Below are 144179 nucleotides of genomic sequence, written 5' to 3' on the forward strand. Positions count from 1 at the left end.
GTCCCAGAAAACAAAAATAAATAAACTACTATTCAAAACATTTTATATCTATTTTTTTTTTTTTTTTTAACACCCAAGTTGTAAAACTGAACAGGTAGCTTTTTTTCCTGTTGTACAATATTCTGTACATACTTAACCACTTCAATACCAGGCATTTTCAGCCCCTTCCTGCCCAGGCCAATTTTCAGCGCTGTCGCAATTTGAATGACAATTGCGCGGTCATGCAACACTGTACCCAAATTACATTTTTCATCATTTTTTCCCCCACAAAATAGAGCTTTCTTTTGATGGTATTTGATCACCTCTGCGGTTTTTATTTTTTGCGCTATAAACAAAAAAGCAACAAGTTTGAAAAAAAAAACCCCACACAATTTTTCCTCAGTTTAGGCCGATATGCATTCTTCTACATTTTAATTTTTTTCTTTACAAAAAAAAAAATAAAAATAAATCGTAATTAGCATATATTGATTGGTTTGTGCAAAAGTCTACAAAATAGGGGATGGTTTTATGGCATTTTTACCATTATATATATATTTTTTTACTAGTAATGGCGGCGATCTGCGATTTTTATCATGACTGCGACATTGCGGTGGACATATTGGACACTTGACACTATTTTGGGACCATTCACATTTATACAGCGATCAGTGCTATACAAATGGATTGATTACTGTATAAATCAAGGGGTTAATTGTGTTACCTAGGCAGCGATTCTAACTGTAGGGGTCGGGGACTCACAACGGAAGGAGACAGATTGGTGTTCCTCTGTACTGGGAAAACATGATCGGTCTCCTCTCACCTGACAGGACGTGGATCTGTGTTTACACACACAGAACCTGCTCTGTTAACGGGCAATCGCGGGTGCCTGGCAGACATCGGGCACACGCATTGGCTCCTGAGTGACGCGGCAGGGACGCACGCGCGCCCCCCAGATGGCTGGGAAGCCCAGGACGACATATGACGCCCGCCCAGGATGGGAGATCCCTCCTGCGGACGTCATATGACTATTTCTGGGATGGGAAGTGGTTAAAGTAGTACTACAGGCAAAACTTTTTTTTTTCACTTTGGACAGTGTAATGGTGTTCTAACCCCTGTAAGGTTATATAGGGGTCTAGTGCATTTCGGATGCATTCCACCACGTTCCAGTACAGTCCATTGCAGGAAAAATGCAGCAGGGGAACTATGCCATAGAAAACCATATAACCTACTTTCCATGCAGAAAAAATAAAAAATAAAATGCTGCATGTGGTGTGAACTGGTACATGTGGAATGACAATGGTATAGACGACAAATAAAAGAAAGAAGTTTTGCCTTTAGTGATTTTTTAAGCCCAGTGCAGACTTAATTTTTTTTATATTTCAGTTAGGTAAAAGCCCCCACCACCCATCAACATGGTAACATTTTTACATTAAATAATTCCATTTTCATTATACACCTCAATTTAAAGCCAGTAATATCCTGTTTGTGCTTCTCTATGCAATGCAGGCAGATGATAGCTGGTGGGAGGTGCTGGCAGAGTGCAGTGTGTAGCTTCCTGATGACATCACAGCACCCCACCGCCTTAGTATTCCCAAACAGCAACCCCATTGCTTGTATCAACGGCCAAGGTCTTTTGAGAGGAGTTAAAGTTTTTGGGGTTTTTTTGGGTTAACAAAAGATCCTGGTCCCTTAAAGCAGATTACACACCACAGTGCTTGTACTGTGTAATCTGCCCCCTCTAAACTGTAAAAACAAAAACAAAAAAAAAAAAAAACCCTGAACCTGCCACTTCCTGTATGTCCTCTCTAAACAGACTACGAAAATCAGGCCCGCTCCACCCTGATCACTGTGGTCAAAGTGCGCCCCTCCGTCATACGTATCTGTCCCCTCTGCTCTCCTCTAATAGGAGGGGCAAGCATAGGTTTTATAGATGGGTTAACAAACCCTTAGGCCCCTTTCACACTGGGGCGGTTTGCAGGCGTTTTTGCGCTAAAAATAGCGCCCGCAAACCTAAAACTGCCGCTACTGTTTGTTCAGTGTGAAAGCCCGAGGGAGCTGCCGCAGCGGCCATTAGATCTTAGTCTCATCCTACAGCAAAAGCCATGGTCCTCAGAGAGCTTCCAAACCATCAGAGGGATCTCATTGTTCAAAAGGTATCAGTCAGGAGAAGGGTACAAAAAGAATTTCCAAGGCATTAGATATACCATGGAACACAGTGAAAAGTCATCATCAAAGTGGAAAAGATATGGCACAACAGGGACATTACCAAGAACTGGACGTCTCCTCAAAACTGATGAAAAGATAAGAAAACTGGTCAGGGAGGCTGCCAAGAGGCCTACAGCAAAAGGAGCTGCAGGAATATCTGGCAAGTACTGTGTGTGGTATATTTGCAATTGGTACAATTTCCTGTATTCTTCATATGTCTGGGCTACGGGGTAGAGTGGCAAAACAGAAGTTTTTTTTTTTGTTTTTTGGGGTTTTTTTTAAAGAAAAAACGTCCAAGCCCAGCTAGACTTTACAAAAACACATCTGAAGTCTCCCAAAAGCATGTGGGAAAATGTGTTATGGTCTGATGAAACCAAGGTTGAACTTTTTGGCCATCATTCCAAAAGATATATGTTTGGTGCAAAAACAACACTGCACATCCCCAAAAAAACACCATAACCACCGTGAAGCATGGTGGTGGCAGCATCATGCTTTGGGGCTGTTTTTCTTCACCTAGAACAAGGGCCTTAATCAAGGTAGAGGGAATTATGAACAGTCCTAAATACCAGTCAATATTGGCACAAACCCTTCAGGCTTCTGCTAGAAAGCTGAACATGAAGAACTTCATCTTTCAGCACAACGACCCAAAGCATACATCCAAATCAACAAAGGAATGGCTTCACCAGAAGAAGATTAAAGTTTTTGAATGGCCCAGCCAGAGCCCAGACTTGAATCCCATTGAAAATATGTGGGGTGATCTGAAGAGGGCTGTACACAGGAGATGCCCTCGCAATCTGACAAATTTGGAGTGATTTTGCAAAGAAGATCGGGGAAATATTGCCAAGTCAAGATGTGCCATGCTGATAGACTCATACCCAAAAACACAGAGTGCTGTAATAAAATCAAAAGATGCTTCAACAAAGTATTAGTTTAACGGTGTGCACACTTATGCAACCATATTAATTTTATTTTTACTTCCCTCCACCTAAAAGATTCAGTTTGTTGTTCAACCAAGTTGTACAGTTTATAGGTCACATTAAGGCCTCATGCACACTGGACAGACGTTTTTACAGCTGCTGTTTTCGGCTTCAGACGTTTTTTTTTTTTCTACAGTCAATAAACTCCCCAGCACGTTATACTATGTGTCCATACACACATAGGCCATCAGCAGTTTTTTGCTGGGGCGTTTTTTTTAAACCAAAAAACTAGTGGGTTCTGAGAGGAGTTCAGCTGTAAAAACACACAAACATCAAAAAACGCTGATAAATGCCAATAAACGCTCAAAAACCATGGCTCACCAGCGTTTGACGTTTGTGATCCATTGATTAAAAAAAAAAAAAAAAAAAAAAAAACACGCTATTGCAAAAACGTTGGAAAGCCCACTGTAAAAGTTACTAGCGTTTTAGAACGTTATTTTAATGTCCAGTGTGCTTGAGGCCTAAAAGGTGGTAAACATTCTGAATTCATCTGTCTTTTTTACATCACAGAAAGCTGACATTTTAACGGGGGGTGTGTAGACTTTATATCCACTGTATATAGTAGTCTTGCGACTTCTATCAGTGTCCAGCCAAGCACTGGTTAAATCTTGTAGTAGTTTTCTGACTGTCCATTGAGAGTGCACAGCCCCTGACCCTTTGGACAGTGCTGATTGGCCCTGTGCTGAGCACATGCACCCTCCTCCCAAGATAAAAAAAAAAGTTCCCATCTTCTGATCCTCCCCTTCCACTGCCCTCTGATTATTTCCTGATAAGTCTATGGAGTCAGGCTGCACATGCTCAGTTTGGTGTGTAAAGAGGGTTTGTTTTTTTTTGTTTTTTTAAACACAATGCAGAGGATTAACCCCTTAGGTTCAACAGTGAGTATAACAAGTATATGTTTTACTGCATATACAGACTGATTTTACTGTTATGGGTTTAGTAACACTTTAAACATATCAAACCCCCCTTCATAACTGGATATCTGTGGAAGTGGAAATTTCTAGGCAGACTGCATTTGCATGCATTGAGGGAAACAAAACAACAAAACAAAAAAAAAAAAAAAAAACACACCTAAAGCCCGGATTCAATTTGTTCAGACTCGTGGACCATAACAACCCAATGCATTTCAGAGTTTTAAACTGAATGGATTACCTGGTGTGCAAGATTTGCTCAAAAAAAAAAAAAAAAAAAAAAAAAAAAATTTGCACAGCTACATACAGACACAAAGGAAGCCATTTAAACAGATTTATTGGTGTCTACGACACAAAGTAGGCAACAAAAAGCCCAACTCCAGATAACACGTTTTGAGCATTTAAAGCAACAACTATATTTTCCTTCAGCAAAAAATAAAATTTTGGTCTGCATGTTACATGCTAAAATTACATGGTATAGCAAATAGAGTTTTTGCTATAGTGGTCCTTTAAGCTGGTGGTACACGTTTCAATCAGAATGTACAATCACCTTTCAGTCTTAATGATTAACAATAAATCAAAGTGAAGGTCTCTAAACAAGCCAAAACAAATTCTATCCAATCAGGCAGACTCCTGCACTACATAGCAGACGGTAGATTTAAAGGACATAGTACAATCTGATTGTAATGCGTACGATACGATTAACTTTTGGCCGTTTCCTTACAAGGAGCAAGTCACGGTGATCCTTACCCAATACTATTGTCAAATATCAACTGTAATTGCCAAATACTACACACATCCAACAGCAAACTGTACATGTTGGCAGGTGGAAGATTGCCAGGGGGAAAAAAAAAAAAAAAACACAGTAAGGCTCCTTTCACACGGGACGGATCCGTGTTGATCCGCCCCGTGTTTATCCGCTGCTCAGCGGGGATCGTTCCGTTTTCCCCAGCTGAGCAGGCAGATGACAGGGCGGGACCCGCACACTGTGCAGGGACCGCCCTGTCAGATCTCCGCTCTCCCCTATGGGGGATCGGAGGAACACAGACCGTCTGTCCGTGTTCCTCCGATCTGCTCTGCAGACGGATAGAAAAATAGGATTTTCTTCCGTCCGCTGAATCGGACGAGAGCGGAGCCGGACAACATCGGGTGTTAGCGGATGTACATCCGCTGACACCCGCTATCCCATAGGGATGCATGTATGTCCGTATTTCATCCGAAAACAGATGGATGAAATACGGACATACTGTCCGCATGTGTGAAAGGGGCCTAAGGAGGAGAATTGTTCAAATCTGAAGCAGTTATACACGACAATAAGAGAGGAGAGAGAGAGAGAGAGAGAGAGAGAGAGAGAGAAGAGAGAGAGAGAGAGAGAGAGAGAGAGAGAGAGAGAGAGAGAGAGAGAGAGAGAGAGAGAGAGAGAGAGAGAGAGAGAGAGAGAGAGAGAGAGAGAGAGAGAGAGAGAGAGAGAGAGAGAGAGAGAGAGAGAGAGAGAGAGAGAGGAGAGAGAGAGAGGGAGAGAGAGAGAGAGGAGAGGGAGAGGAGAGGGAGAGGGGGAGAGGGAGAGAGAGAGAGAGAGAGAGAGAGAGACTTTTAAATTAATATCAATTTATAAAAAGAATATGAATTTATTGTTGCCCATTATTGGCACATTTAGGCACAAGAAAATCAACAAAAATGCATTCTATGTAGGTCTTCATGCTAAAAATCCAACATGCTGGTTGTACCAAAGTAAGTGCATTGCATACTAGCACATTATGAAATACTTACCTTAGAACCAAGTCCTCCAGCAGTGCGCTGTCACTGCTAAGTGGGCTGACATTTTCCCAGGGTCTTTCTTCCGGGTTGGCGGGCTCCAACGCTGTGAGTGGACGGAGCCACAATGACATCATGACATCACTACCACGCGAGAACCCCCTTGGTTCCAGCACGGTATGGCCAGACCTTCAGAGCGTATGCGCCGGTGAGGTCACTGGCTGCATCCAGGGTGAATATCTCCTAAACAGTACACATTAAGAGAATCATTTTTACCTACAGGTAAGCCTCATTATAGGCATACCAGTAGGGGGGGGGGGGAATAAATAAATCTTTCTTAAAGGAATATCCACTACCAACATTTACCTATAAAACAATGTCAAACTTTGGTTTGGCAGCAAGTTTGTGACCTCTAATGAAGAAGCTAAACAAAAAAAAAAAAAAACCCCCACACACGTTTCTAGCATTTTAGCATTTCCACAGAGGTACTTTGTTTTGGAGGACCCAAGAGCTCCCCAGCGGACCGCTCTCAATGAGTTCCACTGTTCTCAGAAATTCTTGCAGTGGCAGTTTAGAATTTTGAATGGACCTCTGTGCATTAGTAACCACAATCTATTCATTGAAAACAGATAAAAAAAAAAAAAAAAGGACTATACAATCCAGCTACACAGGAAAATACAAAACTGAAGAGTAAAGATCTGAAACACAATAGTGTATGCAACTTCCACACAGCTCTATGGATCCACATACAATCTGCATTTAGTAAAAATCTGAAGACAATCCATTGCAGAGTGAAATGTTGTAAAGGACGGTGCCGATATCTGGTAATCCGGGGTACAGAAATACTGACAGGCAAGTGTTCCCCAAATGACTAACAGACAAGTTCTGTATCAATGCAAATACATGGTGGAGCATTAGCACCAATTCTTTATACACATTTTGGGCAGATACAGAACAGAAAATAAATCGCATTCCTGTCCGAACATTTGAAAGATGATGTTCTTTACAATCACAACTGGAGGGGAGCGCAGTCCACAACATCTACAAAACACTGGTGCGCCAAACTGCCTGTATGACATACATCTTAGCATTGATCAACTCAATATACATTCAGAATTAATTGTGACTAATGAGGATCTCCTTTAGCAGACAATCTACAGCCCTACATGCAGTTATCTGCTCAGATTTACTTTATTTAATAGAAAAAAAATTGATACTAAACACACTGTTTAATTTACAGTGTCCCTTCTATTTCTGTATATGGATGGCACTGTAATAAAAAAAAAAAAAAAAAAAAAAACAGTGAGGGAAAAAAATATTTGACCCCCTGCTGATTTTGTACATAGGTAGGATTATTTTAACAGTGAGAGACAGAACAAAAATATCTAGAAAAACACAAAAAAAAAAAAAAAAAAAGTTATAAAATTGATTTTCATTTTATTGAGTGAAAGTAGTATTTGGTCTCCTATCGGTCAGCAACATTTGACTCCCAGGTATCTTCTATACAGGTAATGAGCTGAGATTAGGAGCACTCTCTTAAAGGAAGTGCTCCTAATCTCAGCTTGTTACCAGTATAAAAGACACTCTCAGCTTGTTACTGTGTTTAGCTGGTTAGTGGGCTTTGAGGAGGAGGGGAGAGAGTGGGATATCAATTACCACTGTGTATACACCCATGTGTGTGTCTATAGTCACATGGGCTGCTCAGATGTGATGGGAAGGAAATGCTCAGCATAGAAACTCACTGAAAACTGAGCATGTGCAGAGCTGCCACCTTTAGAAAACGAATCTCATAGTGACAGAGTACGAACAGCATTGAATACACTATATCAGGGATATGCAATTAGCAGGCCTCCAGCTGTTGCAGAACTACAAGTCCCATGAGGCATAGCAAGACTCTGACAACCACAAGCATGACACCCAGAGGCAGAGCATGATGGGACTTGTAGTTTTGCAACAGCTGGATGTCCGCTAATTGCATATCCTTGCACTATATTGATAGCTTATGATGTGGGTTTAGTAACAAAATGTGAAGGCTTTAGTATTAAAGGGTCATAAAACACACATCATTAAAGTAGAACTATAAGCAAGACTCCTCCTCTTTCCCCCCTTTTAACTTACTGGCCAGTGCGGAGTTCCCCTTCATTGTGACTTTGTGCATTACTAAAATCCCTACTGACAGGTGATCACAATTCTTTATTGAATTGACTAATGTATCTTTTTTGTGGCGTTTACCTCACATTAACAAAATGTGCAGTATTTACCTAGCATTCAATATTTTACTTTGAGATATTGACTATTATCTTGTGCCATAGTTCCAAAAATGGACCACGTGATCTTCATATCGCACGCAAAATCCTTTAGTGAATTGACCCCTCAGTCACTATACAATTTTGTTTGATCGTTCCCACCATGCTTGTGATACCGTTATGATGCTAAAATAAAGATACTGAAGAGTGCAGCAAATTCCGGACTTTCCGCACAATTTGTCTTCTGTATTCTGCAAAAACAAAACCTGGTTGATCCTGCTGATCTGTCTTCCCCTTCTGTTTATGTCCCCACTGCAGTGAGGGATTTTGCAGTGCAGGGATGGCGACTCTGCACATGCTCAGTTTTCAGTATTTTCTACCCTGAGCATTTCTTACCCATCACAGCCCATGTGACTATAGAGACATATGTGGGTGTACAGTGGTAAATGACAGCCTACTTCTTCCAATAGGAGTAGGATATTACATGCAGATTGATGGAGGCTTCACCTCCCTCTTTTTCTAAGACACAGGCTTGAGGGGCATGACAGCCTGTGACACGCAGAAATCCAACCCACATGTTCTCGCCAAAAAATTTAATAAAAGGATTCAAATCTATATTTGCATGGCAATTTAAAACAGTTTATAGATATTATTATGTTTAGTCTGTATCCCAAAGGATTTTTCTTGAACATGTGACCAGCAGAGGACTAGAAATTCCTCCTGCCACTGTTCCCCTACAGACAGCCTGGGAAATAGCTGGGTCATGTGACCGCTGTATATCAATTAGGGAAAAGGTAAAATTACAATGCCATCATCCACATATAGAAAGAGAAGGAACAATGTAAATTAAACAGTGTGTGTTCAGTATCACTTTAAGTCACTGGGGCTGATTTTCTAAAGGCAAACAGGTTGTTCACTTTGCAGGGAAATTTTCCTTTTTGTGCTTCCTGAATGTGGCAAAATTTCACTTTCCACAGTATACTCAAATATGTGCCAAAAACACACATTTTCACTTAAACACGATTGGATGATGGAAGTCAGCAGAGCTTCAACTCATTCACATAAACATAAAATGGTGACAGCAGCAAAAAGACCAAGTGGTCCATTGAGTCAGCCCCATTCACCTTGCTTGTGTGAATGGGGAAATCAATACCCCCCCCCCCCCCCCTCGCAAAAACAGGATCTGTCTATGGCCAGTGCCAACAATCCCTCCTGGTGAGACATGGTCATTCTCTCACATGTGGGGGGGGGGGTCACACGTTCCCCCAGGAGAAGACCGTGCTTATTTCTAGCAGCTACTCGCAATATTTGCAAGTAAATCCGGAAGGCTGGTTGTACCAAAATTTGATTGGTCACTTTGGTACCTGCAGCCTGCCCATACACTGTCTATGGCAGGCCTTGGAAAAAGTACAGGTTGACTGAAGAAAAAATAAAACATAAAAGCTCATTAAGCATAGCCAACAGGAAAACAAATCTGCTGGTATAAAAAATGATCAACTTTTGCGAAGGAGCTGGGTGGAAAATTGTCAGCCAAACAGTGAGTGAATCCAATCAGATAGAGGGACAGTTTGGGTATTCTGCGGACCGCCAGCAGTAAGCATACAATAGCTGTCAGGAAAGATTCATCCATCCGTATTGATCAGCATGGATGGAGAAAATTTGATTTCTCCCATTCCTTCAGCAGGCTGAATGAAAAATGTAACTGTCGCATTAATCACTCTTTAAAGTGATTAAGTCTCTTTTAAAAAAAAAAAAAAAAAAAAAAAAAAAAGAAAAAACAAACATGTTATATTTACCTGCTCTGTTGCAGTTGGTTTTGCACAGAGCAGCTCGGATCCTCCTCTTTTCGGGTCCCTCTTCACTGCTCCTGGCCCCTCCCTCCTGTTGAGTGCCCCCACAGCCAGCAGCTTGCTATGGGGGCACCTGAGCAGAGTCACAGCTCTGTGTATCCATTCAGAAACAGAGCCCTGACCCGACCCCTCTCTCCTGATTGGCTAACTGACTGACAGCCGCGAGGACCCAATAGCGCCGCTGCTGTGTCTCAGCCAATCAGGAGGAGAGTCCCAGATGGCTTAGACACTTGTGGGCTTCGCTGGAGAGAGAGATGGGATTCAGGTAAGTGTCAGGGGGTGCAGGGGAGGCTGCTGCTCACAGAAAGTTTTTTATCTTAATGCATAGACTGCTTGAAAGTGGTTGTAAAGCCACTTATATAAAAAGCTCCCATCCCCTCCGTATTAAAACAGTAAGTTCCCCTGTGTGTGTTATATAATAAATATGCTTATCTGTACTGATAACACACTCACTGTGTTCCTGCACTCCGGTGCCTCCTCTTCCCGGCTCATTGTTCCAGTGGGCGGGGCCGAGCACTTCCAATTACGTCAGCCGGGGAGGAGGGGAGAGAGCCGAGGAGCCACACGAAGATGCTGTGTTATCAGTACAGATAAGCATATTTATTATATAACAGACACAGGGGAACTTGTTAGAATAAAGGGGGGATGGGAGCTTTTATTAATAGGAAAGCAGCAGAGGTGGGCGCTGACACGAGCAGAGAAGGGGGGGGGGGGGGGACACATGAGACAGATAGCTGGCTGCGGTTGACAGAGGTATGTACGCCGACAATGGTGTCAGGGCTCAGCAGCCCTGACATATCGGAATCAGCTTATGGGGGGGGGGGTAAAGCCAGGCAGAATCAGACAGGTATTACAGGTGTTATAGTGGGCCAAATGGCAGCACAAGCACTATGCTGTATAACATGCTTTAAGGGAATAGGATCTGTTCTTTTTTTGTTTTTTGTGTTAAACGCTTTAATGCAAGATTGAGTCTGCTCACACTAAATTAAATTAGAAGAACCTCAAAGAGCCATCAGACAAAAGGATGCCAATCCCAAATACGAGACGGAAACCCAAAACCAGTCATGGAAGTATAAAGAATATGGTAGAGCGGCCAAAAAACTAAAAGAACACATCAAACAATAAAAAAAAAAAGTTATTCTATTATTTATAGGATAACTAAAGCATTTTTTTCCTGTTTGTGTCCCCATTAGGGGGATTCACTCTCTCCATGTCCTGAGCACCAATGTCACCAAAATGAAAGAGAAGGCAAATCCAAAATTTTGAGGTGACAGAACAGGAATAGAGGGGAAATCTTCCAATAGGGACACTTGATCCTGGGACAGCCGTCTAAAGGGGAAATCCCTCACGTTGCAGATAAATGCTCTCGCTACCTGTCTAGTCAGACAAAACTCTCGGAAGACTTATATGCTAGGGGGAAAAGAAAAAAAAAAAAACACAACCTTTGACTTAGGATTATAACTTCTCCCTACTCTTTCCAAAATAAAAAAAAAAAAAAAAAAAAAAAAAAAAGTTTTGAAGTTAATTTTTATAGGGATATAAAAATTGAATTGAAAAGAGCAAAAAAGGAATCAAAGCAAAATTTTATAACTAAACTACATTTTGATCCAAACTGGTAATTTGTGGCTCTTCCCCCAAGTTCTCTTTTAAAGCATATTTGACATGAAAAGGCATCATCTGTTTACCTTGCAGCTCCCACCCCGCCAATATAACGAAAAAAAAAACGGACGCTTATCTTATTATACCAGTGTGTCTGGCTGCTTTCTGAAGGTTCACTGGGGCTCAGTGATAGATGGTGGGAAAGCCCAGGTTCCCACATCTTAGAAGATACCCCAGCCCTGTACAGAGTACATTCTCATGGGATTTGGGATCCTCAGCTTTCCCAGGATCCTGCAGTGAGGAAGGCAATTTTAGATAACACTTTCAGTTAGGATGGGATCACACCATAGTGCTGCATTCTGCATAGCACCGCAAACATACCCTGCACTGGACCGCACACACCAAGAAATACAACTCCGCACTGTAGAGAATGGTGTGAAGCGTATTCTTGTGTTTCCCCTGACAGCGCAATGATGTGATTGGGCCCTTAGTGGCTTTCATTCAGGGGGTTGTGGGGGGGGGGGGCTGCAAGCTCCACTTTAAAGAAGTTGTAAGCCCAGATGCTTTCTCCGGTTCTTTGGGATGGATATGCCAACTGCAATTAATTTCTAACTAGATAATGACCCAACAAGAGGGGGGTAACTGCCTAGGAGCAGCATAAACCGTGGTGTGTATATAAAGTGGTTGTAAACTTCAGACATATCCCTCTATAGTGTGTACTTGTCTCAATCCACAATTCCAATTTCTGTCTGTTGCTTCATTCCGCTGCTATCAGCAGGAATCACTTCTGACACCAAGAGGAAAAAAGTGACAGGGGAGGGACCACAGCACACAGCCTGTGATTGACAGCCTCAGCTCTGTTCCTGTGTGAAACGAGGGGGGGTCCCTTCCCTCCAATCAGCTCTCAGAACTCTCCTCACTGAGTGCTGCAGAGTAACTTCAGCTATCTGCCCCCTTTATTCTGACTGCTTAGGACAAGCTTTACCAATTCTGGATTTTGAACAGATGTAGAGAAGAATGCAGATAAACAGGTACAACTTATGTAGGAGGAATTTTTTTTTTTTTTTTTTTTTTTTATATCTCTGTATCAGTCACTTCACTGGGTATATGGACGGGTTTACAACCACTTGACAAGAGGCCAATATGGGCAGAGCCAATCAAGACCCAGGCACAAAATGTTAACATGCTCAGCAGTGTACAGAACAAGATTTTGCGGGCAGCAACATCCTATGTAAAAATCATTTGCATGGAGTCTTACTGCTATACCACTGCAGGCTACAAATTACCATTACTGGAAACAGTACACTTTGCACATCTTGGAAGCATTCATTGTTCTATACATCAAAATAAGAACACCACAACAAAGCAAGTGACACAGCCTTATAAACAAAGCAGAGTGTGCGCCATATTCCCAACAACCCTTTACTCTGGTAACTGGTTTACTGCACCGAGTACATCACTGTACAACCATCAATATTTAACTATTCACAAATCACATCCAAGAGGTTTACTACTTTTTACAGCACCATAAAGCAGTTCTCACTTCTGTCGTATCTTCTGTCGTTTAGTTCGCCAAGGCAACAGCTTGGAATTTTGATTGGCTCTTTTATGTAAAACCAACTGACTTGTTTGTACCGTCATTTATTAACTTGTCAGCATCTAGCCTACCAGACTTGGCAGGTAAAATAAAAGATTACAACCCATATTATGTGTGCGCAGGCATGGCTCGGAGGACCGGAGTTAAAGATGATTACAACATGGCTTGCTTAACCACTTGTCTGCTGGGCACTTTTACCCCCTTTCTGCCCAGGCCAATTTTCATCTTTCAGCGCTGTCACACTTTGAATGACAATTACTCAGTCATGCAACACTGTACCCAAACGACATTTTTATCATTTCTTTGAGACAGATAGTGGCGGTATTTAATCAACACTTTTTTTTGAGCAAAAAATAAAAGTTAGTTAATAGTTTGATATAAAATGTCCTTCACTGACGTGCGCTGATGAGGCAGCACTGACAGGCAGGCACAGTTGGGGCTGCACTGATAATCAGGACACTGATCATCCGTATACAATGAGAGAATAAAGGATTTGATCCCCTGCTGATTTTGTACATTTGCCCACTGACAAAGAGATGATTAGTCAATAATTTTAATTGGTAGGTTTATTTCATCAGTGAGAGAACAAAGAAATCCAGAAAAAACGCATTTCCAACACATTATAAATTGATTTGCATTTTAACTACTTAAGGACCGGTCCTATCTTTCAGATTCGGTGATAAGTGAAAAATATTTTTTTTTGCTAGAAAATTACTTAGAACCCCCAAACATTATATATTTTTTTCAGACACCCTAGAGAATAAAATGGCGGTCATTGCAATACTTTATGTCAAACCGTATCTGCGTAGCGATCTCACAAGCAAATTTTGTTTGGAAAAAAAAAAAAAAACACTTTTTTGAATTAAAAAAAAAAAATAAAACAGTAAAGTTAGTCCAATTTTTTTAATATTGTAAAAGATAAATGTTACGCCGAGTAAATTGATATCCAACATGTCACACTTCAAAACTGCACCCGCTCGTGGAATGGCGACAAACATTTACCCTTAAAAATCTCCATAGGCGACGTTTAAAAAAAAATCTACAGGTTGCATGTTTTGAGCTACAGAGGAGGTCTAGGCCTAGAATGATTGCTCTCACTCCAACGTTTGCGGTGATACCTCACATGTGTGGTTTGATCACCGTTTTCATATGCGGGTGCTACTCACGTATGTGTTCGCTTCTGCACACGAGCTCGGTGGGACAGGGCTCTTTAAATTCATTTATTTTTTTTCTTATTTATTTTACTTTTTATTTTTACACGGTTGTTTAACCACTTTAATACCGGGCACTTAGACACCTTCCTGCCCAGACCAATTTTCAGCTTTCAGCGCTGTCGCAGTTTGAATGACAATTGCGGTCATATAACACTGTACTCAAACTAAATTTTTATCATTTTGCTCCCACAAATAGAGCTTTCTTTTGGTGGTATTTCATCACCTCTGCGGTTTTTTTTTGCTAAACAAATAAAAAAAGACCGAAAATTTTGAAAAAAAATTAAAGTTTTGCTTTTGTTTCTGTTAAAAAAAAATTTGTAAATAAGTACGTTTTCTCATTCACTGATGTGCACTGATGAGGTGGCACCAATGAGCGGGCACTGATATGCGGCACTGATGGACAATTATGGGTGGCACTGGTTGGCACTGATAGGCGACACTGCTGGGCACTGATAGGGTGGCACTGTAACGCGGCACTGATGGGCATCCCTGGTGGCACTGACAGTGGTAGGCATTGGAGTGGGCACTGATTGGCAGCTGCCTGGGCACATAGTGGCATTTCCCTGGGGGTCTAGGGGCATACCTGGTGGTCCAGTGTGGATGGCTTCCCTGGTGGTCCTGGGCGACTTCCCTGGTGGTCCTGGGCGGGATCCGAGGGGGGGCTGTGCTGATAAACAATCAGCACAGACCCCCCCTGTCAGGAGAGCAGCCGATCGGCTCTCCTCTACTCGCGTCTGTTAGACGCGAGTGAGGAAAAGCCGATCACCGGCTCTTCCTATTGACATCGTGATGAGCCGTGATTGGACACGGCTGATCACGTGGTAAAGAGTCTCCCTCAGAGACTCTTTCCCTAGATCGGTGTTGCAGGGTGTCAGACTGACATCCCGCAACAACGATCGCCGCGATGCGCGCCCCCGGGGGCGCGCATCGGCTCGATATTCCTGATCATGTCATATGACGTCCGGTCAGGAATATCAAACCACTTTGCCGCCGTCATTTGGTAATAGGGCGGGCGGCAAGTGGTTAAAGAAAATTTTTTGGGTCACAAGGAATGTAAACATCCCTTGTAATAGAAAAAAAAAAAAGCATGACAGGACCTCCTAAATACGAGATCTGGGGTCAAAAAGACTTCAGATCTCATATTTACACTAAAATGCAATTAAAAAAATCCCCTTCAAGACCATTGGGTAGAAGGGACATTTGATGTTGCTTCCGCCATCCAATGGTGTGGAGCCGAGTGGGGGCCATCTTTCCATCACTCAGCATCCAGCCTGTGAGGGAAGAGGACCCGATAGTCTCCGCTGCTGCCAAGGGCTCCGGTAAGCGGCAGAGACGACCGAAGCGCGGTGGGAGCCCTCTCCCACCACCGATAAAATCTCGTGATGAATCTGCTGCCATAACAACGGTATTCCTCTTCAAACAGCCGACATGCAACTGCAGCAGGCGGTCTGTAAGTAGTTAATGAGTGAAATAAGTAGGGGTGCACCTAATGGAAATTTTGGTGCCGAAACTGAAAATGCAGGATGCACTTTGCCGAAAATGACAGTTTTTAAAAAATATTTATATTTTTAAATATAATTGTATTATATGCAACTTTAATATCATCAATTTAAATTAATATGAATTTATTGTTGGCAATTATTGGCACCTTTAAGAGCAAAAAAGGTCAAGAAAAATGCAATCTCTAACCATCTCTTGTATCATGTCCTCAGTCACCTAAACTTCAACACACTGCTAATAGTATTAGCAAAATTTCCCATTCGGTGCACCTCTAGCAGACATGATACAAGAGATCAATGCAGCCTCACAAGTGCCCGTCACATGCAGCCTGTGCCCGGATCAGAGCGGCGATCTCCGTGTGTCACGGATCGGATTTGAATTGCTCGGGCTGCAGTAACAATGTCCCGCCTCCTGTGATCACGTCTCGCCACTGGGTCAGTGTGCCGTCTATCACAGGAGGCGGGACATGGTTACTGCAGCCCGGGCAATTCCGCTCCGCGACACACGGAGATCGAGGAGAGAAGGAGGGAGTGAAGGACTGGGTGTGCCAGGATGACACTCCCACAATGGGCGGCACCTGGACAGACCACGCCCCTTTTCGGCACCTGCTCCCCCCCCCCCTTTCGGCCAATACCAAAAACACAATTTGATCATTTTCGGCAGCTGAAATTTTGGTGCATCTCTAGAAATACGTTTTTTGATTCCCCATCAGCAAGATTTCTGGCTTCCAGGTATCTTCTATAGAGGCAATAAGCTGAGGTTAGGAGCACTCTCTAAGACCCCTTTCACACTACAGCACCGCTAAAGCGCATGTCTATGTTCACACTGCTGTGGGTTAGAAATCAGAATTACAGCTGTACTCCAAACCCGCATGTCAGTCCGACTTTGGGATTGATGTCAGACATTCTTGGGGGTCCTTGCACAGATGTCTATTCAAATCGCCCCTGAAGTCGCAAAAAGTAGTATAGGAACTACTTTTGGTAATCGGTGCGGTGCCAACTTTGCAATTCAGACAGTACCATTGCCGGCAATAGTCGCCAAATCAGCCCAATGTGAACGTGGGCTTAAAGGGAGTGCTCTTAATCTCAGCTTGTTACCAGTAAAAAAAGACACCTGTCCACAGAAGCAATCAGATTTAAATCTCTCCACCATAGCCAAGACCAAAGAGCTCTCCAAGGATGTCAGGGACAAGATTGTGATCAGGGACACAGCCGATCAGATCTCTGCCCATGCGTGCAGGAAGCGTGATCACAGGACAACGTCCATAGGCGCCCTCCTCCCGGCAATGTGAACCCATGTTGTAGTGACCTTTTGACTATAGGATGGGAGGGGTTAAAGGGGTTGTAAACCCTCATGTTTTTTTCACCTCATGCATCCTATGCATTAAGGTGAAAAAACTTCTGATAGTGACTGGCCCCCCTGGCACCCCCCCCCCCCCCGTTTTACATACCTGACCCCCCTCGATGGGGACGCGTTGGACCTCTCTGCCCGGGGGTTCCTGGCTCGATTGTATTGATAGCAGCGCAGCCATTGGCTCCCGCTGCTGTCAATCAAATTCAATGACACGGGGGTCCGATTCCTACATTCTGTGTCTATAGACGCAAATTCTGGACTCGCAAGGTAACCCCCCCAGGAGAGTGCTTCTCCTAGGGCAGTGATGGCGAGCCTTGGCACCCCATATGTTTTGTAATTACATGTCCCATGATGCTCAACTACACTGAAGAGTGCATGAGCACCATGGGAAATGTAGTTCCAAAACATCTGAGGTGCCAAGGTTCACCATTACTGTCCTAGGGGGTAATACGTTGCGGAGGAGGAGCCAATAGCGCCGCTGGGGGACCCCAGAAGACGAGGCTCTGGGCCACTCTGTGCAAAAAGAACTGCACAGTGTAAGTATGACATGTTTGTTATTTTAAAAAAATCACGAAGCTTTACAATCAATCACTTTAAGGAGACCTTGGTCATGAAAAAAAAGAAATAAAAAGGAAAAATAAAATAAAATAGACAAAGCTCTGGTGAATGAAGAGGACACAGTAAAGATCCTTTGAACGGCTTTCCGGTGAAGAATACCAGAACAGGACCAGGTAAAGCCAACTATAGTGTATGAAAATCTTTGTCAGTTACTAATAAACCAGCAAAAACGACCTCTCACCCAACATCCTATGAATGATAAACTAAAGGAGCAGAGCAGAAAATTGTCGGCTGAAGAGCTGCTGCATACAGTCATCAGATGCAATAAACCAGCATTGTGTAGCCTAGGTCCACACTAACACAGTGCGGAAAACCCCACAGTTCCTGTGCGTTTCCCGTACCGCACTTAAATCGCACTGCCCTTGTGATTTGCAGCAGGTGTCAGTGCAATCTTAACACCACCCTAAACGCAGGTCAAACGCAGTGCGTTTACCCACACCGGATGGTACAAACCGACCATGCAATCCTGTTGCAAAATTGGTGCGATGCGGTGCAATTTGAGCCCATTCAATATAGGCTCAAAATGCAATTATTTTAGTAAACAAACTACTCAATATCTTTTCTCATGAGCATTATATAGCAGTCTTGTGACTTCTATCAGTGTCTGGTTAAAACTTGTAGGAGTTTTCATTCTCCTCTAACTGTCCTATGAGGCTGAAGGACCTCTGACCCTCTGTCTAGAACAGTGCTGATTGGTCCTGTGCTGATCACATGCACCCTCCCATAAAAATAAAAAAACTCCAGAACTACACACCAAACTGAGCATGTGCAGTTTGCCCCCAAGACTCTGTACTATTAGGAGATGGATTGGGGACTATAGAAGAAAGGGAAGATCAGAGAAGACAGGATCAAACAGCCTTTTTTACACAAGGCAGAGAATGGCCCCCTTACATTCCACAGCGAGTATAACAAGCATGCTTTACTGCATATACAGACCAATTTTACTGTTGAGGGTTTAGTAACATTTTAATATTTATAATTGCCTTTTTGCATTGTGTGGATTCTTTGCCCTCTTGAAGCGCTCAGGACAATGCTGCTATTTTAACTTTCTGGTGTTAGAGATAGCATGTTCCCCGCCCGGCCTAGTGTGTCCCCCATAACCCCCCCCCACTGGCTGCTACATCACTGCCGTGTTCAGGAGTGACTGGCAGCCTGTAAAGTTGGTGGTGGGGGCATCTGAACCAAAGGTAAAGGAAAACTAAAGAGCCATAAAAGGTGCCATCTAAATCTGTTTGATCTGCAGAGCACATGTGATCAGTTTTGAAACCAGCCTGACAGAGGAAGAAAAATCAACACATGGGACACCTCATACTAACTGAAAAATAATGTTCCTTGTGCTCGTTTCCATTTTTATTTTTAGCTAAACTTAGCCTTTAACGAAGGCCGAGGTAAGGGATGTAAGATTTACTTATTAGCTGCGCAATGAATTGACAGAAATGTTTTGTGAAATAGTTATTGGGGCTTTAAAAGCAACCCTTTTCCTTGCACATGGAAACAGTGGTACAGAAACCAAGACCATGCATAAACCCATCAGCTTATAAGCAACTTACTGGTGAATTTTCCCTGTAAAATAAAAAAAATAAAAAAAAACACACACATGGTCTTCAGACTCTTATTCCTGCTGGCCATTTGCCATCCTGCCTCCTGCACAGCATAGATAAGGAGAAGCCTGGCTGCAGCCTACAAGTAACATTTCAGCCCTCCCTGTCAGTCATATGTCCCTGCTGTCTGCATGTGTCAGGGGGAGGGGTTACAGGTGGAGATTATGGCTTAGCTGTTGACTTTCAACAACAACAAAAAAAAAAATCTGCATATTGTTCAGGGAACCATTATTTGTTTAGGACAGTGGTCTACAAACTGCAGCCATTTGCATACCCTTACCTGGCCCTTAGGGCACTATTCCTCCCACCAACACCGGGGCACCATTCCTCCCACCGACACAAACAATGGGGCACCATTCAGGGGCGGACTGACCATTCGGGCACTGCCCGAGGGCCCCATGCCACTAAGGGGCCCCCATCAGGGTTGCCAGCCTCAATAAAACCAGGGACAGTATGTAAAAATCTGTGCTTTTTTAAAAATCCCAAGATTATAGCTGCCCCCCCTCTCCAGTATCTTTTCAGTGTGTGTATACTGTGTGGCCCCATAATCTACTGCCTGGGGGCCCCAAAATCTCCTATTGCCCGGGGGCCCCATGAGTTGTCAGTCCGCCCCTGGCACCATTCCTCCCACTGACACCAACAATGGGGGCAATAATATTTCCATGAATACCAAAGATGGGACATTGTTTGCTCCCACTGATGCCAGGGCATTTTCTACTTCCATTGGCCACAGTTCTGTCCCTCTAAAGTCTGAAGCACAGTAAACTGGCCCTTTGTTTGGAAAACTCCTGGTTTAGCACCTACATTTTGAGAAACGAGAAATGTATTAGAAACGGTTGTTGTAGCACTAAGGGTCCTTCAGTACGCTCGCCCGTGTACAGACTCCGCTTTGCAGGGATTGATCCGCTGAGCAGGCGAATGACATTCTCCACTCACTGTGCGGAGATGGACCTGTCAAAGCCCCGCTGTCCTCCATGGAGATCGGATGAAAATGGACCGCGTGGCCATTTTCATTCGATCCTCTCCAGACGGATGGAAAATATATTCGGCCGGTAGTGGACGCTTTTAACCCCCACAAGCGGCCGAGGAAAGGGTTAAGTTCGCCTGTGTAGCGCCGCCCTTCATTTCAATGGGCAGGGGCACTTTAGGAGTGGTGTATACACCTCCCCACCGCCACAAAGATGCTGCTTGCAGGACTTTTTTTTTTAACCTCCTGCCAGCGCAGCGCCCCAGTGTGAAAGGACTCAGGCTTTCATGTTGGGGTGGCAGGGGAGACATTTTCCGGGCGCTTTACAGGTGCTATTTTTAGCCCTTTAGCACCTGAAAAACACCTCAGTGTGAAAGGGGTCTAAAAGGAAATCTTTCCTAAAAAGGACCAAGTAAAAAGTTCTTTCAAATGGTACTTTGTGGCGCCTGCTTCTAGGCAGTGCCAGTAAACTTTTAGGACTCATGCACACAAACTCATGCAAAAAATAAATAAAACACTGCTTTTACAGGAGTTTGCCTTTTTTTCAGCCAGTAAAAGCACCTTTATGAAAGCCTATGTGTCCATGCACATTCAGGCATAGTATTAGAAGAGGAGAGTTTAGAAACTGGGGAAAAAAAAAAAAAAAAAATCACCACCAGGAGAGGAGCAGAAAAATTGCTAGACATGCCCAAACACAAGCGTTTGGGCTTTAATGTATGCCAATGGCCAGAAAAAAAATTAAGTCTGGCCAATGGAATCCATTAATACTCAAAAGCTTGAGTGCAAAATATAAAGACTGATGTTTTTATTTTATTTTTTTAAGCAGCTTCTCCCCTGTCAGGAGAAAAGGCATGCAGAGGGGCTAAACCATCGCCTTGTATACATTAGGCCTCATTGAAGGTTCACCTTGTACAGTAAATGCATTTAAATATTTCAGTTCAGACCCCACAAAGCCCAATTTGCCAGGCCAAGTGAGAAAAGTGAAACCCCCTTCTTTACCCACTGAACACAAGCCACTGCCCACTCAAAAAAAAAAAAAAGTTGGGCACAAACCCTCCCCCAAGTTAAGGCCCGGGTGTAAGTCTTCAACCACATACCCCCAAGTGAATGCACGGGTGCAAACCTACACCCCCTTTCAAGTGAAGGCATAAGAGCGAACCAACTCACCCTTCAAGTGAAGGTAAAAGTGCAAACCTTCTACCCCTTCCATGTGAGGCAAAGGATAAAGCCCACACTGCCCCTCCCCCCAGAGGAAACCTTAGGCCCCTTTCACACGGGCGCCTCCGCTTACTCAGGAGGGGATGAAATCGCAGTGGTGATCCCCGCTGAGCAGGCAGAGGACAAGTCTGTCTCTGATCACTGTGCAGAGTGGAGACAAACCCAGTCCAGCTCTCCTCTATGGGGAAATCGGGTGAAAAGTGACCGCCTGTCCGTTTTCACCCGATCTTGTCCGATCCGCCACTGGATTTGGCGGATAGGATCGGATAGCGGCAGACGTCAGCGGACATGTCACGTCCGATCAGGTCTGCCTGAAAAACGGACAGGTGGACCTGATCGGACAGCCCATGTGAAAAGGGCCTTAAAGTATAACAAAGGCAATTTTTATTAGCACTGTATAGAGTGGAGAGGAATTAGAACCCCTGACTGTTTTTATTGCTGTCTGGGCCCCCATTACGGAGATTCACCCTCTCCTTGTCCTGTTTACTATTACCATAGAAAGTGAAAGTAAAAAAAAAATCTCACATTTTGGGTTGTCCCAGAAAAGTAACAGAGGGAAAATCTTTCAATTGGAACACTAGTTCTGGAGACCTGGGGGACCCCAACGAATCCCATTTGCAGGGATCTCATCTCACTTCCTGCTAGGCTATAAGACAGGAAGTGAAGGAAAATCTCTGCAATGGGACACAGATGGCAAACAAAAAAAAAATCTCACAGGGGTTATAACCCTCCCTTGCTATATCCAAAATGAAAAAAAGTTTTGACTATAGTTCTACTTTACCTGGTTTGGGTGCAACACCCCAAGTGTGGATGTTGACGCAAATCCTCCCCCTGAAATAAAGGTGCAACACGTTCCCCCACCCCTTCAACTCCACAACTGATGGCAACGCTACCAACAAGAAAATGCACGGGCACATCCCTCCTTCCTACACCAAAAGGCACAAAACTTCACCCCTTCCAAGTGAAGGCATGGGTTCAAACCTTCGCTCCCACCACATGTGAAAGCACAAGCCTTCATCTCCCCCCACGTGAAGGCACAGGCGCAAACTTTTGCCCCCACCCCCTCCAAGTGAAAGGCACAAGTGCTACGCTCTCCCCCAAGCAAATACATTAGCGCAATGTTCCCCCTCATAAGGGAAAGCCTTTACCCCCAAAATTAAGGCACTGGTGCAAAGTGAAGGCATGGGTGCAAACCTTCTCCCCCTTACAGGTAAAGTCACGGACCGAAACCGCTTCCCCCTCAAACTGGTGACATGGGCACATTTCCCCCTCCGTAACTGCTGGCAACGCTACCTAAAACGTCCAGGCAGGAGCACAAACCTCCATGTCTGACCGCGCCCCCCCCCCCCCCCCACACACACACACACACACGAAAGCACGGGCCCAGACCTTGGCTCCTGCCCCCTTCTACGTGAAAGCATGGGCACAAACCTCGCACCGGGCCCCTTTATGGAAACACGGGCGCAAACCTCGGTCCCCCCACACCCCATGAAAGCACCACACGGGCACAAACCTCCACTCTTCTACACCCCCAGGTGACATCGCGGGCACCCCTATCTCCATGGAAATGCAAACCTCACTCCAAGTCCCTTCTCCATGGAAACACAGGCGCAAACCTCGCTTCGGGCCCCTTCTCCATTGAAACACGGGTGCAAACCTCGCTCTCACCCCCCCCATGAAAGCACGGGCACAAACCTCGCACTGGGCCCCTTCATGGAAAAACGGGCGCAACCCTCGGTGGTTCCCCCCCCCCTGAAAGCACGGGCACAAACCTCCATTCTCCCCCCCACGTGACATATCACGGGGCAACCCCTTCTCCATGGAAACATGGGCGCAAACCACGCTCCAGGCCCCTTTGTCCATGGAAGCATGGGCGCAAACCTCGCTCTCGCCCCCCCCCCCCCCCTCCTACATGAAAGCACGGGCGGAAACCTCGCTCCAGGCCCCTTCTATGTGAAAGCACAGGCGGAAACCTCCACTCTTGCCCCCCCCCACGTGACATCATGGGCGCAGACCTTCGCTCTTGCGCCATCCCCTTCTACATAGAAACACGGCACAAACCTCGCACCGGGTCCCTTCTCCATGGAAACACGGGCGCAAACCCCCCTCCGGGCCCCTTCTACGTCAAAGCACGGGCACAAACCCCCTCCGGGCCCCTTCTACGTGGAAGCAAAGGCACTAACCTCACTCCGGGCCCCTTCTACATGGAAACAAGGGCACAAATCTCACTCTGGGGCCCTTCTACATGAAAACAAGGGCGCAAACCTCACTCCGGGCTCCTTCTAGGTGGAAACACGGGCGCAAACCTCACTCCAGGCTCCTTCTACACGGAAACACGGGCGCAAACCTCCCTCCGGGCCCCTTCTACGTCGAAGCACGGGCGCAAACCTCCCTCCGGGCCCCTTCTACGTGGAAACAAGGGCGCTAACCTCCCTCCGGGCCCCTTCTACATGGAAACAAGGGCGCTAACCTCCCTCCGGGCCCCTTCTACATGGAAACAAGGGCGCTAACCTCCCTCCGGGCCCCTTCTACATGGAAACACGGGCACAAACCTCACTCCGGGGCCCTTCTACGTGAAAGCACGGGCGCTAACCTTCACTCTGCCCCCCCGCCACGTGGCAACACGGGCTCAAACCTTTGCTCCCCGCCCCCCCACGTGGCAACACGGGCTCAAACCTTCGCTCCCGGCCCCCCCACTCCGGGCCCCTTTTACATGGAAACACGGGCACAAACCTCACTCCAGGCCCCTTCTACGAGAGCACGGGCGCAAACCTCACTCCGGGCACCTTCTACATGGAAACAAGGGCACAAATCTCACTCTGGGGCCCTTCTACATGAAAACAAGGGCGCAAACCTCACTCCAGGCTCCTTCTAGGTGGAAACACGGGCGCAAACCTCACTCCAGGCTCCTTCTACACGGAAACACGGGCGCAAACCTCCCTCCGGGCCCCTTCTACGTCGAAGCACGGGCGCAAACCTCCCTCCGGGCCCCTTCTACGTGGAAACAAGGGCGCTAACCTCCCTCCGGGCCCCTTCTACATGGAAACAAGGGCGCTAACCTCCCTCCGGGCCCCTTCTACATGGAAACAAGGGCGCTAACCTCCCTCCGGGCCCCTTCTACATGGAAACAAGGGCGCTAACCTCCCTCCGGGCACCTTCTACATGGAAACAAGGGCGCTAACCTCCCTCCGGGCCCCTTCTACATGGAAACAAGGGCGCTAACCTCCCTCCGGGCCCCTTCTACATGGAAACAAGGGCGCTAACCTCCCTCCGGGCCCCTTCTACATGGAAACAAGGGCGCTAACCTCCCTCCGGGCCCCTTCTACATGGAAACAAGGGCGCTAACCTCCCTCCGGGCCCCTTCTACATGGAAACAAGAGCGCAAACTCCCTCCGGGCCCCTTCTACATGGAAACAAGGGCGCTAACCTCCCTCCGGGCCCCTTCTACATGGAAACAAGGGCGCTAACCTCCCTCCGGGCCCCTTCTACATGGAAACAAGGGCGCTAACCTCCCTCCGGGCCCCTTCTACATGGAAACAAGAGCGCAAACTCCCTCCGGGCCCCTTCTACATGGAAACAAGGGCGCAAACTCCCTCCGGGCCCCTTCTACATGGAAACAAGGGCGCAAACCTCACTCCGGGCCCCTTCTACATGGAAACAAGGGCGCTAACCTCCCTCCGGGCCCCTTCTACATGGAAACAAGGGCGCTAACCTCCCTCCGGGCCCCTTCTACATGGAAACACGGGCGCAAACCTCACTCCGGGCCCCTTCTACATGGAAACACGGGCGCAAACCTCACTCCGGGCCCCTTCTACATGGAAACAAGGGCGCAAACTCCCTCCAGGCCCCTTCTACATGGAAACAAGGGCACTAACCACCCTCCGGGCCCCTTCTACATGGCAACAAGGGCGCTAACCTCCCTCCGGGCCCCTTCTACATGGAAACAAGAGCGCAAACTCCCTCCGGGCCCCTTCTACATGGAAACAAGGGCGCAAACTCCCTCCGGGCCCCTTCTACATGGAAACAAGGGCGCAAACTCCCTCCGGGCCCCTTCTACATGGAAACAAGGGCGCAAACCTCACTCCGGGCCCCTTCTACGTGGAAACACGGGCGCTCTCCTTCACTCTGCCCCCCACCACGTGACAGCAAGGGCGCAAACCTCCCTCCAAGCCCCTCCTACACGAAAGCACGGGCACTAACCTTCGCTCTCACGCCACCCCCTTCCACATGGAAACGCGGGCGCAGACCTTCACCCCACACCTGATAGGGTGGGCACAGAACGCCCCCTAGTGACAGCACTGGTCAGACATAGAGGGCTGTATTGATGACAGCTTGTCACTCATCTCAAATACTGCCCCCTAATGGTGAGAATAGAAATATCCGCTGAACAGGTCCCAGGTCCCCCCAGTAATGGTATAGGACCCCCCAGACCTGTCACTGGTACAATACCCCCCCCCAATAATGGCCGCCATACTCACATCTCCGGAACCATTTCAGCCAGTAGTGGACGATGATGGAGTGCTGCTTCTTGTTCTCGATGCACCAGGTGGACAGGTTCTGGATGGACTCCATAGTATTGGTGACACCCTGCAGCTTGCGGTCCAGAGCGGCCTCCAGGGCCCCGACAGAGGCCTTGCTGCTGCTGCCGGCCGCCATGTTGGTTCCCCACAATGCCCTGCGGCGGGTAGGAGTGGGGGGTGTAGCAGGTATATGGCGCTACAGGCCTCTCGCCATGACAGGACTGGCGACGAGGGAAGGACGGGACACGGCTGCCACACCACACACAACGTTTAATAGGCGATTATAATTGTATGACGGCGGAGCGCGCACACGAGAGCGACCAACGCGTGCGTCACCAGCGAACTGACACGACCCGAGAGCGCGCCTCGATGCCCGCGCTATATAATGGAGAGCGCGGGCACGGCAGCGAGAGCGCGAACCGAACACGCCCCCTCCCTTTCGCTGCTTGTTCGTACACTCCGCTTTACTGCTCTATGGACACGCCCCCTTACTACTGTGCGGACACTCCCCCTCACCACTGTGCGGACACTCCCACTGCTGTGTGTCTCCTCAGAGAGAGGCGGGAAAGGCAGAGCCTGACCTGTCCTGAGTAGAAATACTGACTGAGGAACAGTGACTGGCAGTGCCCATCCATAAGGAAATATTAAAATAACGCGGAGCTTTGTTATTACACTCTTTTCAATGTAAAAAATAAATACATATCTGATGGGTTGCTCATAGGAAAAAGAAAAGGGTTTAGGTCGCGTTCACACCTGAGTTTTTGGTTCTTCCAATCCCAAAAGCGTGACAACGCTCAAGTGGAAGAACCCCATCATTCTCAATGGGCCTGTTCACACCTGAGCTCCAGGTCACTAACATTTTCTCACAGCCAAGGTCCGAATCACAAGTCTGTGCTATGACTCAGAAAGATTGTACGCGTCTCCGTTCCTTTTTTTTGGTGCAAACCGCGCTCTCCACCGATCTTGTTACTGTTTCCTCCCCACACTGTGGTAATACTCTGTAAATGTCCCCAATAGTGTCCCCCCCTTACATCAGGTGCCCCTACCAGAGTCATTTATTACATTGGGTGCCTCCATCAGACTACCTCCATAAATTAGTTGCCACCACCAGAGTACCCCTTATATCAGGTATATCCATCACATCAAATGTGCCCATCAAAGTGCCACCTTACATCAGGTGTCCCCATGACATCAAATGTGCCCATCAAATTGCCACCTTACATCCGGAGTGCCACCTTACATTAGGTGTCCCCATCACATCAAATGTGCTCATCAAAGTGCCACCTTACATCAGGTGTCCCCATCGCATCAGGTGTGCCCATCAGAGTGCTCCTTTACATTAGGTGAGCCCATCAGAGTACCCCTTTACATCAGTTGTCCCCATCAGAGTGCCCCTTTACATCAGGTGTCCCCATCACATCCAATGTGCCCATCAAATTGCCACCTTACATCCAGTGTGCCCATCAGAGAACCCCCTTACATCAGATGTCCCCATCACATCAAATGTGCCCATCAAATTGCCACCTTAGATCCAGTGTGCCCATCAGAGTGCCACCTTACATCAGGTGACCCCATCACATCAAATGTGCCCATCAAATTGCCATCTTACATCCGGAGTGCCACCTTACATTAGGTGTCCTCATCACATCAAATGTGCCCATCAAAGTGCCACCTTACATCAGGTGTGCCTATTAGAGTGCCACCTTACATCAGATGACCCCATCACATCAGGTGTGCCCATTAGAGTGCTCCTTTACATTAGGTGTGCCCATCAGAGTGCCCCTATACATCAGTTGTCCCCATCAGAGTGCCCCTTTACATCAGGTGTCCCCATCAGCGTGCCACCTTACATTGGGTGTCCCCATCACATCAGGTGTGCCTATCACAGTGCCACCTTACATCATGTGTGCCCATCAGAGTGCTCCTATACATTAGGTGTGCCCATCAGAGTGCCCCTTTACATCAGATGTCCCCTTCAGAGTTCCCCTTAACATAAAATGTGCCCATCAGAGTGCTCCTTTACATCAGGTGCCCTCATCACATCAGGTGTGCCCTTCAGAGCGTTCCTTTACATTAGGTGTGCCCATCACAGTCCCACCTTATATCAGGTGTCCCCATCAGAATGCCCCTTTACATCAGGTGTCCCCATCACAGTGCCATCTTACATCAGGTGTCCCCATCACATCAGGTGTGCCCATCACAGTGCCACTTTACATCAAGTGTCCCCATCACATCAGGTGTGCCCATCAGAGTGCCCCTTTACATCAGGTGTCCCCATAACATCAGGTGTGCCCATTAGAGTGCTCCTTTACATTAGGTGTGCCCATCAGCGTGCCCATAAACATCAGTTGTCCTCATCAGAGTGCCCCTTTACATCAGGTGTGCCCATCACAGTGCCACCTTACATCAGGCGTGCCCATCTGAGTGCTCCTTTACATTAGGTGTGCCTATCAGAGTGCCCCTTTACATCAGATGTCCCCTTCAGAGTTCCACTTAACATAAAATGTGCCCATCAGAGTACCCCTTTACATCAGATGAGATGTCCTCATCACATTAGGTGTGCCCATCACAGTCCCACCTCCACCCACTTCACTGCCCCCTGTCCATCCCGCTACCCCCAGTCCACTCTGCTGCCCCTCCGCCCACTCCACTGCCCCCCCTGTCCATCCCGCTACCCCCAGTCCACTCTGCTGCCCCTCTGCCCACTCCACTGCCCCCCCCCAGTCCAGCCCTTTACCCCCAAGTCTACTCCACTGCCCCTCTGTCCATCTTGCTGCCCTCCAGTCCACTCCACTGCCCCCCTGTCCGCTCTGCTGCTCCCCAATCCATCCCGCAGCACTTTAAAAAAAAATAACTGTTACCAGGTTAGAGTTACAAAGGAGGTCTAGTGCTAGAATTATTTCTCTCACTCTGACGATCGCAGTGATATCTCACATGTGTCATTTGAACACTGTTTACATATGCTGGAGCGACTTACGTGTGCGTTCTCTTTGCTGCGCGAGCTCATGGGGACAGGGGCGCTTTAAAAATGTTACTTTTTTTTCTTTTTTTTTTTACAAAACAATGTGATCACTTTTATTGCTGTCACAAGGAATGTAAACATCCCTTGTGACAGTAATAGATAGTGACAGGAACTCTTTATGGCGGGATCGGGGGTCTAAAAGACCCCAAATCCCTCCATTGCACCTCAAAGTATTCAGATTGACAAAAACGGCGATTCGGAATACTGTAATTTTTTTTTAAAATGGCGCCATTGGCAGCCGAGTAAACCGGAAATGATGTCGCTTCCGTGTTTACACGAAGTAGACTGGAACGAGGCCGTTTCTGGCTTCCTCTAACCGGCGGAAGTGCCGGATCATGGCTCGGGTCTCCCGGTGGGGTGGGAGGCCCGGGAAGAGCGGCGGAAGGGGGGAACGTCCCCTCCCGCTCTACTCCGGGATAACAGCCGAGCGGATTTTAGCCACATCGGTTGTTATCCCTAAAGAGCCGACTGCCCACCCGCTCTAAATAACGGTACCGGGGTGATGCCTGCAGCTGCGGTATAACCCCCTTAAAGCCGAGGCCACATACCTGCTTACTGTGGCACCAGTGACACCACCAATAACATATCTGCAGACATACAATCAGATCTGCAGTGACACCGCCAGTAACATATCTGCAGACATACAATCAGATCTGCAGTGACACCGCCAGTAACATATCTGCAGACATACAATCAGATCTGCAGTGACACCGCCAGTAACATATCTGCAGACATACAATCAGATCTGCAGTGACACCGCCAGTAACATATCTGCAGACATACAATCAGATCTGCAGTGACACCGCCAGTATCACATCTGCAGACATACAATCAGATCTGCAGTGACACCGCCAGTAACACATCTGCAGACATACAATCAGATCTGCAGTGACACCGCCAGTAACATATCTGCAGACATACAATCTGATCTGCAGTGACACCGCCAGTAACATATCTGCAGACATACAATCAGATCTGCAGTGACACCGCCAGTAACATATATGCAGACATACAATCAGATCTGCAGTGACACCGCCAGTAACATATCTGCAGACATACAATCAGATCTGCAGTGACACCGCCAGTAACATATCTGCAGACATACAATCAGATCTGCAGTGACACCGCCAGTAACATATCTGCAGAAATATAATCAGATCTGCAGTGACACCGCCAGTAACACATCTGCAGACATACAATCAGATCTGCAGTGACACCGCCAGTAACATATATGCAGACATACAATCTGATCTGCAGTGACACCGCCAGTAACATATCTGCAGACATACAATCAGATCTGCAGTGACACCGCCAGTAACATATATGCAGACATACAATCAGATCTGCAGTGACACCGCCAGTAACATATCTGCAGACATACAATCAGATCTGCAGTGACACCGCCAGTAACATATCTGCAGACATACAATCAGATCTGCAGTGACACCGCCAGTAACATATCTGCAGAAATATAATCAGATCTGCAGTGACACCGCCAGTAACACATCTGCAGACATACAATCAGATCTGCAGTGACACCGCCAGTAACATATATGCAGACATACAATCTGATCTGCAGTGACACCGCCAGTAACATATCTGCAGACATACAATCAGATCTGCAGTGACACCGCCAGTAACATATATGCAGACATACAATCTGATCTGCAGTGACACCGCCAGTAACATATCTGCAGACATACAATCAGATCTGCAGTGACACCGCCAGTAACATATCTGCAGACATACAATCAGATCTGCAGTGACACCGCCAGTAACATTGCTGCAGACATACAATCAGATCTGCAGTGACACCGCCAGTAACATATATGCAGACATACAATCAGATCTGCAGTGACACCGCCAGTAACATATCTGCAGACATACAATCAGATCTGCAGTGACACCGCCAGTAACATATATGCAGACATACAATCAGATCTGCAGTGACACTGCCAGTAACATATCTGCAGACATACAAGTTCCACAGTGATACCAATCAGAAATCCAATCGGTGCCACATTGGCATCTCCAGAAGCACATTTATGGTGACACCAGCTGTTCCGCAGTGACCCTGCCAGTAGCATGTTCACAGAAATACAATCACCTGTGAGGAGTCACCTCCTCATTAAAAATAGTAGTACATAAAGATCATGTAAATGACTTGAGTCAGGGTCCATCAGACTTTTTTTACGGTGCCCATACAGCAGACCAGGCAATGCAGCAGGCAGGTACCCTGCTCGTTCTAGCACACCCTGGGGGATACTCATTAGGCAAAGAGGAAATACACATGAAATTTAGGCTCACACGTATAATTGTCCCCTTCTGCCCTTCTGTGTTTTTCAAAGCTCAGTGCCCACCCAGAAAGCATGTTCTGCCCCAGCCCCACCACTCCAACAGCACTAATGTAACTGCATGCAGGGAGTGGAAGTGGAAGTAACCAGGGAAGATAGGGGAGCCTGTGGGAAGGATGGGGAGGGGGATATTGGGGGACCACCCTGAAATGGTAAGTGACTCCTGAGTTTCCTGGATGACTTGACTGGACCGCTAGATGTCAGTGTGAATAAAATAAGCACCAATTGGTGTCAGTGGTTGTAAAATAAGTGCCAATCATTGAATGAATTCCAGTAATGTTAAACAATTGACAATCTTTGCTGTCAGTTGTAGTTTAACAAGACAGTGGGATTACCCCAATGAGTGGAAAAAAATAAGCCCTATCACTGATGTCAGTGGGAAAAAATAAGCCCCATCATTGGCGTTAGTGGGAAAAAATAAGCCTCATCATTGGTGTCATTCGGATCAATAAAGTTCCATTAGTTGGTGTCAGTGGAATAAAATGAGCCCAAGTCATTGCTGTCAGTGGGATAAAAATAAGCTCTATCGTTGCTGTCGGTGGGAAAAAAAAAATCATTGGTGCTATTGGGATAAATAAAGTCCCATTCATTCGTGTCAGTGGGATAAAATAAGCCCTATTATTGATATAAGTGGGTAAAAAAATAAGCCCCATCATTGGTGTCAGTGGGATAAAAGAAAAGTCCCATTCATTGGTGTCAGTGGGATAAAATGAGCCCAAGTCATTGGTGTCAGTAGGATAAAATGAGCCCAAGTCATTGGTGTCAGTAAGATAAAATGAGCCCAAGTCATTGGTGTCAGTAAGATAAAATGAGCCCAAGTCATTGGTGTCAGTAAGATAAAATGAGCCCAAGTCATTGGTGTCAGTAAGATAAAATGAGCCCAAGTCATTGGTGTCAGTGGGATAAAATGAGCCAAAGTCATTCGTGTCGGTTGGATAAAATTAGCCCAAGTCATTGGTGTCAGTAGGATAAAATGAGCCCCCAAAGAAATTAAGGATTTATAATTTTTATCATAGGTGTATTTTCAATGATAGAGACAGAATTATCAACCAAAAATCCAGAAAAAACACACGATACAAATGTTATAAATTGAGTTGCAGTTTAGTGAGTAAAATAAGTATTTGATCCCCAAGCAAAACATTACTTAGTACTTGGTGGAGAAACCCTTATTGGCAAGCACAGAGGTAAGACGTTTCTTGTAGTTGGTGACCAAGTTTGTACACATCTCAGGAGGGATTTTGGTCCACTCTTCTTTACAGATCTTCTCAAAATCCTTATGGTTTCTTGGCTGTCGCTTGGCAACTCGAAGTTTCAGCTCTCTCCATGCATTTTCTGTTGTATTAGGCCACCCCATGACCTTTATGTGCTTCTTCTTGAGCCACTCCATTGGCCCCATAATGTGGCAAAGTCGGCCTGTACCTTTAGCAGAGAAACAGCCCCATAATTTTTCCACCTCCGTGCTTGAATGTAGGGATGATGTTCCTAAGGTCATAGTCAGCATTTTTCTTGCTCCAAACACGGTGAGTCCTCCTCCTCAAGAAGGCACATGTACAGTCATGCAAATGAACATCTAAAAAATTCAGAGAAGGATTGGGAGAAAGTTCTGTGGTCAGATGAGACCAAAATTGAGCTCTTTGGCATGAACTCGACTCGCCCAGTTTGGAGGAAGAAAAATACTGACTATGACCCTAAGAACACCATCCCTACAGTCAAGCACAGAGATGGAAACATTATGCTTTGGAGCTGTTTCTCTGCTAAAGGTACAGGCCAACTTTACTGCATTGAGGGGCCAATGGACGGAGCCATGCACTGTAAAATCATGGAAGAGAACCTTCTTCCCTCAGCCAGAACACTGAAGATGGGTCATGGATGGGTCTTCTGGCATGACAATGACCCAAAACATACCACCAAGGCAACAAGGGAGTGGCACAAGAAGCACATTAAGATCATGGGGTGGCCTAGTAAGTCTCTAGACCTTAATCCTATAGAAAATTTATGAAGGGAGCTGAAACTTCGAGTTGCCAAGTGACAGCCAAGAAACCCTAAGGATTTAGAGAAGATCTGTAAAGAAGAGTGGACCAAAATTCCTCCTGAGATGTGTGCAAACCTGGTCACCAACTACAAGAAACTCTTACCTCTGTGCTTGCCAACAAGGGTTTCTCCACCAAGTACTAAGTCATGTTTTGTTATGGGGGTGGTAGTGACACAGCCCCGAATGATCCACAATGGCTCAAAAGTGATATGGTCCAGAATTATTTAGACAGAATAAAGGTGGATAAAGCACCTGGACCTGATGGCATCCACCCACGGATCCTAAAAGAATTGAGCTCTGTAGTTTCAAAGCAATTGTATCAAATTTTTAGGGACTCATTAATGACGGGAACAGTGCCACTGGATTGGCGCAGGGCGAACGTGGTGCCTATATAAAAAAAAGAGATCAAAGTCGTAACTATAGACCTGTTAGTTTAACTTCTATAGTCGGGAGGATACTGGAGCGTTTAACCACTTGCCGACCGCCTAACGCACATATACGGCGGCAGAATAGCACGGGCAGGCAGAATCACGTACCTGTACGTGATCTGCCTCCCGCGGGCGGGGGGTCCGATCGGACCCCCCCCCGGTGCCAGCGGCGGTCGGCATTTGACTGGGAGCGTCGGGAGGCGAGGGGGAGACCATCCGATCGTGGCCCCCCCCCTCGCGATCGCTCCCAGCCAATCGGAATCCTCCCCTGCCTGTGTGTACTTTCACACAGGCAGAGGATGTGATGTCATCCCTCCTCGGCTTGGCAGTTTCCGTCCCAGCGCCGAGGAGAGAAGACATGTGAGTGCACAACACACACACACACACACACAGTAGAACATGCCAGGCATACTTTACACCCCCGATCCCCCCCCGATCACCCCCCGATCCCCCCCAATCACCCCCCCCTGTCACAAACTGACAGCAAGCAGTATTTTTTTTTTTTTTTTTTTTCTGATTACTGCATGGTGTCAGTTTGTGACAGTTACAGTGTTAGGGCAGTGAGTATTACCCCCCTTTAGGTCTAGGATACCCCCCTAACCCCCCCTAATAAAGTTTTAACCCCTGGATCACCCCCTGTCACCAGTGTCACTAAGCGATCATTTTTCTGATCGCTGTATTAGTGTCGCTGGTGACGCTAGTTAGGGAGGTAAATATTTAGGTTCGCCGTCAGCGTTTTATAGTGACAGGGACCCCCATATACTACCTAATAAATGTTTTAACCCCTTGATTGCCCCCTAGTTAACCCTTTCACCACTGATCACCGTATAACCGTTACGGGTGACGCTGGTTAGTTCATTTATTTTTTATAGTGTCAGGGCACCCGCCGTTTATTACCTAATAAAGGTTTAGCCCCCTGATCGCCCGGCGGTGATATGCGTCGCCCCAGGCAGCGTCAGATTAGCGCCAGTACCGCTAACACCCACGCACGCAGCATACGCCTCCCTTAGTGGTATAGTATCTGTACGGATCAATATCTGATCCGATCAGATCTATACTAGTGTCCCCAGCAGTTTAGGGTTCCCAAAAACGCAGTGTTAGCGGGATCAGCCCAGATACCCGCTAGCACCTGCGTTTTTCCCCTCTGCCCGGCCCAGCCCACCCAAGTGCAGTATCGATCGATCACTGTCACTTACAAAACACTAAACGCATAACTGCAGCGTTCACAGAGTCAGGCCTGATCCCTGCGATCGCTAACAGTTTTCTTGGTAGCGTTTTGGTGAACTGGCAAGCACCAGCCTCAGGCAGTGTCAGGTTAGCGCCAGTACCGCTAACACCCACGCACGCACCGTACACCTCCCTTAGTGGTATAGTATCTGATCGGATCAATATCTGATCTGATCAGATCTATACTAGCGTCCCCAGCAGTTTAGGGTTCCCACAAACGCAGTGTTAGCGGGATCAGCCCAGATACCTGCTAGCACCTGCGTTTTGCCCCTCCGCCCGGCCCAGCCCAGCCCACCCAAGTGCAGTATCGATCGATCACTGACACTTACAAAACACTAAACGCATAACTGCAGCGTTCGCAGAGTCAGGCCTGATCCCTGCGATCGCTAACAGTTTTTTTGGTAGCGTTTTGGTGAACTGGCAAGCACCAGCGGCCTAGTACACCCCGGTCGTAGTCAAACCAGCACTGCAGTAACACTTGGTGACGTGGCGAGTCCCATAAATGCAGTTCAAGCTGGTGAGGTGGCAAGCACAAGTAGTGTCCCGCTGCCACCAAGAAGAAGACAAACACAGGCCCGTCGTGTCCATAGTGCCCTTCCTGCTGCATTCGCCAATCCTAATTGGGAACCCACCGCTTCTGCAGCGCCCGTAATTCCCCCATTCACATCCCCAACCAAATGCAGTCGGCTGCATGAGAGGCATTTTCTTTATGTCCTCCCGAGTACCCCTACCCAGCGAACCCCCCCAAAAAAGATGTTGTGTCTGCAGCAAGCGCGGATATTGGCGTGACACCCACTATTATTGTCCCTCCTGTCCTGACAATCCTGGTCTTTGCATTGGTGAATGTTTTGAACGCTACCATTCACTAGTTGAGTATTAGCGTAGGGTACAGCATTGCACAGACTAGGCACACTTTCACAGGGTCTCCCAAGATGCCATCGCATTTTGAGAGACCCGAACCTGGAACCGGTTACAGTTATAAAAGTTAGTTACAAAAAAAAGTGTAAAAAAAAAAAAAAAAACACAAACAAAAATATAAAATAAAAAAAAAATAGTTGTCGTTTTATTGTTCTCTCTCTCTCTATTCTCTCTCTATTGTTCTGCTCTTTTTTACTGTATTCTATTCTGCAATGTTTTATTGTTGTTATGTTTTATCATGCTTGCTTTTCAGATATGCAATTTTTTATACCTTACCGTTTACTGTGCTTTATTGTTAACCATTTTTTTGTCTTCAGGTACGCCATTCACGACTTTGAGTGGTTATACCAGAATGATGCCTGCAGGTTTAGGTATCATCTTGGTATCATTCTTTTCAGCCAGCGATCGGCTTTCATGTAAAAGCAATCCTAGCAGCTAATTAGCCTCTAGACTGCTTTTACAAGCAGTGGGAGGGAATGCCCCCCCCCCAACGTCTTACGTGTTTTTCTCTGGCTCTCCTGTCTCAACAGGGAACCTGAGAATGCAGCCGGTGATTCAGCCAGCTGACCATAGAGCTGATCAGAGACCAGAGTGGCTCCAAACATCTCTATGGCCTAAGAAACCGGAAGCTACAAGCATTTTATGACTTAGATTTCGCAGGATGTAAACAGCGCCATTGGGAAATTGGGAAAGCATTTTATCACACCGATCTTGGTGTGGTCAGATGCTTTGAGGGCAGAGGAGAAATCTAGCGTCTAATAGACCCCAATTTTTGCAAAAAAGAGTACCTGTCACTACCTATTGCTATGATAGGGGATATTTACATTCCCTGAGATAACAATAAAAATGATTTAAAAAAAAAAATGAAAGGAACAGTTTAAAAATAAATTAAAAAAATAATAATAATAAAGAAAAAAAAAAAAAAAAAAAAAAAGCACCCCTGTCCCCCCTGCTCTCGCACTAAGGCGAACGCAAGCGTCGGTCTGGCGTCAAATGTAAACAGCAATTGCACCATGCATGTGAGGTATCACCGCGAACGTCAGATCGAGGGCAGTAATTTTAGCAGTAGACCTCCTCTGTAAATCTAAAGTGGTAACCTGTAAAGGCTTTTAAAGGCTTTTAAAAATGTATTTAGTTTGTCGCCACTGCACGTTTGTGCGCAATTTTAAAGCATGTCATGTTTGGTATCCATGTACTCGGCCTAAGATCATCTTTTTTATTTCATCAAACATTTGGGCAATATAGTGTGTTTTAGTGCATTAAAATTTAAAAAAGTGTGTTTTTTCCCCAAAAAATGCGTTTGAAAAATCGCTGCGCAAATACTGTGTGAAAAAAAAAAAATGAAACACCCACCATTTTAATCTGTAGGGCATTTGCTTTAAAAAAATATATAATGTTTGGGGGTTCAAAGTAATTTTCTTGCAAAAAAAAATTATTTTTTTATGTAATCAAAAAGTGTCAGAAAGGGCTTTGTCTTCAAGTGGTTAGAAGAGTGGGTGATGTGTGACATAAGCTTCTAGATGTTGTGCATAAAATGCCAGGACAGTTCAAAACCCCCCCAAATGACCCCATTTTGGAAAGTAGACATCCCAAGCTATTTGCTGAGAGGTATAGTGAGTATTTTGCAGACCTCACTTTTTGTCACAAAGTTTTGAAAATTGAAAAAAGAAAAAAAAAAATTTTTTTCTCGTCTTTCTTTATTTTCAAAAACAAATGAGAGCTGCAAAATACTCACCATGCCTCTCAGCAAATAGCTTGGGGTGTCTACTTTCCAAAATGGGGTCATTTGGGGGGGGTTTGTGCCACCTGGGCATTCCATGGCCTCCGAAACTGTGATAGGTAGTGAAGAGTAAAATCAAAAATGTACGCCCTTAGAAATCCTGAAGGCAGTGATTGGTTTTCGGGGCCCCGTACGCGGCTAGGCTCCCAAAAAGTCCCACACATGTGGTATCCCCGTACTCAGGAGAAGCAGCTAAATGTATTTTGGGGTGCAATTCCACATATGCCCATGGCCTGTGTGAGCAATATATCATTTAGTGACAACTTTGTGCAAAAAAAAAAAATTTGTCACTTTCCCGCAACTTGTGTCAAAATATAAAACATTCCATGGACTCAACATGCCTCAAAGCAAATAGCTTGGGGTGTCTACTTTCCAAAATGGGGTCATTTGGGGGGGTTTTATGCCATCTGGGCATTTTATGGCCTTCAAAACTGTGATAGGTAGTGAGGAGTAAAATCAAAAATGTACGCCCTTAGAAATCCTGAAGGCAGTGATTGGTTTTCGGGGCCCCGTACGCGGCTAGGCTCCCAAAAAGTCCCATACATGTGGTATCCCCATACTCAGGAGAAGCAGCTAAATGTATTTTGGGGTGCAATTCCACATATGCTCATGGCCTGTGTGAGCAATATATCATTTAGTGACAACTTTTTGTAATTTTTTTTTTTGTCATTATTCAATCACTTGGGACAAAAAAAATGAATATTCAATGGGCTCAACATGCCTCTCAGCAAATTCCTTGGGGTGTCTACTTTCCAAAATGGGGTCATTTGTGGGGGTTTTGTACTGCCCTGCCATTTTAGCACCTCAAGAAACGACATAGGCAGTCATAAATTAAAGGCTGTGTAAATTCCAGAAAATGTACCCTAGTTTGTAGGCGCTATAACTTTTGCGCAAACCATTAAATATACACTTATTGACATTTTTTCTACCAAAGACATGTGGCCGAATACATTTTGGCCTAAATGTATGACTAAAATTGAGTTTATTGGATTTTTTTTAGAACAAAAAGTAGAAAATATCATTTTTTTTTCAAAATTTTCGGTCTTTTTCCGTGTATAGCGCAAAAAATAAAAACGGCAGAGGTGATCAAATACCATCAAAAGAAAGCTCTATTTGTGGGAAGAAAAGGACGCAAATTTCGTTTGGGTACAGCATTGCATGACCGCGCAATTAGCAGTTAAAGCGAGTTGTAAAAAGTGCTCTGGTCAGGAAGGGGGTAAAACCTTCCGGGGCTGAAGTGGTTAATAAAAGACCACATAGACGAGTTCTTACTGGAAAAAAACATTTTAAGCAACAGACAGCATGAGTTCATGAAAGACAGAAGTTGTCAGACAAACCTGATTTCTTTTTATGAAGAGGTAAGTAAAACCTTGGACAGAGGGGTGGCTGTGGATGTGGTATACTTGGATTTTGCAAAAGCTTTCGACACAGTTCATGTGTAAGGTAAAGTCTACAGGCTTGGAAATATCAGTTTGTAAATGGATAGAAAACTGGCTAAAAGACAGAATTCAGAGAGTAGTGGTTAATGATTCTTACTCTGAATGGTCTAAGGTTATCAGTGGTGTACCCCAAGGTTCAGTGCTGGGACCCTTACTTTTTAATATCTTTATAAATGTTATAGGGACTGGGATCAAAAGTAACATTTCTGTCTTTGCAGATGACACCAAGCTGTGCAGTGGAATAACGTCCTTACAGGATGTCTCCAATTTACAAGCCGAACTCAATGCACTGTCTGATTGGGTGACTATGTGGCAGATGAGGTTTAATGTTGATAAATGTAAAGTTATGCACTTGGGGGCTAAGAATATGCATGCATCATACATACTAGGGGGAGTACAACTGGGGGAATCCGTGGTGGAGAAGGATCTGGGGGTTTTGGTAGATCATAAGCTCAATAATAGCATGCAATGCCAAGCTGCGGTTTCCAAAGCGAGCAAAGTCCTTTCTTGTATTAAGAGAGGTATGGACCCTAGAGAGAGAGAGATATAATTTTGCCCCTCTACAAATCATTAGTAAGACCTCATCTGGAATATGCAGTTCAGTTTTGGGCACCAGTTCTCAAAAAGGATATCAGGGAACTGGAGAAAGTGCAGAGAAGGACAACCAAACTGATAAGAGGCATGGAGGAGCTCAGCTATGAGGAAAGATTAGAGGAACTGAATTTATTCACTCTTGAGAAGAGGAGAATAAGGGGGGATATGATCAACATGTTCAAATATATAAGGGGTCCATATAGTGATCTTGGTGTTGAGTTATCCTCTTTACGGTCAACCCAGAGGACACGGGGGCACTCTTTACGTCTAGAGGAAAAGAGATTTCATCTCCAAATACGCAAAGGTTTCTTCACAGTAAGAGCTGTGAAAATGTGGAATAGACTCCCTCCAGAGGTGGTTCTGGCCAGCTCAGTAGATTGCTTTAAGAAAGGCCTGGATACTTTCCTAAATGTACATAATATAACTGGGTACTGACATTTATAGGTAAAGTTGATCCAGGGAAAATCTGATTGCCTCTTGGGGGATCAGGATGGAATTTTTTCCCCTGCTGTAGCAAATTGGAGCATGCTCTGCTGGGGTTTTTTGCCTTCCTCTGGATCAACTGTGGGTATACAATTGGGTATATTGGATTGTACGATATTTTTTATTTTTTTTTTATTTTTAAGGTTGAACTGGATGGACTTGTGTCTTTTTTCAACCTGACTAACTATGTATGTAACTATGTTTTGCTTGGGGATCAAATACTTACAGTATTTTACTCACTGAATTGCAACTCAATTTATAGCATTTGTTTTATGTGTTTTTTCTGGAGTTTTGGTTGATATTCTGTTTCTATCATTTAAAATACACCTATGATAAAAATGATAGACCCTTTACTTCTTTGTAAGTGGGCAAACTTACCAAATTTGCAGGGGATCAAATAAATATTTTCCCCACTGTATGTAGCAGAATACATATTGACCTAAATTGATGAAGAAATTTGATTTTTTTTTCAATTTTTTATTGGATATGTTTTATAGCAGAAAGTAAAAAATATTGTTTTCTTTCTCAAAATTGACGGTCTTTTTTTGTTTATAGCTGAAAAAGAAAAAAAACGCAGAGGTGATCAAATACCATCACAAGAAAGCTCTATTTGTGGGAAAAAGGACATCAGTTTTATTTGTATACAGTGTTGCAGGACCACGTAATTGTCAGTTAACCACTTCACCCCCGGAAGATTTAGCTGCTGAATGACCGGGCCATTTTTTGGCACTGCGTCGCTTTAACCACTTCAGCCCCGGAAGGATTTACCCCCTTCCTGACCAGAGCACTTTCTGCGTTTCGGCACTGCGTCGCTTTAACTGACAATTGCGTGGTCATGCGACGTGGCTTCGAAACAAAATTGACGTCCTTTTTTTCCCACAAATAGAGCTTTCTTTTGGTGGTATTTGATCACCTCTGCGATTTTTATTTTTTATTTTTTTAAACAAAATAAGAGCGGCAATTTTGAAAAAAAAGCATTATTTTTTACTTTTTGCTATAATAAATATCCCCAAAAAATATATAAAAATATATTTTTTTTCCTCAGTTTAGGCCAATACGTATTCTTCTACATATTTTTGGTAAAAAAAATTGCAATAAGCGTGTATTGATTGGTTTGCGCAAAAGTTATAGCGTTTACAAAATAGGGGATAGTTTTATGGCATTTTTTTTAATAATTTTTTTTTTTACAAGTAATGGCGGCGATCAGCGATTTTTATCTTTTATCCTATTTTTTATGGCGGACACATCGGACATTTTTGACACATTTTTGGGACCATTGTCATTTATACAGCGATCGGTGCTATAAAAATGCACTGATTCCTGTGTAAATGACACTGGCAGTGAAGGGGTTAACCACTAGGGGGCGGGGAGTGATTCTAACTGTCAGGGGGATGGGCTGTGTGTGTCAGTACACTGATCTCTGGCACTGTCACTAGGCAGAACGGGGAGACGCTGTTGACAACGGCATCTCCCCGTTCATCCTCTCCGTGAGGCGATCGCGGGTATGCCCGCGGCGATCGAGTCTGTGGGACCCGCGACCCGACTCACAGAGATCGCGGCAGGCGCGCGTGCGTGCCGCCGACACGCGTGCACGCACACGGCGGCAAATTCAAAGTAACGTACGGGTACGTTACTTTGCGCAGCCGTGCCATTCTGCCGACGTATATCTACAGGAGCCGATCAGGAACCGGTTAACTGAAAATTGCGCGGTCGTGCAACGCTGCACCCAAACAAAATTGACGTCCTTTTTTTCCCCACAAATAGAGCTTTCTTTTGATCACCTCTGCAGTTTTTATTTTTTGCGCTATAAACAAGAAAAGAGCGACAATTTTGAAAAAAAAAGCAATATTTTTTACTTTTTGCTATAATAAATATCCCCGAAAAATATATAAAAAAACCAAATTTCTTTCTGTGTATTCTTCTACATATTTTTGGTAAAAAAAATCGCAATAAGCGTACATTGATTGGTTTGCGCAAAAGTTATAGCGTCTACAAAATAGGGGACAGATTTATGGCATTTTTATTATTATTTTTTTTATTATGACGGCGATCTGCGATTTTTATCATGACTGCGACATTGCGGCGGACACATCGGACACTTTTGACACTATTTTGGGACCAGTGACATTTATACAGCGATCAGTGCTATAAAAATGCACTGATTACTGTGTAAATGACACCTCCAGGGAAGGGGTTAAACACTAGGGGGCGATCAAGGGGTTAAGTGTGTCCTAGGGAGTGATTCTAACTGTGGGGGGATGGGCTCACGACAACATGACAGAGATCGCTGCTCCCGAAGTCAGGGAGCAGTAGATCCCTGTCATGTCACTAGGCAGAACAGGGAAATTCCTTGTTTACATAGGCATCTCCACGTTCTGTTGCTCCGTATCACAATTGCGGGCCCCCGACGGACGGAACCCGCAGGCACGTTTGCGGAGTACGCGGCGTGCGTGTGCCCACTAAGCCGCGTCTTAAAGGGAACGTACCTGTACGCCCATTTGTGCAGCCGTGCCATTGTGCCGGCATACATCGTCGTGCGCTGGTCGGCAAGCAGTTCAAATAAAAAGCCTTCTGTGTGCAGCAGCCCCCCTCAGCCCCCCTAATACTTACCTGTGCCCCATCTATATCCAGCGATGTTGCAGGATTGTCTCGGCTGCCCGGGACTCCCCTCTATATTGGCTAAGACAGCAGCACAGCGCCATTGGCTCCTGATGCTGTCAATCAAAGTCAGTTAGCCAATGAGGAGAGAAAGGGGGCAAGCCCGGGCCACGGCTCCGTGTCTGAATGGACACAGGGAGCTGCTGCTCGGCTGCCCCCCTAGCAAGCTGCTTGCTGTGGGGGGCAATCACCAGGAGGGAGGGGCCAGGAGAGCCGAAGAGGGACCCGAGAAGAGGAGGATCGGGGCTGTTCTGTGAAAAACCAACTGTACAGAGGAGGTAAGTATAGACATGTTTGTTATTTTTAACTAAAAACAAACAAGACCTTAGTATCACTTTAACGAGCAAACCGGCCACTGTGTTCTTAACGGATGATTCATCAGCTGACAGCTAAATGTAAAAAAACATTGCCGGCAATAATAAATCATGAAAAAAACAGCGTTTTTCGGGTCCTTTCGGGTCTAATACGAATTTTAAGGGGAACCCTACCGAAAATTTTGAAAAAAAAAATGATATTTTCTACTTTTGTTATAAAAAAAATCCAATAAACTCAATTTTAGTCATACATTTAGGCCAAAATGTATTAGGCCACATGTCTTTGTTAAAAAAAATGTCAATAAGCATACATTTATTGGTTTGCGCAAAAGTTATAGCGTCTACAAACTAGGGTACATTTTCTGGAATTTACACAGCTTTTAGTTTATGACTGTGTACTTCATTTCTTGAGGTGCTAAAAATGGCAGGGCAGTACAACCCCCCCCCCCAATAACTCCATTTTGGAAATTAGACACCCCAAGGAAATTGCTGAGAGGCATGTTGAGCCCATTGAATATTTTATTTTTTGTCACAAGTGATTGAAAAATGACAAAAAAAAAAAAATTACACAAGGTTGTCACTAAATGATATATTGCTCACACATGGCATGGTTATGTTATATGGTTTTACGCAAGGATTGTAAAGTGTGGGTTTTCAGGCTTATCCTAAAGCCTTAGGAGAGAATGTGTGGTCCTTAGGTTTCTTCCTCCCTGCTTTTTGGGAACCTCTTTAGGAGAGCCCCTCACCTAGTTACTCACTGGTTGGCTTCAGCTGACCATGGGAAAAGGGGTCCACCGGGCCTTTTAGCTAGGTGGACCCAAGTGTGCCTCACCCTCTTGGCACGCCCGAGGGTCAGGGGAGGGTCCTTCCTCATTGGGAGGGGACCATGACACACCCTCATGCACTTTGTGTGCATTTTTCACATGCACTTTTTTGGTATACTTTAGCGTTTTGTTTTCATGGCCTAGGGGGCTCAAAAAAAAAAAAAAAGCACAAAGACTGTACAGAGTCGTCACCAAGCACAGGTCAAAACTATAATATTAAAGCAGAGCTCCACTCACCCCTCCACTGCCAAGTTTGAAACTTTTTTTTTTTTTGGGGGGGGGGGGAGCAGGTACCCGATTTTGTCAGGTACCCACTCCGACTTCCGGCTCAGAACGCCGCGGTGAACAGAGACGGAATTCTGCCCCCCCACCTTTCGGCCGCAGTCTACTGGGACACATCACAGGTCCCAGAAGACTACAAAACCATTCCCAAGGTGCAGCGTAACCCTTCCTAAAGCTGAACAATATTGAAAATTAAGCCCCAGAGAAACCTTCTGGATTTATAATCTTGATACCCTTTCTCCAGGAGGCCTGAATGACAGAATTGAAATTGCTACCATTCTTTAGCTCTTCACTCTTAATTTGCTGTAGCATCTAGAATGTTTTATATTTCTCAGATTATTTTGCCATTTGATCAATAATATTCTTGTCTCTCTTCAGGTATCACCTTACCAGTATTTCTTAGTTGAGAACCCACATCTTCCCTAGTTGTACAAATATTTATGTACATTCTGCCTGTGTACGGCCACCCAGATCTTGGGGTTGGCCTATTACATGTACTCACAGGGGCCAACATAATCAGTACAACATACACCATGTACACAGAATTTATGTATGAAGCTCTGGTTGATACACCCCCATCTGAACATGGGACCAACATTCTCATTTTTATTTTCCACTTATTAACTTTATCCCCCCCCCCCCCACCACCACACTTTTTCATTTATTATTTTACCTCTATCTTTATTTGTATTTATTTTATTTTATTTTTTTTCATTTTTCTTTATTACTACTTTTTTTCAGTCTTGTTCCTCCACATATAACCCTTTATACTGATACCTCTCCCCCTTTCTTTGAAAGAAACAAAGCTCCATTCTCTCCCTTTAGATTACATCAGTTATAGAATATACATTGTTTTCATACAATGTTTACTATTAATATCATTTTGTAGTTAAATACCACTTTGGCAAATAATGTATATGTCATTCTGTACCTATTCTCCCCTCTCCTGTTTCATCTACCCAGTGTATTTTAGTGGTTTATATATTCTTTTTAACGTTGCAATGTGTGTGTATATATCTATATCGATATAGATATGGATATATACACACACACATACACATACATATATACATACACACACACCTTCCATTGCTGCAGGATTGTCACTCATGTAGACCTCGCCCAAAATACTTTCATTTTCATGGCTTTTATATACTTATTATTGAGAATTTGCTTTTCCCCCTTTTTATCAATTCTTTGTGTAAGTTTATCTGGGCCCCTCCCATTGATGTGCAATATATTATTGGCCCCATATCCCGATAGTATTGCTTGATAAAGGAGCGTGGCTGCCGACAATCTCAGCACACAGATGAGACCAAAATTGAGCTCTTTGGCATGAACTCGACTCGCTGAGTTTGGAAGAAGAAAAATGCTGACTATGACCCTAAGAACATCATCCCTACAGTCAAGCACAGAGGTGGAAACATTATGACAAGGGAGATACAGAACAGGTGCACCCTAGGTGGTCTCCATTTTTTCCCTGGTGACCAACTGCAAGTGACTGTAGTATAGTATAGTATGCTGGGAGGTACTACAGCCGGATAGGTGCTTCAGCTTAATATTGCAACAAAGGTAAGACATATGACAGATGGTGGAGCTTTTAAGGAGGGGGGGAAGATGAGGGCAGTGGAGGGAGGGGGTTGCATGAATAGGGAAGAGCTACTATTTGATGCTATTTGGCAGGTATGTGTGTGTGGTGGGCATGGTTGAGTTCCTGCACCTTTTCTCTGAGAAAAAAAGCCCTGCAAATACTTATATCATATTTATTCACTGAATTGCCACTCAATTTATCGCATTTCTTTTGTGTTTTTTCTGGATTTTTGGTTGATATTCTGTTTCTATCATTTAAAATACACCTATGATAAAAATTATAGACCCTTCACTTCTTTGTAAGTGGGCAAACTTACCAAATCTGCAGGAAATCAAATAATTATTTTCCCCACTGTATGTAGCAGCATACATAATGGCCTAAATTGATGAAGAAATTAATTTTTTTCATTTTTTTATTGGATATGTTTTATAGCAGAAAGTAAAAAATATTGTTTTTTTTTTTTTTTCTCAAAATTGAGGGTCTTTTTTTGTTTACAGCTGAAAAAGTAAAAAAAAACGCAGATGTGATCAAATACCATCAAAAGAAAGCTCTATTTGTGGGAAAAAGGACATCTTTGTCAGTTAACCACTTCAGCCCCGGAAGATTTGGCTGCTGAATGACCGGGCCATTTTTTGCGATTCGGCACTGCATCGCTTTAACTGACAATTGCGCGGTCGTGCAACGCTGCAACCAAACAAAATTGATGTCCTTTTTTCCCCACAAATAGAGCTTTCTTTTGGTGGTATTTGATCACCTCTGTGGTTTTTATTTTTTGCGCTATAAACAAAAAAAGAGCGACAATTTTGAAAAAAAAAAAAGCAATACTTTTTACATTTTGCGATAATAAATATCCCTGAAAAATATATAAAAAAATGAATTTCTTTCTCAGTTTAGGCCGATATGTATTCTTATACATATTTTTGGTAAAAAAAAAAAATCGCAATAAGCGTACATTGATTGGTTTGAGCAAAAGTTATAGCGTCTACAAAATAGGGGATAGATTTATGGCATTTTTATTATTTTTTTTTTATTAGTAATGGTGGCGATCTGCGATTTTTATCAGGACTGCGACATTGCAGCGGACACATCGGACACTTTTGACACTATTTTGGGACCAGTGACATTTATATAGCGATCAGTGCTATAAAAATGCACTGATTACTGTGTAAATGACACTGGCAGGGAAGGGGTTAAACACTAGGGGGCGATCAAGGGGTTAAGTGTGTCCTAGGGAGTGATTCTAACTGTGGGGGTGGGGGGGGTGGGCTCACTACAACATGACAGAGATCACTGCTCTTGATGACAGGGAGCAGCAAATTCCTGTCATGTCACTAGGCAGAACAGGGAAATGCCTTGTTTTTCATCTCCCCATTCTGTCGCTCTGTGTCACGAATGCGGGCCCCGATGGACATCGAGTCCGCGGTATCCACGTGCACGCTCACGGAGTACGCGGCGTGCGCACGCCCACTAAGCCGCATCTTAAATGGGACGTACCTGTACACCCATTTGCGCAGCCGTGCCATTGTGCCGGCGTACATCTTCGTGCGCTGGTTGGCAAGCAGTTAAAGTAAAAAGCCTTCCGTGTGCAGCAGCCCCCCTTAGCCCCCCTAATACTTACCTGTGCCTCATCTAGATCCAGCGATGTTGCAGGATTGTCTCGGCTGCCCAGGACTCCCCTCCTTATTGGCTAAGACAGCAGCGTGGCGCCATTGGCTCCTGCTGCTGTCAAAGTCAGTTAGGCAATGAGGAGAGAAAGGGGGCGGGCCCGGGCCATGGCTCCGTGTCTGAATGGACACAGGGAGCTGCTGCTCGGCTGCCCCCCTAGCAAGCTGCTTGCTGTGGAGGCAATCACCAGGAGGGAGGGGCCAGGAGAGCCGAAGAGGGACCTGAGAAGAGGAGGATCGGGGCTGCTCTGTGCAAAAACCAACTGTACAGAGGAGGTAAGTATAGACAGGTTTGTTATTTTTAACTAAAAACAAACAAGACTTTAGTATCACTTTAAGGAGCAAGCCGGGAAGCCAGCCGCTGCGTTCTTAATGGATGAATCATCAGCTGACAGCTAAATGTAAAAAAACATTGCCGGCAATAATAAATCATGAAAAAAAACAGCGTGGGGGTCCTCCCCCAATCCATACCAGGTCCTTTTGGGCCCGATATGAATTTTAAGGGGAACCCTTTGCCAAAATGTAAAATACAAACGGCTTGGGGTCCACCTCCAAATCCATACCAGACCCTCAGGTCTGGTACGGATTTTGTGGGGAAGCCCCACACCAAAATTTTTTTTAAAATGGCGTGAGGTCTCCCCCAAAATCGATTGCAGACCCCAGGAAAGGAGGGTGATGAATAAGCGCCCCCTCCTGAACCAAAGCAGGCCACATGCCCTCAACATTGGGGCCCCAAAGCACCATTTTTCCATGTTGATGAGGACTAGGGCCCCCCACAACCCTGCCCGGGTCTGCAGACAGGGAGCTTATCTGAATCTGGAAGCCCCTTTTAACAAGGGTGCCCTCAGATCCTGCCCCCCCTCTCGTATGTGAATGAGTATAGGGTACATTGCACCCCTACTCATTCACCAAAAAAGTGTCAAAAAGAAATAAAAACACAAACACAGTTTTTGATCATTCCTTTATTAAAAATAACAAAACAATGTCTCCTGGTGTAGATCCATCATCAATCATGACAAAAGCTAAAAGCTCTGCACGTGCTGTGTGACATTTCTTAAATAGCTAAGGGGTGGGGGCCACCGGGTGACATCACCTGGTGGCACCACCCTCCTGTGAGGTCACCGGCCGGTGATGTCACCGAGTGGCTCTGCCCCTTAGCTACAGCTCCAGCCCACAGCGCTGCTAAAAACGATCTCTCCCCCTCTTCATCGCACTGTACAGATCGGTACAGAGAGGGGAGGGAGGAACCGGCGTCATGACATGACACCGGTTTACAAGTGATCGCTCCGTCATTTGACGGAGCGATCACGTGGTAAATGGCCGCTTTATCGCGATCCGTGATGCGCCGGGTCTTCTGGACCCGGCGGTCACGGATGTTTGTGGGAGCGGGCCCCAGGGGGCACAAGAGCAACATTCTGGGAGGACGTCCCACGGACGCCCACCCAGAATAAGCCGACCGCGCTGTAGCCGTCTTTCGGCTATTGCCCGGTCAGCAAGTGGTTAAACTAATGACAGGCTGACAGTGGTCACCACTATTCACATTTAGCCGCACACCGCGTGTTTACCTGCGGAGGTCCGAGCTTTGATGCAGTCAGCTGTGTCCAACTCCAACATCCACAGATAAACGATCGGTGTGCGGCTACATGCGGAAAGCGGCATGGTAGTTCACAGACTTGCTCTGTGATTGGAGGAGAGCTGGTCATGTGTTTTTTTACAAGTGAAATAACAAGGACTCCCAGTTTTTTCTCACAACCCCATTCTAACGAACAGTCAAAATTATTTTTAATTAGAATAATAAATATACATTATCTGTAGAACAAGATACATCAATTTGGTGGTTTCTATCAATCTAACTTCTCTGTAGAACAGAAATAGAAATATGTCTTTGTTCAAATCCAAATATCTTTACACATACTGTATACATAACCCATCATGTGCATCAATCCTCTGCACACTGCGAGACATTTCTAAACTTTGCATGCAAACAGGGATTTTTGGTTCACATGAATTGCAATACATGTTTAACCACTTCAGCCCCGGAAGGATTTACCCCCTTCCTGACCAGAGCACTTTTTACAATTTGGCACTGCGTCGCTTTAACTGCTAATTGCGCGGTCATGCAATGCTGTACCCAAACGAAATTTGCATCCTTTTTTTCCCACAAATAGAGCTTTCTTTTGATCGTATTTAATCACCTCTGTGGTTTTAATTTTTTGCGCTATAAATGAAAAAAGACCGAAAATTTTGAAGAAAAATAATATTTTCTACTTTTTGTTAAAAAAAAAAATCCAATTAACTCAATTTTAGTCATACATTTAGGCCAAAATGTATTCAGCCACATGTCTTCGGTAAAAAAAAATGTCAATAAGCGTATATTTATTGGTTTGCGCAAAAGTTATAGCGTCTACAAACTAGAGTACATTTTCTGGAATTTATACAGCTTTTAGTTTATGACTGCCTATGTCATTTCTTGAGGTGCCTCCCCCCCCCCCAAATGACTCCATTTTGGAAAGTAGACACCCCAAGGAAATTGCTGAGAGGCATGTTGAGCCCATTGAATATTTTATTTTTTTGTCACAAGTGGTTGAAAAATGACAAAAAAAAAAAAAAAAAAAATTACACAAGGTTGTCACTAAATGATATATTGCTCACACATGGCATGGTTATGTTATAGAGTTATACACAATGATTGTAAAGTGTGGGTTTTCAGGCTTATCCTAAAGCCTTAGGAGAGAATGTGTGGTCCTTACCCTGTTTCCCCGAAAATAAGACCTAGTGTGATTGTCTGTGATGGCTGCAATATAAGCCCTATACCCCCAAATAAGCCCTACCATGTTTCCCCAAAAATAAGCCCTACCCTGAAAATAAGACCTACAAGGACTTTAACTAGGGCTTATTTGGGGGGTAGGGCTTATATTGCAGCCATCACCGACAATCACGCTAGGTCTTATTTTGGGGGAAACGGAAGGTTTCTTCCTCCCTGCTTTTTGGGAACCTCTTTAGGAGAGCCCCTCACCTAGTTACTCACTCACTGGTTGGCTTCAGCTGACCATAGGAAGAGGAGTCCACCGGGCCTTTTAGCTAGGTGGACCCGAGTGTGCCTCACCCTCATCGGGAGTCTTGGCATGCCCGAGGGTCAGGGGAGGGTCCTTCCTCATTGGGAGGGGACCATGACACACCCTCATGCACCTTTTTAGTATACTTTAGCGTTTTGTTTTTATGGCCTAGGGGGCTCAAAAAAAAAAAAGCACAAAGAATCTACAGAGTCGTCACCAAGCACAGGTCACAACTATAATATTAAAGCAGAGCTCCACTCACCCCTCCACTGCCAAGTTTGAAACTTTTTTTTGAAGGGGGGGAGCAGGTGCCTGATTTTGTCAGGTGCCCACTCCGACTTCCGGCTCAGAACGCCGCAGTGAACAGAGACGGAATTTCGCCCCCCCCCCCCCCCCCCACCTTTCGCCCGCAGTCTACTGGGACACAGAACCATTCCCAAGGCGCAGCGTAACCCTTCCTAAAGCTGAACTATATTGAAAATTAAGCGCCAGAGAAACCTTCTGGATTTATAATCTTGATACCCTTTCTCCAGGAGGCCTGAATGAGAGAATTGAAATCGCTACCATTCTTTAGCTCTTCACTCTTAATTTGCTGTAGCATCTAGAATGTTTTATATTTCTCAGATTATTTTGCCATTTGATCAATAATATTCTTGTCTCTCTTCAGGTATCACCTTACCAGTGAGTATTCCTTAGTTGAGAAACCACATCTTCCCTAGTTGTACAAATATTTATGTACATTCTGCCTGTGTATGGCCACCCAGATCTTGGGGTTGGCCTATTACATGTACTCACAGGGGCCAACATAATCAGTACAACATACACCATGTACACAGAATTTATGTATGAAGCTCTGGTTGATACACCCCCATCTGAACATGGGACCAACATTCTCATTCTCATTTTTATTTTCCACTTATTAACTTTATCCCCCCCACTTTTTCATTTATTATTTTACCTCTATCTTTATTTGTATTCATTTTTTATTATATATATTTTTTTCATTTTTCTTTATTACTACTTTTGTGGTCTTGTTCCTCCTCATATAACCCTTTATACTGATACTTCTCCCCCTTTCTTTGAAAGAAACAAAGCTCTATTCTCTCCCTTTAGATTACATCAGTTATAGAATATACTTTGTTTTCATACAATGTTTACTATTAATATCATTTTGTAATCTAGTTAAATACCACTTTGGCAAATAATGTAGATGTCATTCTGTACCTATTCTCCCCTCTCCTGTTTTATCTATGCAGTGTATTTTAGTGGTTTATATATTCTTTTCAACGTTGCAATGTGTATATATGTGTATATATATATATATATATATATATATATATATATATATATATATATATATATATATATATATACACACACATATATATATATATATACATACACACACATATACATATACACACACACACATACACCTTCCATTGCTGCAAGATTGTCACTCATGTAGACCTCTCTTAAAATATTTTCATTTTCATGGCTTTTATATACTTATTGAGAATTTGCTTTTCCCCTATTTAATCAATTCTTTTTGTAAGCTTATCTGGGCCCCTCCCATTGATGTGCAATATATTATTGGCCCCATATCCTGATAGTATTGCTTGATAAAGGAGCGCGGCTGCCAACAATCTCAGCACACATGCTCGGAAACGTATCGCACTCTGGGGACGTCATTGCTCCACACTGCCCAGCCGTCTGCGCACCAAGGCTCGTTTTGGGACAATTCACCGTACGGCTGTTCTTTCCATCAGCGGTGACCAGCGAGGATTCCCATGATATGCAGCGCTATGAGTGGAGGAACCCGATGGCTTACTGATGACATCCCTCGGGATATCCCATTACACAGATTTGCCTTTTTACTAACACGAGTTGCCATTTGTATGGTTTTAAATAAATTGCTTTTACTCCTACATATATGCCCTGTACACACGATAGGATTTTCCGACAACAAAATCCATGGATTTTTTTCCGACGGATGTTGGCTCAAACTTGCCTTGCATACACACGGTCACAAAAAGTTGGTCGTAAATTCCGAACGTCAAGAACGCGGTGACGTACAACACGTACGACGAGCCGAGAAAAATTAAGTTCAATAGCCAGTGCGGCTCTTCTGCTTGATTCCGAGCATGTGTGGAACTTTTTGCGTCGGAATTGTGTACACACGATCGGAATTTCCAACAACGGATTTTGTTGTTGGAAAATTTAAGAACCAGCTCTCAAATTTTGTGTGCCGGAAATTTCGATGGAAAATGTCCAATGGAGCCTACACACGGTCGGAATTTCCAACAACAAGCTCCTATCAAACATTTTCTGTCAGAAAATCTTATTGTGTATACGGGGCATTAGAGGCGCTTTGTTTTACTTGCAGCATAACTCACGCATGCGCAGTAGGAAACCGGCTGTGAAGCCACAAGGCTTCACTTCCTGTTTCCCTTACTTCAGATGCTAGTGCTTGCACCCAAAGCCGACTGAAGAATCGGCTCGGGTGAGGACATTGCTGGATACCTGGACAGGTAAGTGTTCTTATACTAAAAGTCAGCAGCTACAGTATTTTTTTTTTGGGGGGGGCCTGGAGCTCCTCTTTAAGGTCTGCATTAGATAGTTTAACTAAGCCCAGGAGGTTGGGGAGCAATTGAAGAGGGTGTATTGTTAGAAAATTCACTCCCCCCCCCAAAAGTAATCATCCTTAAAGTGGTAGTAAACGCAGTTCTACAACTTGTACCTACAGCTAAGTCTATATTAAGGCTTTCCTATAAGTAATGTGAATATCTCCTAAACTTACACAGTTTAGGAGATATTAAGAGGGCATGCAGCTGGTGATGTTATTGGCACATGTGCACTAAAAGTCCGGCTAACAGTGTATTACACTGTATACTAGCACATTATGCGATGCATACTAGCAAATTATGACGTTGCCCTGCAGGGAAATATATTTTCTTCAACAACTGCGGTTTTCTACTGCTTTAATTTAAAAATAATAAGTAGTGAAACAATTTCATATTTCACTAAACAGCTACATATCAGAGTTAAGAAATGTTACAAAGACCAGCCACACATATGCTGATTTTTTTTTTTGTTTAATTAGGTTTCTATGAAACAATACAGGTAACTTCAAGTATGGCAAATAAGGCTTGTGTTGTCCAAATAAAAAAATAAAAATAAAAGAAAAATGAAAATAAAACAAGCCTCATTTCAAAACTGATATTTCTTCCAGAAAAAAAAAAAAATCCTAGGTTTGGTTTAGTCTGCTGAATAAAAGTCCAAATCAACCTTCTTAATTAGGCTGCATATGCAGTAATAAATAGACACTTTAATAATCTGCTGTGGCAAGAGTTAAAATATTATGTGCTGACAGCACTAGGAGAGTCAGACCGTGGCTCCCGACTCTCCAGCAGTCCCCCTCTTTAAACAATGCTCTAATCAGCGATCTCAATCCCCGAGTAGCGTTGTTGATTGGAGACTTGCCGGACCACCGGAGGAGTTGGGCCGCTGCTTTGTGTGCGTGATAGCCACAGTCTGACTCTTCTAGCGCTGCCACCACAAGGTTATTTTAGAACTCTTGCAAAAAGCAGGTTTAAAAAAGTGGTTATTACTGCATGCACAGTCTGATTGCTATACAGCAATAATTTAAGTGGGGTCAACTGAGCTTTAATGAAGGCTCTTTAAGCTCAACTCTGCTCACAACAAAAAGTGTTCCTATTTTAAATGAAGCCAAAACAGTTCTTTCACAAGTTTGAATAGCTTTTTCCAGAGTCTCCCAATTTCGGTCCTTCACCCTCAGAAGGTCACATATTTAAGAAATTCCCTCCAGGTCATTTAGAGGACAAATCAATTTTTGCACTCCTGCAGTACGATTCATTCATAATCAACTGTATCAATATTAAGAAGAAAAAAAAAAAAAAAAAAGTTACTTCTCATGAAAATTATACTCCTCCTTAATACTAAGAATAAAGATAAAAAGATGGCAATGGGGTAGAAGAGTACTTGTAGGGTACAATGGATCACATGAATCACTCTGATACTTGTTAAAGCGGAGTTCCACACAAAAACTGAACTTCCGCTTTTCTGAACCCCCCCTCCGGTGTCACATCTGGCACCTTTCAGGGGGGGGGGTGCAGATACCTGTCCAAGACAGGTAATTGCTCCCACTTCCGGGCAGACTCCCACGGAAGTCTACGCCTCTTCCCGCCCCCCCGCGCTGTCTGCTGGGACACACACGGGTCCCAGAGACAGCAGGGACCATACGGACTGCGCAGCGCGACTCGTGCATGTGCAGTAGGGAATGGGGAAGTGAAGCCGCAAGGCTTCATTTCCTGATTCCCTTACCGAAGATGGCGGCGGCAGCATCCGAGGACCGGGGGACATTTTTACCTTGGGTGCTGACATCGCGGGCGCCCTGGACAGGTAAGTGCCCTTATTTTAAAAGTCAGCAGCTGCAGTATTTGTAGCTGATTACTTTTTTTTTTTTTTTTTGCGGGACTTCCGCTTTAATTGGTTGTTCAGGCACCAATACCCTTACATGGTATAGGGAGAGAGTTCTCAGCCCTGTGTAAGCTCTAACTAGGACCTTTTTAGAGCTTTTACAGATATCTACTCAATACTGGCAGAAGGAGGAGGGGCTGAAGTGAAAGTATAAGGGCTCGATCAGATAGGCGATCAGACCCGTCCTCCGATCTGAGCCACCGTCTGCTGCATATGAATTCACCTCAGAGCTGCGTGCAGGCAATCCATAGAAGTGGATGCAGACACGGCGGTTGCACAGACACAGAGGTATGTCAAAATATGACTTAAGGGCAAGAGCGGGTGCATGGTTCCAAGCGTACAGTGACCTGCGTCCAGGTCTGTGCACCTGTTCCTGCCCACGTGATTGTGTCTGTGCAGCCGCTGCATCTGTATCCACTTCTACAGGTTGACAGTAAGCAGCTCCGAGGTGGGGAGGACGGGTCTGATCGCTTACCTGAATCAGCCCTAAGATGCTACAATATAAGTAAAAGGTTAATAAATTGTCCCTCTCCTGTGCAGAGGTAAGGCAAGTATCTTTTTTTCAGTTGTTTTTACAGCATCAATTTGGAGATTTTAGATAAGAAGAGTGTAATAAGCAGATCTTGCCTTCTAGTGCAAGGTCCACTTTAAAAGGGTGGCTTGGAGCTCATAAACAGAACCGGCAATCCAAATTCAGTTGAATAGGTTGCTGGCTCACTTGCTTGTTGCTGAATATGCCAGAAATGGTCCTATCTGTAGCCTAACCACAGAGAGAGAAGTTAAAAAGGACTTGCAATTTCTTTTTAAAAGCCAAAAGCTACAAATATTGTAGCTGCTGACTTAAAGGACACTTACCTGTCCAGAGATCCAGCGATGTCCTCACCCAAGCCGATTCTTCAATTGGCTTTAGGTGCAGGCGCCGGCATCTTGGGTAAGGGAAACCAGCAATGAAGCCTTGCGGATTCAGACCGGGTTTCCCATTACGCATTTGTGAATGGTCCCGCCGAGGGGAGTCTGGGAGGACCGGGGGCCAAACCTCCACCCCGCTAGCTGCGGCGATCTGACCGGAAGTGGGAGTGGGTACCTGTCAAAAATCAGGTAGCTGCTCCTTCCCAGAAAGTGTCAAATGAGGCAGCGGAGGGAACTGCAAACAAGCAGAACTTCCCCTTTTGGGTGAAGTTCTGCTTTAAGTAAACATGGTTTCAGCAAACCGCTTTAGGGAAATGGTTTACCTGCTTAGTGTTCAAATAAGAACATGCCATTAAGTAGGAGGTAAGAAGGACAAACAAAAAACCAAGCATAGCGTGCTCCAGGGCTATTACTGTCTTTGTACTGCATGAAAGAGCTGAAAAAAGTATTTGCTGATAAACTAAAAAAAAAAAAAAAAAAAATTATATATATATATATATATATATATATATATATATATATATATATATATATATATATATATATATATATATATATATATCTATATATCTATCTATATCTATCTATATCTATATCTATCTATATCTATATATCTATATCTATCAGCGACTGCAGATTATGAATGGATCACACCACAGGAGGAAAAGACAGAAAGAAAGAAAGAAAGACAGAACGAAAGACAGAACGAAAGAAAGACAGAACGAAAGAAAGACAGAACGAAAGAAAGACAGAACGAAAGAAAGACAGAACGAAAGAAAGACAGAACGAAAGAAAGACAGAACGAAAGAAAGAAAGACAGAAAGAAAGACAGAAAGAAAGACAGAAAGAAAGAAAGACAGAAAGAAAGAAAGAAAGAAAGACAGAAAGAAAGAAAGACAGAAAGAAAGAAAGACAGAAAGAAAAAAAGAAAGACAGAAAAAGACAGACAGAAAGAAAGGCCAGCGACTGCCGATTATGAATTGATCACACCACAGGAGGAAAAAAGAAAGAGAAAGAAAAAAAAAAAAATAAAAAAAAAAAAAAAAAAAAAAAAGGTACATTTTGCAATAGTTGACCTTTTAATTTTAACTCGACTCGAGTAACCCATTTGCTCTTACATAGGAAGACTGTGTATACCAAACAGGCCTGATGTATAAGAATTAAAGGAAAGAGAACCTGTTTTACCCACACCAGCCTGAAGCTGGCATTCAATTTCAAGCCAACAAGGAAAATCTGATTGGCTGCTGTGGGTAACAGAGGCTCATTTCCTATAGTTATCTAAGGAACAATTACAGCAGAGTTTTTTTTTTCCTTTTTTTAATATCCAGGTGAAAACACGTTTTCCAGGTAGGTTGCTTTGCTTGGAGATCCATTAACCACGTTTGTCACTAGAAAAGCCTCAGAATGTAGAGTATTTCGGACAAATCAAGCAGTTGTGGGGTTAACGTCCATTCCGCAGTGGGTTTTTATAAAGAGGCGATCCTGCGGTTATTCGGAAGATGTGGGCAATGGTTGGAGTCCGGTGTTGTAAACACACACAGCTCAGGAGTTCAGGGGATCTGTAGGTGTCCAAAGTTCGAGGTTACATTTCAGTAGCGGGAAGTGCAGCGTGGGTCAATCAATCCCTGACACAGAGCCAGGAGAGATCAGTCTGTGGTCTCCAGTACTGACTGACTCAGTGCCAGGTCCCAGTAATGTTCAGCTCCGTGCTTCTTAAAATGTTCCCGGGCCATGTTCTCTGTAGGGCACTGTTTGAATTTGATATCTCCAAAGCTGCGGTCTTTGGCTGTTCCCTGGAAATCAGGAAGTAGTATTTTATCATGGGCAAGAGAATTTAAAGCAATACACCAGACAAAAAATGTGATGGATATGAACAGCCAATATAGAACATGATAAAAATGAAGGAAAAAAAAAAAAATAATAAAAAAATAATTGTATATATTATCTTATCTATCTATCTATCTATCTATCTATATATATATATATACAGCTTTTGATATTCAACATAAATCCAAAGATTTCCCCAACAGCACTTTTTTCTGCCTCTAGATGATCTTTGATGGCCAGCTTAATTTAACCCACTTCCTCCGAGCCCAGATCATCTTACACCTGACCACAGCCGGTGATTGGACAGTGTCACTCTGCTCTCTCCTTCCAACTGCATGTTTGTCAGCAAATGAACGGATTGGCTCTTTATGCTGTTTCTTACTCTCACACTCCAGCCCTGTTGTACAAGGATGGCAAGAGGCGGATATGAGTTGGAATTTGGGTACTTAGGAATACATTTAAAGTGGATGTCTATGTTACCTGTCACTTTAAAAAGTTTGTTTGGACCAAGCTGGTGCAAAACTAATGATTTGCTTCACTAAGTGCTGCAGTGTCTCTAAGCACTGTATGTAAAGCTGGTAACTTTAGCTCCATACAGTACACAGTGCTGGGTTCGTTTTGTGAAACAGAGACTTCCTGTCTCACCCCAGGAAAAAATAGAGTATGGCTGAGCAGCGCTCAGCCATTCATAGGCAGCTTTGTAATCTTTGAATGACACAAAGTTTCCTCCGATTGGCTGAGAGAAAGGGGTGGGCTGATGACATTGCACTTTCAGACTCTGAATCAGAGGAAGCTTTGTTTTCATTCACAGGATTACAAAGCTGCCTATGAATGGCTGTGCGCCGCTCAGTCACTCTGTTTTGTTACGGGTGCGAGACGGGAAGTCTGTGTATTGTAGGTAGCTGAAGTTACATACAGTGCTTTGCGCTAATGCAGGAGTTAGTAATGCAAATAGTTTGTTTGGACCAGCTTGGACAATTAAGATCACCAAGTGTTTCTGTCTGCTGCTTCCTTCCTCTGCTATCTGCATGAGTCACTTCTGAAAAGTTTTTACGACACCAAGAGAAAAAAGGTGACACAGGAGGGATCTGCAGATGATTGACAGCCTGAGCTTACACCCTTTTCCAACTGCAACACAACAACACTACCTGCATGTAATCTGTACACACCTTCGGAAAGGAGGCCATTGGAGCTTTTCCTCATTTCTCATTTAATTAACTGACACCACTGACAATGTTCATTGCCTGTAAGGGGAATTTCTTCCCCTTACATGCTTCTCACTCTCCCCCAATGTAAAGGGGGAAAATAACAACCACCATTGTTATGGGCATTTTTATCACTGACCATCAGTGCACTCTAGTTCTTTTCTCACTGACTGCTAATCTGGTGCGACCAACATAATCTGAGCTGAAGTTCTAATCATTTTTAGCAGAGGTTCCCTGAGCCCTGATTATTATTTCAAGAGTTCCTCCACTAGAATAGACAGGGACTGATGTAATATAGTTCAATGTTCTGTGTGCAGTGTTGAAAAATACAAGCGCCATACAAAATAGAGACTACAGCTTAAAAAACTTGAGACCCTGACACCAGATCACATTATTTTAACATTAAACTCTCATAAGGATTACTTGGTGCAGAGAGGCCTTCTACGGACAGGTACTAAGAGTGTTTACTCACCTCCCAAACTAAAGAGCACTTGTTGGATTTCTTTACCGTTTCTTCATCTGAATCATCATTATCTGTCAAGAAGAAAAAGTTTAATTTTAGAGGGCACCAATAACCTACCCTTTTATATGTCAAGCAGATTTAGGCTCGATTCACACCTATGCATGTTGCTTTTGGGCGTTTTTGGAGGTTTTTTTTTCATGCTTGCCACGTTTTTGAGCAGCGTTTTTGCGGCGTTTTTGCCGCGATTTGCGTTTTTTTTTTTTTTTTTTACAGTTTTTTTTTTACAGTCTAAAAAAAAAAAAAAAAATTAAAAAAAAAAAAAAAAACAAACAAAAAAAAAAAAAACGGCAAAAACGCATCAGAAACGCTGCAAAAACTCTGCACTTGCGTTTTTGATGCTTGTCCATTGAATTCTATTACATGCAAAACGCTGCATTTTGCATGAAAAAAAGTCCCTGACCCTTTCCAAAAATGCAGAGAAACAAAAAGGCATTGATGTGAACATGTTCCATAGGAACCCATGTTAAAAAATTCCCGTGCATTTCTGCAAAATGCAAAATGCATCAAAAAACGCGCTAGTGTGAATGGAGCCTAAAGCGGAGCTCCACCCAAAAAGGAAAGCAATGCTAGTTCGCACCCTCCCCCCCCTTCCACATTTGCCACTTTTTGGTGGGTACCTGGTTTTGACATGCACCTGCTCCCACTTCCAGGTAAGATCGCTGCGGCGATCTCAGAGTATGTGCGGCCCCTCCTCCTTCCTCCCCGCTGCCTTCTGGGACACACACAGGTCCCAGAAGATGGTGGGTCCAATTAAATCGCAATGTGACTCACGCATTTGTGCAGTAGAAACCGGCTGTGAAGCCTGAAGGCTTCACTGCTGGTTACCCTTAGTCAAGACGGCGTCGCCTGCACCCGAAACCAATTGAAGAATCATCTTGGGGTGCTGAAATCGCTGGATCCCTAGACAAGTGCCTTTATTTTAAAAGTCAGCAGCTACAGTATTTATAGCGGCTGACTTATTTATTGTTTTTGCCGAGACTGGAGCCCCTCTAAGTTAGTAGGGATATTTCCAGCAAATCTTAAATGAAAAGTTAACCTTTTATAAAAATAAAATAAATGCACAACTAAAAGTAAAAAAAAAAAGTGGAGCCTGTAAAACTGTTTGCCCATACCCCTGATACAGGCAGGAAGTTACAGAATTGCACGAAGAATCAATGGACGACAATAGCATTCATCAGCGCCCTCACAGTTAATTTCAAACTACAACCCATCGGCCGCCGTACACAACGGGACTAGTTAATCAGGTTGAAAAAAAGACAAGTCCATCTAGTTCAACCAAAAAAAAAAAACAAAAAAACAAACACAATCCCATTTACACAAGCCTATACCCACAGTTGTTGGAGGAAGGCGAAAAATCACAGCAAAGCATGATCCAATTTGCTACAGCAGGGGAAAAAAATTCCTCCCCAATCACCTGAGAGGCAATCGGATGTTCCTTGGATCAACTTGTAATTAGTTCATTCACAGAACACTAAGAACAAATGGCTGCACGATTTTCAAATAGTGATAGTGGGTGCGGGGAGAAGATCCCCCTGCCCACTGTTAGGGAGGGGTTGGGTGAAACATGTAACATGTTCCAAAGGTGAACTTATCCTTTAAAGCTTGTTGCTGTACATACAATTACAGATCTTGCCAAGATTTGCCTTGGATTAACCACTTCCGCTCCGGAAGGATTTACCCCCTTCATGACCAGGGCATTTTTTGCGATATGGCACTGCGTTGCTTTAACTGACAATTACGCGGTCGTGCGACGCTGGACCCAAATAAAATTGATGTCCTTTTCCCCCCCACAAATAGAGCTTTATTTTGGTGGTATTTGATTACCTCTGCAGTTTTTATTTTTTTGTGCTATAAACAAAAAAAAGTCTGACAACTTTGAAAAAACACCAATATTTTTTACTTTCTGCTATAATATATATATATATATATATACACACACACACACATACATATACATATACACACGTCAGTATAAGCCAATATGTATTCCGCTACATATAAGTGTATATTGATTGGTTTGCGCAAAAGTTATAGCGTCTACAAACTATGGGATAGATTTATGGACTTGATTTTTTTAATTGTTTTTACTAGTAATGGTGGCGATCAGCTATTTTTAGCGGAACTGCGACATTGCAGCGGACAAATCTGACACTTTGTGGAGACCAGTGACACCAATATAGTGACCAGTGCTAAAAAAAACCACTGTCACTGTATAAATGACACTGGCAGGTAAGGGGTTAACTTTAGGAGCGATCAAAGGGTTAAATGTGCTCCTATAGTGAGTGCTTTCTAACTCTGGGGGAGAATGCTGTGACTGGAGGAACACCAAGATCCATGAAGATCTTGATGTTCCTCCCTCACAGAGCGGCGGTTTGCCTTGTTTACATAGGCAGACCGCTGTTCCTCTCCTGTAAACAATTGCGGGTGGCCAGGTATGCGATTTTGCACTTAAAGGGGTTGTAAAGGTTCCCGTTTTTTCACCTTAATGCATCCTATGCATTAAGGTGAAAAAACATCCGATGCTTACTGGCCCCCCAGCCCCCCCCCATTACTCACCTGAGCCCTCGAAAGTCCTGCATCGAGAACGTGCTGGATTTCAGCCCGGTCTTCTCGGCTCTTCATTGGATAGATTGATAGTAGCGCAGCCATTGGCTCACGCTGCTGTCAATCAAATCAAATCCAATGACGCAGGAGCCGGGGTGCGGGGCCGAGTCCTGCACTCGACGGCTATGGATGCTGAATGCAGGACTCAGGAGCACGCCTGCAAGGTAACCCTCCGGGAGAGCGCTTCTCCCAGGAGGTTATCAGAGATGGGGGAGAGCTAGGAGAGCCGCCGGGGGACCCCAGAAAACGCCATTCGAGGCCACTCTGTGCAAAACAAGCTGCACAGTGGAGGCAAGTATGACATGTTTGTTATTTTTAAAAAATAAAAATCGAACCTTTAGTGTCACTTTAAGGGCCGCCCTGCCACAGTACATGTACGTGGGGCGGTCCTTAAGTGGTTAATATTCAAAAAGGTAAAGTGCAGAAACCTGCACCAACCAGCCATTGCTTGACTGATCTAAGCCAAAGAAAGTTCAGATTAAATTAGTTGCTACGTTAATGTTTTCTTACCTTCAGAAGAACAATGGACAAGAATATATCCGTTCCTCCTTTGACATGAGACTTAAAGCGGCGTTCCACCCAAAAATGGAACTTCCGCTTTAAGGGAGGTGACCCCCTGACATGCCACATTTAGCATGTCATTTTTTTTTGGAGGGGGAGCCGGTACCCTCTTTTCGGAGGGTCCCAGCTCCCACTTCCTCCCGGGGCAACGGAAGGGAAATCACCTCGCCCCCTCTCTCTCGGCAATCATCTGGGACATGTCACAGGTCCCAGATGATTGCCCGGCCAGTCACGGCTTGCGGTGCGGCTCACGCAGTGGGTGCTCGGCTGTGAAGCCACAGCTGGGCGCCCACAGTTACAATGCCAGTGCTGCAGAGAGGAGGGGGAGATGAGCAGGGCTTCGTTCCCCCCGCATCGCTGGACCCTGGGCAGGTAAGTGTCCGATTATTAAAAGTCAGCAGCTGCAGTATTTGTAGCTGCTGACTTATTTTTTTTTTTTTTAAGCAGAACTCCGCTTTAACACCCTGTGTGTAAGCTAAAAAAAAAAAAAAAAAAAAAATACAATCCATTCCACTGTTCTACAGAAATATAGCTGGAAAATGTCCATAAATGTTATCAAGGCAATTGTTAGAAGTGTGATGATATCTTCATGGGCTTTAACTGGAAAAGCAGAATGGGTTTAAAAAATAACATCACCATACTAACCATCTGCCTTGGTGTTTGTTGCCTGCTCGTCCCACTTTATTCGAGCGAGCATCAGTCGTTTGAATTTTTTCTGAGATTTAGGTCCTAAGAAAAAAAAAAAAGGATTAAAAACAGGTTCGTAGTAGGAATTTAACAGTGATCGATATCCATGATATACCAAAGGAGTCAGACTGTACAGAAGAACAATCCTATTTGTTGCAAACTCTTCTTCCCCACTAATCAACATGGTGCACATTTATGAATCAGTACTAGCCAGTGTAAAACATACTAACAGTGTAGTAGGCCAACGGAGGAGCTCATCAGCAGTTATTAAGCACGGCTACAAGTTCCTACAAATTCCATTTCATCACGCACAGATGACCACTGCTTTCAAATGATTGTTACAACAACTCAAAAAGGTGCACATACTGAAAATATAAGAGTATCTCTTAAAAGGCCTGTTTCATAAAGACTTCAACGTGTATAGGAGCAACGTGAAGACCGAGCACTTACAAAGTGAGAGCAATAATTTTAGCACAAGGCGCTTATGGAAAAAAGTTGTGGTTGGATTTAGCTGCTGCTATAATATATACCCAAACACAAAACTCTAGAAGAAAAAAAAAAAAAAAAAAAATAAATATAATATAATATAATATAATATAATATAATATAATATAATATAATATAATATAATATAATATAATATAATATAATATAATATAATATAATATAATATAATATATAATATATATATATATATATATATATATATAAAATAAGCTAAAGTAGCGCTTAGGAGATGATAGACAACATCCTATATTGGTGATATGCCCTCTGAAGAGCGACTCCAACAACATCAAGGCGGTTTTATTATACCGTTTTGATTAGTGTGAATTTGAGGGGAGCGGTCTCGCGTGGTGCGGTGAAGGTTATCTTCTATTTGAAGAGTCACTATATGAACACCTTGGTTGTTGTTGGACTCGCTCTTCAGAGGGCATATCACCATTATCGGTTGTTAATGTCTATTTCTGTTAAAAAGATCTCAAAGCTACAGCAGGAGGAAGAATATTTATAATACTGAATTAAAGCAGAGTACAGCGGGTAAAATATATAATTATGGGCATGTGTCTACAGTTCGGTAATGATTACATAGAGCATGTAAGGGCAATATGTTTATCTGCTGTTATGCATGGGGAGAGGGGAAGAGATCACATGTGATGATATCAGTGCAAACAGGCTTTGCATTTATAAGGCGGTAACCTACCTTATCCTGCTGTGTGTTAGTGAGCAGTGTGGCTGGCTGGCTGCAGAATGAGGGGTGTGATATATGTTGAAGTGGACTTGTTCACATTTGACATGTACAGGTCTAGTGTACAGCATAATGGGAAGTGTAGTTTCATTGTATTGTAGAGAGAGGAGAGGATATAATATAATCCCTGCTGTAACACCTCCTCCTTGGCAGAATACATGCAGTATCTTTTTGAATTAGAGCAGACTTCCTGAAATTTCAGTTAGACTTTTCTCTTCAATGGTAAGGAATTTCACAAATGTAATAACTGTTTCTTGCCAATCCCGGAGTTCTGTTTTAAGCAAACTTTGTTGAAGCTTTTAAAGTACCGTTCAGCTCCAGTTTGTAAATGTTGAACACAGACCCAACGCAAGTGCCTATTGCCACTTTAAACCAACTGCTATCAGGCTTTAGCACTCCTTGAAGCTTGTTGAAAGCCTGCTAGCAACTTGTTTAAAGTGGCAAGAAGCACTTCCATTAGTCTGCGTGTTCAACATTTAAAAACTGGAGCTGAATGGTACTTTAAAAGCCTCAACAAAGCTTGCTGAAAGCTCTGCAAATGCTTTGTCAATGTTTGTTGTTCACACCGCTCTAATACAGGCTGAAGCCCATCTGAAACAGACTTTTGAGCAAGCTTTGAGCAGATTTCTCTAAGCTTGCTGTTCACACTGCTCTTATAGAACCTGACAATTGAGTGAAACAGGCTTAACTAAATTGATGTTGACCATGAAAAGTTTACCAAACCCATTAACCCCACACAATTCAGCTCAGTAAGCTGAACCTAACCATACATGCAATAATATCTCAATTCACGTTAAACAGTGTGGATAAAGGAATTCCCCCCAGCCTGCTAATGTATCTAGAAATCAGCAGAAGCTGCTAAATACCCTCTCAGTAATCACATCTGTTTAAATGAAGTCCAAATATTTGGCTTCCAATTTCCCACTTCAGCCTTCGAAAAAAGTTGATTGGAATATTGACATTTATTGAACCAGGTGGTACCAGACAGCTTGAACTTCGGCCATTTCAGGAAGAATCAGTATTGGCCAATGTATGGGCAGCTTAAGAGTTTTAGAAATATGGTTTCTCTTACCTCCTTCTACTACAACAACATTAACATCTTTATGTAACACTACTACTCCTGTCAGGTATAGCTGATTGGCATTGGCTTCAATCTTGAATTTTTTGGCAAGATTGCTTAAATTGCGGATTCTGGAAAAGAAAGACATACAAGCGCTACATTAAAAAAGTTACACACTGTAAACCCAATTCTTAGATTATTAACCACTTATGGACCAAGCCTATTATTCATCACACTTGTTTACAAGTTAAAAACATTTTTTTTTTTGCTAGAAAATTACTTAGAACCCCCAAAACACGCATTTTTTTCAGACACCCAAGAGAATAAAATGGCAGTCGTTGCAATACTCTGTCACACCGTATCTGCGCAGCGGTCTAACAAACGCAATTTTTTTGGGAAAATACACTTTTTTTAATTAAAAAAAAAACAGTAAAGTTAGCCCAATTTTTTTTCTATATTATGAAAGATAATGTTACGCCGACTAAATTGATACCATTCACGTCATGCTTCAAAATTGCACCCACTCGTGGAATGGCGACAAACTTCGGCACTCAAAAACCTCCATAGGCGACGTTTAGGCTACTTTCACACTGGGGCTTTGCTAGCGTTAGCGGTAAAGCGCCGGTCATTTTAACAGCGCTTTACCACTGTTCGAGGCGCTTTTCGGGCAGGAGCGGGCCTTTAACTCCCAAGAAGGGGTTAAAAGCGCTTGTGATGCGGGACTTCTGAATCGCTTTTCAGGCGCTTCGGAAGCGGTGTTAATTCATTCCAACGGGCAGGGGCGGTGTGGGAGTGGTGTATACATCCGGAAAGTACTCACAGTGCTTTTACTTTTTCCACATTTTCTTATGTTACAGCCTTATTCCAAAATTGATTAAATTAATGACAATGTGAAAGAAAATGGTTTGAAATCTTTGCAAATCTATTAAAAAAAAAAATCCCATGTACAAAATCCCATGCACCTTTGGCACTAATTACAGCCTCAAGTTTTTTTTTTTTTGAGTATGATGCTACAAGCTTGGCACACCTTTTTTTGGCCAGTTTCTCCCATTCTTCTTTGCAGAACCTCTCAAGCTCCATCAGGTTGGATTGGGAGCGTTGGTGCACAGCCATTTTCAGATCTCTCCAGAGATGTTCAATCACGTTCAAGTCTGGGCCACTCAAGAACATTCACAGAGTTGTCCCTAGCCACTCCTTTGTTATCTTGGCTGTGTGCTTAGGGTCGTTGTCCTGTTGGAAGATGAACCTTTACCCCAGTCTGGGGTGCAGAGTGCTCTGGAGCAGGTTTTCATCAAGGATGTCTCTGTACATTGCTGCACTCATCTTTCCCTCAATCCTGACTAGTCTCCCAGTTCCTGCCACTAAAAAACATCCCCACAGCATGATGCTGCCACCAGCATGCTTCACTGTTGGGATGGTATTGGCCAAGGAATGAGCAGTGTCTGGTTTCCTCCAGATATGACGCTTGCCATTCAGGCCAAGTAGTTCAATCATTGTTCCATTAGACCAGAGAATGTTGTTTCTCATGGTCTGAGGTCCTTCAGGTGCCTTTCAGCAAACTCCAGATGGGCTGTTATGTGCCTTTTACTGAGGAGTGGCTTCCGTCTGGCCACTCTACCCCATAGGCCTGATTGGTGGAGTGCTGCAGAGATAGTTCTTCTAGGAGGTTCTCCTCTCTCCACAGAGAATTGCTGGAGCTCTCTGAGTTCCCATTGGGTTCTTGGTCACCTCCCTGACTAAGGCCCTTTTCCACTGATCGCTCAGTTTGGCCGGGCAGCCCACCCTAGCAAGAGTCCTGGTGGTTCCAAACTTCTTCCATTTACAGATGATGGAGGCCACTGTGCTTATTGGGACCTTCAATGTTGCAGAAATTTTTCTGAACCCTTCCCCAGATCTGTGCCTCCATACAATCCTGTCTCGGAGGTCTACAGACAATTCCTTGGACTTCATGGCTTGGTTTGTGCTCTGACATGCACTATTAACGGTGGGATCTTATATAGACAGGTGTGTGCCTTTCCACATCATGTCCAATCAACTGAATTTACCACAGGTGGACTCCAATCAAGTTGTAGAAACATCTCAAGGATGATCAGAGGAAACAGAATGTACCTGAGCTCAATTTTGAGTGTCATGGCAAAGGTTGTGATACTTATGTATATGGGATTTTTTAGTTTTTAAATTTGTAAAAAATTTGCAAAGATTTCAAAGAAACTTTTCATGTTGTCATTATGGGGTATTGTTTGTCGATTTTTGAGGAGAATAATGAATTTAATCCATTTTGGAATAAGGCTGTAACATAACAAAATGTGGAAAAAGTGAAGCGCTGTGAATGCTTTCTGGGTGCACTGTAGTTTGCTGAAGTCAGTTGGTGAAAATATTCAGGTCTGGACCCTTGTTCCTCCAGCCCAACTCCACCTATAATCCTGCGCAGATTTCTGCAACACATTAGTCACTGTGGAGAAGACAGATTTTCTAAATAAAAGCACCTGAAAAGTTTCCGAAAACCAATTTCCAATAAAATCAATAAGTGCTTTCAGATTGGGGCGGTGTGCTGGTGGGGCAGGGAAAAAACTCCTGAAAGCATCTTTGGAGCGCAAAAAAAAGCACCCCCTCTCCATTGAAATGAATGGGAAATGCCTCAAAAGGCAAGAGGGCTGACATACAGCAGGCTGCATTTTATACCTGGCGTATAAGATGAACCTGCTTTTGGCCGTTATTTTTTTTAAGTGTAAAAGGTCGTCTTATATGCTGGAAAATACGGTGAGCCTATAATAAGGCTTACCTATTGGTAGTGTAAATATCTCCTAAACATGTACCATTTATGAGATATTTACATTACATGCAGCCAGTGACATCACTGGCGCATGTGTTCTGAAGGGACGGCCACGGGTGCTGTTCCTTCCGAGACCTGTGCCGTGAACGGTGGCTCCCGAGCGAACGCGCAGGAGTGATGTCATCGCGGCTCCAGCCACTCACAGCGCCAGAGCCTGCGAACCCAGAAGAAACTCCAGGGAAAATGTCAGCCGTCTCAGTGGTGTGCAGGCGCCGCTGGAAGGCTTCATTCTAAGGTAAGTATTTCATAATGAGCTAGTATGCATACTAGCTCATTATGCCTTTGTCTTACAGGTTTTTATTTAACAAACCGATAAGGTGTGGGCCAAATTCAACATTTACATGGACAAATCTCAAAATGTCATCAAATTTAAATGTCTGAATCTGGATCTACTGATCATTTTAGGTGCAGTTTTCAAGGAAGGAAGCCCCTTCCTAAATATTTATTCTGTTTATAGCATCAGATAGGACTGCCCAGGCTTCTAAAGGTTCAAGTGTCTCAGACCAAGAACATATAATAAAGTGGAACTTAACTCTCCCCCCCTACAACGATGTGACATCTGCAAGCTCCTTCGCTGGTGGCAGCATCTTCAGTCAGAATCTTGACCAGAATCATTGTCCATATTAACTGGCTGTGCTGGGATGACCCAACTCCCGGGTATACACTGGAATTCATTCTGGCATATGCCAAAATAGTACACCCGGTGGCACATGCCCAACAGTGTACACTACCCATAATATAGCAAACAGGCAGGTAAGACTCTGTTGCTGCAGAAGATACGTAGTATATCTCTTCTGTAATAAAAAGCCTGCCTGTTCACAGGTCACTCATTTTTTAAATTAATCTATAAAGCAGGAGAAATTATTCCCATTCCTGCTTCAAATTTAAAATCCCATTTTGAATGTGGATGATCAATTTTGATTTAACAAAAAGGATGCAAAGTAAAAAAAAAAAAAAAAAAAAAAAAAAAAATTGGAGGGTAGAAAATGAATTCCCAAATATTGTTTTTAATTTTTTTTCTTGTTGATTAACAAATACCTCCAGGTTTTTATACTGGAACAGTCTAATCATTTACAGAAACGTTTTCCAAGCATAAATCGGTGCAACCTACCTATATACGGAGACATGGACTCCTTGTGTTATATCTTCTTTTAATTTTTTTATTTTCTTTTCTTTCCTCTGTGCTGCTGTTAGTTTTCTGGCTGCATTGGCTTCTTCGTGTGCCCTGTAAAAGAGAGTGCAAGAATGATTGGAAATGTTCAGAATGCAAAGCTCTAGTCCTCGAAGGAATATCACCTAATATAGGACCTATCCATTAGAGCAGTAGACCAGAACAAAACTTCAGGTGCCATCAGTTTATTGGCAAAACAAAACCCTCTGAGGCCTTTTCAGCTCTGGGAATTAGTTCCAAGAAATTAAGGGCAACAAATTAATGTATTAAAGCCCAGCTGAACTTTGTACAGTTTAATTAGATGGGACATAAGTGTGGGTTCAATAAGGTACAGGGCTGTGTATTTTCTGTTACAGCAACTAAAAGACGTTTTTGGTCTTCTCCATTGTGAGCACAGGAAGTCCTTCACCTTCACTTTAACATTACGCAAAAAAAAAAAAAAAAAAAAAAAATCATACCATCATACCTCAGCATTGTATGAAGTAGTCAAGTAAAATGGAGAGCCATGATCATAAACATAAAAAGGGGTGGGACCTATGTCCCTCAGCCCTGGTTCACCCTATGAATCGCACAGACATGGCCGGGATGGGGGAATGTGTCACCAAAGATCGCCCAGTAACCATTAATAAGGTCAACTGAAACATAAATGCATATGTATCAATAGATGCTGTCATACTTCTATGCTATTATGATAGCATCTATTGATACATATGCATTCATATTTCAGTTGACATTGTTGATGGATACTGGGAGATCATCGGTGACACATTCCCCCCATCCTGGCCATGTCTGCCCCCCATTTGTGCTCTGTTGGGTTGATTTTTCTTCTGCCTCCTCAGCTCCCGAGCCGGACGCTCATTACTGCCGCCTCTGTGTATCAAGCAATGAGTAGTCTGATCCAGCCTCTGGTAAGTATAGGGCCATGCGTTTTGAACCCTTTTGACTAATTGTCAGGATACCATGTCTGTGCTGATACTTATTTGGTTCATTATACCCCCAACAGATGTACTACACACGCATATACATCTGATGAAACGAGCACGGTCTTGTGAAGCGTGTTGAGCTACTTTTCATGCCTGTGTACTTTGCAATTTACATTCTATACCATAATACATGTAATTACATTTTTTTCCTGTATGTATCATTTCAGTGGCTTGGCTATGATTCATGTTTATGTTTGCATGTCAATTTTAATCAATTTTGAGACCGCATTTACTCTGTCAATTGTTGGCTAACCGCATTCACCTCATTTAAAGTCCCGGGGCGATTTCCTGTTTTTTTGTTGCTATGCCTCATGGGACTTGTAGTTCTGCAACAGCTGGAGGTCCGCTAATTGCATATCCCTGGTCTAGAAGATATTGCAGATAAGTCAGTTCCTGCAACAATTTATGAAGGTTTAGGATCCATCCGAACCACTGTAAAGTCTGGACCATCAAAGCCACGTTTGTCCAATAGAGCCCAGGCCGATACAACTATGGCTGAAACAACTAATTGATTATTCGGCAACTAATTGATTATGAAAATAGTAATCGATTATTTTCATAATCGATTAATCGGCCAGTAACATAATGGGGTTAAAAAAAACTAAAATGAGCCCTTTATAGTACAAAAAGAGCAAATAATCGCTACTATAAATATTACTTTAACAGTTCTACAGTAAAAATTGAACCCCTTACAGTAGCGATTAGCTGCTTTTTTTGCACTATAAAGGGCTAATTTTATTTTTTTTAACCTCATTATTTTACTAAACGTCGTAGACCTGGTTCACATCTATGTGTGTTTTTTGGTGCTTTTTGCAGAAAGGCACTACAGTTCATTTACATGGTTTCCTATGGGACACGTTCACATCTATGCTTTTTTCAGCCACTGTGTGTTTGGAAAGGGTCAGGGACTTTTTTTGGTTCAATATACTTCAATGGAGAAGCTGCAGAAAAGCATGTAATGCGTTTTTGCAGCAATTTGTGTTTTTTAATCTGCCCAACAACATATTGGCCAAAAAAAAAATGCAAAAACGCAAATTGCAGCAAAATCACGTGTGCAAAAATCAAAAAGCTCTGCAGAAACAGATCACAAGCAAACTGCATAGTTGTGTACCGAGCCTTATGCTGGCCACACTGATCAATTTTCAGACAAGAATATTCATACGAAAAATCTTTATACATTCACTGAATGAAAGAATGTTGTTTGAAATTTTTACTTGCTTTTAACATTTCTGTTTAAAATTAATGTAATCTCTGAACGAAAACCACATACACTGTCTGAAAATTCCTTTGACCAAGAAGTTTTCTATTATTTCCAAATTTTCCCGTCACTGTGGTTAAAAAAAATGATCGTCAATTTGACCTCACTAACGATTAGAAAATCAAAAACGAACGTTCTTAAAATTACATTTTTTTTTTTTTTTTTTGAAGGAAGACCTGGTTTGTTTTTTTGTAATACAAAAATTTGATCTCTGAGTCTGATATTTACCAGATTTACTCTTTAATAGTATATACAGTATATCTCTTCTGTCTGTTATTCTCAGAGTCAATTAGAGATTTTGCTCCCTAACCATATAGTTGGTTATTTATATTTACCACTGCATAGAGATATTTAAGAATAAATTGCCTTTTTTTAAAAAAAAAAACTTTACATATTAACTAAATTATACACCACACTTTGTTTTTGATGTTATTAACAGATTAATCAAAACAATAATCAGCCAACTAATCGATTATGAAAATAATTGTTAGTTGCAGCCCTAAATACAACCGATGTATGTCTAAGTATTCTTCAATGGGGAGGCCATGAGAATGCAGTGGGGCTAATGCTGGGCCCTTGGCAACCACCCGAAGTGCAGACAAGAAAATGTGTATATGTAGGTAGGTATGTGCTCTTGATGTCCACAGAAGCCAGAAAGTCTGCCTGGTGAAGGGAGGCAATGACAGACTTGGTGGATCCCATGCAGAATTTCTAAGCTCAAATGAAGGCATTTGGAGCTTTGAGATCCAATATGAGACAGCTGCCCCTATGGCTTTGGGAACAGAACAGTTTGGAAGTAAAATCACTGAAACCTTTGTGGAACTGAGGCAATCACCCCTTGGTCCAGACGGAGATCTGCTAATCTGTGCGGTGACACAGGAAGTTTACACATGAGAAATCAAGGAGTGGGCATGAAGTTCCAGGAGTACCACCTCCTCTGGCCACATGTCTGAGATGCAAGCTGCCCCAAGTGTCCACAAATGTTAAACTTAGAGATGAGATGGAAAACCACCAGCAGTCTTTTACAAACGTTTAAAAAGTGCAGACGTTTTTCTCTATGTGTTCTGAAGAGCAGGTAATGCTAGCAAGAACAGAGCTCTAGGGAGGGCTTCCACAAGCTCATCATTTGGGTCCTTAAAGACTGGTGCATACTCTACTAGTATGGCAGCAGCTTTGTTAAGATGGAACTGCCTCACTCCCAGGAACAGGGTGACGCTCTTCATTTTACAGTGAAATTGAACAGCAGCATTGTCACCATGGACATCTTAGACTAACATGGACAAGTTTTACATGGACTTTAAGTGAGTTAAAAAATAAAGTCCAATCCCAGCTACAACTTTTTAAGCACTACCATAAATGCTAACGGATATAAACACCCACACCAGTGTAACGTGGTTTCTCTCAACCCCTCTAAATGCTACATAGTTCCAATTAAGGGAACATGCTGTGACATTACAGATTACAATGTGTAATGTGTAGTGGCTATGGATCATCTAGTGTATTGATTAATTTGTTGGCTTGATTGGCCCTAAAACAAGAAACAGAAAATTGACAGTTACTTACCGATAACTGTTTTTCTAGGATATCTTCCAGGACGGCACACCTGAGATGAGAGGCTCCTCCCTACAGGAAACACAATCAATCGACAGCTGTTTTAAGTCCCCACCCTTCCCCTTGATCCTCAGTTTGTAGAGAAGTAACTCCTGAACCTGGTTCACAAGGGAAATCATTCCTCATAGGTACTCACCTTCTAGTGTTCTACCATTTTCCCTCCTCCAACGGGCGGGAAGTAGGCCTGCCGTCCTGGAAGATATCCTAGAAAAACAGTTATCGGTAAGTAACTGTCAATTTTCTCTAGTCATCTTCCAGGACGGCACACCTGAGAGGATAATCAAGTACCTCAGGCCTACCTTAGGGTGGGACCACTGCAAGACCCTCTTGGCGGACCTTGGTTCTGCAGTGAGTTTTACCTCCACTCCATATGCTTGATGAAGGTATCTTAGCTGGATCATGCGGCTGATCTGCAGGTCTACTCCACCGATGTCCCTGCCTTCTCTGCTTCGGATGCAGGACCTAGGTGGAGTGGGCTCTTAAAGATGGAATCAGAAAACATGTTAAACTTGTAGGTTATCAATGTTGCCTATCTCACACATCTAACAACCATGGCCTATTGTGCCTGTAGGTGCTACTTAGAACCCTTAAAGATTAATCAGAGACCTGTGTTGTAAGACAAGGACACTAATTGATCACTAAGAGGGCCTGTCTTAACCATAGGTGTGCGCAGCCAATTTCATTAGGGTGTGCACCCTAAAGCTCAAACACACATGCATGTGTGTGTGTCTACATATATATGACCCCGGCAAATTGATCTCTCTGCTGCCCCAGTGAAAGAGAAGAGCATAGACACTTCTCTTATGGCAGAGCCAGCAAGATGCAGATCTTTCACATGTTCCTGCTGCTACACAGAGCGATAATACTAATGCGCATGGGGTGATTAGGGTGTGCCTGGGCACACCCTGTGCGCACGCCTATGGTCTTAGCACTATCCTGTTCAGGGAAAGAAAACTGCAAAAAAAGGTGGGCCCCTAACAGACAACCTTTTTTGTTCATTTTTATCTTTACATCAGCAAAGACTAAAGGGAAGCCTACTTAAGGGTAATAGATTAACCGAGGCTTAATCCCTGGGTTTAAGGCATGCCCACTCTGTGGCTTTACTTACGCCTGAGTGCCTACTTCAGGAGAATAAAGTCCATAGCAGGAGTATAACACTTATACTGCTACATCTAGTTCTGCTAGAAGGGTGAGATGAAGGCCATGCACCGAGCCGTAACCTATTCGGTCGGATATACATCTTTATACTTCATCTTCAGGTCATAATATTCCTCTGAACAGAACTTCCCAAGTTCTTACTAAGCAGGGTGATTCTTTATCGCCTTCCTCCAGTGTCCTATAACCCTACTGGGCTTCAACCCTAGGAAATGGTTCCAGCATCCCTGAATGTAAGGGGCTGAGGCTTTCTGACATGTGACGTCTGCAGCCAGAACTCCAGGCCCCTCCACGGAAAAGAGGGCTGAAATACAAAAGGTGATACATGCATTATTAATATCACAAATTAAAAAAGACCATAGATTGTGGAGCCAGCACAATAGATTTAGACAGAAAGGACACAAGCATAGACAATAATGTGTATCTGAGTGTGGCTAGCTAAACCAACATATCAAATATGGGAGAGACCCAAATCTGAACTTCAATGTAGACAAACAGTCCTCACAGTCTGGTTTTCTGATGTGCAGCCAATCTGTAAAAACATTAAGATACACGCAAACCCTCAGCCTTGGTTCACACTGGGACGACTTGTCAGGCGACCTAGTCACCTGACAAGTAGCGTCCTGTTCTGTGCAATGGAGCCATTCTAAATCGGCACGATGCAAGTCGCTCCGACTTAGAAAAAGGTTCCTGTACGACTTTGGGGGCGACTTGCATTGACTTCTATACAGAAGTCGTTTCGCAAGTCGCCGCTGAGTCGTGTCCTGGGTCGCCTGAGGCAGTCGCGCTGTAAGTCGTGCTGCCTCAGTGTGAACCGACCCTAAATGCTGCGTGTTTCTGAAGTGCAGCTAGCTAGGTCATAACTGATATATATACATAAAGGACGGGAGTCCTGTTTACGGTGGAGTTTTACTGATGTACAGCAAAACAGGGCCATAAATATAAGACAGAAAGACCCAAACTTCTATGTTGCGTATTTCTGATGAACCACCAAATACAGTTATAAGATCAATATGGCCCTGGCTAGCTAAACCAACATAAGACAATATCTTTTCTGTTATGCAGTTCTGTAGTGCAGTCACATAGAACCAACACGGAAAGGACCCAAGCAACCTGCAGCATTGTGTTTTTCCGAAGTGCAGTAAGGTAATGGAATCTGAAACAGAAAGCACCAACAAGCTTCAATGTTGAGTATTTCTGCTGTACAGCAACATAAAAACAGACAGCCTTCCTAGCTGCGATCTTTCTGGTGTATTGCAAAGTAAGGCCATAAACTCCATGATGTCTATTCTTGTGTGTAGCAAAACCTCAACCAGAAGGGAACTTCGGGCTCCCACACCTGTGCGACCCAACCTGCAACCGCAAAAACGCAAGAGAATCACTATGGCTTCCAATGGGAACCATTTGTGTCTGTGCAACTCCAGGTCGCAGTGCCACCAAGCAGACCCTGCTTTCTGGATCCACAGACCTCAAGATTACACAGGTCGCAGGTAACTTGCAATTTTCAGGTTGAACAAGCGAGGGGTCCCCAATGCTCTATCTCCCTGGAGGCGTGCAGCCAACAACACCCTGCTGTGTATCCCTAAGAAGCAGCAAGGTAGAACAATGAGAAACAGAAAAGACATCGCTCACTGCTGTGCCTTTCTGATATGCAGCCGATAAGGCAGTAAATATAGGACATACAGGACACAAACAATCTTCAATCTTTGTGTATGCCTGATGTGTAGTAATATACCAATACTGAGCAGATACGCCACCATCCTCAATGTGTCTCCCTGCTGAGGCAGCAAAAACAAATCAGAAAAGGACAAGCAACCTCACTGCTGTGTCCCTTCTGATATGCAGCCAATAAGGCAGTAAATGTAAGACATAAAAGGACAGACAACCTTCAATCTTGTATATGTCTGATGTGCAACAATATAACAATCTGAATAGAGATAGCACATCCATATTGAAGGGATTTGGCATGCGACTCAACATGTCAAATCGCATGCCTAAAATCGGCAACCTTTGCCGTTAATAGCACTGTCAGCCTGACGCCACTTTGCGGGACTGCACCGATTACCAAAGGCAGTACTAGTACTACCCCTGGCACAGGTTCAATTTGTATTTCCCAATAATTCAGGACCATCAATCTTCACTACTGCCTATCTAATAAGCAACCAATAAGGCAGTAATACAGGACACACAAAAAACCCCAGACAGAACTCAATTTTGAGTATGTCTGATGTGCAGCAATATAACAAATATGAGCAGAGATGTCATAAGACTAAATGATGTGCATTTCCGCCATGCATCACAAAACCAGAAAGTACAGACCACCTTCCCTGTTGTATTTTTCTGATCTGTAGCCAAATAAAGCAGTACCTTTAGGATATAAACAGACAACAACAAAGCTTCAGTGCAGTGCATTTCTGATGTACAGCACTATATCCCTTATGAGCAGAGATGTCACAAATCTCAATGTGTATTTCTGCTGTGCCCCAAAACATCCCAGCAAGGACAAACCTTCACTACTGAGCTCTACTGGTGTGCAACCGAGGAGTCATGGTGTATCCCTTTATGAAATAACCAAACAGAGCAATTTGATCCCTAGGCATAGCCTGGGCTGTAGATACTAACACTTCACCCCCCAGTGAAGGAACAAATTCTAAAAATGGTTGGACACCTTACTATAGTAGCTGTTGTCCTACCTTACCTCCGTGGACTGAGCAAACGCTAGCCAGCTCACACACAGGTGGAGCTGATCAGAAACTAAAGTCTCGATGAGCCCAGCCCTAGAGACCAATTTAGGACAGCCTCTAGAAAAGGTGATCACCAATTTAGCCTGGAGGAAAATAGCCACCTGCAGGCTTTAAACAAGCAATCATGTATCTATCTAGCTCTTGCATATGTTTGCACAGAAAATCCTTAATTAAAGGATATAGGAAGCGATTTATGGTAAATCGCCTTTAGATCTGTCACTGAGTTGACTGCAGCCCAAACCAACAAAAAGGTTTTTCTTACCTCCTGCACTTCACCACAATGTAAAGGTGGAGTGGGAGGTTGGAGCTTATGACTTCAGATTCCTATCAGCTGGGCTAATAGGGCCATAACCTAGTGCACCTGCTGACCAGGAGAGCTTACTCCTGAATCCTTCAACCATTGCACAATCCATAAATTGTTCAGTGGTATACCTGGCCTGTAAGGAACTCTTTGTATCTACCAGGTCCTCCCCCCCCCCGCTCTATTCATCCCTACTAACAACCGGACATGTAGGGAGAGTGTTGGAAACCTACTGTTGTGATCACCACAGTGTCTCTGCTGTAAGAGAGAGCTGTGGATGGTGGTTTTAGCAGTAGCTTCTGGGCTATTTTGTTATGCAGACCCCAGGTCCTGCACTGCACCACTTAGTAAATTCAGGGGGAAGGGGAAGAAATGCCTTACCTACCTCTTTCCCATCTGAGGTGGTTTAGGCACACTCACTCCTCTGCACCACTTGTCCACCATACAGCACCTCTGATGTAAGAGGGAGCTGTAGCTGGTGTTTTTAGCAGAAGCTTCTGGGCTATTTGAATCCAGACCCCAGGGGAGATTATCTCAAATGCCCAGAAACCATCTGGCTGGGATTGGGGATTTTGCAGCTAAATTCCCAAGGTAAAGGAAAGTACTCACCGTTGTAGTCTTCCCCTTTTTCCACAGCCACAGGGCTTGCTTTTCCATCCTTATGGTCCACACGCAAGGAGGATAGCCGCCAAAGTGCCCCCCCCAACTGCTGTCCCCGTAGGGAGCTGCAAGGTTAAGCTGTGTCCTGCCAGTCAGTATATACATCTGGGGGGGGCAATGCCGTACGTTCCTCATTCCCTTCTGAGGTGGTTTAGGCAGACATCCACCGTAGTGAACTGGTGCCTCCTCGAAAGGAGGATGTGGGCGCCTGCTCCTGCTGACTCTCAGCCTTCCCACCTGGGTAAGAACGCAGGTCGTTCAGGCGGCGCCCTCCCCAGCAGCCCACGCGAGCTACCAGGGGCCCAGGAGTCGGGGGCCCTGGAAAGAACTGACAGCCAGCACCCCTGTCTGAACGGATGCCCGGACAGGTAAGGGGGGGAGACAGGAAAAAGGCCCCTGAAGTTCTGGGGACACCACTGTACCCAGGGGCCTTCAGCTCTCAGGGGGGCTCTTCCAGTTTCTGCTGCCCCCCCTGAGGAAAGGATAGGGGAACCCCCCAGGAAGGATAAATATATCCGGCCAGACCCAGAGGCCCATCAGGTACTAACCAGGCCCGACCCTGCTTTGCCTCCGAAATCATACGAGATCGGGCAGGCGGCGCCCTCTTTCACTTTCAGGGTGATGTGGCCGTAGGCCTTCCCCAGGCATTTGGTCCGGCTCCCAGGGGGGGACCACCAGCCCCAGGCTTCGGGTCATTTGGAAAAAAACAAACGGTTTCGCTGTGTAGGGAGAAACACAATCAAAAACTGAGGATCAAGGGGAAGGGTGGGGACTTAAAACAGCTGTCGATTGATTGTGTTTCCTGTAGGGAGGAGCCTCTCATCTCAGGTGTGCCGTCCTGGAAGATGACTAGAGAAAGAATACATATATGTTTACTTACTTCTGTCGCTTTGCCATCTGTGCTCGGACATGGGCTTCTATTTTTGTAGGGTCTTGGACAGCTTCAGTTCCCAAAACTCGCATTAGATTAGATATTCTTACTGAAAAAAAAAAAAAAAACCCACAAAATATATGTTACCGGCTTGAAGGGAGATTAACTGAACACAGATCATGCGTCTCTAAAAAAATAAATAAATAAATAAATAATTGACAGCACTGGCACGAGTTCTATTCGAACACATACATGGAGTACAAAAGGGACCAGTCTATAGACACAGATTCAGCTTTAGTGACATTCTGCTAAGGGTAAAATCACCCTCTTCCTAAAAGAGAAAAAAAAATAAATAAAAGCCATCCTCCCCTTAGATGTTGGTTACTCCCACCACTGCCATTACTAACAGCTTTTGCTCATACTTTACACTGGGAAATAGAATTACAATGCCCAAGAGACGGTATGGATGGGACAGAGATATAATGAAGGTGTTTGCATTGGGAGTGTTTTTAAACGGTCCATGGGTCTGCTGAGTCCTCTACTGAACAAGAAACAACTGTTCTCTGCAGGGTCACTGAGGTTAAACTCCATGGCATGGCGATTTCAACTAATACTTCGGAAGGGTTCTCTGCTTTCTTAACCACTTGCCGACCGCCTAACGTAGATATACGTCGGCAGAGTGGCACGGGCAGGCAGAATCACGTATATATACGTGATCTGCCTCCCGCGGGCGGGGGGTCCGATCGGACCCCCCCCCGGTGCCAGCGGCGGTCGGCATCTGACTGGGAGAGTCGGGAGGCGAGGGGGAGACCATCCGATCGTGGCCCCCCCCTCGCGATCGCTCCCAGCCAATGGGAATCCTCCTCTGCCTGTGTGTAGTTTCACACAGGCAGAGGATGTGATGTCATCTCTCCTCGGTCTGGCAGTTTCCGTCCAGCGCCGAGGAGAGAAGACATGTAAGTGCACACAACACAAACACACACAGTAGAACATGCCAGGCATACCTTACACCCCCGATCCCCCCCCGATCGCCCCCCGATCCCCCCCCAATCACCCCCCCCCCGTCACAAACTGACATTAGCAGTATTTTTTTTTTTTTTTTCTGATTACTGCATAGTGTCAGTTTGTGACAGTTACAGTGTTAGGGCAGTGAGTGTTAGGCCCCTTTTAGGTCTAGGATACCCCCCTAACCCCCCCTAATAAAGTTTTAACCCCTTGATCACCCCCTGTCACCAGTGTCACTAAGCGATCATTTTTCTGATCGCTGTATTAGTGTCGCTGGTGACGCTAGTTAGTGAGGTAAATATTTAGGTTTGCCGTCAGCGTTTTATAGCGACAGGGACCCCCATATACTACCTAATAAATGTTTTAACCCCTTGATTGCCCCCTAGTTAACCCTTTCACCACTGATCACCGTATAACTGTTACGGGTGACGCTGGTTAGTTCGTTTATTTTTTATAGTGTCAGGGCACCCGCCGTTTATTACCGAATAAAAGTTTAGCCCCCTGATCGCCCGGCGGTGATATGCGTCGCCCCAGGCAGCGTCAGATTAGCGCCAGTACCGCTAACACCCACGCACGCAGCATACGCCTCCCTTAGTGGTATAGTATCTGTACGGATCAATATCTGATCCGATCAGATCTATACTAGCGTCCCCAGCAGTTTAGGGTTCCCAAAAACGCAGTGTTAGCGGGATCAGCCCAGATACCTGCTAGCACCTGCGTTTTTCCCCTCTGCCCGGCCCGGCCCAGCCCACCCAAGTGCAGTATCGATCGATCACTGTCACTTACAAAACACTAAACGCATAACTGCAGCGTTCGCAGAGTCAGGCCTGATCCCTGCGATCGCTAACAGTTTTTTTGGTAGCGTTTTGGTGAACTGGCAAGCACCAGCCCCAAGCAGTGTCAGGTTAGCGCCAGTACCGCTAACACCCACGCACGCAGCATACGCCTCCCTTAGTGGTATAGTATCTGATCGGATCAATATCTGATCCGATCAGATCTATACTAGCGTCCCCAGCAGTTTAGGGTTCCCACAAACGCAGTGTTAGCGGGAGCAGCCCAGATACCTGCTAGCACCTGCGTTTTGCCCCTCCGCCCGGCCCAGCCCAGCCCACCCAAGTGCAGTATCGATCGATCACTGACACTTACAAAACACTAAACGCATAACTGCAGCGTTCGCAGAGTCAGGCCTGATCCCTGCGATCGCTAACAGTTTTTTTGGTAGCGTTTTGGTGAACTGGCAAGCACCAGCGGCCTAGTACACCCCGGTCGTAGTCAAACCAGCACTGCAGTAACACTTGGTGACGTGGCGAGTCCCATAAGTGCAGTTCAAGCTGGTGAGGTGGCAAGCACAAGTAGTGTCCCGCTGCCACCAAGAAGACAAACACAGACCCGTCATGCCCATAGTGCCCTTCCTGCTGCATTCGCCAATCCTAATTGGGAACCCACCGCTTCTGCAGCGCCCGTACTTCCCCCATTCACATCCCCAACCAAATGCAGTCGGCTGCATGAGAGGCATTTTCTTTATGTCCTCCCGAGTACCCCTACCCAACGAACCCCCAAAAAAGATGTCGTGTCTGCAGCAAGCGCGAATATAGGCGTGACACCCTCTATTATTGTCCCTCCTGTCCTGACAATCCTGGTCTTTGCATTGGTGAATGTTTTGAACGCTACCATTCACTAGTTGAGTATTAGCGTAGGGTACAGCATTGCACAGACTAGGCACACTTTCACAGGGTCTCCCAAGATGCCATCGCATTTTGAGAGACCCGAACCTGGAACCGGTTACAGTTACAAAAGTTAGTTACAAAAAAAAGTGTAAAAAAAAAAAAAAAAAAAAAAAAAAAAACACATACAAAAATATAAAATAAAAAAAAATAGTTGTCGTTTTATTGTTCTCTCTCTCTCTCTCTATTCTCTCTCTATTGTTCTGTTTTTTTTTACTGTATTCTATTCTGCAATGTTTTATTGTTATTATGTTTTATCATGTTTGCTTTTCAGGTATGCAATTTTTTATACCTTACCGTTTACTGTGCTTTATTGTTAACCATTTTTTTGTCTTCAGGTACGCCATTCACGACTTTGAGTGGTTATACCAGAATGATGCCTGCAGGTTTAGGTATCATCTTGGTATCATTCTTTTCAGCCAGCGGTCGGCTTTCATGTAAAAGCAATCCTAGCGGCTAATTAGCCTCTAGACTGCTTTTACAAGCAGTGGGAGGGAATGCCCCTCCCCCCCAACGTCTTCCGTGTTTTTCTCTGGCTCTCCTGTCTCAACAGGGAACCTGAAAATGCAGCCGGTGATTCAGCCAGCTGACCATAGAGCTGATCAGAGACCAGAGTGGCTCCAAACATCTCTATGGCCTAAGAAACCGGAAGCTACGAGCATTTTATGACTTAGATTTCGCCGGATGTAAACAGCGCCATTGGGAAATTGGGAAAGCATTTTATCACACCAATCTTGGTGTGGTCAGATGCTTTGAGGGCAGAGGAGAAATCTAGGGTCTAATAGACCCCAATTTTTGCAAAAAAAGAGTACCTGTCACTACCTATTGCTATGATAGGGGATATTTACATTCCCTGAGATAACAATAAAAATGATTAAAAAAAAAAAAAAATGAAAGGAACAGTTTAAAAATAAGATAAAAAAATAATAATAAGAAAAAAAAAAAAAAAAAAAAGCACCCCTGTCCCCCCTGCTCTCGCGCTAAGGCGAACGCAAGCGTCGGTCTGGCGTCAAATGTAAACAGCAATTGCACCATGCATGTGAGGTATCGCCGCGAAGGTCAGATCGAGGGCAGTAAGTTTAGCAGTAGACCTCCTCTGTAAATCTAAAGTGGTAACCTGTAAAGGCTTTTAAAGGCTTTTAAAAATGTATTTAGTTTGTCGCCACTGCACGTTTGTGCGCAATTTTAAAGCATGTCATGTTTGGTATCCATGTACTCGGCCTAAGATCATCTTTTTTATTTCATCAAACATTTGGGCAATATAGTGTGTTTTAGTGCATTAAAATGTAAAAAAGTGTGTTTTTTCCCCAAAAAATGCGTTTGAAAAATCGCTGCGCAAATACTGTGTGAAAAAAAAAAATGAAACACCCACCATTTTAATCTGTAGGGCATTTGCTTTAAAAAAAATATATAATGTTTGGGGGTTCAAAGTAATTTTCTTGCAAAAAAAAATTATTTTTTTATGTAAACAATAAGTGTCAGAAAGGGCTTTGTCTTCAAGTGGTTAGAAGTGTGGGTGATGTGTGACATAAGCTTCTAGATGTTGTGCATAAAATGCCAGGACAGTTCAAAACCCCCCCAAATGACCCCATTTTGGAAAGTAGACACCCCAAGCTATTTGCTGAGAGTCATGTTGAGTCCATGGAATAATTTATATTGTGACACAAGTTGCGGGAAAGAGACAATTTTTTATTTTTTTTATTTTTTTTTGCGCAAAGTTGTCACTAAATGATATATTGCTCAAACATGCCATGGGAATATGTGAAATTACACCCCAAAATACATTCTGCTGCTTCTCCTGAGTATGGGGATACCACATGTGTGAGACTTTTTGGGAGCCTAGCCGCGTACGGGACCCCGAAAACCAAGCACCGCCTTCAGGCTTTCTAAGGCCGTAAATTTTTGATTTCACTCTTCACTGCCTATCACAGTTTCGGAGGCCATGGAATGCCCAGGTGGCAAAAAAAACCCCCAAATGACCCCATTTTGGAAAGTAGACACCCCAAGCTATTTGATGAGAGGTATAGTGAGTATTTTGCAGACCTCACTTTTTGTCACAAAGTTTTGAAAATTGAAAAAAGAAAAAAAAAAAATTTTTTTTCTCGTCTTTCTTTATTTTCAAAAACAAATGAGAGCTGCAAAATACTCACCATGCCTCTCAGCAAATAGCTTGGGGTGTCTACTTTCCAAAATGGGGTCATTTGGGGGGGGTTTGTGCCACCTGGGCATTCCATGGCCTCCGAAACGGTGATAGGCAGTGAGGAGTAAAATCAAAAATGTACGCCCTTAGAAATCCTGAAGGCAGTGCTTGGTTTTCGGGGCCCCGTACGCGGCTAGGCTCCCAAAAAGTCCCACACATGTGGTATCCCCATACTCAGGAGAAGCAGCTAAATGTATTTTGGGGTGCAATTCCACATATGCCCATGGCCTGTGTGAGCAATATATCATTTAGTGACAACTTTGTGCAAAAAAAAAAAAAAAAAAAAAAAAAAAAAAATTTGTCACTTTCCCGCAACTTGTGTCAAAATATAAAACATTCCATGGACTCAACATGCCTCAAAGCAAATAGCTTGGGGTGTCTACTTTCCAAAATGGGGTCATTTGGGGGGGTTTTATGTCATCTGGGCATTTTATGGCCTTCAAAACTGTGATAGGTAGTGAGGAGTAAAATCAAAAATGTACGCCCTTAGAAATCCTGAAGGCAGTGATTGGTTTTCGGGGCCCCGTACGCGGCTAGGCTCCCAAAAAGTCCCACACATGTGGTATCCCCATACTCAGGAGAAGCAGCTAAATGTATTTTGGGGTGCAATTCCACATATGCCCATGGCCTGTGTGAGCAATATATCATTTAGTGACAACTTTTTGTAATTTTTTTTTTTTTTTTTTTTTTTTTGTCATTGTTCAATCACTTGGGACAAAAAAAATGAATATTCAATGGGCTCAACATGCCTCTCAGCAAATTCCTTGGGGTGTCTACTTTCCAAAATGGGGTCATTTGTGGGGGTTTTGTACTGCCCTGCCATTTTAGCACCTCAAGAAACGACATAGGCAGTCATAAATTAAAGGCTGTGTAAATTCCAGAAAATGTACCCTAGTTTGTAGACGCTATAACTTTTGCGCAAACCAATAAATATACACTTATTGACATTTTTTTTACCAAAGACATGTGGCCGAATACATTTTGGCCTAAATGTATGACTAAAATTGAGTTTATTGGATTTTTTTTAGAACAAAAAGTAGAAAATATCATTTTTTTTCAAAATTTTCGGTCTTTTTCCGTGTATAGCGCAAAAAATAAAAACGGCAGAGGTGATCAAATACTATCAAAAGAAAGCTCTATTTGTGGGAAGAAAAGGACGCAAATTTCGTTTGGGTACAGCATTGCATGACCGCGCAATTAGCAGTTAAAGCGACGCAGTGCCGAATTGTAAAAAGTGCTCTGGTCAGGAAGGGGGTAAAACCTTCCGGGGCTGAAGTGGTTAAAGAGATAAAGGTTAAATTCATGTTTTTTTTTTTTTTTTGTTAAAATAACAAACATGTCATACTTACCTGCTCTATGTAATGGTTTTGCATAGAGCAATCCTGATCCCTCTCTACCCAGACCCCCCCGGTGCTCCTGGCTTCTCTCAGTCAACAAGGGCTTTTACAGCAAGCCGCTTGCTATGGGGGTACTTGTGCATGCACGCTCCCGAGCCCCGCACAAAACGGGGTTCAGCCCCGCCCCCAACTCCATCACTGGCTGTGAGTGACAGCAGTAGGAGCCAATGGCTCCCGTTGCTGTATCTGAGCCAGTGAGCAGCAAGAGAGCCTTGGCTCTTGTGCACCACGCTGGATCAAGATCGTGCTCAGGTATGTACTTAAAAGGGGCTACGGGGATCTGCATGCGGTTTTATGTATAGAATGCAATAAGGTAAAAAGGCTTCTGCCTTTACAACCACTATAACCGCTCGACCGCCCACCATAGATATACTGCAGCAGGGTGGCCGCTCTGAACCAGATTCCGGATCTAGAAAGTGACCGGTGCGCCGAGGTAGACAGCGAGCCCCCGCTGCCCCGGGTGTGCTGCGATAGGCTGCAGCACCAACCAATCAGTGGCTGCCGTTTGGTCGCCAGCGCCCAATGATCGGCTCCGGACATTACCGAAGAGATCCCTGTGTAGGTAAACAAATACAGGGCTCTCTTCAAAGTAGGAAGCAAAAAACAGCAAATTGCTTAGTAAAAACAGCACAGTACACACAGTAACACTTGTTAGGCACACATTTAACCTTAAAAAAAAAAAAAAGAAGAGGGATAAGATGGCGCAAGAACCAACACGGCAGAGTCTCTTGTATAAATAAGTCCAATATAAATATACAGAGTGGGGGGGGGGGGGGGGAATAATCAATGTAAATGAATAGTCAATATGGATACACACCATCGGCAGTAACCCTGAGAGGTGAAGCAAGACTGAAAAAATACAATAAAGAAAAAACAAGGTGCGCCAGACTAAGGGTAGTATTAAAATACCATTTAATATATTATATATTAAAATTTTATTTGGGTAAAATTTTGCACGTCCACACAATTATTAAAGAAACGCAGTACCGTATCGCAAAAAATTACCTGGTCATGTGGGGGGAGGGTAAACCTTCTGGAGCTGAAGTGGTAAAACTAAAGAGAGACTATCATGAAGCAAAATATCTGCGAGAAGCATCAGGCAGGATCTACCCTTGTATAATTTTCGGCTGCCTACTAGGTCAGGGGCAGTGATGTTGCTTGATGTGAAAACAAGCAGATTTAATTTGGAAGAAAAGCCTAACAATTCTTGAAAATGTTCCCTCCTCCTACCAATCCTGTATAACACAGATCTGGGTACATTTTCATTTAGCTCCTGCCCAGTCTCATGATCCTGCATATCTGTGTAAGGGAGCACTCTGAATTCCAGGAACCGTGACATCACACACAGGCTTCTATAGCCCAGTTATCGTTAACACTTACTCGTCTCCCCTGCAGCAGCCACTCACTGACATAGGTACAGGATCAGGTCTTTGACACTTTAAACTATGTTGCATCAGAACTAGTATGTGGCTCAGGAGTCTGACAACTTTAGCTTTCATTAAAGGCTTTTCTAACAGATCCTTTATTAAAAGTATGTTTCATGGGTGCCCCAAGACCTAAAAGTTATTCGAGAGTTCCTCCATATTAAAAGAGAAGCATGGGAATCAGGGGTTACTGCAGATTCATACTTACCTAGATGGATGCTGCATCTGTCCCCCCGGCACCTCTTCACTGAGAACCGAGCGATCGAACATCGCCGATGGCTCAGTTCTCTCAGCTCCACGAGCAGAGAGCTGCTGCCTGTCATTCAGCAGCTCTTCTGCTCTGCTCCTCCACGCTCACTGCAGCGCTGAGCTGTGGAGGGGCGGGGAGTGGCCATCTCAGCATTTCGCTGAGAGGCTGAGACAGCCATCAGTCCAGGCACCTGGCGGATCCAGACTTCCAGAGTCGGGATGACGCGGTGCCTGGAAAGATATTGGCGACGTCAGCAGAGAGTGGACTTCAGACCGCTCTCTGCTGAAAACAGGTCACAGGAGTGCAAAACAATTTGCACTCCTGTGACCCATTGAAGTCCAGCCAAACAAGCTCAGGCTGGACTTCTTTAAAAAAGGTTACTGTAGGGAGCCACAACATTTATTACTCCCTGTGATGACATAACCAGGCTTTTAAAATTCTTGTAGGGGCAGCCATTGGTTACTCGGTTGATAAGAGTTCTTATATCCTAAAAATCTGCCAGGAAACACTTCCAGGAGTACTGATCTCCCCCGCAGATCTTATGGTTTTCTCCCTCTGACCTCACATTACTGTTGTTTCCTACAGGGATATGAGAAAGAGCAATGAAACAGCAAGCGCTGCGCAGGATGAGCCAAGTCATTAAAACTCCCTGAAGTGTCAGTTTGTTAGTGGATTTGGGGAGACAAGAACTTGCAAAATGGAGAGGAATTTGGCAGTGCGGGCACCAAGAAAGGCATTTTGTTTTACAAGCAAAAAGAGCTGTGATCATAATTTTCCAAAGCAGGATCTTCACAATCCAGGGCATGTTGCCTCCCAACCAGCCCTCCCTCTGCAAAAATTGGGCAGTCTCGCCTTGTCCTTCATTTCGTTTCTTTTTTTTTTTTTTAAACAAAGTACTGACGCGCTCCCCCGTGCACGTCCTTCACTTTGCCCAAAGATGGAGAGGGCAGGCCAGGTAAGGATTTGCTTTAAGTGTGTGTAAGAAAATTATAGTATCCATTACCAAACTAATTACAGAAAAAAAAAAAAAAAAAAACGTTTATATGATTTTACAAAAAATATATATAATTTGGACTGACAGTAATACAAAGCAGCTCGTAAATCTACATTGCCACTTACCTTTGGGTTCTGGTGGAGGCATAAGTCCTAATCTTACTTTCTCCTGCAACTCCTTCTGAGCCTCCCTCCTCGTCTGACGCCGCAATTTCTTTTGTTCTTTTTGGGTAAGGTAAACCCCGAGAGACACTGGAGCATCTCTGTCAACTGAGATAAGGACACAGAGTGTATTAAGATAAAGATAATCATCCTAGAGCAACTTCACAGCCGAGGAAAGCTGGGTAACGGATTTACCTGGTGGGTTAAGCTGTGCTGGGTGTTCCACAAGATTTGTGATTCCATGAAATTCTTCCCGCTCTGCTAAAGCCTCTGCTCTCCTTAAGTAAAAAAAAATGTAAAGAAAAATTAATACAAATACCTACATTTTTTATTTGTTACCCACCTCAAGGTCTTTACAGCAAAACAGGAATGGTAGAACCCTCCAATAATAAATCAGTTGCCTCTTAAAATGATCCTACTGCCTAAAGAAACCTGTTAATCAACTCGGATACAATCAGCCTGCCGGATTTTACATGCGATTATTGCTAGCGGCTGTTATAGTCGCTAGCAATAAGCACTGTGTTCTCCCGATGGCAATGGCTTCCCCTGCAGAGAGAACGCAATGGCTCCGCGGGAAGGATTCCCCTGTCAACACTGTTTCGATGGGGGAATCGAGGTGTTGCAGGAAAGAAAATCATTTAGTCTATGGCCAGCCTAAAGCCTCGTACACACGGTATTGATTGTTGGAAAACCAAGCGTCTGCTTTTTGTCAAAAGGGCGTATGCCAGGATCTGGTCTTGCATACTAAACTGTACACAATTGTTGTGCAACAAACATGAACGTAGTGACGTACTACGAGGAATTTCAGCTATTGAGCGCCACTCTTTGGGCCCCTTCTGCTAATTTTGTGTTGGGTGAGCATTGATTCCGAGCATGCGTGTTTGTACTTTAGACTTTTGTGTGACGGATTTGAGTACAGACGATACGAAAAATCTGACAAACCGTTTTGTCTGCCAAAAATGTAATAGCCTGTCATTGAAGATTTGTTGGCCAAAAGTTGAACAAGTGTTAAAAGCAGCATACGAACGTTCAGATTTTAGGACAACAGTCTGTCAATCATACCGTGTGTACAAGGCTTTAGAGATCTATGAACAAGTCCCTACAAGTCCCATCTGCCACTGCAGTAGAGGGATTTCCAGGTCTCAACGGACCACGTCAACATACTAGTAGTTTATTGTATAAAATCCCTTCAGCTCCTATGTACCTTCTAGGGAAGTGTCTACAAAAGACTGTGCACTGCACCTCAATGCGATTGTTGCAGTTGCAATGTTCTGCAGGTTTCAATGCAAAAAGTAAAAAAAAAAATTCAAATTTTTTTATATTACTAATGTTGGTACATTAATTATTAAAAGGTGAACTATGCCTTTAAAGTGGTTGTTAAACCACTAACATCTTTATACTATCAATGCTGTCTCCTAATCCTGTGTCACCCGGTGTGAGATTTCTAAAAAAAAAAAAAAAAAAAAAATGCAGTATATACCCAATTTCAGAGTGCTGCTTGGTGCTCACATGACTGGCCGCTCTACCGTTTGACAGCTGCGGTGGGCGGAGCCGAGATCCCCTGCTCGTAATCCAAGGTACTATTGTATAAACATGCTTTAAAAAAGGGACAGCATCCATTTTCTATTTTTTTTTTTTTTTTTTAAGGTAACAAACACTTTAAGTCACTGACTTAGAACAAGTAAGTTGTTCGGGAGATATTACTACATTACCAACATTTGCTCCAACTTAGTAAGCTAACTGTATTTAAACCAGATGATTTGCATGTACTGGGAATGGTGTTCAGGAGTTTAGCAATGGCAGTATGTTTAGGTCAATACAACATAAGGTCTTTAAAGTCTGTTTACCAATCACTTACAGTTCACTGCCGGTGGGAAGGATGAAAGAGTCCCACCATTCAATCTCTGGGATTTCTCCTTCTTTCAGCTCCTTTTTGGGTGCGATAAGTGCTAATCTGGTGGAAGCCTGGATGCCAGTTTTCTTGGCAGCCTGGGAGATTTCCGCCTGTAGTTTTTCCAGCTGAGCCTGTTTGACACAAACAGTTTTAAAACCAAGAAATTATATTTGCAAACACTGCAGAAGAATTTTTACACTGCTGTTGCTAAATGATTGGCCAGCTCTGGTTGATCACACACCTCACAGGGAGCCTAGAGAACAGTCTTCAAACAGGAAAGTTAAAACAGAACTCCAACTAAAATATTTTTTTCCATTTTAGGGTAAAAACCTGTCCCGTTTTATTACCATTTGTGTATCTGTTGGGGAGACTCACTCTCTCAACTTGCCCTGATGACCACTATTACTTGGACAAAAAAATTAGGGAAAATCCAACTGCTATGATCCCAGAACAAAAATGGATATAGGACCTACCAATATGAACACCTGTCAAACAAGCTAACAAAAGGTGAGATTTCTACTTCAAGCATTTCAGTAACATGAATAAAAAGAGCAGGACAGAGGGCGATTTCAGCATAGGTACGCTTAACAAACAGGAAAACGTAGATACCTTTGTCCGCAGCCTCTGAGCTATTTTCTCGAATTTCCCCTTTTCATAAAACTTAAAGCCCCGCTTCGGCCTCTGTGCAGGCGTGAACTGAACTCGAGGGTCATAAAAGCTGTTTGCCTCCAAGTCTTCTGAAGGTTTCTCCTTCAGCTGTTGTTTGAACTGTTCCCTCTTCACAGCTCGGATGTTGGCTTTTAAAGTGGGCATGCGATGGGTCAACTCTATCTCTTTTCCTGTGGCGTCTACTGTCCGGCCCTGGTCATCCAAAATAAGAGGAGTGGGTTTTGATTGGTCCTTTAACTCTACTTTCCTATAAGGGACAATAACACATATATGAGCAATTCTGCGCAGCTTTAAAGTAAGATACTTCAAATCATCAAGTAACATGAAAGTCGACTGCTTAATCCAAGTTGGAGTAATCTTTGGCGTCAGTGACCGCAATAACAACCTGTCGCTGGTGTCAGTGTCTGCAACAGCAACCCCATCACTGATGTCAGTGACCACAATAACCCCTATTATAGTGGCAATGAAGTTTAATCCCCCCCAGTGTTAATGCAGTGTAGCAGCGAAATTTAACCCGCCTTACCTGATCAAATGCTTCAGCGAAGCTCTCCCTCTCCACATTCTACACAAGGAGGCGTACAGTAAAGTTTTTTTTTCACAGAGAATTTTAGTGTCGGCACCCTTCAAAATGGTGCCCAACAACTGGGGGCCAAGTACACAGTGGGGGCACACATAGAGGGGGTGTGTGGAAGCAATCAAGTGGCAGCACAGCCACCCGAATGCTTCCATCTGACAGGCAGGAATCTGCTTGTCAGATTTACACACAATCCCAAAGGCTGTAGCCACTGGGAATGTGTGTTAAACCCACCCACTGTTAGGTGCGTAGTGCAAACAGACCCGGCAGCGAAAGGGTTAAATTATCACTGGTCACACCAAGAAAAATTTGCTCGGATACAAAATGTGATCCAATGGCATCAAATAATTTAAAAGAGAAGTATGAGGTTTGGGGTTATTGCACATTTATTCTTACCTAGGTGGAAGCAGCATCAGTTCGATGCTGCATCTATCCCCAGGCACCTCTAACGCCAAGAACCGCTCCTCCCCCTGCGCTCACTGGAGCCCTGGTCTGTGGAGGAGTCGGGAGCGGCTGGCTCAGCCTTTGAGCGGCTCGCTGAGAGGCTGAGCTGGGTGCCGGTCCAGGCATGTGGGTGGATCCGGACTCTATGGTCGTGATGATGCCGAGCCTGGGACCGCACCTGTGACGGCGGCTACCTGCTGAAAACGGGTCACAAGAGTGCAAAACAATCTGCACTCCTGTGATCCATAGAAGTACAGCCAAACGAGTTTTGGCCGTACTTCTCCTGTAGACCACTTTCACACTGAAGCAGGTATCAGGTGTTTTAGCGCTAGAAATAGAACCTGTAAAGCGCCTGAAAACTGCCTCCCATTCATTGCAATGGGTGCTTTCACACCGGGGAGGTGCGTTGTGGGACGTTAGAAAAAGTCCTGCAAGCAGCATCTTTGGGGCAGTTTGGGAGCGCTGTACACAGCACTCCCAAAATGCCCCTGCCCATTGCAATGAATGAACCCTTTCTTTGAGGTTAAAAGCGCCCCGCTAGCGGGTAAAACAAGCGGCGCTTTACCTCTAACGCAAGAATGGCCCCAGTGTAAAAGGGGTCTTAATGTTTGCCCCTAATATATATCCATATAACCTTTAAATTATAAGTCACAAAAGCTATTGCTGAATTAGGTACAGAAATGTGAAAATAGCTCTGTAGCTTACTGGTTACATTCTATCAATTAAGGATGTGAAATACCTTTTTAAGTGTTTAAATTTAGAATGTCAGGAAACAGGCAGAAAAAACTGGTACTCACGGAGGAGCAATTCCCATGGCATGCAAGTTAGCCAAGCCCACCATATTGGCAGTTCCTAAAAGGTCAATTTTTGATGACAGCTTGGCTTGGATTTGGGCTTGAAGTTCAGCCGCTTTTCTGGCCTTCTCAATTGCGTCGTTCATAAATGTGGCAGCTTGGGATGGTTGGATGGTGTTACCAATGGAAGACCGTTCAGGCTGGGAGGATGAAATTTTGGACTGTGCAAACAGAAAAAGTAAAACAAATGTTAAAGCGGAACTCCAGGCAAGCAGCTAAATACACAAAGTAAATGCATATAAGGGGGCTGTTTTACTTGCGAAATGATTTTTTTTTTGCTAGCCTTCCTAAGACTGGCACAACTCTACCACACGAAAATGAAAATGAACTGCCTGGTAGGACAGCAGACCTGATTTTCAGTAAACTTACAGGTCTCACCAAACCCCCCCCCCCCCCCCCAATTTGTGAATGGACAATGAAAGAAAAAGCAGCACACTGACAAGCTCATCTCTACCCCATTCTCCAATCAGCATGCTCCTTGCACAACTGACTGCTCCTTGTGTCGCTTCCCCCAATGGCTGCAAAAAGCTGACAGCAAGTCAAATTCAGGTATATAACATGAAAAACTTCAGATTTTATTTTGTTTACTTAGCTGTAAAATCCTTGTCTTGTAGAGTACAGAATACAGGCTACTATAATCACAGACCCCATGTTACATGCAGTCTCGTTCAGAAGACTGGACACTGGCAAACAGAATTGTGGGGCAGCCCATATAACCCCTCCCAGTCCCAGAAATCCTCCGTCTTGTAGTAAGCCATAACAGGAACCTCCAGGAAAGAGGGGCTTTGCTATGAGGAACCACCAGGACAGAGGGGAGGGTGTCTTGTCCTGTACTCCAAGAAAAAGGATTTTACAGGCATGTCAAAAATCGTTTAACTATAGAGCCTGGGGCATCCCTAAACAAAACAGAGGAAGAGGCCACACAGCAACATCACAGCAAAAAACGGAATTCATTTCCAGAATCAAAAAGCAGCTTGAGGCATCGTATAACTGAAACTGTTGTCTGCAGAGGATGAACATCCACCTGGTAGAACTAAATTGTGTGAATAGAGGACCACATGGTAGTCTTGCAAATCTGACAAACAGATGCCTGGTACTGAATACCCCTAGGAGGCAGGGTAGATAAAAATCAATGATTTAAATAAAAAATAAAAAAAACAATTTAATTTTAACCATTTCAATGGTACAACTTCCTGCCCTGGCCAATTTTCAGCTTTCAGCGCTATCGCTTTTTAAATGACAATTGCGCAGCCATGCTACACTGTACCCAAACTTAATTTTTATCATTTTGTTCCCACAAATAGACCTTTCTTTTGGTGGTATTTGATCACCTCTGCGGGTTTTATTTTTTGCTAAAGGAATAAAAAAAAAAAAAAAAAAAGACCGAAAATTTGGGAAAAAAAAATAAGGGTTTTGTTTTCTGCTTCACTGATGGGCACTGATGAGGTGGCACTGATATGCGGCAGTGATGGGCACTGATGGGTACTTATGGGTGGCACTGATAAGACGGCACTGCTGGGCATGGATGGGCATTGAGGCATCACTGGTGGCACTGGCAGGCATTTTTGATTGGCACCATTTGGCAGTTGCCTGGTGGTCTAGGGTGGCATACCCGATGGTCCAGTGTGGTGGCTATCCCTGGTGGTCCAGGTGGCATCTTGGTGGTCCTGGACAGGCATCCGAGGGAGGGCGGCGCTGATAAACAATCAGCACAGACCCCCCTGTCAGGAGACAAGCTGATCGGCTCTCCTCTACTTGCGTCTGTCAGACCCGAGTGAGCAAAAGCCTATCAACAGCTCTTTATGTTTACATCGTGATCAGCTGTGATTGGACATGGCTGATCACGTGGTAAAGAGTCAGAAACGCTTTACCTAGATCAGAGTTGCGGTGTGTCAGACTGACACGCCGCAACAACGATCACTGCGATGCACGCCCCTGGGGGCACTCAGCAGCTTGATATCCTGACAACGTCATATGACGTCAAATCAGGATATTGCAACCACTTTGCAGACGTCGTTTTGCTATATGGCGGGCGGCAAGTGGTTAATAAAAAGCTTTTGGAGTAATAATTTTAATATTATTTTCTATTTAAGATACATTAATAATTTAGTCTATTCAGCTTGAAATGGAGCTTAGTTATGTAGAATGAGGCTGTATATTCTGCAATATTTACATTTTTGGTAAACTCATTGAATGAATCCAAGCTCTGCAAGCTGAGATAACATGCACTGCATTGATGCATTCACACAATGTCACAGTAACCATGAGATAAAACAAAGATCAGGAATATTCCTTTATCCCATTGTTTTGCAAATCTATGTACACTACAAACTGTATGATTGAATTGGTTCAGATATCGCTGTTTTACTAACCTGACAGCTTATTCTAAAATAGGAAACCTTCATTTTGTTTGCAAATCTGATTCTAACTACTAACAAGAAGTCACATTTCATTTACATTTAAAGAGCACCTGTTAGCGGGCATCCACTCACCTGCTGCCGCCACGTCCCTCACCTTGTCGTGTCACTTCCGCATCACCAGCCGTCCCATTAGGGCCCTTTCACACTGGGGCGGGGGAGGCGGTAAAGCGCTGCTATTGTAAGCGGCGCTTTACCGTCGGTATTCAACCTCTAGCGGGGCAGTTTTACCCCCGCTAGCGGCCGAGAAAGGGTTAAAAACCACCGCAAAACGCCTCTGCAGAGGCGCTTTTCCGGTGGTATAGCCGTGCTGTCCCATTGATTTCAATGGGCAGGAGCGGTATACACTCCGCTCTGAAGATGCAGCTAGCAGGACTTTTTTCCCGTCCTGCTAGCGCACCGCTGCAGCGGCACTTTCGGGTCGGTTTGCAGGCGCTATTATTAGCGCAATAGCGCCTGCAAACTGCTCCAGTGTGAAAGGGCCCTTAAAGTGAATGGGACTATTGGTGAGTCAACAGTTGGTCAGAGGAGGAGCTGCTACGGGACAGAGATGACAGTTGCTCTTTAAAAATTATGATTTGAGTTGATTTAAATCAAGCCTTTTTATTGGTGATTTAAATCATGTCCACCCTGCTAGGAGGTACAGACTGAATGAGTCAAGTGAACCTTAACTGGAAAGCGAGGAACCCTGCCCTTCATGGCACAAGTCTTCTTGATACCCTGCCTAATCCACCTAGAAATCGCAGAATGAGACAAGGAACCCCTTTGTGAGAGCCAGCCGGCAGGAAAATAAGATGATCCGAGTTTCAGATAGAAGCAGTTGCCAAAAAGGTAAACCTGCACTGCTTCCACCACATTCAAACAGTGGAGAGAAAGCTCCTTAGGATGCTCCGGAACCAGTCAAAGAGAAGGCAGGACAATGTCCTGATTCTGGTGAAAAGAGTTAAAAGCAGTTGTAACCCAAAAAAAAAAAAAAAAAAAAAAAAAAGCTCCTGTTACTCTAAAGCATAAATAACAGCATAGTGCTGCTGCAGTGTAATTTGTCCCTTTCTATGTTCTAAAATACCTGGTGGATTCTGCCTGTTCCTGTGTCCCTCCTATGTGAACTGACCATCGTAATCATGGCTGCCAATCCAGGATACCTAGGTCAGTTCACATGGCTCCATCAGCTCACAGTCTCTGCCCCCTCCCTGTCAGCTCAGTCAGTGTAGTGAGAGCCGATCTGCTCCCCGCCCCTCCCGCCGCTATTTTCACTGCAATACATACCCCCATTACTTGTATCCTCTGTTTTATGAAGATCTAAAATAGTGTCTGTTTTTTTTTTTTAAATGATCTGAAATACCTCCACAGCGCACGTGACCTCCATCTGCTGGCCAGCTGACACCAGAGGGGAATCTCAGTTCCTCCCACTGTTCTACTTAGATCAGGAAAGGAGAGCAGAGGGGGATCACATAACCGCAGAGCGGAGGTGTGCAAAAAGGTATTTAGGAGTATAATCAAAAAACAGATGATACAAGTAATGGGGGTAAGTGACTTAACCACTTTAACCTTAGGAAGAAAGGAACCCTTTAGGCTTCAAACGGCCCCCGCAAGGATGGGTCATAGTCAGACCAATCACCCAGGGTCTCTGAGCTCCTATACAGGGTCCCACCAGTTGGAAACTCCCTGCTTTGGGGAAGGCATATTCCTCCTCCACTGAGGGGGGTCTTCAAGGACTAGGTCACAAAGCTGCCAAACAACACTGCGGACCTGTAGAGCACCCTGCGACTAACTACATCTCACTTTATTACTTTAACAGAGTAAGCGCTAATGCAGGGTCCAGCTCCTGAGGCAATGTTACAGGCCAGTCCACGAGTCTTCACGAGAGTGACTGAAAGCGTCTGGAGCCTGTGGTGTCCCTAGCACACTGTGCACAAGTCAGAGCCTGTGCTCCCCAAACTGAATATTTGGGGAAATGTCACCGTGCAACCTGAAGCCAACAGGGGTGTGTACTAAATATTTGTGGTCAGATATGATGGAAAATTATGTACTGCTGAATGTTTAACAAGTTGCTAAGAATACATTCACTTAAAAATACTGAAGCATTGAATACCAATTTAATGATGTATTAATGAATGCAGAGCTGCGTTAATCTATCTTTTATATCTTCCTCAAATTCAGCTCTATTTAAATTTAGTGGTGCACCGAAATTTCGGCCGCTGAAAACATATCGGCCAAAAAGGGAAAGAAAAGGTGCCGATAACTGCTCCGAAAAGGGGCGGTCCACCCTGACTGCCGCACATTGCGGGGGCGTCATGCTGGCGGCTTAGTCAGAGTCTTCCCCTCCCTGCTCGTCTCGCACAGAACAGCGACCTCCCTGTGTCTTGGAGCTGAAAGGTCCGGGGCGGCCGCAGTAACAATGTCCCGCCTCCTGTGATAGGCGGCACACTGATGCAATGCCAGGACATTGATTCAGTGTGACGTATCATAGGAGGCGAGACATTGTTACAACAGATGCCCAGTCAATTCAAATCCAGCTCCATGACACAGCGGGAGATCCAGGCATCGGTGAGGCTGCATTGTTCTCTTGTATCATGTCTGCGTTTTCTGACCATCTCCTGTATCATGTCTGCTAGAGGTGCACCAAATGGAAATTTTGCTAATGCTATTAGCAATGTGTTTAAGTAAGATTGCAGACATGATCCTCCCTGAAAAATGCTAGCTGCCTAATAAACACGCTGATCCTGAGTTCAAGGTTCTCTGACCCCAAACAAGGATAAAGTCAGTGAAGTCAGTAAAGTAACAGCTCCCAATTTGCATACTTGTTCCAGATCAGTGCTTCAGTAAGTGTCAAAATCATCACATCCTCCATCACAGCCAGGAGACTAGCATTTTCAGAACAAAAGGCTTAGGTTTCCTTTAAAGAAGATGCATCTTCACAACCTAAAAATTCTTGCCGAATACCCCAGGGTGCCAAGTGTATGTAGTTATCCATGCTGTGGTTGGCACTAAAAACACCTCTTTATCTGTCAGTGCTTGCTGTCTGCTCCACCCCAGGCTGATGCCCAATTTATGGGAGTTCCTATGGAGAAGCAACAACACAGTGCTAAAGTCCCCTGTTAGATTCTCACTTTGCTTTCCACACACTGCCTGGTTTGTATATTTATGTACGCCAAATGTCCCATGGTGCTTTCATTTTATTACATACATTCCATAAGGAAGTATATCCATTCATAACCCTGCTAGTGCTAATCCTTTACTTTTCTAAGCTACACAGTGCAGTGGCTGTTTATTGACAGCCAGCTGATCAATCACACAGCCCTGCTAGCACTGACTAAAAATTGTATGTGCAGGGGAATGTTTACTAGCATTTACTATTGACATTCATATAACCTGTGACAAAAAAATGTTGCTTTTGTGCCTGCTGCCCGAAATGAGCTCTGTCAATCAGCACTCATTACACATTTGTCTGAGAGCAGTGTGGTCAAACAGCAGCGGGGGGGAGGGAAGCATGCTGTCAACCATAGTAACTCAGCTTCAACTCAAACTAGAATACAAAACAAAAGTGCTACATGAGGGTAAATGTTAACAAGGAAAAATCAGATGACTTTTTCAAGTATCCACCAATACAAACGAAAGTGAGAAAAAATTATGAAATCAATACAAATCCCATTAAACACCTTTGTATCCCTTGAGAAATGAGTCGCATACAGTGACTTAATTGCCTGATGAGCCCTTTGTAAGTACTAGGCTTTGTAGTATTTTCATACAATAACCCATGACAGTGACAGCAAAAACAAAATGTATTTTAAAGCCATACCACTGCTGGAGGACTGACAAAGCTCAGCTGTTTCTTCCTCTCTTCAATCTGTCGGGTTGCCACTTCCATCATCTGTTTAATCTACAAAACAAGAAAAAGACAACTTTATGGAGAATTAAGCAAATCACCTAAAAGTAAGAGTCTTCTATTTTTATAAATCTAGGGCATTTTAGAATTACTCAACAACCTCAATACCAGCATGTTACACCCCCCTTCAAAACCAGTTCATTTCTCAGCACTATAAAAAAAAAAACAAAAAAAAACCCAAAAAACAAAAAAAACTGCAATTTTGAAAAAACAACGGTTTTCCTTAATATCGTTTTTAAAACACATCAAGTAAAAATGCCTGAACAGTACGTAAACTCTCAAAAAAAACCCTAGAGGCAGTTTAGCTGGTAGGGGCTGCTGGTTAACCTTTTTGGTACCACCGGAGTAAGGCATACAGCGAAATAGAACCGCTTCCAGCTAGCCAGGTCAGTATGCCTTCAATCGGCCGCATTTCCCAATCTGCTAAAAAGGTGCATGGACACTTCAGTGACTTATAATAGAAATGTCCCTCAGACTATCCTAAATAAGTGAACAGCAGTTGCCATTACATCGTAAGGGGTTATAGCAGTCGAATCCTGGCTGAAGCATCCATCAGATAACCAGTAGATTAGAAACTGTATTGCTAATTCGAAAGGCCTAGAGCAGGAGTACCCAACCAGTGGCCCGCGACCTCCTGTTCTGGGATGGCAAGCAGAGATCGCAGGTTGCCATCCCAGAGCATCAGTGTTGTGAATGACGCCTGGGGTAAAGGAAGCAAGCGGCTGCGGAGCAGAGCCACATAAGCCGATGCTTCCTGTATAGCACCGGCTCCTGTCACAGGTGGAGCGATACCAAATGCACGCTGCCTGGGACAGCAATGGCTGAACCTGAATGGAAGACTTAAAGGGAAGTTTATGACTAAAATCAGTGTAAATTTGGGCATATCTGCTTTGTAGTGGTTACGGAGGCTGCTTTCAAACGGATCTGCAGGTACAGCGCAGTGGGTTACCTGCACAAAGCCATAGACTTCTGCTATTACCTGCGGATTTGGTGAGCTTTCAGAAAGTTTACCACACCTGCAGGATATAACAGAAAATCTATGGCAAAGTGCAGCTTACCCGCAGGAAAGCCACAGGTGCACTGCTCCCGCGGTGTGGGTAAACCCGCAGTGCATCAGTGTGAAAGCAGCCTTAGGCCCCTTTCACGCGATCATTGCAACCCAATCGACCCTTCATTCACCTCTATGGAGCGGCAAACGTAAACAGACTTGTGTCCATTTACACCAGCCTACCTCCAATCCGATCCGCTGAAAAAAAAAAAAAAAAAAAAAAAAAAAAAAAAACACATAAAAAGGGATCTGTCCCCATACGTCTAGGCGAATCAGATCAGAGGGCCCATAAAGTAGAGTGGGCTGTGTCTGCAGATTGACCCGTCATCCACCTGCTCCACTCATTGTGGCGTGTAACTGGCTTAAGTGGCCCTCGCTCTTCAAAAAGGTTGGGCACCCCTAGGCTAGAGGTAGTGACATCAGCTACATTCACATGTTTTGTCACAGTGCAAATCGCAGCAGCAAAAATCTCCAGATTACTGCATGTGGCTAGCAGAGGCCACAGAGCCCATACATTGCAATGACAGGTTTAAGATGTGGCCAGATGCGATAATGTTAGGCAAATCCTGGTTGTGCAAATCGCCTTGTCATTGCAATGTACAGGCTCAGCAGCTATTCACTCGCAGCAATTCCAGCAGCAGGGAGTCGCACTGTGGCCAAATACCCATGCGAGTACAGTCTTACAGGCTACTAGAACCCTGATGTCGCTATAAACAGTACTTTTATAATTCCTTGTCATAGATCATTTCAAATAATTCAAAAGAAAAACTAAAATTTAAAGTGGTGGTAAAGCTACCTGGAGTAATCTTTACGTACCAGGTAAGCCTATAAAAAGTAGGTACAATAAATATCTCGAGAACCAAAGTATACAAATGGAACTTTTACCACTTGCCAAAAAGGCCAATTTTGACATTTCTCTCCAACATGTAAAAATCACAATTTCAATCATAAAAATCATAAAATCAAAATCAGAAAATTACATAGAACCCCCAAAAATTATATATGTTTTTTTTTAGCAGAGACCCTAGGGAAAACAATGGCGGTCATTGCAACTTTTTATCTCGCACAGTATTTGTGCAGCAATTTTTCAAACGCAAAAAAAAAAAAAAAACTTCCCAGCCGAGGCGGCGGCATTTATTTGAAAGCAGAGGCCGGGCGTGACGTCATAACATCGCGCCCGGACTCCGAACAATCAGAGAGACTCCAGTGACCATTTGGTCCACCAGAAATCTCTATGGTAGACATCCGGGGCCGATGGCAGCAGTGAGTCTGCAGAAGTACCGGAGGGCGGCGGGAGGGGGACGACCCCTCTCGCTGCCCGTAAGAACGATCAAGCGGCTGACCAGACGCTATGATAATTCTTATGGTGTAGGGAATCGCCAGCTGAAAAAGACAATATCTGAATGATGCCTGTAGCTGCACCCATCATTCAGATATACTTCTACAAAGTCAAGGACATCATATGACGGGCAGCGGTGGGCAAGTGGTTAAAGGTGGTGAAACCTTCTCTCAGAAGGATTACAAGTATACAAACAATTAAAAGGTTTATTACAAAAAATGGTTAAAAAGGTAACATGGGGGTGTGTACCCCTAAAAACATAAAAATCTTCCACAACCCATATCTCAAAACAAAACACCCTTGTAAAGAGAGGCCCTTCCCTATGGATATTAGAAGAGAAATCTAGTTGATACACAATACATACATCAAAAAACTATTTTCACATATGGGAAGGATAATTCACTCAACACGTTTTACTTTATCAGCGTCCTCAGGGACTCAGAGGGTCCGGTTAGGGTTGAGAATATAAAACAGAACTCGTCTCTGGAGAATACAGTGAGTGCACTGAAATTTTCCCAGTGTGACCAAGTGCAAGGCAGGTATTTGATGGTATCCAAGAGACACTAGGTGGATATCACAGACCAGAAACGCCCACCAGGGAGCCACGAACACTGTCCTTCGAAAAAGAGGAAAAGTAAAGTGGCTTCTTAGCTGGTCAAATCCAAAAGGCACTTGCCTGTCTATATCCCATAGTAGATTTCAAGTAACATGCTAATACAGAAAATCTAAAAGAAACAAGTACAACTGACAGACCAACACCTCAAAAATGATAGCTGCTGCTCCAGGATGTGCCTCCATAAGGTCGCTAGACATCCACCTAGTGTCTCTTGAATATCATCATATATCTGCCTTGCGTTCGGTCACACTGGGAATATTTATTAGTGCACTCACTGGATCCTCCAGAGAAACTCTGCTTTATATTCACTCAACCCTAACTGCACCCTCTGAGTCCCTGAGGAAGCTGATAAAGCAAAAAAGTGTTGGGTGAGGTATCCTTCCCATATGTGGAAATAATTTTGTATGTATTTTAATGTATATCAACTAGATTTCTCTTCTAATATCAATAGGGAAGGACCTCTATTTACAGGGGTGTTTTGTCTGAGATGTGGGCTGTGGAAGCTGTTTTAGGAGTACTTACCCCGTTACCTTTTAACCAATTTTGAAATAAACTTTTTAATGAAATGTTTGTATACTGGTAATCATTTAGAGAAGGTTTCAACACTTAACCGCTTCCCGACCAGCCGCCTTAGTTATACTGCTGCAGGTTGGCTCCCCTGAGCGAGCCGTCGTAGCTATACATCGGCTCGTGGGTTCAGGCTACCAGGCGCGCCGATGCTCGTGGCCGACAGTCGCAATGACCGCCGGCCACGAGCGATCATGAGCAGGAGACACAGAACAGGGACGAGTGTGTGTAAACACACACTTCCCTGTTCTGAGAGGAGTGACTAATTGTATGTTCCTATTAGCTAGGAACCACGATCTGTCACTTCCTCTTGTCAGTCCCCTCCCCCTTCAGCTGGAATCACCTCCCAGAACACAGTTAACCCCTTGATCGCCCCCTAGTGTTAACCCCTTCACTGCCAGTGACATTTTTACAGTAATCAATGCATTTTTATAGCACTGATCGCTGTATAAATACCAAATGGTCGAAACAATGTGTCAAAATTGTCCGATGTGTCCGCCATGTCAGGATAAAAATTGCAGATCGCCATTACTAGTAAAAAAAATAATAATAAAAATGCTATAAATCTACCCCCTATTTTGTAGGCACTATAACTTTTGCGCAAACCAATCAATATATGCTTATTGCAATTTTTTTTACTAAAACTTATGTAGAAGAATACATATCGGCCTAAACTGAGGAAAAATTAGCTTTTTAAAAAAAAAAAAAAAAAAATTATATATATATATCAAAAAGTACAAAAATATTGTGCTTTTTTCAAAATTGACGCTCTTTTTTTGTTTATAGCGCAAAAAATAAAAACCTGCAGAGGCGATCAAATACCACCAAAAAAAAGCTCGATTTGTGGAGAAAAAAAAAAAAAAGAGGACGTCAATTTTGTTTGGGTGCAATGTCACACGACCGCGCAATTGTCAGTTAAAGCGACGCAGTGCCGAATCGCAAAAAGTTCTCTGGTCAGGAAGGGGATAAATTCTTCCGGGGCTGAAGTGGTTAAAGTCCCATTTCTATACTTTGGTTCTCTAGTTTCATATTAGGGATGTGGTGTTGATTTTTCAACACAGCTCATGTTTCTTCTGTACAATATCTCCTAAACGTGCACTGCTTGGCAGATATTTACATGAGTAGCAGGCAGTGACGTCCTCAGTGCATGTGCACTGAATGGACAGCGCTGTCTAGTCAGAGCCCTATGCTGCAGGCCATAACTCCCATGGGCGTCACTGTAGCTTGGCCATTCAAATGCCCGTAATCCGAAAACCCGGAAGACCGACCAGGTGAAGATGGAAGCCCTGTCAGCGGGTGACAGCGCACCACTGGAGGGCTTCGTTTTAAGGAAAGTCTCTCAAAATGTGCTAGCATGCGATGCATACCAGCACATTATGACACTATCCTGCAGGGGCCAATTCTTCTTCCTGCAGTTTACTACTGCTTTAAGACCTCTCCAGAAATATGCATGACACATTAGACATCCTCACACAAACCTGAAGTAGAAGAATAATAATTTCATTTTGGAATAAACTCTCAAGCGAGTTGCAAGTATTTCATTGGATTGCCTACTAGCAATTTATAGTAAATTGTCATTATGGGTTCTACACACACTAACCAGCTTACCTGCATCTTGGTCAGCATACCAGGGCTCTCAGATGGGGGACCTGGGATCACTTCTGGATCTTCCACTTCCTCAAAACGTGGCACCCGCTTCCTCTTTGAATGAGAGGAATCCCTAGACTCGTCATCTCCAAACACTTCCTGAAAAAGGAAAAAAAGTTTATGTGAATTTAAGCAAATCTTTCCAACTGATTAATCACCTCTTTGCCTTAGTAGGCAATATGCATTCAGCTGCCAATCAATCCATTATGAATGACACATGGCACCTTTAAGAAGTCTAACATCTTGATAATTTAGGGCACCAAAAAAGCTAAAAGGTTTGTTATTTTCTTTAGGGGTATATTAGCTAACTGAGCTGTGCCAAGGTGTAAACATTTCCATAGAGAAATAAGGAGCCATCTGTGACCACCTTCTGAAAATTCAAGGGGATCAATCCAAGAGGTGCTGAGACTTCAATACTCATCAGTACAAAGTACTAAAGAGAAGGGCGACAATCATATGAAAAGCTTCTTTCAAAAAAAATGTCAATGGACATAAGCAGGCCATGTACAGTTTTTTTTTTGCTCACCAAGCTGGCTGGAGGAAAAAATAAAAATAACAAAAACAACACTAACAGGGATTCCTCCATCCACACAAATGAGGAAAATGGAGAAATCACTGCACCAGAACATTGTATTCTGACAACCAGAACCAATCAACAAAAGTTTTCCAGCATATCCCTTTAATAAAAGTCGATCGAATTAATAATTTCTGCATTTCACCTGGAAATGAATCTCCCTAGAATATGGCAAATCACAAAATTAAGTCACTACATACAGCAAAGGTATTCTAACATGCAGTCACGTAGTTCAGGGAATGACAAAGGTTGAGATTCAATGTGGCAGTACACTGAAGAATAACAGAATCAATTAGTGTTTCTATATCCTAGGGATCCAGAATTACATTAAAGCTAGTGCTTATGCTTCTCATTTTGCAATCACTGAATGATAAACATTCAGACATTTAAAACAACGCTCCAGCCCAATGCCCACCTTCCACTCCCCCCAAAAAATAGACACAATAACCCATTGCTGTCAGGTATAAAACAGCAGGCGCATATACAGTGCTCAGCATTAATGAGTACACCCCAAATCTGTGAGAAAATCTTTTTTCCGAATCAACATTTTCTGTGGGACACTATACTACAAAATACTCCCACAAATGCGGGTTAATTGCAACCAAGATTTGTTAATTTTCACACACAAAAGAGTATTTTTCCTAACAAAATTCATTCAAGACCATGTTGCAAAAATGAATACACCCCAACAAAAGTCTTCGGAGCAAAGCCAAAATTTTAGACAACAAAATCCTAATTAAAGCAGCGTTCCGGCGAAATTTTTTTTTAAATTGATACCAGAATTATTACAAATGAAATACAAAAACGATTATACAACGATCATGATCGATTTAGCAAAAATGTCTTACGCAAATATTTTCTGCCTCCGTTTGTGGCCGTTGCCATCATGATTGTGGGCATGTGAAGCCCAATCGAGATCTCTTCCTGGTTTAGTTTTGGATAGGTGCATGCTGGGTAACACAATACGACCTACAATGCAGAGGAATGGCATGCGTGGGCGTCATATACGAAGGAAGCCTCTTCTAAAGCCCATGCACAAAAAAGCCACCTCGAATTTGCCAGGGCCCATGCTGAAAAAGAAGACTACTGGAACTCTGTACTGTGGAGTGAAGGGACCAAGATAAATATTTTTTAACTGATGGCTTCAAAACTGTGTCATATGGTGTCACAAAGGTGAGGAGTACAGTACAAAGAAAAATGCATGGTGCCTACAGTGAAACATGGTGGTGGCAGTGTCCTTCTGTGGGGCTGCACGAGTGCTGCTGGGTGTTGGGGAGCTGCATTTCATTGATGGTATCATGAATTCACATATAAACTGCTCTTTATTGAAAGAGAAGATGCTACCATCACTTTGTGCCCTTGGTCATTGAGCACTTTTCCAACATGACAATAATTCCATGCCCTGGAAGAAGTCCTTTTGTGATGAAACCGGACGGGTTAGGAGCGGTTTCCTGCTATCGCATTTATTCGCACAGTGCCTGTGTATCTTAAGCCAGCCATGTACACAATGCTGGTTTTACCTGTACTAATGTAAGCGCAATACTTTATATTAAACAAATCTTTTGGGATTTTACACTATCTGGCGTCTCTTTCATTTTCTGATCAATCTGATCGGGGGTGGATGGAGCTTGGTTTGAATGTCCTGCTTATGCCCCATTTGATCTGAGGACACATCTCCAGCTGATGACCCCTGCAAAGATTGTTACATCAAGCCTGTGTGACCCTTCACAATAAAAGGGTCCAGGCTCTCTGGTAAGAGTCTATATTTCCTGCGGTGACGGTGCACGCACGAGGTGGAGGTTTTCTTTTTTGGATTCAACTACTTATCATGGATTTGTGTTTTCTCCAATTAGATCTAATAACGCAATGTTTGTTTAGCGCCTCATTTTTTTTCTACAATAATCCAAAACACACATCTAAGGCCACTGTTGCATTTCTGAAGAAGAACAGGGTGAAAGTGATTCAGTCGCCAAGTATGTCTCCTGATCTAAACCCAATCATAGAACACCTATGGGGAATTCTGAAGAGACAAGTTTGAGCATCACTCTCCATCCAGCTTCCAGGCTCTAAAAGAGGTCGTTCATGAAGAATGGAAAAAAAGATAGAGATTGCGAAATGTCGCCAACTTATTCATTCCATGCCTAGAAGACTTGGCGCTGTCCTTACAAATCATGGAGGTCATACAAAATACTAGATTTTGTCGTTTTTGTTGTGCGGTGTATTCATTTTTGCATCAACTAATTTGAGTAAAACTGAAGATTTTGTAATCCAAGTTTTACAATTTTTTTTTTTTTTTTAAAGTCAGCAGCTACAAATACTGCAGCTGCTGACTTTTATGGACACTTACCTGTCCAGGGCATCCACGATGTCGGCACCCAAAGCCGACCTGTCCCTCGGCTCTCAGGTGGAGGCGCCGCCATCTTAGGTAAGGGTATCAGGAAGTGAAGCCTTGCGGCTTCACAGCCTGGTTCCCTACTGCGCATGTGCGATCCCACTGGTCCCTGCTGTCTTCTGGGACCTGTGTGTCTCCCAGAAGACAGCGGGGGAGGAGGCGGCGGCGCCGGACATGGCGTAGATATCCACAGATACTACGGCTATCTATGCCCGGAAGTGGGAGCAAATACCCTGAAAGGTGCCAATGTGACACCGGAGGGGGGTGGGGGGGAAATCCGAAAAGCGGAAGTTCCATTTTTGGGTGGAAGTCTGCTTTAACCTTACTTTCATGTATTAAAAAAAATCAGTTTTGTAAAAAATTTTAAAAAATTGTTCTTGTGTTCATTAAGATTGATTAAAATCTTACTTTTAAAAAGGGGTGTACTCATTTATGCTGAGCACCATGTGCAGTAGCATCTCAAGTCCCAATGACGCAACCAAATATTGGGCCATTCTGAAGGAAAAAGCCTGACACTTTGACGCCTCCCGGATATTTCTATTTGCCCATCCCTACGATGGGCTGCATCACTAACCAAATGGAACATGCAGGAGGCAAATAGGGGCCAGCAAGCTTCAACATGCCCAGGAAATGCCCAAAACATTGCCAGAACAGCCCATCCTTTGGGTGTGGCAGTACCTGAAGTTTTTTTGTAATAATGTTGCTTCAACGGACTCAAACATCAGCTCTTTGTAAATAATGTGATCCCAGTAAACCCCATACCTTCACTTCTCGCTTTCTGCTTCTGTCACTGCTCGATTTTGAATGCCGCGAAGATCTTTGGCTTTCCTTGACAGCATCATACAGCTTGTCAACAAAACGCATCGTAGAATCATCAAGGAACGGCCTCAGATGGTCTATAGGAGAATGACAATATTAGAAACAGGTTCTTAAACAATGAGACAATAATTATATGATCTATTTGATTAATCACACAAAGTGATAAACGACTAATCAGCCCGACACACACAGAACAAAGATGCATTTATATAGGTAAAGCTCTGGGCGCCATTACCCCCATCCTTGCATCACTATCTAGGGAGTCATAGACCTAAAGAAAAAAAACCTGATTAGCCATAACATTATGACCACTGACAGGTAAAGTCAATAACATTGATTATCTAATTACAATGGCATCTGAAAGTCAGTGGGTTATATTAGGAGGCAAGTAAACATTTTGTCCCTGAAGTTGAAGTATTGAAAGGAGTAAAAATGTTAAGCGCAATTTGTTGTGTATGGGGTTGTGTAGCCACAGACCTATCGTGGTGCCCATGCTGACCCGTGTCCACAGCCAAAAGAACCTACAATGGACATGTGAGCATCAGAACTGGACCACGGAGCAAAGGAAGAAGGTAGCCAGGTCTGACAAATCACATTTTCTTTCACATCACGTGGATGGCCGGGTGCTTGCGCATTGCTTACCTGGGAAAAAGATGGCACCAGGATGCAGTAAAGGAAGAAGGAAAGCCAGCGGAGGCAATGTGATGCTTGGGGCAATCTTCTGCTTTTTAAACCTTGTGATCACATTGCTGTACACATCTATGAACTGATTCTTGTATTTTTCTACAAATAAATCCCTTGTTTTGACCTGCACCATATGGAGCCTATTTTTCATCATTTTTATACTGGTCCTGTTGAGAGCATTTTGTTTGTTATCCATTATCCACGATTGGATCGATTCCCAACTGAGTTCCAGTTCCTTCCAAGCCCTGTGCAATGTTGGATTCCCAGGTTGTGGCAAACACAAGCGTGATTGACCCACTGGCATGTGAGTTCATTCAGTCTGGTAAGAGTACATATCCAATTTCTTTAATTCACACCCTAACCACTTGAACACCAGGCCTTTTTCTGTCACTTGTTTACTAGCAAAAATCAATTTTTTGCAAAAAAAAAATTTCTTCGAACCTCCAAACATTATATATTTTTAGCAAAGACCCTAGAGCAGGGATATGCAATTAGTGGACTTCCAGCAGTTGCAGAACTACAAGTCCCATGAGGCATTGCAAGACTCTGACAGCTACAAGCATGACACCCAGAGGCAGAGGCATGATGGGACTTGTAGTTTTGCAACAGCTGGAGGTCTGCTAATTGCATATCCCTGCCCTAGAGAATAAAATGGTGGGTTTTGAGAATTTTTAGGCCACATGGTATTTGCGCTTTTCAAACGCAAAGTCTTTGGAACAAATACACTTCAATTAATTTTAATACACACACAAATATAACACCCAATGTTTTGGTAAAATATAGATGATGTTACGCTGAGTAAATATATATCCAACATGTCATATCTTAAAACCGCACACGTTCATGGAATGGAAAGGTATGTAAAAATCTCCATGCGTGATGCTTTAAAAACCTTTACAGGTTTCTAGTTTAGAGTTACAGAGGGTGTCTGGTGCTAGTAGTAGTGATCTCGCTCTGACATTCGCAGCAATACTGCACATATGCGTGTGGGACCAACCTGTGTGTACGCCTTTGCACACGAGCATGGGGGGTGCTTACATTTTTATACTGTTTTTAAAAAAAAAACATTTTGAACACTTTTATTGCTGTCACAAGGAATGTAGACATCCCTTGTGACAGCAATAGGCAGTGACAGGTACTCATTATGGAGAGAGTTGGGATCTATTAGAACCCAGATGTCTCCTCTGCTCAAGATGTCTCTGATCTTGGTGTGATCAGATGCTTTCCCAATTTAAAAATGCCGCCGTTAACATCTAGGGGAAACTGGAAGTGACAATAATACTGATCGCCTCCAGTTTCCCATACCATAGAGCTCATCGGGGCCCTCTTGGTCCTGGACGAGCTCGATGGTAAGCTGGCAGAACCGCTGGCTCCTTTCCAGGCTTGCCGGTGGGACGGTAGAGCCCAGAGAGGCATTGGCTGGCCTCCCCACCCCCTCACCACCTGTAAAAGCCATCCAGCGGCAAAATAGCCACTAGGATGGCCTTTACATAAAAGCCAATCTCCCCCAGACAAAAAAAAAAAATTTAAACGGGATGATGCCTGTAGCTGCACTTATGTCAATCACAATGCATGTGATTTGGCGTCAAGTGGTTAAAAGCTGTGACCAAGCGCACATGGCTTTGTTATTTTCAATGGGCTGCTGAATGCACAAAAAGTATGGCAGGTGCAGCTTTTAAAATCACAAAGCACCAAACCGCATTGTACCATGTGGATTGATGGCCTCAAATGCACCTTTTGCAAGAGGTGTGGGGATGCCCTAAGAATTAATGGCACCTGCGTGCATCTGCAGGGGGTGGTGTGTTCCGGTGCCATGTGGGAAATGTGCGTTTCCTGCACCGCGATTGGTGTGGCCTTAAACCTATACCAATAAAAGAAGACTTACCAGCCGCTTTCTTTTTGTCCATTCCTTTGCCAACACAGTTCAGGGCTGCCGTGACCAAAGTGGGCTCTGGGATGCCCACCAATCCTTTCACCGTCTTCTCTACCCATGGCTTTAAATCGTCCAGTTCCCTCTTAGAAAGAGACATATTTACACCGAGGAGGCTGAGCGCTTTTCCAATATCTGAAAAACAAACAGGAAGCTTTACAGGCGGCTGCAGCTTGTATCTCTTCTGGGTATTAAAATGGAACTTCACTCTCCCAATCAACATGGATCATTTTGGGCTGGGTTCACACTGGTGCGAACACAGACATCTCATGTGATTCACACCACATTGCTGTACAGATCACATGCGATGTCTGTGCGATGCAAATTTAGCCCTACAATCTGTATGGCTGAAAGCAAGGATTTTTTTTTAATTCAAATTCGATTTTTCATTTAAAACAGATTTTTTTTTTTTTTTTTTTATTTAAATCAGGTTTTTTTGATCTTTAGCAACTTTATTTTAATAAAACGCTTTTGGAGTAAAAATCTGCTATTGTAAGCGGCGCTTTACCGTCGGTATTCGCCCGTTAGTGGGGCAGTTTTACCCCCCGCTAGCGGCTGAGAAAGGGTTAAAAACCACCGCAAAACGCCTCTACAGAGGCGCTTTGCCGGCGGTATAGCCGCGCTGTCCCATTGATTTCAATGGGCAGGATCGGTGAAGGAGCGGTATACACTCCTCTCCTTCACCGCTCCGAAGATTCTGCTAGCAGGACTTTTTTTCCTGTCCTGCTAGCGTACTGCTCCAGTGTGAAAGCCCCGAGGGCTTTCACACTGGAGAGACAGCAGCGGCACTTTTGGGTCGGTTTGCAGGCGCTATTATTAGCGCAATAGCGTCTGCAAACCGCCCCAGTGTGAAAGGACCCTAATAATTTAGTTTATTCAACATGAAATGGGGCTTAGTTATGTAGCATGAGGCTGTATATTGTGCAATATTTACATTTTTGGTAAACTCATTCAATGAACCCAAGCTCTGCAAGCTGAGATAACACGCACTGCATTGATGCATTCACACAATGTCACAGTAATCATGAGATAAAACAAAGATCAGGAATATTCCTTTATCCCATTGTTTTGCAAATCTATGTACACTACAAACTGTATGATTGAATTGGTTCCGATATCGCTGTTTTACTAACCTGACAGCTGCTTATTCTAAATAGGAAACCTTCATTTTGGCTGCAAATATTAAAGATTCTAACTATCAGCAAGAATAACTCCTTACATTTAACCACTTCCAGACCACCCACCGTCGTTATTCATCGGTACTTTGAAGAGGAATATAGTTGTTATGGCAGCATCTAGCTACCATAACCCCGGTAACCTCTTCAAGATAAAAGTGGTCTCTGCGGCGGATTCGCTGCAAGATCACTTTTATCGGCGGTGGGAGAGGGCCCCCACTGCCGATTACCGGAGCCGTCTGCAGCAGCGGAGGCGATCGGATGTTGTTCCTTGTGTGACATGGAGACGAGTGAGGGGAAGATGGCCCCCACCCATCTCCATATCACTGCAGGGCGGAAGCGACGTCAAAACATAATTTCCGCCCATAGTTCTTAAAAGGGCCATTTTTATTTTTTTTTTGCATTTTTTTAAATTACAATTTTTTTTTTTAATTGTATTTTAGTGTAAATATGAGATCTGAGGTCTTTTTGACCCCACATCTCATATTTAAGAGGTCCTGTCATGCTTTTTTTCCTATTACAAGGGATGTTTACATTCCTTGTAATAGGAATAAAAGTGACAGTGCAAAAATAAAGGGTAAAAAAAAAATTTTTTAAACGTGACCCGTCCCGCCGAGCTCGCGTGCAGAAGCGAACGCATACATGAGTAGCGCCCGCATATGAAAACGGTGTTCAAACCACACATGAGGTATCGCCGCGATCGGTAGAGCGAGAGCAATAATTCTAGACCTCCTCTGTATCTCAAAACATGCAACCTGTAGAATTTTTTAAATGTCGCCTATGGAGATTTTTAAAAGGTAAAAGTTTTACGCCATTCCACGAGCAGGCGCAATTTTGAAGCTTGACATGTTGGGTATCAATTTACTCGGCGTAACATTATCTTTCACAATATAAAAAAAAAATTAGGCTAATTTTACTGTTGTCTTATTTTTTAATTCAAAAAAGTGTACTTTATCCAAAAAAAAGTGCGCTTGTAAAACCGCTGCACAAATACTGTGTGACAGAAAGTACGACCGCCATTTTATTCTCTAGGGTGTTAGAAAAAAAAAAATATATATATATATATATATATATATATATATATATATATATATATATATATATATATATATATATATATATAACGTTTGGGGGGTTCTAAGTAATTTTCTAGCAAAAAAAACCAAACAAACTGTTTTTAACTTGTAAACAACAAATCTCAGAAAGAGGCTCAGTTCTTAAGTGGTTAAAGAGCACCTGTCATTTCAGATCCATCATGGCAGCGCCTGTTAGCGGGCATCCACTCACCTGCTGCCGCCACGTCCCTCACCTTGTTGTGTCACTGCCGCATCACCAGTCATCCCATTCAAGTGAATGGGACTGTCGGTGAGCCAACAGCGGGTCAGAGCAGGCCCCAACAGCGGGTCAGAGCAGGCCCCAACAGCGGGTCAGAGCAGGCCCCAACAGCGGGTCAGAGCAGGCCCCAACAGCGGGTCAGAGCAGGCCCCAACAGCGGGTCAGAGCAGGCCCCAACAGCGGGTCAGAGCAGGCCCCAACAGCGGGTCAGAGCAGGCCCCAACAGCGGGTCAGAGCAGGCCCCAACAGCGGGTCAGAGCAGGCCCCAACAGCGGGTCAGAGCAGGCCCCAACAGCGGGTCAGAGCAGGCCCCAACAGCGGGTCAGAGCAGGCCCCAACAGCGGGTCAGAGCAGGCCCCAACAGCGGGTCAGAGCAGGCCCCAACAGCGGGTCAGAGCAGGCCCCAACAGCGGGTCAGAGCAGGCCCCAACAGCGGGTCAGAGCAGGCCCCAACAGCGGGTCAGAGCAGGCCCCAACAGCGGGTCAGAGCAGGCCCCAACAGCGGGTCAGAGCAGGCCCCAACAGCGGGTCAGAGCAGGCCCCAACAGCGGGTCAGAGCAGGCCCCAACAGCGGGTCAGAGCAGGCCCCAACAGCGGGTCAGAGCAGGCCCCAACAGCGGGTCAGAGCAGGCCCCAACAGCGGGTCAGAGCAGGCCCCAACAGCGGGTCAGAGCAGGCCCCAACAGCGGGTCAGAGCAGGCCCCAACAGCGGGTCAGAGCAGGCCCCAACAGCGGGTCAGAGCAGGCCCCAACAGCGGGTCAGAGCAGGCCCCAACAGCGGGTCAGAGCAGGCCCCAACAGCGGGTCAGAGCAGGCCCCAACAGCGGGTCAGAGCAGGCCCCAACAGCGGGTCAGAGCAGGCCCCAACAGCGGGTCAGAGCAGGCCCCAACAGCGGGTCAGAGCAGGCCCCAACAGCGGGTCAGAGCAGGCCCCAACAGCGGGTCAGAGCAGGCCCCAACAGCGGGTCAGAGCAGGCCCCAACAGCGGGTCAGAGCAGGCCCCAACAGCGGGTCAGAGCAGGCCCCAACAGCGGGTCAGAGCAGGCCCCAACAGCGGGTCAGAGGAGGCCCCAACAGCGGGTCAGAGGAGGCCCCAACAGCGGGTCAGAGGAGGCCCCAACAGCGGGTCAGAGGAGGCCCCAACAGCGGGTCAGAGGAGGCCCCAACAGCGGGTCAGAGGAGGCCCCAACAGCGGGTCAGAGGAGGCCCCAACAGCGGGTCAGAGGAGGCCCCAACAGCGGGTCAGAGGAGGCCCCAACAGCGGGTCAGAGGAGGCCCCAACAGCGGGTCAGAGGAGGCCCCAACAGCGGGTCAGAGGAGGCCCCAACAGCGGGTCAGAGGAGGCCCCAACAGCGGGTCAGAGGAGGCCCCAACAGCGGGTCAGAGGAGGCCCCAACAGCGGGTCAGAGGAGGCCCCAACAGCGGGTCAGAGGAGGCCCCAACAGCGGGTCAGAGGAGGCCCCAACAGCGGGTCAGAGGAGGCCCCAACAGCGGGTCAGAGGAGGCCCCAACAGCGGGTCAGAGGAGGCCCCAACAGCGGGTCAGAGGAGGCCCCAACAGCGGGTCAGAGGAGGCCCCAACAGCGGGTCAGAGGAGGCCCCAACAGCGGGTCAGAGGAGGCCCCAACAGCGGGTCAGAGGAGGCCCCAACAGCGGGTCAGAGGAGGCCCCAACAGCGGGTCAGAGGAGGCCCCAACAGCGGGTCAGAGGAGGCCCCAACAGCGGGTCAGAGGAGGCCCCAACAGCGGGTCAGAGGAGGCCCCAACAGCGGGTCAGAGGAGGCCCCAACAGCGGGTCAGAGGAGGCCCCAACAGCGGGTCAGAGGAGGCCCCAACAGCGGGTCAGAGGAGGCCCCAACAGCGGGTCAGAGGAGGCCCCAACAGCGGGTCAGAGGAGGCCCCAACAGCGGGTCAGAGGAGGCCCCAACAGCGGGTCAGAGGAGGCCCCAACAGCGGGTCAGAGGAGGCCCCAACAGCGGGTCAGAGGAGGCCCCAACAGCGGGTCAGAGGAGGCCCCAACAGCGGGTCAGAGGAGGCCCCAACAGCGGGTCAGAGGAGGCCCCAACAGCGGGTCAGAGGAGGCCCCAACAGCGGGTCAGAGGAGGCCCCAACAGCGGGTCAGAGGAGGCCCCAACAGCGGGTCAGAGGAGGCCCCAACAGCGGGTCAGAGGAGGCCCCAACAGCGGGTCAGAGGAGGCCCCAACAGCGGGTCAGAGGAGGCCCCAACAGCGGGTCAGAGGAGGCCCCAACAGCGGGTCAGAGGAGGCCCCAACAGCGGGTCAGAGGAGGCCCCAACAGCGGGTCAGAGGAGGCCCCAACAGCGGGTCAGAGGAGGCCCCAACAGCGGGTCAGAGGAGGCCCCAACAGCGGGTCAGAGGAGGCCCCAACAGCGGGTCAGAGGAGGCCCCAACAGCGGGTCAGAGGAGGCCCCAACAGCGGGTCAGAGGAGGCCCCAACAGCGGGTCAGAGGAGGCCCCAACAGCGGGTCAGAGGAGGCCCCAACAGCGGGTCAGAGGAGGCCCCAACAGCGGGTCAGAGGAGGCCCCAACAGCGGGTCAGAGGAGGCCCCAACAGCGGGTCAGAGGAGGCCCCAACAGCGGGTCAGAGGAGGCCCCAACAGCGGGTCAGAGGAGGCCCCAACAGCGGGTCAGAGGAGGCCCCAACAGCGGGTCAGAGGAGGCCCCAACAGCGGGTCAGAGGAGGCCCCAACAGCGGGTCAGAGGAGGCCCCAACAGCGGGTCAGAGGAGGCCCCAACAGCGGGTCAGAGGAGGCCCCAACAGCGGGTCAGAGGAGGCCCCAACAGCGGGTCAGAGGAGGCCCCAACAGCGGGTCAGAGGAGGCCCCAACAGCGGGTCAGAGGAGGCCCCAACAGCGGGTCAGAGGAGGCCCCAACAGCGGGTCAGAGGAGGCCCCAACAGCGGGTCAGAGGAGGCCCCAACAGCGGGTCAGAGGAGGCCCCAACAGCGGGTCAGAGGAGGCCCCAACAGCGGGTCAGAGGAGGCCCCAACAGCGGGTCAGAGGAGGCCCCAACAGCGGGTCAGAGGAGGCCCCAACAGCGGGTCAGAGGAGGCCCCAACAGCGGGTCAGTAATGAGTTTCTCTTTAAAATTTTTTGATTTAAATTTGAGACATTTTACTAGTAATTGAAATAAACTTGATTTAAATCAAATCCACCCTGCGAAAAACACAAACCTAAGAATTGGTAAGCTGCAAAATAATAAATGTTTGCTAATGGGGTTTAGACCCCATTCACACTTGTGCGACTTTGGACATCAAAGTCACATGACAAGTCGTTCCCCAATGATAACCATTCCTATATATGTGGCTTAAAGTTGCAGCAACTTTAAGCAATTCATGCACTACTTTCATGCAACTTGAGGACTATACACTTCAATGTTAACCCTCAAAAGTTGCATGAAAGTCTGAAATGTTATACAATGCAACAGTTGTGCACCATCATTGGTCAAAGACAAAGTCGTATCCAAGTATCACTCCAAGGTCGGCGCAACAAGTGTGAATGCCTTGGGGCCAGTTCACGCAATAGAAAACGCAGCCCCAATACATTCCAGATGCTTTTCTGCATGCGCGTTTTTGACACGTTTCAGTGCGTTGTTGATGCAGTCCAGTGCATTTTTTCCTCTTTTCTTAACCTTACATAAGGACGTGTGTTCCGGTGCGTTTTTGATGCATTTTACAGCGTTCCAGTACAGTAAAAATGCAGCACGTTCTACCTTTTTTTTTTCTGGAACTGCAAGCACTGGTGTGAACTATGCCATTGAAAAACCATATAACCTACTTTCCATGCATTTTTGATGCAGAAAAAAAAAAACTGGAACTGGCCCTAAAAGTGGAAGTAAACCCTCCTATCATTTTCAGCCACGTAAGCTGCCATCTTGGCCTCTGTTTAACTACTTACCACCCGGCCACTGTACATATACAGCCGGGTGGGCGTTTCCTCCTTCTGAGTGGACGTTCAGGAACGTCCCTCAGAAGGAGGGGGATCGTGCGTGCATGCCCGCGCAGCGGCGCGATCCTGATGCGCTCTTGTCACCCGGAACACAGCGCATTTCCGATCGGCAGGAGGGCTCTGTGTTTGGCTCTCCTGATCATATGACGGTGTGTCCAATCACAGCCGTCATGTGATGTAAATAGAGAGCCGGTTGCTAAGCGATCAGCTCGGCTCTCCTCACTCAGAAGTTGTCAGTGAAGAGAGGAGAGCAGATCACTGCAGCTGGCCGGTGATCAGTGAGTATGAGCTGTTTTTACACACTGATCACCGGCACAGTGTCCCCACACATGACCCCAAAACAAGTCCCCACCCACACACACACACATACATGTGCCCACAGTAAAAACACCTGTCCCACATATGTAACAGTAAAATCACATGTCCCAATGATCATCTGCACACATATGTCTGTGATCACTTGCACACATGTGTACATAATCATCTGCATACATATGTCCGTGATCACACAAACCAATTATTATACACTTAACGGGATTTTTTTTTTTAACAAAGACTAGGGCTGGGAGATTATCCCCCAAAAAAAAAAAAAAAAAAAAAATCTTGATTCACAATTCGAATCGAGTTTTTTTTTTTGGACACCGCGCTGGTCCTGAAGAGCTGCGGGCAGGAGTTTTTAGGCGAGGCCGCGGCTTCAGCCTAGGCCGCAGCCGCGGCCTCATCTAAAAACTCCTGCCCACAGCTCTTCAGGACCGGTGTGGTAAAAAAAAAAAAAAAAAAAAAAAAAAATCTAAAAAAAAAAAATCAATTTGCTTAAATTTTGAATCGATTTGACCTCTTAACTCGATTCAAGATTTAAATTGATTTTTTCCCCAGCCCTACCAAAGACATGTAGCAGAATACATTTTTGGCTTAAATTTATGAGAAAATTTGATTTTATTGGATTTCTTTTAAAATAGAAAAAAAATAAAATATTGTTTTTTTTTTCAAATTTCCGCTCTTTTTTCGCTTATATTGCAAAAGCTAAAAATACGGAGTCGCGAATAAATACTACCAAAAGAAAGCTCTATTTGTGTAAGCAAAATGATAAAAATTTCATTCGGGGGTGTGGCATTGAAAGTGCGAGGGAGCTGAAAATGAGTCTGGGAAGTTATGGGGTGAATGTGCCGGTATTGAAGTGGTTGATCTTCAACTGCCATGATGCTGCACATGTGATCAGTGATAACACCAGCCATTGGATGGTTTAACAGTTTGGTTGTGAGCACAACCAATGGGAGCGTTACATTTCCGGCACGTGCCAGGTAAGGATGATCTCCGGCATGTTTGCACAGCCCACGTGTAGAGCCCGCCAGGAAGTGGGCACTGCGCTTCGCTAATCACAGGCGGTGAGACATTCCCCGATCTCTGCAGCCGCCCATCGGGAAATGTCTCACTGCCTGTGATTAGCGCCGTGCCGACTTCCTGGCGGGCTCTACACGTGGGCTGTGCCAACACGCCGGAGATCATCCTTAGTGCCAGGAACGTAACTGGTTTTTTGAAACTTGTAAAATCAGTCAGTTTACTTCCGTTTTAATCCCACCGCTTCTCTGAAGAGCAATCCACAGAGGGGATCACTTTGCAGAGGTGATAAGACGCTTCCTTTCGCGCTTGCTTTATCCCGATTTTTTTTTTCCAGTTTCTGCACTTCTCCATTCATATGAATGAGTCAGGTCAGTCAGTCGCCCAGTGAGTGCAACATGTTGGATAGCTTTTTATTGCCATGTAAACACTGCCGTCCGCTGCCATTGCAGCTTAAGGGGGGCGCTAAATAAATGGCTTATTTACCGACACCCCCATAAACTTTTCCCAACTTCACCCAAAAAGAGAGAAACAAACCAAAAAAGTGAACTTTCAGGCAGATAAGAAGAAGTGTAATGTTGTGTTATGAGAAGGTGATGAGAGGAGGGGGGGAGGGGGGCTTCTCTCCAGGGGGAGAGGTGACCCCCTAGCAGGGCTCTCCAATGTTCTGCACACAGCCCTGCCCCCCTTCATCATACACACCAATGTTTCCTCTCCTGAGGGCAACCTACACACCAGCTCCGGGTACTCTGCCGCCCACACAGGCTCCGTCAGCCTTATAAACCATTACACCCCCCCCAAAGTCCACTCACCTGCTACCGGGGCGCCGTCCTCACCCTATCGCCAAAAAAAAAAAAAAAAGCCCACCACCACCGAGACTACGGAGAGCCAACGTTAGACCGGAACCGGAAGTCCAGGAAGCATGCAGTCTGGCGCTTCCCCCAATGACCCGCATGACGTGACGGCGTCCCCTACGTCACTTGCAACGCTGGCTTGGTGTTCTCTAAACAACTTTATTAACAAGCGCAGGCGCGCACACATGATAATGGCACTGACCTATTTCTATACTTAAAGCATAGCTCCCAACTGTCCCTGATTTGGAGCAATGTCCCTCATTCCCGTCAGATCCAAATAGTTGTATATAAAATGCACTTTTTATCTTTCAAGAAGTGTTTCCCAGTGCTAAACCTTTCATCCGATTTCTAAATTGCTGCATTTTTAAATTTTAAAAGCCAATATAAGGAAATAGTGGTAGTTAAAAAAAAGTCCTTGTGGATTTAATTAGCCTTTTTTTGGGTTAATTCTCCTTTAAGGGGGTGTGTCAGGGGGCGTGTCCTATGCCTACATACCGGTAAGTTTGCAAGTAGGTGTCCCTCACTCCCATCTCAGGCTGGATTCACACCTATGCAGTTTTAGTGCTTTTTGTATTTTGCAGATTTGCACTACAGTCAATCTAACATGGTTTCCTATGGAACACGTTCTGTAGAGCAAATCTGCAAAATGCGAAAAGCATTAAAAATGCATAGGTGTGAATCCAGCCTCAAAATGTTGGGAGGTATGCTAAACCCTTTACAACCACTTTATACTACAGGCAAGCCTATAATTAGGCTTACCTGTAGCTACACTGGATATCTCTTAAACCTGCACGGTTTAGGAGATATCCCCTGTATTTGCATGTGCTGACGTCATCAGCACATGCGCACTTAAGCAAACTGAAGCATTGGCACGTACGTGCCGTTGCTTCAGTTGTACTGTGCCCTTATCGGCACGATGACGTCACAGCGCCAGAGCCGCGATACCCAGAAGTAACCCCCCAGAGAGATGACGGCCGCCGGAGCGGTGAACAAGGACCTCTGCGGGGGCTTCGATCTCAGGTAAGTAATTCATAATGAGCTAGTATGCTATGCATACTAGCTCCTTATGCCTTTGTCTTGCAGGTTTTTTTTTTTTTTAAGGAGATTTTTAAAAGGGTTTACAATCACTTTAAAGCGACAGTAAACCGCAAAAAAAAAATCTTCTAGCACATTATGCTCTTATCTTGCAGGGAGAAGATTTTTTAAGAGCATAATGTGCTAGTATGCATCTCATACTAGCACATTTACTTAACTGAAAACAAAGCCCTCCAGCGGCACGCTGTCACAGGTGCTGAGGACAGTGGCTTCCATCTTTACCCAGTCTTCCTTTAATAGCTGCGGCCATTTAAGGCTCTGTTCACACTTTTGCGGCGGCGGGGGCCACGGTTTGCGTGGGCACGAGAGCCCATTCATTTAAATAGGCTGCCATACCTAGGGTTGCCACCTTTTCTTAACCACTTAAAGTGATTGTAAACCTTCTTTTTTTTTTTTTTAGTTTTTTTTCAATAACAAACATTTCATACTTACCTCCACTGTGCAGTTCGTTTTGGACAGAGTGGCCCCGAACATCCTCTTCTGGGGTCCCCGTGGTAGCTCCTCCCCGCATCGTATAACCCCCTAAGAGAAGCACCCTCCCGGGGGGGGGGTACCTTGCGGGCGCGCTCCCGAGTCCAGTATTCTGCTGGACTCGGCCCCGCCCCCCTCAGCCTGCGTCATTGGATTTGATTGACAGCAGCGGGAGCCAATGGCTGCGCTGCTATCAACTTGTCCAATCAAGAGCCGTGACAACAGGCAGAGGGGAAGAGCGCACCTCCGGCGAGGGAAATACGGGGCTCAGGTGAGTAGAACGGGGGGGCGGTCAGTGACAGAAGTTTTTTCACCTTAATGCAGAGGATGCATTAAGGTGAAAAAACATGAGGGTTTACAACCCCTTTAAAGAGGTTGTAAACCCTGTTACAACACTTGTACCTACAGGTAAGCCTATAATAAGGCTTACCTGTATGTACTGTAAATATCTCTTAAACCTGCACGGTTTAGGAGATATTTACCATATACGCTTGTGCCGACTTCATCAGCGCATGCGCATTGAAGAGACGGCTCGATCGTGGCGTTTCTAAAGAGCCTGTGCCGTGGCCGGCAGCTCCCGCATGGGCAAGCGCAGGAGTGATGTCATCGTGGCTCCGGTCAATCACAGCGCCGAGCTGCAAATATGGAAATAATTCCTGGAGACATGTCGCCGGTTACAGCGGTGTACGGGGACCGCTGCAACATCTCTGTTTGAAGGTAAGTATTTCATAATGAGCTAGTATGCGATGCATACTAGCTCATTATGCCTTTTTTTTTTTTTTTTTTTTGGGTATGGGTTTACAACCACTTTAAGGACCAGGGCTATTTTTCATACTTGTTCACAAGTTAAAATAATTTTCTCTTGCTAGAAAATTACTTAGAACCCCCAAAAATTATCTATTTTTTTTCAGACACCCTAGAGAATAAAATGGCAGTCGTTGTAATACTTTGTCACACCGTACTGTATTTGTGCAGCGGTCTTACAAACACAATTTTTTTGGAAAAAAATACACTTTTTTAAATTAAAAAATAGGAAAACAGTAAAGTTAGCTCAATTTTTTTTTATATTGTGAAAGATAATGTTACACACAGTAAATTTATACCCAACATGTCACGCTTCAGAATTTGCGCCCGCTCGTGGAATGGCGACAAACTTTGACCCTTAAAAATCTCCGTCGATAAAAGAGATCTTGTGGCAAATCTGCCGCAGAGACCACTTTTATCTGAAAGAGGACTGCCCACCGTTGAAGAAAATACCGGGGTTATGGCAGCTATCTGCTGCCATAACCCTGGTATTTTACGTCAAAGTACCAACGCACAGTGACGGCGGTTTGTGGCAAGCGGTTTGTGGCAAGTGGTTAAAGCCAAACCCGAACCCTTTAGCGGCGCACAGCATGTTTTCTTTTTTTAGTATACACTATAGGATGGTAAAAGACTTGGGACACTTTTGGGTGCCCCAAGGAGAGTAGTAATGCAGCTCAGTGCTCCGCAGTGAGTGTGGCCAAATTGTGGCTCCATTCACACTTAGGAGTTCCGGATTGCGGGCGGAATGGCTGCGAATCTGCCTGCGATTCCCGATTCTCCGCAGATCGTGGGACGCACTTGTGATCCTGATACTCTCAATGGAACCCCAATCGTAATTTTCCTTTTTGTAAGTGTAATTTTGGTGCGTTAGGTAGCTGCTGGTGCAGTCGTTTTCCTTTTGATTAAATGTTTAACCGCCTTAGCCCTGGAAGGATTTGCCCCCTTTCCTGACCAGAGCACTTTTTGCGATTTGGCACTGTGTCGCTTTAACTGACAATTGCGCGGCCGTGCGACGTTGTACCCAAACAAAATTGACGTCCTTTTTTTCCCACAAATTTTTATAATTTTTTCCCCACAAATAGAGCTTTCTTTTGGTGGTATTTGATCGCCTCTGCGGTTTTTATTTTTTGCGCTATAAACAAAAAAAGAGCGACAATTTTGAAAAAAAACGCAATATTTTTTACTATAATAAATATCCCCCAAAAATATATCAAAAAACAAATTTTTTCCTAATTTTAGGCCGATATGTATTCTTCTACATTTTTTTGTTAAAAAAAAATAATAGGGGATAGTTTTATGGCATTTTTATTATTAATTTTTTTTTTTAATTAGTAATGGCGGCGATCTGCGCTTTTTATCAGGACTGCGACATTATGGCAGACACAGCGGACATTTTTTACACTATTTTGGGGCCATTGTCATTTATACAGCGATCAGTGCTAAAAAATGCATTGATTACTGTGTAAATGACACTGGCAGTGAAGGGGTTAACCACAAGGGGGTGATGAAGGAGTTAAGTGTGTCTTAGGGAGTGATTATAACTGTGAAGGGGATGTGCATCAAGTCACATGACAGTGATCACTGCTGTCGATGACAGGGAGCAGTGATCTCTGTCATGACACTAGGCAGAACAGGGAAATGTTTTGTTGACAAAAGCATCTCTCAGTTCTACCTCTCCGTGACACGATCGCGGGCACCCAGCGGACATCAAGCCCGCAGCACCGCTTCTTAAAGGGGACGTACCTGTACTCCCTTTTGCCCACCAGTGCCATTCTGCCGACGTACATCGGCGTACGCTGGTCAGGAAGCGGTTAAAAACAATCTGTACTACACTCACATATGTCAGAGCGATCGGCATATCACAGTCTGTGAAGTCCGCTGTCAGCATTCTTCCCATCCACGCTGCTCTGATCTCTGAATTGCTGGAGGAAGCCGGTACAAGGATAGAGAGAGCCGCAGGGAAACTCCAGTGAAGTGTCAGCCTCTGATGATGGAGGCGTGGTTAAATCTCCGAAATGCTCTGATTGGTCACAGCTTCCCAGGCTATCTGACAGTTCACTGGAGTTTCCCGCAGCTCTCTCTATCCTTGTACCGGCTTCCTCCAGCGATTCAGCGATCAGAGCACCGTGGATACGAAGAGTTTTTACAGCTACCTGAAGAAAATTGCTGGTGTTCTTCTGATCCTATTAGTCCTATTAGCTACAGTATTTACAGTTAGTGTAGTGCATCCTCTGTACAGTGTGCACCTAAAGCTACCTGAAGAAAATTGGTGGTGTTCTTCGGATCCTAATAGTACCGTAGGCAGCTGCAGTATTTACAAGTTAGTGTAGTGCATCCCCTGCACAGTCTGCACCTAAAGCTACCTGAAGAAAATTGGTGGTGTTTTTCTGATCCTATTAGTACCGCAGGCAGCTGCAGTATTTACAGTTAGTGTAGTGTGTCCTCTGCACAGTGTGCACCTAAAGCTACCTAAAGAAAATTGGTGGTGTTCTTCTGATCCTATTAGTACCGCAGGCAGCTGCAGTATTTACAACTTAGTGTAGTGCGTCCTCTGCACAGTGTGCACCTAAAGCTACCTGAAGAAAATTAGTGGTGTTCTTCGGATCCTAATAGTACCGCAGGCAGGCGCAATATTTACAGTTAGTGTAGTGCGTCCTCTGCACAGTGTGCACCTAAAGCTACCTGAAGCAAATTGGTGGTCTTCTTCTGATCCTATTGGTACCGCAGGCAGCTGCAGTATTTACAAGTTAGTGTAGTGTGTCCTCTGCACAGTGTGCACCTAAAGCTACCTGAAGACAATTGCTGTTGTTCTGCTCCTATTAATACCACAGGCAGGCAGCTACAGTATTTACAGTTAGTGCACTGTGTCCTCTGCAAAGTGTGCACCTAAAGCTACCTGAAGAAAATTGGTGGTGTTCTTCTGATCCTATTAATACCACAGGCAGGCAGCTACAGTATTTACAGTTAGTGTACTGTGTCCTCTGCACAGTGTGCACCTAAAGCTACCTGAAGAAAATTGGTGGTGTTCTTCTGATCCTATTAGTACCGCAGGCAGCTGCAGTATTTACAAGTTCGTGTAGTGCGTTCTCTGCACAGTGTGCACCTAAAGCTACCCGAAGACAATTGCTGTTGTTCTGCTCCTATTAATACCACAGGCAGCTACAGTATTTACAGTTAATGCACTGTGTCCTCTGCACAGTGTGCACCTAAAGCTACCTGAACAAAGTTGGTGGTGTTCTTCTGATCCTATTAATACCACAGGCAGGCAGCTACAGTATTTACAGTTAGTGTTCTGTGTCCTCTGCACAGTGTACCGAAAGCTACCTGAAGAAAATTAGTGGTGTTCTCATACTAATAATACTACAGGCAGGCAGTTGATTCTGCTAGCTGCAGTATCAGTATATATATACATCCCAGCTTTGTGCAGCTACATCTCACTGCAGGCCATTAGTATGTCTGGAGAAGCAGACAGTCACAAGCCAATAAAAGAGGGCAAGCAGGCTCTGTGTCTAGAGGCAACAGTGCTGGTCGTGGAGACGGTGCATCCTCATCAGCACGTGGCCATGGGACACGCTTGTCCTTTTTTTCGGCAGCTGGCCATGTTGAGCCGCAACATGCTGAAGACTTGGTAGAGTGGATGACCAAGCCGTCCTCATCCTCTCCCACCCAGGCACAGGTACTTTGTCTGGCAAAGCAGCTGCCAACGCGGCCTCTTCCCTCGGCTCAATGGAATCAGTCACTCCTTCTCTAGCCCCACCATGTCCTCCTGAGGAGTCCCCCGAACTGTTTAACCACAGTGTTGGGTACATGCTCCAGGAGGATGCCCAGCATTTTGAAGGCTCTGATGATGGTACCCAGCTAGAGGAAGGCAGTAACATGAGCCCAGAGAGAGCAGGTGCCCAAGAAGGACAGCAATCTGGCAGTCATATTCCCCCAGCTGCAGCATACTGCCAGCTTTGCTCCAGTGATGAGGAGGGAGGGGATGATAAGGTCACTGACTCCACGTGGGTGCCTGATAGGAGGGAGGAGGAGGCACATCTCCAACGAGGCAGGATGCCCTCCAGGGGCCAGCTTAAGGGCAGCATACTGACTGCCTCACACCGCAGAGCTCCGCATGTGCAGGGCGCTGCTGTCTCTGCGCATTATTCCAAAAGTTCTTGGGTGTGGGCCTTTTTTGAGACGAGTGCATCAGATCCCACCGCTCCTATTTGCAACATATGTCTCAAGTGTATCTCGCATGGCCAAAACATCACCCGCTTGGGCACCACATGCTTGACCAGACATATGTCGACCTGCCATGCAGTTTGTTGGCAAGTGTACCTAAAACTCCCACACCAAAGAACAAAGCGGACCTCTCCTTGCTCCTCATCAGTTGGGATCTCCAACCCCACTATGCCTTCAGTCCTCTCTGAAACCTGCACTGAGAGGAATTAAGTTGTAGAATTAGGTGTGTCACACCCAAGTACTTGCAGGCAAATTTCCCTTCCCCAGCTGCTGCACCTCCGAAAGAAGTTCGCTCCCAGTCATCCACATGCCCAGTGGTTGAATGCTAGCTTGGCTAAATTGCTAGCACTTCAACTGCTGCCTTTTCAGTTGGTAGACTCTGCCCCCTTCCGTGAGTTTGTGGAATGTGCGGTTCCTCAGTGGCAGGCTCCCAAACGCCACTTTTTCTCATGGAAGGCGATTCCGGCTCTCTACCGGCATGTGGAAGGCAATGTCTTGGCCTCGCTGGACAGGGCGGTCAGCGGTAAGGTGCATATTACTGCTGATTCATGGTCCAGCAGGCATGGACAGGGACGTTACCTATCTTTCACCGCGCACTGGGTGACTCTTCTGGCAGCTGGGAAGGATGCAGGACAGGGTGCAGTAGTGTTGGAGGTTGTTCCGCCACCCCGCCTTCAAAATTCTACTAGTGGTGATTCTGCCACACCTCTCTCCTCCACCCCCTCCTCTTCTTCTTCCCCCATGGCCTCTTCCTGTGCTGATTTGTCCTCGGAACCAGCGGTGCTCCGTAGGCGTTCAAGGGGCTGCGCAAGCACACAGGCAAAAAGATGCCATGCGGTGCTTCAGCTGGTGTGCTTTGGGGACAGGAGCCACACTGGGGCAGAGATTCTGTCAGCTCTGCAGGTGCAGGTTCAGAGGTGGTTGATGCCACGCCAGCTTAAGCCAGATATGGTGGTTTGCGACAATGGCACCAACCTCCGCTCCGCCCTCCGACAGGAACAACTGACCCATGTGCCCTGTTTGGCTCACGTCCTTAACTTGGTGGTGCAGCGGTTCTTGGGCAGGTACCCGGGCTTACAGGATGTCCTGAGGCAGGCCAGGAAAGTCTGTGTCCATTTCCGCATATAATGCCAGTGCTCGGCTGGCTGACCTCCAAAAGGAATTTAACCTGCCCAAGAACCGCCTAATCTGTGACATGCCCACCAGGTGGAACTCATTGTTGGCCATGCTGCAGCGGCTGCACACGCAGCAGAGGGCCATCAATGAGTACCTATGTGACTATGGCACCAGGACAGGGTCAGGGGACCTTGTTTTTTTTTCCCCATGCTAGTGGGCTATGATCAGGGGTGCATGCACTGTCCTGTCACCATTTGAGGAGGCCACGAGGATGGTGAGCAGTGACAGTGCATGCATCAGTGACACTGTCCCTTTTGTCCACCTGTTGGAGCACACGCTGCGTGGAATAATGGACAGGGCACTTGAGGCAGAACAGGGGGAGGAAAAGGAGGACTTCCTTACCTCTCAAGGCCCCCTTTATCAAGACAGTGTTCCTGCGTGGCTGCCGATCACACAGGAGGAGGAGGAGGAGGATTGTGTCAGCATGGAGGTGGTGCCTGGCACTCAGCATTAGCAGCAGTCTTCAAGGGATAATTTGCAGTCCGAAGAAACCCATGGACTTGTACGTGGCTGGGAGGAGGTGACTGCAGATCATGTCGTCCTTAGTGACCCAGGAGACTCTGGACCGAATGCCTCAGCAAACCTACGCTGCATGGCCTCCCTGATCCTGCAAAGCCTGCAGGAGGATCCTCATATTTGTGGTATCAAGGGGAGGGATGATTACTGGCTGCCAACCCTCCTTGATCCACGTTACAAGGGTAAGGTTGCAGATTTTATCTTGCCGTCGCAAAGAGGGAGCAGAGGATGAAACATCTTCGGGAGGCCTTACAGAAAGGTTTGTGCAACGCGTTTCCAGAGCCTGGGAGGTTACAATTTCCTGGTCCTCCTGGACAATGGGTTGCTGAGGCTTCGGTCAGTCACAGAAGGAGCGGTGGAGAAGGTGGCCATCTGACCGATGCATTCAGACAATTTTTTAGTCCGCAAGGTCTGATCGATTCCAGCAACCATCGCCAGTGTCTGATTCACATGGTGCAGGATTACCTAGGGGCAAGATCAGACTTGGACATCTTTCCCACCGAAAATCCTCTGGGTTACTGGGTCTTGAGGATGGATCACTGGCCAGAGCTTGCACAGTATGCAGTTGAGCTACTGGCCTGTCCTGCATCCAGCGTTCTTTCGGAACGCACATTCAGTGCTGCTGGAGGCTTTGTAACCGATCACAGGGTGCGGCTGTCCACCAAATCTGTCGATCGGCTGACCTTCATAAAAATTAATCAGTCTTGACTCACCAGCTACCAAGCACCTGATGCTGATGTAACCGATTGATTTTTTTTTAATGTGAGATCCCTTCAAGACTGCCTATGCTGATGATGAGTGACTATCCTGTTTTGCTGAGTCACAATCCTCTTCCTCCTCAATTTTCATGCTGATAGCTTGTAAGAACATTTTTGGTTCTGGGCACCGCCACCAGTGGCCAAGGCCCAATTTTTCTGCCCCTGTTTAACAGGGGCGTGTAATTGCAATTTTTGATGCAATACTTTGCAGCAGGGCTCATTCCTGCGCTCCAATTATAGCATCTATTAGGGGTGGCAGTGTTGTGGCACCAGTGCCTAAGGCCCAATTTTTCTGCCCCTGTTCAACAGGGACATGTAATTACAATTCTTGATCTAATATTTCACAGCAGGGCCCATTCCTGCGCCCACCAAAAGTAACTGTGAGGGCTTACAGTGTTGTGGCAACACCACCACCACCAAAGGCCCATTTTTTCTACCACTGTTCAACAATGGCATGTAATTACAATTCTTGATCTAATATTTCACAGCACGCCCCTTTCCTGCGCCCACCAAGAGTAACTGTGAGGGCTTACAGTGTTGTGGCAACACCAACACCTAAGGCCCCAATTTCTGCAGAGTATATAGGGCAGGCTCCTACTTTCAAACATTCAACTTACAAATGACTCCTACTTGCAAACGGAAGGAGACAACAGGAAGTGAGATGAAATCTACCCCTAGGAAGGGAAATTCTCTCCTGCAAGAGTTAATATGGGAAAACCGTGTCTCCTCTCCACTGATGCTTTATCACCAATCCTTGTTTCACTAAAAACCCCAAATTTTCAAAAAACATTTGTCATTGGGACAGAAAGTGAGGTGAAATCTTCTGAAGAGGTGCACAGACAGCAAAACAAATGTTACAGGGGTGATAACCCTTCCCTATGTTTTCCAAAAAGCTTAAAAATAGATTTTTTGGCTGGAGCTAAACACGTTAAAAATGTACCAGTTCAAAATTACAAACAGATTCTACTTAACAACAAACCTACAGTCCCTGTCTTGTTTGCACCGCCTGTATACTGCTGTTCGGACTATACAGGGCCTGGGGGCCCCACACCTTTCCTTTTTTTAATTTGGGTGCGGGGTTCCCCTTAATATCCATACAAGACCCAAAGGACCTGGTAATGGTCTGGGGGGGTACCCATGCCGTTTGTCTCATTGAATTTCATCCATATTGCCAGGACCCGACATTACATTAAAGCCGCAAGCAGTTTTAAATGACTTTTATTCCTTTACAAATGTAATTTTGTGCAGAGACTGTTCTAAGCACGGGAAACATGCGCCACTTTACAGGCATACTATAGACACACCCCAGGTACGATATTTAAAGGAATATTTCACTTTAAGCTTTATTAAAATCACTGCTCCCGAAAAAAACGGCCGTTTTTAAAACTTTTTTTTGCATTGATACATGTCCCCTGGGGCAGGACCCAGGTCCCCAAACCCTTTTTAGGACAATAACCTGCATATTAGCCTTTAAAATGAGCACTTTTGATTTTGAACGTTCAAGTCCCATAAACTTTAATGGGGTTTTAAAGTTCGCGCAAACTTTCGGTCCGTTTGCAGGTTCTGGTGCAAACCGAACCGGGGGGGGGGCTGTTCGGCTCCTCCCTACTGCAGATACTTCTCAAGCTTCACCCCTGCTAACCAGCTTGGTCCTTGGCTTGACACACAAGGCTGCTCTGCGTCACCTCCGCTGGTTGGGTCCCTGACTTGATCACTGCCTGAAGTTTCCCGATTCTCCACCATGCCCATTCAGTGAGAATACTGCTCCGGTACTTGCTTCAGTTACTCACTGTGGTCCCTGGTAAAGGCGATTGGTCCCTTTGTGGCGACAGCTTCCCTTCTTCCCCTGACCACTGACAGGTTCCCCGGCCGGCAGACCCGTCACTTCTGGTTGGGCTGCAAGCCGCAATCCCAACCCTGTGCTACTCTGTTACTTCTGAATAGGCCCTCACACAGCCTGGCAGCCAGATGCCCCCGGGATAGGCCCAATCTCCCCTCTAGCAGCCCGGGGCGTATGATGCAGGTCCACCCAGACAGCCATCCATGTGGCATAGATTACCTGACCTCACCGAATATATAAGCTCTCCCAGCAGACCAAGGGATTAAAAAAAACCCTGCCCATTGGCTAAGATACCCCATAGTGGGCGGCACAGTGGTGTAGTGGTAGCACTCTCGCCTAGCAGTAAGAAGGGTCGCTGGTTCGAATCCCAACCACGACACTACCTGCCTGGAGTTTGCATGTTCTCCCTGTGCCTGCGTGGGTTTCCTCCGGGTACTCCGGTTTCCTCCCACACTCCAAAGACATGCTGGTAGGTTAATTGGATCCTGTCTAAATTGTCCCTAGTATGTATGAATGTGAGTTCGGGACCTTAGATTGTAAGCTCCTTGAGGGTAGGGACTGATGTGAATGTACAATGTATATGTAAAGCGCTGCGTAAATTGACAGTGCTATATAAGTACCTGAAATAAATAAAATAAAATAAATATACCCATAACCTGACCTTGAGTTATCCTTCTCATATCTAGTGCCACAAAGTGCCCGGCCACCTAGTGGTAGAAGACAAAAGTACAAGTTCAAACTTAGGGAGAAATCGATGGATCTCTAACAATTGACTAAGGTAACTACTCCTGGCAAGTAAATCTGTAAAGATCATTCCTGGCTAAGACTGGCCATACACCTATAGATTATCTGCAGATTTTCTATGGTCAGATGGAAAAAGTGGAACAGATTCCTCCATCTACGCTGAACTGTGTGGATGGAAGAATCTCCCAAGGTTCCATATCTTGCTAGCCCCGCTGGCTCTCACAATACCTGAACATTCTGATTGGGTGCAGGCATTGTTTAGGTTGAGAGCCAGTGGGGCCAACTAGCAAGATACTGAAACTTGGCCCAGTGGGAGATTCCTCCATCCACACAGCTTAGCATACATGGAGAAATCTGTTGCACTTTTTCCATCTAACCATAGAAAATCTGCAGATAATCTATAGGTGTATGACCAGCTTAAACCCCAGGGTGCTACATAATAGTTAGTTATTATTAGTTAGTTATTCTTTCGGATTTTCTAATTTTCTAATTTGCGAATTTTCTATTTTACGAATTTTCGAATTGCGATCACAACAAATGACCTGAAAAACAAAAAGAAAAAAAAATGAATGAAATTAAAACTAACTAATTTTTTGGCAGTGCACGTCTGATTTAGCCAATCGCACTGTGTTTTGCGACCTGTTTTTTGGGGGTCATTAAGTTAACATTGACAACCGCAGCGGTTTGCATAAACAGAGTGCAATTGTGGTGTGGTACTGGAAACGTACAGGAATTGCTGTGAATCCCACAGCGCATCAGTGTGAACCAAGACTAAAATTGTGCATTCCCATCAAATGGCACCAAACTTTGATATCCAAGATTGTCCATAGACAATGCTTTCATACATTTACAGCTCATCGTTTTAGTGTTCACCATGGACGATGGTGCAAGAATTATTGTTGCACTCCGGCATACATAGTGATACCTAAGATGTGTACCGCAATATTCGTTTTTGTATGTAGGCACAGTCGCCGCGTGTTTACATTCATATTTGCACGTAACTGGGGAGGAGGCCTTTAAAAAATTGCGTTTTTTTTTTTTATAGATTTTCTTTTCAACCTAAATGTTTAGATTTTTTTTTTTATTTAACTTTATTGCTGTCACGTACTATTAACCCTTTCCTTGCCAGAGCTGTTTTTGCAAATTTTTTTTGCACCAGGTAAGATGCACATTTTAGGTCTGAACATTAGTTAAAATCCCCAATGAGATGACAAATTTTCTGAAAATGGAGACCCTGGGGAATTAAATGGTAGTACTTGCATTTTTTTTATGTCACACAATATTAGCACAACCGTTAATACCAACAGGAAATCCAAATGCAGTAAAAACCAGACAGAGGATCTAACCATTCCCCAATCTATTATTACTGTCTGGGTCCCAGTTGGACAGATTCTCCTCACTTCCTGTCCTGTTGACACAATAAAAAGTATAAGGCAATCTGCTGAACAGGGAAACTGGATAACTGGGGGCATCACACTGACACATTAAGGACATGCATAGGTTTAACGTTAAAAATTGTATTTGATGTCAGGGCCGTTTAAGGGACCCAATTCAGGCCTCAGGTTAAGTGTGAGGACCACATGCAGCCTTTTGGCACTGTTTGTGCGGCCCTCAAGCCCTCTGCAGTCAACGATCTGTGTTTCACTATTGCTCTGTTATAGTAGTGATTTCAAGCACCCTTATGTAATATGTCTCCAGTCTATAACTGTTTCCTGTGGATCCATGTTCCCAGTCTCCAACAACTCCTATAGCATGTTTACACTCTCTGACAGTCTCCTGCAGCATGTCTGCAGTCTCTGACCATCTCTTGTATCATGTCTGCAGTCTCTGATCATCCCTTGTATTATATCTGCAGTTTCTGACCATCTCTTGTATCATGTCTGCAGTCTCTGATCATCTCCTGTAGCATGTCTGCAGTCTCTGATCATCTCCTGTAGCATGTCCGCAGTTTTTGATACCCACTTGTATCATGCCTGAATTCTCTGACCATCTCTTGTATCATGTCTGCAGTCTCTGATCATCTCCTGTAGCATGTCCGCAATCTCTGACCATCTCTTGTATTATGTCTGCAGTCTCTGACCATCCCTTGTATTATATCTGCAGTCTCTGACCATCTCTTGTATCATGTCTGCAGTCTCTGATCATCTCCTGTAGCATGTCCGCAGTTTTTGATACCCACTTGTATCATGCCTGAATTCTCTGACCATCTCTTGTATCATGTCTGCAGTCTCTGATCATCTCCTGTAGCATGCCTGAATTCTCTGACCATCTCTTATATCATGTCTGCAGTCTCTGACCATCTCTTGTACCATGTCCGCAGTCTCTGACTGTCTCTTGCATCATGTATGTAGTCTCTGACCATCACATGCCCATAGTTTTTGACTACATCCTATTGAGTGTTTTTACACGGCCTCTTGGTGATGTTGGGGTATCAAGAAAGTTGACCACCACTGACCACCACCACCACTCTAGAGCAGTGATCTCCAAACAGCAAGGGCTGGATGCAGGCCTTTGCTTGCTTTTATCTGGCCTTAAGTGCTCTGTGCCTTGGGCCCACCCATTTTGAAGCCAATTAGAGCCTCAGGCTCTAATCACGTGCTTCTAAAAAAACAAAAACTTCACTGGAAGCCATGCGGCTGGCACCCTACATGGAGATTAGGGTCCGGGCGCATAAATTAGTGGTCGGGGCTCCTTTTCTCCCTAATTGAGCGGCCGCCACTGCCTAGGACATTCTGCATACAATTACAGTCTGCATAGGAAGACCCACTCCTCCAGACTGATATCCATCCAGGGTTTTTTGAGAGAAGTACTGAAGCAGGGTGCTGCAATGTGCTCAGGAAGCTATGTATAGCACCCCGATGGCCCCTCCCACCACCTATAGTATGCTTTAATTGTATAGAGAAGCACAGAGACCCAGTGATGACATCACTGGGTGTAAAATAAGCTATGTAAAATAAGCTATGTGAAAACAAAATGGTTTTATTTAAACATGTCATTAGCATCTTGGGGGAGGAAGGAACCAGGATAGGTAATAAATAAGTCGATTATACTTCACCTTTAAGTGCTTTAAATAAGTCTCTGTCGCTTGACCAGGCTTCAGCTAGTCACTGAATTTCTGTTAATTGCCACTTGAATGGAAAGGATGAGGCTTTACAGTGGGGAGGGGGAAGGTACGGGAAGAAGTTAAATCTCATTTTAGAGGACCTTTATATAGCCTGATTCAAAATACAAGCATTCCTCAGGCTCAAAGAAAGAGATTGAAGGTACAGTCAGGTCCATAAATTTTGGGACATCGACAAAATTCTAATCTTTTTGGCTCTATACACCACCACAATGGATTTGAAATGAAACAAACAAAATGTGCTTTAACTGCAGACTTTCAGCTTTAATTTGAGGGTATTTACATACAAATCAGGTGAACAGTGTGGAAATTACAACAATTTGTATATGTGCCTCCCACTTTTTAAAGGGACCAAAAGTAATGGGACAATTGGCTGCTCAGCTGTTCCATGGCCAGGTGTGTGTTATTCCCTCATTATCGCATTTACAAGGAGCAGATAAAAGGTCCAGAGTTTTCAAGTGTGCTATATGCATTTGGAATCTGTTGCTGTCAACTCTCAATATGAGATCCAAAGAGCTGTCACTATCAGTGAAGCAAGCCATCATTAGGCTGAAAAAAACAAAACAAACCCATCAGAGAGATAGCAAAAACATTAGGTGTGGCCAAATCAACTGTTTAGAACATCCTTAAAAAGAAAGAAGGCACCGGTGAGCTCAGCAACACCAAAAGACCCGGAAGACCACGGAAAACAACTGTGGTGGATGACCGAAGAATTCTTTCCCTGGTGAAGAAAACACCCTTCACAACAGTTGGCCAGATCAAGAACACTCTCCAGGAGGTAGATGTATGTGTGTCAAAGTCAACAATCAAGAGAAAAGACTTCAGAGTGAATACAGAGGGTTCACCACAAGATGTAAACCATTGGTGAGCCTCAAAAACAGATAGGCCACATTAGAGTTTGCCAAACAACATCTAAAAAAGCCTTTACTGTTGGAACAACATCCTATGGACAGATGAGACCAAGATCAACTTGTACCAGAGTGATGGGAAGAGAAGAGTATGGAGAAGGAAAGGAACTGCTCATGATCCAAAGCATACCACCTCATCAGTGAAGCATGGTGGTGGTAGTGTCATGGCGTGGGCATGTATGGCTGCCAATGGAACTGGTTCTCTTGTATTTATTGATGATGTGACTGCTGACAAAAGCAGCAGGATGAATTCTGAAGTGTTTCGGATAATATTATCTGCTCATATTCAGCAAAATGCTTCAGAACTCATTGGACAGCACTTCACAGTGCAGATGGACAATGACCCGAAGCATACTGCAAAAGCAACGAAAGAGTTTAAGGGAAAGAAGTGGAATGTTATGCAATGGCCAAGTCAATCACCTGACCTGAATCTGATTGAGCATACATTTCACTTGCTGAAGACAAAACTGAAGGGAAAATGCCCCAAGAACAAGCAGGAACTGAAGACAGTTGCAGTAGAGGCCTGGCAGAGCATCACCAGGGATGAAACCCAGCGTCTGGTGATGTCTATGCGTTCCAGACTTCAGGCTGTAATTGACTGCAAAGGATTTGCAACCAAGTATTAAAAAGTGAAAGTTTGGATGATTGTTAATCTGTCCCATTACTTTTGGTGCCTTAAAAAAAAGTGGGAGGCACATATACAAACTGTTGTAATTCCTACACTGGTCACCTGATTTGGATGTAAATGCCCTCAAATTAAAGCCGAAAGTCTGCAGTTAAAGCACATCTTGTTCATTTCATTTCAAATCCATTGTGATGGTGTATAGAGCCAAAAAGATTAGAATTGTGTCGATGTCCCAATATTTATGGACCTGACTAAGTATATGCAGTGGCGTTGCGTCCATAAAGGCGCACAGGCGCAGCCCCCTCTCTCCTGCCACCCCCCTCTAGCATCAATAGATAGATTCATGCATTGCATGAATCTATGGACACCGCTGCCACCCCCTATTCAGGTGCCTGGCCCCTTTTCGGGCACCGGGTGGTTTTGAAGCACCTGATTAGAGCCATAGACTCTAATAGGTGTCAAAAAAGGTGACCTGCGAGCGCCATGCTGGGAGCTTGCAGGTCACTCAGCTGTGTTAGAAAAGCGAATATTCGCTTTCCTAACTCTAAACCGCCTCTCCGCCAATCAGGTACTCGGATCTGTTACCCGTCACCTGATTGGCTGGAACGACAGGCGCTGTGATTAGATGCCAGGTGTCTAATCATAGCAGAGGACGGGAATAGAGGGTGGGAGAAGACATCGAGGAGCTGTCCCACCGAGACAGGTAAGTGCAGATGGCGGGCGGCACACTGGCATTTCATATGGCACAATGTCTGCGTTTGATGGGGCACAGTGGCTGCCTTTGATGGGCACAGTGGCTGCCTTTGATGGCACAGTGGCAGCAATTGATGGTACAGTGGCGGCAATTGATGGGGTTTTTTTCAGAATTTTTCAGTTTGTTTGCGCCCCCCCCCCAAAATATTGAGCACCAGCCGCCACTGAGTATATGTATTGGTGTACAACATGTTGCTTAGAGGTCTCCAGTAGTGCTGACTTATGCAGTTTATTGAACAGGCCAATTTCAATTTTGTCAAACTTTGGTCTCAGTATGTGTAGATCCTAGAATCAAAAGCTGAATTCAGAAATTCATTCTGACTACCCTCTCCCAACACAGGAAAAAGACATCAGAATCCGGAGTCCATCATCTTTTTTTCCATTCTGGATTTTATGACAGAGTAGACAACCTGCTGGAAAAAAATGTAACATGGTACTTGGAAACATACTTGCTTCAATATTTTTAGGCAAGTAAATACAAAAAAAAAAAAAAATCACATATGAATAGTTCAATTTATATTTCCAGCCAGCAGGTGGCACTCTAGGCCCCATTTCACTTGTACCTGTCTATTCATAGCCACTCGCTTGATAAAATCTGTCTGTTTTCTGATCTAAATGGCTCAAGTTGAAATTTATTCACATAGCTGAATGAATCAAAAGATCGACTCATTTCCCCTGTAAAGGAGTTTCAGTTAAGCCAGCCACAGTTAGAAAATCTTCATTTTCAAATGTCTGTTCAATTTCCTATTGGTCAATGGAGACAAATCAATTACAATTTTCAACTGTACTGATGAGAAAAATCAAAGGTGGAGGGTGGAAAATGTTTCTCATTTCTTATCTGATTCAACTAAATTTTAGTCGTAAATAATGTTCTAAGTTGGTTGATCATATACTCAGTTCAAACTGTCAAAGTTTAGAACAGGTTTTTTTTTTTTTTGTAAAGGATAAGTTGGCATTAATATAATAAACTGTCCTACTGTACCTCCAGAGTTTCATGATGGGCTGTTGCAATTCCCATTTTAAAGTTTGAATAGCATAAGTCTTCATTAGTGCTGGATTTGGTGACAGGTTCTGATCAAACAGAAAATATCAAACATAATTCACAATTTAGATCAGCTGACAGTCACTTAACTTGATTGTATTCAGCCAATCACAAGGTTACCCTATAGACCAGGGTTTCTCAACTAGGGTTCCTCCAGAGGCTGTTAGGGGTTCCGTGAGCAATGAGCAATATCTGGCATTTAGATAAGTTCCCTCTGACATAAATGATCTTTTTAGCTATCTGTAAGGGGTTCATTCTCAAGCTTGGGACAGGCCCAAAAGATATGTAGAATTGTTCCTCTGCCCTCCTGGCATCTCCAGCAGCGATCCGGGGATGAGGGAAAGAACTTTTCAGGTGTATTGTACCATCTAGTTAGGATTTTAAAAATAGTCTCCTGTATTCTTGTACAGATGGGAGGATTTAACAGTGAATCGGATGATATGTTGTCTGTGATGTAGGCTGAAGGAACGATTTAGGTCTTTCTCCCATGTATTAAGACATTGCAGTTGATGATTCTTGGGGACGCAATCAGCAGTTGGTAGCTGGCGGATAGGACATGCGACAGTGCCCTCTTCCGAGGAGTATGGTCAATGTCTATTAAATGAGGAAGTGAGACGCTTGGAAGTTACCAGATTTCATCAGGGTGCAAAAGGGGGTGTCCTGGTATCCTGGCGTAATAAGTGGGTTCCCCAGTATCAGAAAGAGTGGTGAATGCACAGACGTAAGAGAGGATCGGGTGAGGAGAGATGAGCAAATTTAGTGTAGTCTGGCTAATCAGGGGGTGATTTTTCATAGTATTTAGCAGTGAATGGTAACACCGGGGTGCCCTACCACGGGGTATGTCACACTGGGATTGTTCCAGTCGAGGCCATAATTTAGTAGCCCGATGGCAGTTCCAGTCGATAAGTCTGCTCAAGTGGATTGCTTGATAGTATATACGTATGTCTGGTACCGCTGTTCCTCCATATTGTTTGGGCAGTGATAGCTGTCGTTTATTTAGGCGTGGTCTTTTGTGTGCCCAAATCAAGTCAGAGAATAATGTCCTTATTTGCTTGAAGTAAGTAGAGGGAACATGTATCGGTAAGGCTTGTAAGAGGTATAGGAATTTGGTAAGAATACGCATCTTAAGAATGTTACATCTGCCAAACCAGGAATGTAGTCCAGTATGCCATTTGTCAAGTAGGTCCTGAACGCTTTTCTGCAAAGGAGGGAAGTTTAGGTCAAATATTTGTGATAATTTAGGGGGGGGGGGGGGGATGTACGTACCAACATATGCCTGTGCCGATTTTGTCCATTTCAATTTGAAACTCGCTTGAAGGCGTGAGAGAAGGGGTTGCAGCATCCCCACTCCCATCGCTTCGGATTTGGTGAAGTTAATCTTCAAGTTTGAGAGGATCCCATATCTCTTGAATTCATGAAGAAGGTTCAGAAGGGAGATTGAAGGGTTCGTAAGAGAACAGCATGTCATCTGCGCCAAAATTTTCTGCTGGGTGTTGCCAATCATTACTCCTGTGATGTCCGGGTTCAGGCGTATGGTACATAGGAACGGTTCTAGTGACAGGGGGAAAAGAAGAGGTGACAGGGGGCAGCCTTGATGGTAGTGGCTTCTTTCAACAGGTCCAGTGAGACCATGAAGCAATTGTGGTGTAACAGGGCTCTGACAGTAAAGATTGACTCCATGCGGAATCTTTTGTAGGTAATCAACCTGTTCAGGGGTTTTAAATTCAGAATCTAAATTGTGCCGAGGGTTTTTTCACCACAAATATGTGTGAATAGAATCCCCCTCCTTCCTCCCCTCTTGGTACTCTGCAAATTACATTCTGATTTTCTGGATCCCTTAGTGCTTCTAACAGAGCCTCGGCCTTTGCCGTTTCCTCCCACCGTGCCTGAAGGGTCATTGATTTTTTTCAGGGCTGTTCAGGAGGGCGGGGGGGAAATCACCCCTCCTCTGCCCTTGCCTCTTTGGCTCCAGGTTTTCTTTTTTCCCTTCTGGCTTTGGGCCCCCCTCTATGTTTTTGCGGACAAAACCCCTTTTTTGTTTGTGCTGGGGCTTTTCGCTTGAGTGGGAAGGATTTTTTTCTGGCTGCCATGCGGTCTAAGACTGTATCTAAACCTGGGCCAAAGAGAAGGTCTCCCGTCAACGGTATCCCACACAACTTGGCCTTGGAGGCGCTGTCACCAGGCCAAGTCTTCAGCCAAAGGGCTCTTCTGGCAGGGTTGGAAAGAGCCGCTGATCTGGCTGACATACGGACCGACTCTGCCGAGGTATCGGCTATTCCTCGCAGAATCGTAAGGAAAGATGATAGAATAGTCTCCTCGGTAGTACCTGCTTCAATGTGCTCTTGAATCTGGGAGAGCCAATGTTCTAAGTTACGGGCCACAACTGTAACAGCCATTTCTGGCTTTAAGTTACCTATTGTTGAGTCCCAAGTCTTATAAAGCACGGAGTCTATCCTTTTGCCCATGACATCTGCCAAGGCCCCCCATGTCCTCAAATGCCAGATCTGTATGCCTAGAGACCTGTGAGAAAGCGGCGTCTAGTTTGGGACTTTTGTGCCAAATAGACGCAGAATCCTCCAAAAATGGGAACCTTCTCTTTAGGGACCTAGAGAAAAAGGGTTTCCTTTTGGGATCCTACCACTCTGTTTCAACCAGTACTTCATGTACTGGGAAAACTTCTCTTCTGTTCCCCCAAGCCTTTGTACATTAGGTCATGAAGTGTCAGGGGTTTCTTGTCCGCCTGTATACCGAGGGTTGTGTAAATTGCCCCTAGGAGGTCCTCTACCTCGTCCAAGGACAGTTTATATCTAGAGGTTTTCTTGAACTCTCCGTTCTGCTCCTCTCTCTGATTCCTCCTGGGAGTCAGAGGTGCCGCTGTCCGGCTGCCTATGCTCCACCTCGGAAGGGTCTGAAACTTCCTCTGCCATAACTGTAGTAACAGGTTTGGCAGGTGCAGAGCCCTGAGCCTGTGGTGGGGTTGTATCCTGCGGAGTGGGATCAGTGGGAAGTTGATATTTTTCAAAAAGATTTAAAGTGATGAAAAGGTGGACGAGAGCTCCTTTACAGAGGCTGCCAATCCGGATTGTTGATCAGATTCCCTTTCCCTAACCAGGGAGTCTATGCAGCTTTTACATAAAACTTTTGTGCACGATTCCCCCAGAATGTCTCTACAGGAGGCACACTTCATTTTAGAGCTATGTGTTGATTTTGTCTTTTCTGTAGCTTTCTGAAATACATGTACCCAAAAAATGCAGAAAAAAATATTACCTTAAGCAGACAGTATACAACCCTGGAAGTGCACTAGACCCTCTTAACCTAAGGGGGCCTGAGCACCCCCCCCCCGACCACCCACAGGGGGTCTGCCCCCCCATAGATAGGAACCATACATGGAGGGGCAATCCTGGATAGATAGGACCCTTCCCCAGGGTGCTCTTACCTTAGGAAGGCTGGAGGTAGTGTCACTATGCGTCGTAGCATCCGGCTCTGACATGACTGCGGGTGGTTGCTTGCTACAGAGTCTCACGTTGTGTGCGCGTTCCCGGCTTCGCCTGGCCCCCTATCAGCTCCGTGACCCGGAAGTCGCGGTTTAAAGGGAAGCGTCCGCCCTCCGCCGGAAATGACGTCGTTCGGCCCGCTGGTTCCAAAACATGCGGCCTATACAGTGTACAGGGAGAGCAGACTGCCTTCTTGCTGCAGCCCCATGGACACGATAGGTGTCCCCTGCATCCTGCTGCCGGACTCGACAAGGAAGGGGTGGCTTCTGATGGCGGGTATGTACCACACCTTTTGCTCCCTGGAAGCCCCTGCTTCCCCCTAGGTTTTTCATGGCCACAATCTCCCCCTGGCAGGGGGAAGTGAGAATTTATGGGCTGGTGCAGTTTCCTAAGGAAGGGGAGGAGACTGTATCTCATAGTGGCTGTCCTGAAAGACGAAAAGGGAAAGTTCTGTGTCCATCTGAGGCAGCCTGTGAAGTGGCACCCTCACATAATAAAAATTACCCCCCCCCCCCCTTCTATACCCCACTGACAATGTGCAGTAGACAGGAACAACGAGGTACAGTATCTTGACATCCGATGAAAAAAAGCCACCAGAAATTGAATCCAGGACAAAACACTCCATCTTCTCATGATCTATATAATGCTGACGTCAGACTGTTACTCTTCTGCATTTTGTTGCCATCTGTCAGGTAAGCCAATATAGAAACATTACATGTGGTTCAAGTACTTGGCTAGGGGCTCACCCAAAGAGAGACCCCCACCCATCCCCAGTTGGGGATAGGAAAAAGACCTGAAGGCCACAGCTCCTCCCCACATTAGGGCAGGCCCCGATAACCTGCATCCTCTGGCTCTCTTTACATCTATAGCTAAAATAAATAAAAATAAAACTGTTGTTCTTTGCCAGTCTGCTGATTGGACAGTGAAAGAGCAGCAGACTGATCAACTAATCTCTCTGCTCACTCTGCCTGTAGTTCAGCTTTACCCTTTACTAGATCGGATTTATTCCCTTGGCACAGTATGTGCTGGCAACGTCTTCATTTCATTGAAGGCGATTTCCATAATAAAAAGCAAAAAAACTGGAAAAAATTGCCATTTACATCACAAACCTGAATATAACGGATTTAGATGTTATAACCTGTGCTATAAGTATTTCTATTTGAAATGTCATCCTCTTTTAAAAAGTTATAGAAAATGTTAAAGCGGGGGTTCACCCACACCGCCAAAAAAAAAAAAAATATTAAAAGCCAGCAGCTACAAATACTGCAGCTGCTGACTTTTAATACATGGCCACTTACCTGTCCCAGGGTCCAGCGATGTCGGCAGGGGATGCCGAGAACCCGCTCGGTTCTCGGCAGCTGCCGCCGCCATCCTAGGTGAGGGAATCAGGAAGTGAAACATTGTGGCTTCACTTCCCGGTTCCCTATTGCGCATGCGCGAGTCGCGCTGCGCGTCCCAAGTGGTCCCCGCTCTCTCCTGGGAGCTGTGTGTTCCCAGGAGACAGCGCGGTGGGGACGGGAAGAGGCGTAGACTCCCATGGGAGTATATGCCGGAAGTGGGTGCAAATACCTGTCTTAGACAGGTATCTGCACCCCCCTCCCCCCTGAAAGGTGCCAAATGTGACACCGGAGGGGGGGAGGGTTCCGAAAAGCGGAAGTTCCATTTTTGTGTGGAACTCCGCTTTAAGAATAATTTAGAAATTTGAAAAACTTACAAGTAGGTTCATTGGTTTCCACCTAAATGGACCAGGGCTACATGCCTGTGCCAGAGACAGCAATGCTGAGCACCTTCTAAAAATGCCGTTTGCATTACGGTGGCTTAAAGCCGATCTCTGGGCTAAAAATATTTCCCCCCCCCCCCCATGTACTGGGGCGGTGCCCGCACCACACTAGTGTCAGAAACCATGAAATCAGACCGAGACAGAAGTACAATTAAATTACACTTGTTTAATAAAAAAAGTAAAAAGAACAAACGTAGTTAAAACATTTCAGTAACCGGAGCGGATAGTCAGCCAAGCCAGAAGTCAGGGATCAAGGTAGTGGAACAGCAAGCAGGATCTGGAGCCAGAGGGGATGTCAGCAAAACCAGTCTTTAAACAGGAACGCAGGAGATAGTTTCTTGTGATGTGACCAAGGCAAAGGCAGAGCTCCTCTGGACTGGACAGTTTAAGTAGGTAGGACTGACGAGCAGGATCATCAACAGCTGAGTAACTGTGGAGCGAGATGGGAGCTGGCAATTAGACAGCTGAGCGGCCAGCTCAGAGAAGGAAGGGCTGAGCCCAGCCCTGACAACTAGTCAACTGCTCCTTTTGTGTAGGGGTGAGGAGAAAGCTTATACTCACCTGATCCTTCGTTCCACCAGAAAACTATGCTCCCCCATGGTCCGGCAGTGGACTGTTCTTGGTCTTTGGAGCCAACCCTGGGTTTGATGACATCTGGAACAGTCCACATCTCTCACTGGAGCGCCAGACTGTTCTTTGATGGGAGGATCGGAGTGTTAAGTAAATCTTCTTTCTCCTCTCCCCTGGACAAAAATAAGCACTTAACCCGTGCAGTGTGAGCACAGTCCCACTGCATGGGAAATCTTTTTTTTTTTTTTTTTTAATGCTCAAAGATGGGCTTTAAGTACTTTCTAGGTCACTGACATGTGACAATAATACAGAAAAATAAAATTCAAAGCAAAATCACAGCGCCTATGGCAGCTAGACAGATTGCATTTTCACAAGGTAAGCCAAGCAATGGAAGCCCCCATTAAAAGTCAGGCCTTGAGCTACAGTCCAGTGACATTTGCCTAGGTTGAGAGGATGTCATCAGTCTGCTGTAGGCAGAAGGAAGCATTCCCTCAGCCTCCTCTTCCCCAGTGATCAGACTGCCCCATTGTAACTTTGTAGTAAGCCGCAAAACGGATAGGCTGCAGTGCAACAGGGGCTGATCTGTGCCAGACATTT

The 144179-nt window shown here is 44.8% G+C and overlaps 2 protein-coding genes and 1 pseudogene across 3 annotated transcripts in view; all 3 read right to left on the bottom strand.

Moving 5' to 3' along the window:
• Positions 1-26533, bottom strand: part of RPRD2 (regulation of nuclear pre-mRNA domain containing 2) — a 134017-nt gene extending 107484 nt beyond the window's left edge. For both annotated transcript variants that reach the window (XR_012237159.1, XM_073610355.1), the window contains exon 1: positions 26069-26533. Coding sequence is in view for 1 of the 2 variants with exons in the window: in XM_073610355.1 (XP_073466456.1) it covers positions 26069-26246 (178 nt within the window). In the remaining variant the exon portion in view is untranslated. The remainder of the gene's footprint in view (positions 1-26068) is intronic.
• Positions 26534-55250: 28717 nt separating this feature from the next.
• PRPF3 (pre-mRNA processing factor 3) lies at positions 55251-119777 on the bottom strand. The gene is made up of 16 exons (XM_073609940.1): positions 119620-119777; positions 110950-111129; positions 108324-108457; positions 104557-104694; positions 99292-99372; positions 93019-93236; positions 91144-91450; positions 90499-90665; positions 88836-88918; positions 88605-88748; positions 79495-79594; positions 69843-69956; positions 65911-66029; positions 63551-63634; positions 59690-59751; positions 55251-57978 (listed from the first exon to the last, which is right to left on the bottom strand). Exons 2-16 carry the CDS (start codon positions 111092-111094, stop codon positions 57832-57834), a joined length of 2043 nt encoding a protein of 680 aa, XP_073466041.1. The 5' UTR covers positions 111095-111129; positions 119620-119777; the 3' UTR covers positions 55251-57831.
• A 17675-nt stretch (positions 119778-137452) lies between these two features.
• Positions 137453-144179, bottom strand: part of LOC141117484 (peptidyl-prolyl cis-trans isomerase A-like) — a 9989-nt pseudogene continuing 3262 nt past the window's right edge.

The sequence above is a fragment of the Aquarana catesbeiana genome, linkage group LG13 (genome assembly GCF_042186555.1).
Source record: "Aquarana catesbeiana isolate 2022-GZ linkage group LG13, ASM4218655v1, whole genome shotgun sequence".
NCBI lineage: Eukaryota > Metazoa > Chordata > Amphibia > Anura > Ranidae > Aquarana > Aquarana catesbeiana.

Bases quoted from the DNA above. Each gene is read 5' to 3' on its own strand.
- PRPF3 (XM_073609940.1), bottom strand. From the start codon at position 111,094: ATGTCTCTTTCTAAGAGGGAACTGGACGATTTAAAGCCATGGGTAGAG. The intron at 90,666-91,143 runs GTATCTACGTTT...TGTGTCAAACAG, and splicing joins CTCAGAGGCTGCGGACAAAG to GCTCAGCTGGAAAAACTACA. The intron at 66,030-69,842 runs GTAGGTTGCACC...TTTCTTTTCCAG, and splicing joins GTCCATGTCTCCGTATATAG to AATCCGCAATTTAAGCAATC.